Below are 102,396 nucleotides of genomic sequence, written 5' to 3' on the forward strand. Positions count from 1 at the left end.
CAAATGATGAAAGTGATGTATAAGCAATTCACTAGTATACATTCCAAAGGTGCCTTTTTTTTTTTGCTTATATTGTAATTTTGTTGGAATTACCATTAAAAGTAAAAGGTCACTGGCTAGAGTTTGGACATTTTAGTTTGATAAAAGTCTATGCATAAGTAGACAAAATAAAAATACTACTTTTCTATAAGGCTAGGAAAAAGCGGTAATGCAAGGAAGTCTTGATGAACAGAGACAAGCCTTTTGCAGGTAAGCCTTACAGTTTTTCAATAGCTTATGTTTTGAAACTGTGGTACCCTTCCTAACCCCTCAAGCCACTACTCTTTCCACAGACTTCCTCATTTGGATTAACTGCAGGGAAGACCAGTCTCAATTAGTAAGAAATCTAAATTATAGAGTTTTAAAAAGTAACACAATTTTATTACCTTCAAATACATAGGCAACAAACTGATGGGCACAGCTCTTTTTAACATGTATTTGTACTTGCTGGAATCAGTAATACACCTTCTATGATAAAGTTCTTAAATATGGTTGATTTGTTTTAGAAACTCAAACCTGTTCTGCACCTATTTTACTTAAAATAACATTTGTGAAAGTTCTTATATATTATACAGACTTGTGGGTAAAAAAAAAATTTTGATTTATATTTACTGCATAAGCCTGCTTTCCATTAATAGTTCAAAGATAAATTTCAGCTTGGCACAGGTTGAAATAATAATGACCTACTTTCACATAAACAACTCCAATAATGATCTGGTCTTTTAAACTAGTTAAAAGACTGGCCTCTATAAACGTATTAACCATGTTATACCTCAGTCTTCACTGTTCTTTTTTATACCTAATATCTGGAACAAAATAAATTACAAGTTAAAAAGTGATCATCTAGCTAAAGAATTGGACAGACCAAGTAGCACTCCATCATCAAGTGGTTAAGCTTATGGGATTAGATCCAGCAGTCCTTGAAGGCCTGGCCACACAAACTATATATCCAGCATGCCTACCTGAATCATAATACTGACTGCCCTTCACTAAGCATATGCATTTATGACCTCGTGTGACCAATGTGTCATCTGCCATTTTTTTGTCCAGCCATATTCTCCACAATTTTTAATTTCTTTTGGATGAAATACCACCCTCTTTTGCAGTTGACCAGTAAATCTAGATACAGTTGGTCCTTGAACAATGCAGAGGTTAGGGATGCTAACCCTCCTTGCAATAAAAATCCCTGAATAATTTAAAGTGGGCCCTCTGTATCCATGGTTCCCCTGCATCCACAGTTTGAAATCAATCTGAAGATTCAAACAACCTCAGGTTGTGTAGTACTAGTATTTACTATTGGAAAAAATGTGAGGGTAAGTTGACCAATGCAGTTCAAACCCGTGCCATTCAAAGGTCAACTGCATTTGCTCTCAAATCATTTAAGTCAAAGGAGTTCCTACAGCGCCATTCTCTCAAAGCTCCAGGGCTGCCAGGTGACTTTTTACCTGGGTTTGCACACTCCCAGTATTGTGAGTACTGAATGGGGCAATTTAAAGATAAACATTTAGACTTCATTTAATCCAGGGAGAGGAATAAAAACGAGATTCTTCAGCAATTCCTGATAAAACACCTGGAGCTTTCAGAGATTTTAACTTAAGTCCAATTCTTCAGCTTCCCTTTGATTTTAAGAGCTACTCATATCCTTCAAATAAATTCTTTATTGCTTAGGTCAGTTTGAGTTGACTGCTTGCAATAGAACCCTAAATGGTACTCTTTACAAGACTATGACTATGGCCCGGTAGATGATACTCATCTCCTTCAGACATGTCTGCAAAGGACTTTTTCACTGGATGATATATTTCCATCCTCCGTTTGAGAATCTTGGTCAACCTTAGAATTTCTGGAAGCTAAGTATGTTCAAAACAGTGGGCATACTCCACTGTGTTCTAGTCTTAGTTCCAAATTTTGCATGTCAGTAACGATTTCAATGTTTTGCTCTAGTTTTAAAACTGAGCTGTCATGATTCACAAACCTCTGTCCTTCATACATTCCACAGCAGCATTAAGATTCAATGAAACTGTATTTCAAAGCACAAATGCTTCTATCTAAAAGTGTTCTCAAGCATATTTATAACAGTAAATATTAGAAATCACAAAATATACCCCCAGTCCAGTGTTTTAATGAGACCCTTATTGGTTATTAGTAATAGTAGTAAAAAATTTACATTGTGTTACTGAGGATGTTTTGTTTGTACTCACATGCTAAATTTCTTTTGGGTTTGATTTCATTTGCATTTGGCATCTGTGCTATACAGGCATACCCTGGAGATACTGTAAGTTTCCAGACCACTGCAATAAAGCAAATATCTTATAATAAAAGGAGTCAGACAAATTTTTTGGTTTCCCAGTGCATGTAAATGTTTACACTACACCATAGTCTATTAGGTATGCAACAGCATTGTCTAAAAAAAGTGTACATACCATAAACAATACTTTGTTGCTAAAAAATGCTAACCATTACCTGAAAATGCAGGGTTGTCACAAACCTGCAATTTGTTAAAAAAACAAAAACAAAAGAACCCCCCACTATGTGTGAACCATAATAAAGTGAAGCACAATAAAACAAGGTATGCCCTTATATCTTCTCAATACAATTTCATGAATATGATGACTTGGACAGAATTTTCAATTATACATGTACAGAGTGCAGAGGGCTATCTATAACTTTTGACAAAATGGATGGACACAGAGATAATCTTACTAAGTGAAGTAAGTTAGACAGAGAAAGACAAATATATCATGTATATGTGGAATCTAAAAAAAAAAATGGTATTAATGAACTTATTTACCAAACGGAAACAGACTTACAGAAAGGGAAAACAAGCTTATAATGACTAAAGGGTAAAGGTGATGGGAGGAATAAATTAGGTGTTTGGGATTAACACGTACATACAGACATATATAAAAAAAGACAAACAAGGGCCTATTCTATAGCACAGGGAACGAAACTGAGTATCTTAATGTATAATGGCAAAAAAATCTGAAAAAGATTTTAATATATATGTATGTATATATATCTGAACTACTTTGTGGTATACCTGAAACTAATGCAACATTGTAAGTCAACTATACTTCAATTTAAAAAAAAGGGGGGGGGGGGAGAGTGCTATAACTTTTGAGACAATTAGGAAACTCTATCTTTGGTAACTAATCTGTAACAAATTGGTAAAGAAAGCTCTCTAAAGATTCTCTCAACTCTAAATGGAATGATTCTGTGGCTTTATGTGAGGCTTCCAGTTGGTGCTGGGGTTTTAGTCATGTAGGATATATACTCAGCATATCAGAATTGTATTCAATATTCTGATACTGACCTTAAGAGACCTAAAAAGAGAATTATCAAATATGCATCATCTAATTCATGTCCCTTATCCAGAAATGGGTAACATTTTCCCAAAAATAAAACAATTCTAGTTGGAAAACAAATTGCTGAGGAATGTGCCATTTTTATACAGGTACACTCAAAGCTTAAGACACCCTCAACACCAAACCTTTAAGTTACAGCTACTAAGCAATGTTAGATTATTGTGGTCATACAGAATATTCAGATTAGTCCAACCCATCTATTGATAACATAATGAGTTGTGGATCACCCTGCAGGCAGGGAGATTGAATGAGAAAAGAGATAAATTAAAAAGGAGACAATGAATTGATTCCAATAATGAGTTTCTAAACTCTATTCAAAAAGGCCTAGGAACAGCTCAAGATAAACATCAGACTTACCAGAAGTCTTCTAACAATGGAGCTTTTAGAGAAACATCACAGGTGATCATTTTACCTCAATCCCCAGAGTAGAGATCCAGGGATCATGGAAATGGTTTAAGCATCAAGAATGTTCAAAAACTGAGCCTGGTCAACAGATACGTACATTGGTGTGTAAAGGTAATAAAATGATGTGACAGCTAACGTGAACAATAACTAGCCAGGCACTATGCTGGGTACTTTACATGCACCATCTCATTACATACCCTAAAAGGTGGGTGCAACTGTCACTCTGTTTTATAAATGAGCAACTGAGGCTCAAATAAGTTAGGTAACTAGATCGGGGATACATAGTTAATTAATGTCAGCCATAGATTAAAACTCAGGCAGTATTAACTCTGGATCCAGTACTCTTAACTGTTACCCAAAATGAAATACCTTAGACCTTGGAATCCAATGCATGTCAAAAGTTTATCTCAAATACATGTCTGCAGCAAAAGGATAAATTATATAACACTAAATATTCTTTAATATCGTATAATAAATTACTCATTAATTACTTTAAGGCATTAAGATGCTTAGATGAGTCATGATTGTTGGCTTCAGTGCATTTCTCTAATTTCATTAGATTATTAAGACTATAATAAGTTTTATAACTATTACTATTAGATATTCTGAATTTAAAGATTTAAAAGGAGTTCTTGCTGGAATGCAATGGGTTAATGGTCTGGCTCATCTCTGTGGTGTTGTTGGTTCAATCCTGGCACAGTGGATTGAAGATGCAACATTGGTGCTATGTGATTTGCATCCATTCAATCCCTGGCTGGGAACTTCCATATGCCACAGTTGCAGTCGAAAAAAGAAAAAAAAAAAGGCATGAAGAGAGATATCACCCCCTTATTTTGATCAATATGACATCAAATTAAAATTAAGTGACTACTGAAATTTATACTGAAACAAAATAATGACTAGACACTAGAATGTATGCTATAAAAGTTATATAGCAAGATAAAAACAGTCCGAAGGCAAGTTTTATAAACCAAAACAACCCTATAAGGTTTTACATGACTGAAAAAGACCAAGGCATAAGTAGAGAAAAACTCAAGAGGGACTTCTTTATTACATATTTATAAAATAATAGCATAATATAGTTATTAAAAATGGAGACAATTTTATTTTTGGTATCTTGTGTTTTGTATTCAATTTTTCAATCATCTTCACAATTTTTCAAATCCTGAACCTCTACCCTACCCACCATTCAGAGCACAACAATTAAAGAACAAACTGTCCCATGGGTTCCAAGGAGAGACTTAAATTATTAAAGAAATTAACCCAGTAACTCATGAATAAAGATTGAAAATTTTCAAAAAAATACAATAAAAACAAAGATGTATGAAGCATGATTTAATCTTTCTGATGATTCAGAGGGCACCTCAAGATCATATTGTGCCATTTTCCTTATGCTTGGTGTTTAAGTGCCTATAACAGAATTCTGGTTAGTGAAATTTTGGACAAGAAAATGTCATATTTTGCACACATAGCACAAATGACTACAAATACAATATGGGGATTTTGATGTGTATATTTGTATTAAGTAGGGCATAACTTATGCTAAGAAACAAAAAATTAAAATTACAAAATGGGTATTTTTAGCACGTGTAGTAACAGCTAGTTGTTTTTAACTATCATTTCATTTTTAGTGACCAAATTATATCTGACCACAATTAAAGAACATATAAATTTAAAATATTAAAAAACCATGCTTAAAACAACAGAACTGTTACATTAAATAAGGAAATGAAAGTCACATACATGTACTGAATGGCACTGAGGTTTTTCAAAGCCATTCTTTTGAAAGGCTTTCAATCCACCTTTATATATATCAATTTAAAAAATGTCTCTACTCAGTGTGTTTGCAGAAAGAGATGAAATCAGTGCTGATCACACAAGTGCCTGACAACCATTCAATGCTGACTACTGAACAAGTATTTTTATTTGATTATCCTGACATCCATAATTGAGCCAAATCTAAGTATTCAGACGTGGCTGACTCCAGCTATTCAACTGCAGAGAAACAATCAACTTAAAAAAAAACTGAAACAAGTAACAACTGGAAAGGGCTGAATCACTGTACCTTTCAGACACAACCATTAACCTTAGTTTTGCTATCTGCTACTTGGTACTTTTTGATTCAGTAGTTGGGGTAAAAAAAAGTTTCTGTATTCAAACCTATCTACAGAATGTCAATATAAAATGTGTGAATATATACATTTAATATACACACACACACATACACACACATTCCTAGAAACCAGCACTTAACCACATCCCCAATTCTCACTAATGACTCAGTGAATCATTTGTTACTTTAAGACCAGCTTAGACACTATAAGGCTGCAACATATGGCTAAAGAGGTCAAACACAAGCACCCACACTCAGGTTGATTAAATTGTTCCTCCTCATGATTTTTCATAAGTAGTAATACCATTTATATAACAACTATATCTCAATAACTTAGAATTCAGAGTATAAAACCAGTGTCACTAACAAAGAACTCCCTCACTGTTTAAAGAACACGCTTCCTCCTTCCATTCTATTTCCACTAATGACGAGAGGGCATACCAAACTAGATCACGCTGAACTATACAAATGCTCTTTACTCTTAATCTAAACAAACGTGTGTTAAAACATTCTGAAATGCTGCATCCTTTGATTTCTTCATCTTCTCAATTGCCCGATGTAGGTCCTGTTGTTGTACAGGTCGAATTTCATCTTCATCATGGCTAAAATGAAAAAAAAAAAAAAAAAAAACCACCACCAAATATTTAAATAACTTCACAATACACATCTTAAAATATTTTACCAAGATCAAAAAAAAAAAAAAGGAAAATTTTTTTCCCATCCAAGATACAACCACAATTAAGAATTTCGTGAAAATTCTTCTGAGGGATCAATCTACGCATATATATATGTCTTTAGAAATTTTTAAAAAGCACTGACTGTTGACAGGTAGGAAGCTAAAATGGCTGGCTATAACTATTATAGCTAGGGTAACTAAAAATCAAGTACTTCACTATGAGAATATAAAGGTGGGTCAGTCGATCTAAATGGGATTAAAATTCTCATCAAGGAATCAAAAGTTATTCCCATGAAAACTCGAATTAAAAAGTAGTAGTTGGGTATCAGAGTGCTATTGTGGCACAGGAGAAACAAATCTGACCAGGAACCATGAGGTTGTGGGTTCGATCCCTGGCCTCGCTCAGTGGGTTAAGGATACAGCGTTGCTGTGAGCTGTGGCGTAGGTCGCAGACGCAGCTCAGATCCTGTGTTGCTGTAGCTGTGGTGTAGGCTGGCAGCTGTAGCTCAGATTGGAACCCCAGCCTGGGAATCTCCATATGCTGAGCGTATGGCCCTAAAAAGCTAAAAAAAAAATGTAGTAGTTGGGTATCTATTCACTTACATGCTTAGCTTCTGAAAAACTGAAAATAAAATTCTTTGCTGTTAATAAAAATCAATTACTCTTAAGTCCTCCTCACTTTAATAAGGCGAAAAATATAATCCAATATGTAATATCTCCTTTGTAATATACAAACACTTAGGGGAAAAAAAATCAGGGAAAAAGTTATGATAACATAATCCATTATCCAGATTTTTCTTTTTTTTTTTGTCTTTTGTTTTTTTTAGGGCTGCGCCTGAAGCATATGGAGATTCCCAGGCCAGGGGTCCAACTGGAGCTACAGCTGCCGGCCTATGCCACAGCCACAGCAACGCCAGATCTGAGCTGCATCTGTGACCCACACCATAGCTCATGGCAAGGCTGGATCCTTAACCTACTGGGCGAGGCCAAGGATCGAACCTGAAACCTCATGGTTCCTAGTTGGATTTGTTTGTGCTGCGCCAAGACAGGAACTCTGATTACCCAGATATTTCATACTGGAATATAAAATTTTCAGGGCTTTATAGGACAACAGACTAACAGAATTTTCATTAACATAATTAATTTAAGCAAAATTTATTCATAGATCTTCCCCCCTCCCCTCTTAACTTATACGTAAGAATAAAAAAGCTACAGAAGGTAGGTAGGTTCTCGGCTACAAAAGTCAAAAGTATTCCCAAATTTGGAGCTAGAGTAGGTGGATTAATCTGGCAACAAATAAACAGAGTGACCCTCTCCACAAAGAGACTCAAGGGAGCACTAAGGTTATGGTCCAGAACTAGTGCAGGCATAGTTACTGGTTAACAGGGTAGCTTTCATACAATCCTTTCTACATCAAGAAAAACTTTTTTTTAAGCAAAGCTTTCTATGGCATTGCAATGTAACTGAAAACATGAAGAAGACTGGCAAATCCAGGTCCCCTGGAGTGAAATCCTCAGAGGATGAAGGGAGACTAAGAAACAAGGGGGTGAGTGGTAGAGAATTCATTCAACACAAGCCCTCAGAGTATAACTGTTTGCTAAGAGTCACCAAAACTCTAGGTTAGAGGAGGTTGGTATTTTGAACAGGGGTTTAGAAATGTAGTGTTACACTGGTTCAGAGCAAGTGGCCTCACGGGAAACAGGGGGACAAGGATTCACCAGGGCTGAGTTATTTCATAATTCACTAATATGGCTGGTAGAAAATTGGTTTCTCAAGCTCATAACACTTTGGAACTGGTTTCAAGTAAAGTTTGCTGCAATGACAAATGACTTGTTTATTAAATACATTAACAAGTTTAAGTCTAGTCCACAGGAATGTCCTCATGCTCCGATAAATGCAAAATTTCTGGAAGACAAGGCACACACTTCCATATGAAATTCATTTTAAAAATTTAAAATACAAAATCTAGGGATACTAGAACAGCTGTCAGCCTGGTAGAGCTAGGCAAGCCTTAATTTCTGCCAGCTTTCTCTGATCCATTTTATGGATTTTCAGTAGAAATTAAGTTTTTACTTTTTTCTCTTCATTCCAGATGCTCCCATAACCATCTCCCCTTACAAATTCATTTCTAGAATTCCTCTTCAGAAAAAGGACAATAAATTAAAAGTTAAGGGAATTTTTAATTCCAACTTCACTTTTATTCTATAAGCAGAGTTGGTATTATAAAGCAAATTTAAAAGACACTAACCTAAAAAGTTCTACAAGTTTGACAAATATTAAGATATTGACTCTAAATACACATACCTTTCTTCCGATGTAGAATTAACATATTCCCTGACACAGAGGAGGGCAGCATCTCGACACATCTCTTTTAGGTCACTTCCTGAAAACCCATCAGTTTCCTGGGCAACTTCTAGCAGGTCCACATGCCTATCCACCTTAAACATAAAACATGCTTAAAAAACAAATGTAAAATATACTGCAAAAGATATATCCAACCACTCTGCTTAGAATTAAAGAAACTTAAGCATATTGGAACAGCATGAAAGGAGAATGATTAGAAAATATTTTCAGGAGTTCCCATCGTGGCACGGTGGTTAACGAATCCAACTAGGAACCATGAGGTTACAGGTTTGATCCCCGCCCTTGCTCAGTGGGTTAAACGATCTGGCATTGTGGTAAGCTGTGGTGTAGGTCGCAGACGCAGCTTGGATGCTGTGTTGCTGTGGCTCTGGCGTAGGCTGGCAGCTACAGCTCCGATTAGACCCCTAGCCTGGGAAACTCCATATGCCGCGGGAGCGGCCCAAGAAATGGCAAAAAGACCAAAAAAAAAAAAAAATTTTTTTTTCAGTTTCTAGTTGTTTTAACTGTAAGAGCTTACTATTTGAAATTTAATTTTCAGTAATTGTCATTATGACCAAAACAGAAATAATTCTTACTGGATATATGAGAGTAATGGGAAAGAATAGACATTGAAATACCACTGGATTGACTTTGGTACCTCCTAGGAAGGTTGGCTGCATATCAACAATTCTCTGTACAGTCAACAGACTTGGCAAATAGCCTGTATCATTAAGTCCTGAGTCCATTACAAAAATCGTATTTCCACTCAAATATTCCAACCATCATTTTACTTGCAATGCTACTACCTCAATACTTATTCAGCACTGACGGTTTTGCATCCCAACCTAAAATTATGCAGTCAAGCCATCTTTTTAAGTGATCCCCCTGGGCACCTAACAGACTTGGGATAATTAAACTTACATGTAGATTAAGAAGAGATAATGATGAAGGAAAAGATTATTTTTTTTGGTTATTATTTTTAATAGTTATTTCCCCAATTCTTTTCCTACTGTACAGCATGATGACCCAGTTATACATACATGTACACATTCTATTTTCTCACATTATCATGCTCCATCATAAGTGATTAGACATAGTTCCCAGTGCTACACAGTAGGATCTCATTGTTAATCCTTTCCAAAGGAAATAGTCTGCATCTGTTAACCCCAAGCTCCCAAACCACCCCACTCCCTCCCCCTCAGCAACCACAAGTCTATTTTCCAAGTCCATGATTTTGGAAAAAATTATTTTAACTTCTGTCTATTAAATGATTCTTACGTATCATCGTTGTACTAAGCACTTTACAAGGATTACTCTCATTTAATCCTGCAGGGAGGTATTCTCATTTTCATTTGAAGATAACAGTAAAACCGGGAGAGGTTAAATAAATTGCCCAAGGTCAGTGCAGTAGAGATTCAGATGTATTTCTCTCCCATATAGCTAACCATTTTTATTAACATTTACTTTTCCCAAGTTGATTGGAAATATCACCTTTATTTGTTGTTAAATTCCCATTTGTCTTTATGAAAGATCCAGTGTTATGTAAGAATAACAACTCTACACAGGGACAAGAAACTTGAAGGCAAGATGACATGGAGTCTACTGTCAGCCCTGCAACTGTGACTTCACATGACAATATCCTCATTCCTAAATGTGGAGGTTAAAGAGAAATCACATATTCTTTGCTAAAAATAAAACTGATCCCAGAAGGTAGGTGTGGAGCGAGCAAGGAGAACGGTAAACTATATATAGATAAATCAAAGTAAGTTGTGATATATATATATACTGCACACATTTTATATATGTGATATATATATATGCAAAATTTAATTTTGAGTAGAGAAACCATGTAGAACTAAGTAGCACTAAAAGAGAATGTGTAACTTCCAAATGAATGGAGAAAGTGGGAAAAAGGAATGAAGAACACCAGAGCAACACTTAAGCATGAAGGACTGGGGGAGGGAGGAGAACTGGAAGAGGAGGGCGGAAGGTGGGTGGGGTCTAGGGAGAAAACCAAAAAAAAAGCATAACACTTGGAAAGCACTAAAATAAGAATGAGTCCAAATTCATTAGTAACCACCACAAGTGCAAAGAGAAATCATTACATAATAAAAAATAATTCACCAGGAAAATATAACAAACGGACAAATCCACAATAATACTGGGAGATCTGTAACTTACATCTTAACATATTGATATACCAGACAATAAGTTCCCAGGGCTAGTTATAGTTAGTATCTGTGATCTAAGGTACAAACATAAAACTTGACCAACTGATTATAAGAATTCTGTATAGTTTGGGTATCAGTCCTTTGTTGGTTACAAGGCTGCAAATATTTTCCAAGTGGCCTGTTCTTCACTTTGTTCATTTTATCTTGCTACACTTTCTAGAAGCCTTAAGTCTGATTACAGCTGCACTTTTCTCTTTGAAGTTTAAGGGGTTTTTTTTGTGTCTTAGGAACTCTTCTTACATGTGTACATAAGAAATCAGACATATACAAGCATCTAATTTCTCTACATTTTGTAACAGTGAAAGAAAAAAAAATAACCTACACCTGTACATGTATTATGTATCTATCATCACCCATCTATGGAACTGATATACACTACCTAACTTAACTTTAGGACAGCACTGAGTTCTCTACAAGGGACTGCCGATGATGATGTGGTGGTAGGGGGTAGGAAGGCTGGTATGAAGCCATATATACATAATTTATTTTATTTTATTTTTTTTGGCTACACCCACAGCATACGGAAGTTCCTGGGCCAGGGACTGAATCTGAGCCACAGCTGTGACCTATGCTGATCCAGCTGCAGCAACACTGGATCCTTAACCCACTGCTGCAGGCTTAGGATCAAACCTGCGCCTCAGCAGTGACCTGAGCCACTGCAGAGACAACGCTGGATCCTTAACCTGCTGTGCCAAAGTGGAAACTCCTGAAGCAAAACATTTGAATATCAGCTTTTAAATTTGGGTGGAAGATTTAAAGTTATTTGTGTATATGTTTAAAAGATATAATAAACTTTAAAAATTTGAATACTTAGCTTAAAAAGACCTTCCAAATTATTCTTCAAGATGTTAAAAATTAGCCTTCTTCCCTCAAACAATCAATACCTCCACCCTATCCTTTGCCCACTCCTTTGTTGGGCCACGCTATGTTCTAACCACTCACAAATCTTGTAAAGTCACAAAGATGAATAAAACAAGTATAAAGAAAGAATGAAAAGAAGATTGCAGTCACTGGGGGAGCAAGATTAGTAAACAGAGGTAGCCTTCCATAATGGTTAAGGGGAAGGCTCCATCACTACTTTTCTATGTAAACTTGGGCAACTTAGTATATAACTTCTTTGGATTTCAGTTTCCTTGAGTATAAAACAGTACTAATATGTACTGCTTAAATGAACTGAGGGTTAAATAAAGCAATGTGTATCTCACCACAATTCTTGGCACACAGCAAGCACTCTAAAAGTAGCTTTTTCATTTTAAGATAATGGCTGTAGATAAACAATGAAGTAATGAGAATTATTTTCCATAGGCAAGTATGAAGGCAATTCCCAAGTTTAAAAAAGGTTTTGAGTACTGGGATCAAAACAGGAATAAATTAATGAACTCCTAAAATAGCATGAAATAATAGCACTTATCTGTGTACAGTTATTCATTACATCCCCCATTGACTGTATACTGCATGGAAATCAAAGCGTTTTATGTGTATCATTTAATTTAAATTCTCAAACTGATTCTATGAGATTGTTGACATTATCTCCAATTTCTAAGTGAGAAAATGAGGTACAGAGATGCAAACAATATTTGGCTAAATTCACACAGCAGGAAATGTGGGATCCTCTGGTTTGTCTCCTAAACCCATGATTGTTAACTATTTCCACTGCTAAAGATAATACATAAATTATAGGGGGGGAAAAACTATCCTTACTATAGTGTCAGACATGATACTTGACTAGGTATAAATGTTATTAGTTCTAATTATTATTATTATTTTTTTGTCTTTTCTAGGGCTGCTCCCACAGCATATGGAGGTTCCCAGGCGAGGGGTCGAATCAGAGCTGTAGCTGCCGGCCTACACCACAGCCACAGCAATGCAGGATCCGAGCCGCGTCTGCAACCTACACCACGGCTCACGGCAACGCCAGATCCTTCACCCACTGGGCGAGGCCAGGGATCGAACCCGCAACCTCATGGTTCTCAGTCGGATTTGTTAACCACTGCGCCACGATGGGAACTCCTAGTTTTAATTATTTTTATACTTAAAACTTTAAGCCCAAACCAGCATACTACCTTCTTTAAATAAATTGTGTTAAGAATCCATCAATAAAGAACTGTGAAAGACTGGAAAACAGTATCATTTCGGAAGTTTCATTCTTTTCTTCAAAGAAAGAAACTCAAAATATAAAAGTCTAGTCATCTATTTGCATCAAAAACTCTAATTCTGTGCAGGAATGTATGAATAAGCATGACAACAACTCATTAAATAAATGTCTGTGCTACTGATTTGAAGCATCTTTTAAAATATTAATTTTTATTTTATTTCAGTAACAACATGCCTCCAGCTACTAGGAAATTAGATATTCCCATGTCAGCAATTAAACCGACAGCACTCATATTTTGCTTCACAAAAATAACAGGAGATTAATCCTTTCTTTGTATTTTCTTGAATAGGAAACAGATGCTAAAAATTCACTATACTCGTGACAAATGTAATTCTAAAAGAATTTCTAAAGATACTACTGTTAAAAAAAGCAGAATACTAAAACCAAATTTTAAATAGGCATAAAGAGTAGTAGTGTCTTAAGTTTAAATGTTAAAATTTAAGTCTGTGTAAAGTACGGCTATCTCAGACAAAGAGCTTACAGCTCATCATTTACATTTACCATCTATATAGTAATCACCTACATCACCTATATTTACACCAGACCAAATATATGGGGTTCAAAAATGTTAACTTCCAGCCATACATCACTAAGTTTTTACATTAAGTAATTGTATTAGTTAACTTGAGGTCTCTGCAAAATTGTTCACAACTACCCTCTAATGCCTGTTAGATTTCTAGCCACATCACAGTCATTCTAATTCAAAAGAACTTGTGAAATCATTTAATCCCCTTTGTTCTCTTCTCTATTCATCAATGTCTATCCTTGTTAACCAATGAAGCCTGTTTTATCCAAACAATACTACAACTATAACATGTCTTTCTGAAAGCAGTTGTCAAACATTTAGTTAAAAGGCAAAATGTAATTTGTTGATTTCTCACCCACCTAGGAGGGGATTCCTTACTCAGAATACATAAAGGGTTTTAGGAATTTCCCTGAAACTATACACACACACACACAGTTTTAAAAGGAAAGACTAAACAATTTTTTAATCTATTAAAGTGATTTATGATCCTTAAAATGCTTAGTAAACAGTGATCTAATTTCTGTAATATGTTAGAACTTTTAAACTTCACCAATAGCATGTATGTTATTTTGATGTATTTTAAATAACTAAATGAACAAAACACCATTGAAAGACACAAGACTTTAACAACCAGAAAGATAAATATTTCTGGGAAGAAAGACTCAACATCAAAATGATTTTAATTTTCTTACTTTATAATCCACCAAAAGCACTAGTTTTCTTTTTTTTTAATAAGACAAATTAATTCCAAAATTCATAAAGAAAAATGAGCAAAATAACCAGGAAACTGTGGTCTGGGGGACAACAAAAAGCGTCTAGCCCTACTTGCGATTAAAACTTACGAAGTCTTAATAATTAAAATAGTGTGGTGCTGGCACTTTAATGCAGAAAAAAAAAAAAAAGAACAATGACCTGAATTCGAAGTCCAGAAACAAAGCCAATACATAGAATTTTGTGTATGACAAAGGTGGCATCTCTAATGAGGAAAAGATGGACTATTCAAAACATAGTGTTGGAACAACCGGGTATCCATTTGGAAAAACAAAAGCAAAGTTCAACTCATAGCACACATTATATATCTGGTTAAATATGAACTACAGCAAAGATTTAAATGTAAGATATAAAACTACAAAGGACATCCAGATATCTCCTGATGAAAGAATATTGTTCTATCCAAGAAGTAATCCTGTCTCTCCCCTCTGCCAACATGAACCTAAATCTCATCTGGTCTCTTGATCGAACTGCCAATTTCGGAGGAGTCACTACTCCTTGTATATTATACAAAATTCAGGCTACAGAAAAATCTGGACAAACCTAACCTTGTTTTTTCAACAAGCGAATTGAAAGGAGAAGAGGGAAAGGAAGGGAGAATATATAATCTATAGAAGATTTAAAAACTACTAAATAAGTGCAAATTAAAAACTTCATATGAATCCTGAGTCAAACAAATATATGGTTAAAAAAAGATATTTAAGATACAATTAGAAATCAGAACAGACCAGATGTTTAATGACAATAATGAACTGTTGTCATTTTTAGTTAAGTATAACACTGATTAGTTAAGTATAACAGTTATAACTCAAATATTTGCAGATATTTGCATAGAGGAATTTGATAGGGGAAAACATGGGAGGTGAGGAAATAGAGCATGGATGAAGCAGAATTAGCCATGGGATGATGGTGATTCAAAGAAAAAGAAAACAACTGAAATACAAGTATCCCTCACTACCAGAAGCTATCTGGTTTCTTAGTGTGGACAGCATAACAATTTCAAATAGCGAGTTTAGGTATAAAGTTTATGACAGTGAGGAATACCATTAAAATATACTTGGTTATAGAATTTTGGAAAAACAAGCAGCAAGAGTTGGAAAATATGAAAAATTCCTTTACAAACGTGAGAGTAGAAAAGGAATTTTTAATTTTGATCAAAACGCAAAAGCCAGAAGTTCCCACTGTGGCTCAATGGGATAAGGACATGATGTAGTCTCTGCAAGGATATAGGTACAATCTCTGGTCTTGCTCAGTATGTTAAGGATCTGGCATTGCTGCAAGCTGCAGTGTAGGTCGAAGATGTGGCTTGGATCTGGAGATGCCCTGACTGTGGCGCAGACCTCAGCTGCAGCTCCAGATTCGAGCCCAGGTCTGGGAACTTCCATAGGCTGCAGGTGTGGCCAGAAAAAGAAAAAGAAAAAGAAAAAACCCTCACCCAGGGAGGCGGAGAAAGATAGCAGAAAAATAAGAGGTGCTCACCTTCTCCCACAAACAAATCAAAAAAACATACCTACATGTAAAACTTCTCGTACAGAACATCAACTGAATGCTAGCAGAACTTAAACCTCCAAAAAGGGGAAGGAACTCTTGACATAACTGGGTAGAACAAAAGAAAAAACAAAAAACCGAGAGAAAAGGAATCAGGATGGGACCAGCATTCCTAAGAGGGAGCTGTGAAGAAGAAAGGAACCCACACCTTGGGAAGCCACCTAATTGATGGAAAGATCAGCGAAGATGGAGGGACCTCAAAGTTGCTGAGAAAAGTGCAGCAGCTGAACTGAGGAGGGCAAAGCAGAGTGAGAGACACAAGATCATGTGAACCACCAGCCCAGACACCATAGCCCGAGATGCTCAGGTGGGGCTGGGCACTGAGACAGGTGCCAGAGGTCGGTCCTGGGGAGAGGACTGGGGCTGGCTGTGTGGGGACAGCCTAAGGGGCTATGGAGCAGTGCACCATCAGCGGGGGAACAGTGTGCTATGGGCTGGGGAGTGGAATGCCACAGTAGAGGGAACCCGGGAGAAGGTCCATGCTCAAAGGAGAGGCAAGGTGCCATTGCTGTGGAGGGCAAGAGAAGGAGGGGTGGATGGCCATAGGAAACCCCCTGTGCCCAAATGTGTATGCATGCGCCCACTGGCTCTCAGAGGGTGGGGTGGCCCCAGTTACTTCAGGGGTTGGCAAAAAAAAAAAAAAAAAAAAAAGAAAGAGGGGGCACTGCAATCAAGCACCAAATGCCACTGCTCTCACTCCCCTGGGAACACACCCACCCTGCAGATGCCACTGCCAAACGCTCTGGGCAGTGCCCAGACACTTGGTCACTGTCCCTTCCCAAGACTCTACAACTAGAAGCAGCTGGTACAGCACCTCCTATGCAGACTAAGTGGGACAGGGTACTTGCGTGGTCTGCATGTGGCAAGGGCAAATCACCACAATTATCTCTGACTCCAGAAGTGGGCATGGCCCATCACCACTGGGGATACCTGAACAAAAATCACCTGCAGCCCCAACCACCTCAGAGGGCACCACAAAGGAGGACATTCCAATGGAACACCACCTGTTGTTGTTTTCACTCCCCTGGGAGCACCCCCCTCCCCCCGCCGCCCCGCTGCTGCCACTGCCAAATGCCCTGGGCAGGGCCCAGATGCTTGATCACTGTCCCTTCCCAGGAACCTGCTTGTGCAGCACCTCCTGTGGGGCTAAGCAGGATGAGGTGCTTCTTACATGTCTACAGGAGGCAGGGGCAAAACACCACAGTCATCTCTGGCTCCAGAGGTAGCAGTGGCCTGCTACCAACAGGGGTCTGTGAAGAGGCATCACCTGCAGCCCCAATCATCTCAACGGCACCAAAGAGGAGGGAACTGTGACCGAACACCACCTGTTGGTGCTCTTGCACTTCTGGGAACACACGGGCCCTGCTGTTGCCACTGCTGGATGCTCCAGGGAGTACCTACACGCCTGATCTGTCACTTCCCAGGATCCTGCAACTAGGAGCAGCCTGTACAGCACCTCCTATGTGGGCTAAGTGATATGGGGTGCTTCATACATGGTCTACAGGTGGCAGGGGCAAACCACCGCAATTATCACTGACTCCAGAGGTGGTCATGGCCCGCACTCACTAGGGGTCCCTGAACAGGTACCACCTGCGGTTCCAATCACCTCAGAGGAGGGCATTGCAAACGAACACTAGCTGTTGTTGCGCTCACTCTCCTGGTAACTCATGCACCCTGCTGCTACTACTGCCAAATGCTGTGGTCACCTTGAAGATCTGCCTAGAGCTCATTACCACTTCCCAGGGCCCTGCAACTAGGAGTAGCCTGTGCCACCTTCCTGCAGGTCCTTGCTGCTATTGAGAGACAGCCACCAGGCACTGACTGCTGACCCTACCCATTGCCTCCTTCTCTCTGAAAACACACTGAGCATCCTGGGGATAATAGCCTGCTCACACCAAAGAAAGAGACAGCAAATATTCAAACTCCCACACCAAAATAAATAGTACCCCCCGGAAAAACACAAAGAGGTGCTCTTGCATAGAAGTAGCCTTACAAAACTACAGTTTGGTTTCCCTAAACTCAGAGAAAAACATAAGCAAGATGAAGAAGCTTAGAAACAAATCCCAGTTAAAGGAACATAAGAATTCACCCAACGCAGACAACAATGAAACAGACCTTTGCAGGCTGACAGACATTAAGTTCAAAAGGGAGATACTGAAAATACTGAAGGAATTAAGACGGAATATCAAGAAATTAAGAGAGGATATGAACAGTAATGCAGATTCCTTTAGAAAGGAACTAGAAAATATAAGGAGGGGCCTAGAAAAATTATAAAATTCATCTGCAGAGATGCAAACTGAGCTAAAGGCACTAAAGAGCAGAATGAATAATGCAGAGGAACAAATTAGTGACTTGGAAGACAGAATAAGGGAAATCACCCAATCAGGACAGCAGACAGAAAACCAAGTGAAAAAACATGAAAGTAACATAAGAGATCTATGGGATAATATAAAGCAGGCCAATCTACGCAAAATAGGAATTCCAGAAGGAGAAGAAAAAAGATAGGGGGATTGAAAATATATTTGGAGAAATTATGGCTGAAAACTTTCCAAATCTAAAGGAAACTGATATCAAGATATAGGAAGCACAGAGGGCCCCAAACAAGTTGAACCCAAATAGGACCACACCAAGACATATTATAATAAAAATGGCAAAAGTTAAACAGAGGATTCTAAAGGCAGCAAAAGTAAAGCAAAGTGTTAATTATAAGGGAACCCCCATAAGGCTATCAGCTGATTTCTCTACAGACACACTACAGGCCAGAGGGAGTGGCAAGACAGATTTATTAAAGTGCTGAAAGGAAAAAAATCTGCAACCTAGAATGCTCTATCCAGCAAGAATATCATCTAAAATAGAAGGAAAAATAAAGAATTTCTCTAACAAACAACAGCTAAGAGTACAGCAATACTAAATCCATTCTAAAAGATATACTGAAAGGGCTTCTCTGAATTAAAAAAAAAAACAAAAAAACTAAGAAGAAACAGAATGGAGGAAACCACAATTGGAAAGCAATCACTCAAATAAGCCAGCATACAGATCTAAACATGAAGATGTTAAAAAAAAAAAAAAAGACTTCAAAATCATACAATGTGGGGAAGGAAAATATAGATTCTCTTTTTTATTTGAATGATGTGTCTGAGCCTATATGACTATCAGGCTAAAGCAAGCAGATACAGAAAGGGATATTTAACATACTTACAAAACTGGGCAACCACAAATCAAAACCAAACAAACATTCATAAAAACTGAAAAGTACTCAAGCATAAAATAAATGGAAATTTTCCAACCAAAAAAAGGAAGAGAAACAGAAACAACTGGAAAACAAGGTTTAAAATGACAATAAATACATATCTTTCAATAATCATCTTAAATGTCAATGGACTGAATGCTCTAGTCAAAAGATACAGAGTGGCAGATTGGATAAAAAAAGCAAAAACCTTCCATCTGCTGTCTACAAGAGACTCACCTTAGGGGAAAAGATATTTCATGCCAATGGACAAGATAGGAAAGCAGGAGTTGCAATACTCATATCAGACAAAATAGACTTTAAAATGAAGGCCATAAGGAAATACAAAGGACACTATTTAATGGTTAAAGGATCCATTCAAGAATAGGATATTATAATCGTTAATATCTATGCCCCTAATATAGAAGCACTCAGATACCAAAAAATAAATACTAACAGACGTAAAAGGAGAAATTGATGGGAATACAATCATAGTAGGAGACCTTAACACCCCACTCACATCAATGGACAGATCCTCTAGAGAGAATATAAGGCAACAGAGATCCTAAATGACACAATAGAAAAGTTAGACTTAATAGATATTTTCAGGACATTACATCCAAAAAAATCAGAATATATTCTTCTCAAGTGCATATGGAACATTCTCAAGGACTGATCACATATTGGGGCACAAAGCTAACCTCAACAAATTTAAGGTATAAAAATTATTTCAAGTAGCTTCTGTGACCACAATGGCATGAAACTAGAAATCAAGTAGAGGAAAAGAAATGAGAAAAAACTTACCACATGAAGACTAGACAACATGTTACTAAAAAACCAATGGGTCAATGAGGAAATCAAGAAGGAAATTAAAAAATACCTCGAGACAAATGATAATGAAGACACAACCACTCAGAAGCTATGGGATGCCACAAAAGCAGTGCTCAGAGGGAAGTTCATAGCAATACAGACTTTCCCCCAAAAAAGAATAAAAATCTCAAATCGACAACTTAACCCACCACCTAAATGAATTAGAAAAAGAAGAACAAACAAAACCTAAAGTCAGCAGAAGGATGGAAATCATAAAGATCAGAGAGGAAATCAATAAAATAGAGATTCAAAAAACAATAGAAAAAAAAATCAATGAACACAAGAGCTGGTTCTATGAAAAGGTAAACAAAATTGACTTGACAAATCTCTGTCCAGACTGACTAAGAAGAGGAGAGAAAAAACCCAAATAAACAAAATAAGAAATGAAAAAGGAGACGTCACAACGGGTACTACAGAAATATGAAAAACCATGGGAGAATATTATGAACAACTGTATGCCAACAACTTTGACAACCTAGAGAAAATGGACAACTTTCTAGAGACTTACAGCCGGTCAAAAATGAATCAAGAAGAAATAGATCAAGTGAACAAACGGATCACTAGAAATGAAACTGAGTATGTCATAAAACCACTCCCTACAAATGAAAGTCCAGGACCAGATTGGCTTCACAGGCGTATTCTACCAAACATACAAAGAGGAACTTATTTCGATCCTCCTTAAACTTTTTCAAAAGGTTGAAGAAGAAGGAACACTCCCAAAGACATTCTATGATGCCCCCATCACCCTAATTCCAAAACCAGAAAAAGATACCACCAAAAAAGAAAATTATAGACCAGTATCTGGAGTTCCCGTCATGGCTCAGTCGTTAACGAATCCAACTAGGAACCATGAGGTTGTGGGTTCGATCCCTGGCCTTGCTCAGTGGGTTAAGAATCCGGCGTTGCTGTGAGCTGTGGTGTAGGCCGCAGACACGGCTCAGATCCCGTGTTGCTGTGGCTCTGGCATAGGCTGGCGGCTACAGCTCCGATTCGACCCCTAGCCTGGAAACCTCCATATGCCACAGGAGCGGCCCTAGAAAAGGCAAAAAGACAAAAACAAAACAAAACAAAAACTATAGACCAGTATCTTTGATGAATATAGACGCAAAAATTATCAACAAAATTTTAGCCAACCAAATCCAATAACATATAAAAAAGATCATACACCATGACCAGGTGGGATTCATCCCAGGTGCACAAGGACGGTTTAACATACACAAATCAATCAACGTTATACACCACATTAACAAAAGAAAAGTCAAATACCACATGATCATCTCAATAGATGCAGAAAAAGCATTTGCCAAAGTCCAACACCCATTCACGATCACAACTCTTACTAAAGTGGGTACAGAGCGAACATACCTTAACACAATAAAAGCCATTTATGACAAACCCACAGCAAATATAATACTCAACGGAGAAAAGCTGAAAGCTTTCAAACTAAAATCTGGACGAAGACAAGGATGCCCACTCTCACCACTGTTATTCAACATAGTACTGCGAGTCTTAGCCACAGCAAGCAGACAAACAAAAGAAATAAAAGGCATCCAAATAGGAAGAGAAGAGGTAAAACTGTCATTGTATGCATAAGATATAATACTATATATAGAAAACTCTAAGGACTCAACCAAAAAACTACTTGAACTGATCAACAAATTCAGCAAAGTAGCAGGATATAAGATTAACATTCAGAAATCAGTCGCATTTCTATATACTAACAATGAAGTATTAGAAAAGGAATACAAAAATACAATAACTTTCAAAATCGCACCCCAAAAAATCAAATACCTGGGAATATACTAGACCAAGGAGGTCAAAGACTTATATGCTGAAAACTGTAAAACATTAATCAAGGAAATTAAAGAAGATGTAAAGAAATGAAAAGATACTCCATGCTCCTGGGTTGGAAAAATTAATACTGTAAAAATGGCCACGCTACCTAAAGCAATCTACAGATTCAATGAAATCCCTATCAAATTACCCATGACATTTTTTGTAGAACTAAAACAAACAATCCAAAAATCTATGTGGAACCACCAAAGACCCAGAATTGCCAAAGCAATCCTGAGGAACAAAAACCAATCAGGAAGCATAACTCTCCCAGATTTCAGGCACCATTATAAAGCCACAGTAATCAAGACAGTGTGGTTGGTATAGGTACCAAAACAGACAGACAGACCAATGGAACAGAATAGAGAACCCAGAAAGAAACCCAGACACCTATGGTCAATTAATCTTTGACAAAGGAGGCAAGAATATAAAATGGGAAAAAGTCTTTTCAGCAAGTCTTGCTGGGAAACCTGGAGAGCTGCATGTAAATCAATGAAACTGAACACACCCACACACCATCCATGAAAATAAACTCAGAATGGCTTAAAGATTTAAACGTAAGACAAGACACCATCAAATTCCTGGAAGAGAACATAGGCAAAAAACATTCTCAGACATCAACCTTACAAATGTTTTCTCAGGTCAGTCTCCCAAAGCAACAGAAATAAAAGCAAAAATAAACCAATGGGACCTAATCAAATGGACAAGCTTTTGCACAGCAAAGGAAACCAAAAGGAAAACAAAAAGACAACTTACAGAATGGGAGAAAATAATTTCAAATGATGCAACTGACAAGGGCTTAATCTCTAAAATATACAATTTATACAACTCAACAGCAAAAAAGCCAACAACCCAATGGAAAAATGGGCAAAAGACCTGAATAGACATTGCTTCAAAGAAGATATACAGATGACCAACAAGCACATGAAAAAAATGCCCAAGAGCACTGATTATTAGAGAAATGCAAATCAAAACTACCACAAGATACCACCTCACACCAGTCAGAATGGCCATCATTAATAAGGCCACAAATAATAAATGCTGGAGGGGGTATGGACCAAAGCGAACCCTCCTGCACTGTTGGTGGGAATGTAAGCTGGTACAACCACTAGGGAAAACAGGATGGAGGTACCTCAGAAAACTATACATAGAACTACCATATGACCCAGCAATCCCACTCTTGGGCATATATCTGGACAAAACTTTCCTTGAAAATGACACATGCACCTGCATGTTCATCGCAGCACTATTCACAATAGCCAAGACATGGAAACAACACAAATGTCCATCAACAGATGACTGGATTAGGAAGATGTAGTGTATATACATAAAGGAATACTACTCAGACATAAAAAAGAACAAAATAATGCCATTTGCAGCAATGTGGATGGAAACAGACACTCTCATACTAAGTGAAGTAAGTCATGAAAAGTAAGACAAACACTGTATGATACCACTTATATCTGGAATCTAATATACGGCACATATGAACCTTTCCACAGAAAGGAAAATCATGGACTTGGGGAACAGGCTCATGGTTGCCAAGGGGGAGGGGGAGGGAGTGGCATGGATTGGGAGCTTGGGGTTAACAGATGCAGACTATTGACTTTGGAATGGATAAGTAATGAGATCCTGCTGTGTAATACTGGGAACTATGTCTGGTCACTTATGATAGAGCATGATAATGTGAGAAAAAAGAATCTATACATGTATGTGTAACTGGGTCACCATGCTGAACAGCAGAAAATCGACAGAACAGTGTAAATCAGCTATAATGAAAAAAAAAATCATTATATAAATCCCTTAAAAAAAAAAAACCCAAAACCATAAAACATAAAAACATGCAGTCAAATCAATAAACAAAGTGGGAAACAATATTTTCAAATCATATAAACAAAGGGCAAATCTCCTTAACACATTAGAGTTCCTACAAATCTATATGGAAAATACTGCAATACAGAAAAATAGGCAAAGAATTTGAACAGGTATTTCACACACACACACACAAACAAAAATTTTTAAGAGGCTTTTTTACACATACAATGTTCAACTCATTTCATCTCTACATGTAAATTAAAAGTACAATGAGGTATCATCTGCTACCTATCATGAGGGCACAAAGTTCCATAACATTCTGTTGGCAAGGCTATAGGGAAAGAGGCACTCTAATGCTGCTGGTCTAAGAGTAAACTGGCATGAACAATTTGGCAAGTGCTACCAAAATTATAAACATCATACCCTTTGATCTAGCAATTGCTCTTTTGGGAAATTCACCCTACTAATACTCCTGGACAAAGTATGATATGACATATGTACAAGGTTATTCGATGCAACATTTTTATAACCAGAGAAAGACTGAAATTGAAAGTGTCCTTCAATGTAGCATTGATTAAATAAATTATGGTATATCCATAAAATGGAATCCTATGCAGTGCGAAAGCAAAGAAAAAAGAGAAAACAGAATGAGGAAACCATATGGTAATATCAAAGATAAGTGAAAAAAGCAATGCACAGAATATTGCATATGGTTTATGTAGGAAAGGGGAGGATAACTGTATATTCTAATTTGCTTGTACAGAAGTAATGCCATCTGAAATGATACAGAAGAAATATAGGGGAAACAGACTTTCCCCTGTAAACCATTTAATATATTTATTTTAATTCTTAAAACATATGATTATTTTACCTATTTTTAAAAACCTTAAACACAAACTAATGAATACTTTATCATTACTTTCTTAATTCTAAATTCCAACTTCAAAAAATATTGCAATAAAATTAAAAAAAAACCTCCCCATACTCTTTTGCAAAAACAAACGTATCCTGCATAACCAGAGCCAGTCTAAAAAATAGCAAAGAGGATTTTAATCTGTAGAGATGAAAACACATGTTTTTCTTTTAAAAAGCAGGTTACCTTCAATTAGTTCAAATATACATAATAATTGAGTTACATGAGCAGCCAAGAGTTTTATAGTTATTTATAACAAGTTCAAAGCTACATAATTCTCAGGTTCCTTTTGCACTTCTGTCTAAAATGATTTTGTGAACATAAAATTTTTTATATTGATTGGATGGGGAAAAATTGTAATTCTACTTACATTTTCATTTTTCAAGATGAGTTTCAGGATTGCTTCTCTTTGTTTTAGAGCCTAAGATCAGAATAATTTCCCATTAGCATTAAAAAAAAAAGATCAACTAATTTTCCTAATTTCTAATTAATTTCTTTCTTTCCTTATAAACTATCTCACAGTACCTATGGAAGAAATGACAGAAACTCTGACAGGTCAATGGAAAATTTGGCTAAAGTGAGGTCTAGATGCAAGAATCTAAAGTAATCTTTGGGGTCACCTTACTGAACTGTATCTTATTCTGAACCCCCAATGCCTAGCACAGTATATGGAAAATAACATGCCTTTGAATTTTGGGTGAGTAAATGAATTCCTATGACAACCAATGTCTTTCCTCTATAGCTCTGCAAATCTCCTTTTCTTCATTTAGGAAACTTCTGAAAACTCTCTGCTATCACAAAATTGTTACCAGTAACTGGAAGAGTTGGCAATGATACCTGCTTGACTCTTCCAGTCAACATATAAGTTCAATAATATATATTAGTGAATTGTATTTAGTGTTGACAGTGTATTTGTTTATATGCTTGTATGCTTTTTCCCCCAGTGATGCTTCATATTATTACACTAGAGAATAGAAGCTTTAATAGAATACTGTACATATATACAGTAAATATAAATGCTTTTAAAAATTATTATGGCTGAACTCATCCCTTTTGTCATAACCACTGGGAAAAAAAAAAAAAGCCAGTTACAATGAATATCAAATGACCTGAAAAACAAAACCAAACTTTGTCGTTTTTGTATTTCAAATGTGTTACGTGTGAAGGTTAATTTGGTATGTTATATGATCACCAATAAATACTTTCTGTTAATTAAACATTTAACTTAGAAAGGAGTTTTAAAGTAAGGTTAATCATATACTCTGATACCATAGTTATGCAATAAAAAAAAAATTACCCTATAAGGTATGTGTGTGTTCACTGTAACAGAATAAAAAAAGGGGTTACAAAATGCTAGTTTCTACATTAACAGTATACAAATTTATGACAAATATGACAAAATCTGTTACAACCTATTCTGAACACACACAATAAATATATTAAACTTACAACTTTGGTAAAGGCTATTTTCCACACTGTTGTGTCCTATGTTCTATTCTACTGCACATCAAAAACCTTTGTTTGCTATTAGACTATAAGCAGAGATTGTATCAATGTAATCTTTACCTTCAGAACCACTGAGGTGAACTAATTTTCTCTAAAAATACTGTGATGTCTTTTTTTTTTTTTTGCACTCTTTTAGTGCACACCTGTGGTTTATCGAAGTTCCCAGGCTAGGGGTCAAGAATCAGAGCTACAGCTGCTGGCCTATGCCACAGCCACAGCAACACTGGATCCAAGCTGCGTCTTATATACCACAGCTCATGGCAATGCCAGATCCTTAACCCACTGAGTGAGGCCAAGGATAGAACCTTTTCCTCATGGATACTAATCAGATTCGTTTCCACTGAGCCATGATGGGAACTCCCTGATGTCCTGATAACAAAATAAAATCAAGTATCTCATGTGATGCACACAAAGTTCATGTAAACCTTCAGCAGTCAACCTTTGCAGCTTCCTCCCCATCTTATTTTCTAATCCTAAATGAACCACTCCCAGAAGTCACTATTAAACATGTGCTTCCACACCTTCTTGCCTTTGTTCATCCCGGTAGAAAAGTGTTCCTTGCTTTACTTATCATTCCTACCACCCTTCATCCTTCAAGGTCCAGAGGGATACTGGAAGCTGGATTCTGGACTTCACTAGTTACTTCTCATACAGAATTATAAGTTTTCATCATCATCTCAGGTCCTCACACTTCTTTAAACATACCTTTGTTAAGATATATTTTACATTATTTATTTTTGCATCTGGCTCACCTGCAACACAGAGTTCTATTAGGACAGGGGCTATTCTACGCACCAGAGCCTAGCAGGTATCTGACACATACTAATGCTCAATAAATACTGGTCATACTACATAAAATTTATAGTCATACTACACAAAATTTATGGTCTTTTACATCACGTAAGAAATCTCTTCACTGAATTATCAGATAAAGTTTCTGACTGCCGGCCTACGCCACAGCCATATGCACACCTTGAGAGGAACCAGAGGTTGTAGCTGTGGCAAAATTGATCAGAGTAATTTTATAGAAGCCGCAATCAACAATTTTAGGAAACCATGTTTAATTGCCACAAACTGTTAAGTTGAAGAATGTAAAATTGGGGGAAATATTTTTAAGCCTGAGATTTTAAATTTGAGAAGAATGACAGAGAAAGTTCTTCTACACAGCAATACATGTAACATGCTAATTGTATGGTGCATATAGTCTATTAATTCTAACACTGTTTTATCTTCTTTAATCTAAAAGCAGACAAAATTCAAGTTTTGGGATTTGGGCAAAATATACAGTATCAGTAGGTTATAATCATCTACTTCAGGGTACTTCTTAACTAACAAAAAAGAATGCCAGAAAGAAGATACTACTGGTACAACACCACCCTCACATTTGCATTCTTTTGTTAAAGTGTAACCTCTTAGCTCCTGGTTAATCATTAATCCTGTCAGAGGAAAGCACTGGTTACGACTATCAATAATTAATCAAGTAAATACCAGGTGTTCTTCCTGTCAGGCCTTCTGAAGGGAACAATTCTTTAACCCTAACCCCCCTGATTTCATTGTATGTTAAACCAAAATTATAATTTACATTTGCTTGTATATCTTCCATAGACAACTTGCTCTACTCTAAAGAAAACACTAACATGTCTAGGCAAACGACGTAATTATATACTTTGAAGAGAAGCAAATGACATTGATCTCAGGAAACAAAGAAATTTAGAAAGTGAGAAAAGGAGTGGAAAGGACAAAAGTAATTATGGGGATTTTGCTCTGTTCCTCCCCTGCCTGTCACAAATAATAAGTCCTATTAAAAAATCATTCCCTTCTTGAAATCACACAATCAAATCCACCTACAGGCTGGTTTATATGAAATCTCGTAGGCATTCTTCTCATTATAGCTGAGTCAAGATCCTGCGGTCGATTAGTAGCTCCCATCACTATGACCTAAATATATAAAGAAAATAAAGGCATTAAGTATACCAGAAACATTCCTTTTAGGTTACTGCAAGGGCTTAGAAGATATAGAAAATCAAGTGGGATTTAAACTAAATCTTCTATAAGAATCTGATCATACACCACTGTTAATCAAATATTTATAACCCACCCCAATTCTGTATTTTGCAAATACAAAATACAAAATTGTATTTTTTCAAATATAATAGTGGCTACATATTGAATAACTGAAAACCATTTGCTGCTTGGAAGTGTATAAGAGGGGGACTACTTTAAATCCTTTAATAATATTAAGGAGAGAAGCATTTCTCCTATCAGAATGAAGATTCTAGTAACAGTAATAGATATGCGTTTTTTCCTCTAGATTTCACATCATCATCTCACGGCACTATCAGCACTGCAGGTGATATCTTCTTAGTGCTAATAAAACCTGAAGTGATCCAACTTTGTTTTATTTTTAAATTTTATTTATTTATTATTAGGCAAGGAATAGATTTACTAAGATAGGACACTTGTGAGAGATGCAAGCAGGCAGGCAAGGAGGATCAAGTGATCCAATTTAAAACAAGGGCAACAGAATAAAAGCAAACATTAAAATGCTGGGTACTTTTTAAAAAAGGGGAAAAAAAATGGCTGGTGGCCCTGCCAACCTCTGTGCCTGTGCCACTTATTTATAAAGAATGTAAAGGTAAAAAAACCCCACAAATATAAGGACAAAGATATACAAAACAGTTTAATTTCTGAAGGGCTTCAATACTACCATTATTGTTGTTATTTCTATATAACATAATAAGCACACATCTGCTACCTGAAATGAAATTTATTCATATTCTAATGAAAACATTTATTTCAGCCTAAGAGGTCTTAGCTTACTGAAATAATCTGAAATCTAACTCCGGAACATGATGAAAAGTCCACTAAATCTTATATTCTACTACTCTTCACATTTACTGTTACTCAATAGTCAAATACTTTCAATTAACTGTGAGAGGTTGCCACCTAGAGGGAAAAAATACAAATACAAATTTGAGAACATTCCACAACATAATATAATTTTGAATTTGAATTAAGTAGTCCTAACGTCAAAATATTAATGCTCTTACCTGTTTTTCTATGTTGACTTTCAACTCTCTAAAATCAGTAAGAAAGGAAATTTTCTACCAAATGTAAAACAAAAAAGTCTTTAAAAAAGTGATCAGATGAATTAATTGCATAAGACGAAGGATGAATGTAAATACATTGAGACATAATGTTCATTAAGTGTTAAAAGAGAGAGCTTCAAAGTGATAAGGAAACTTGTTGAAGACATATTATGTTGAAGACTCAACCACAGAAGCATTGTGGTTGAGGCAGTACCTGAAAAAGTGGGCTGTATTTTGAGAAACATTCTAGATAATCAAACAGCTTAAAACAAAAAACTCAGTATAAAAGATAGAATGCTAAAAATTAGCAACAAAGAATCCACATAAATGTAGCACAACATGATCTAATGAATTATGGGGTAATAACAGGGTTTCATGTTGAAAAAGCAAAAGAGACTGGCTCACTTAAGCAAAAAAGTTTTTTTCTTTTTAATAGCCACACCTGAGGCATATGGAAGTTCCTGGGCTGGGGTCAAATTGGAGCTGCAGCTGCAGGCCTACGCCACAGCCATAACACACTGGATCCAAGCCACATCTGCAACCTATGCCACAGCTTGTGGCAACGTCAGATCCTTAACCCACTGAGCCAGGCCAGGGACTGAATCTGTATCCTCACAGACATTATGTTTGGTTCTTAACCAGCTGAACCACAACAGCAACTCCAAAGAAACAAATTTTAAGCAATGATTTTAAAGGCAAAAAAGATAATCTTAACACATATATTAACTCTATGTAGTGCAAGTAAGCTAAAATTAAAAATGGGGAGCAACAGTAATTTTTTAGTATTTATGCAGCAAAATTAATGCACCTTCTAGGTATTAGTTAAGACTTTTAGAAATCTTTAAAACAATTTTAGCTTTTATGTCTCCTGTCTCTCAAGATGAAGAATATGTCATCAACAACTTGGATTTTCAGTAGTGGTGACAGGTTTAATTGGGCCATTCAACTATTTTTGTTTCCTTTGCAGCAAGGGAACAAAGAAATTAAACTGGGGTACTCGGCTCCATCCATAGTCACAGAAAAGACAATTTTAGAGAAAAGCCTATTGGTTCATATTAAAGAAAACGTCTAAATCTAAAACTACTATTCAAAAATAGCCAGTTTGACCCCCTCAAGTCAAAAAAGGCAAAAGCAACATCTTTGCTTCCTCAAAAGTTTGTCATAATAAAAATAGTAACTACTATAGCAGCGTAATAAGGAACTATAGTTCTGAAAATTCAGTTTTAATATGCTGTGTCAGAACCACACTGTAGGGCTCTGAAGTGGCTCTGGAGTATACTTCATCTAAATACCATGACTTCCTTGGCTTTAAAACTATACTCTCATAGGATATAATATTAAACTGTTTTATCTTACATGGACTAACTATTCAATTGTCTACATGCCTTAAATACTGTTGCTTTGCCCCCCCCCCAAAAAAACCCCAAAAAACCTGTTTCTTAAGAGTGCCACTCACACTAGGACTGATAAAGCAGCTCTCCCTTCAGACCTGCTGCTGCACATGGCAGCCACGCCTTATTCTTATCTTCCCTTCTGCTTTAAGGGAAGGGAATGTGAAGGACATTGGACTAGCAGCTCTGAACTAACTGTGAGTCCAACAGTCCCTTCTCCATCCAGGTCTTCCTTTAAAGTTTCAGCTGTTCAGTAACTTGAGTACCCAATGGAGCGTGTTTTGTACTAGGGACGTGGAGGTCAGTAGGACAGCTGTTAGACACAGAAGCAGCAAAATAATGGGGTTGCTTCCATGGACTACTGTAAGGGTGAAGACTAGTAGAGTCACTTAGGTCTTAACTTGTCAATACCTAGAAAAGTGGAAGCCACAACCTAGCGGTTACACACCTAAAGTTTTAAAACAGGTACTAGAATAGCCATGGTAGTACTGTTTGTAAAAACAAAAATATAGAGTTGACCCAGAGGTTCATCAGCAGGATGGATAGAGAAGCTGTGTAGCTCCAAAGTAAAACAATTAATATATGTTGCTTAGGGATACATAATGTATATACAGAAACGCTTGAGAGTAATGAGCCCTCAGTTGCAGGCAGTGGCTGCTTCTAGGGAGGTGAAGGAGGTACATGAGGGGGAGGTGGGCAGGGGTGTGAGTAGCTGTTCAGGCCCAGGGAATGTGATGTTCTGATTACAGGAACTGAGAGGAAGCCAGGGGTGCTTGAAGAGTGAGGAGGTGGGGTGGGAAAAAAAATACTGTTGCTTAGGGGGATAATTAGTTTTTGGAAACCTATAAACTAATCCCACTGAACGGATTTATGAGAACCAATTATTAATAAAAATTGTTTGTATTAATTTATCTATGTGTGCTTTCTCCTCAAACCATTCAACAAACACTAAAGGTAATTTTCCTTCTTAATGAAATTATACTTTCATAAAGGTGATACAGAAGGAGAATAAGGGGCTTAATTGTCTTTTTGAGAATTATGTGTCTCAGGACTTTTGATTTATGGAAATGTGGAGATTCTTAAACCCTCTGGCTACAAAACGTGAAAATAATAAAGTGTTAAAAAAAAACCTCAAATTAATAAAAAAATCTGCAAAAAAGTAAAGGAATTATGCTAAAGCAAGCAGTAAGCTAAGTGTAATTGAGGTAAGCATGTGCATAATTGAGGTCAGCAAGGGTAGAAGTTGACTATACACCATATGGATGTGTACAGGTCTTAGAGAATGGGGTGTGTGCTGGACACCTTATGGGTCAGAGCCTGATAAGAAACAACCCTTCATAAAGCTCAGATTCATGAAGTACTACAACCTAAGAAAAGTGGTGAAATGTTAGAAAATCTATTCAGCAGAATCAGGCCTTGGTTCTTGCAAAGACATATAAACACACACTCCAAATCCCTGAGATTTCATGCTGTATGGTCAGCTAACTTGGATCTTGAACCTGAATTTATCTACTTGTCTTTGAAAAAAATATGGCAGATGTAAATATAAAATCCTCTTAGAGCAGCAAACCTTCAACAAAGGTTTCAAAAATTCACATACAAAGCTCTACCAAATGTGACTTTTCCTATGAAATCACGAAATACACAAGGAAATAACCACTTTAAATTCGAATGACCAAACAAGATTTACAAATACTTATGTCAGAACTAATGAATATGGACTATAAAATTAGTGTTAACATATTTAAAGGAATAAACATGAAATTAAAAATAAAAACACAGCAAATACTTATACAGTAAAAATATACCAAGTACTGTTATAGGCACTTTACTCAGATTAAATACTTAAAATCCTACAACAGTTCAGAGGTGGATACTATTTTTCCCTTTTTCTAGGTATTACTTGTGTCTCTGACACAGAATGATCATATAATTCGGTGAAGGTCACACAGCTAACTGATGCCAGGGTTCTGCTTTTCTAACTGAACTGACAAAACTAACCTGGCAAACCTGAAAAAAAAATCTAAAAGAATTTCTAGAACTGAAGAGTATAAGCCCAACGAAAGCATCACATAGCAAAAGAATACAAACGAAGCTACGATTATCAAACTGGAAGAGGTGGAGTTCCCATTGTGGCTCAGTGGTTAACGAATCTGACTAGAAACCATGAGGTTTCGGGTTTGATCCCTGGCCTCGCTCAGTGGGTTAAGAATCCGGTGATGCCATGAGCTGTGGTGTAGGCCGCAGACGCAGCTCAGATCCTGCATTGCTGTGGCTCTGGCGTAGGCCATCAGCTACATCTCTGATTATACCCCTAACCTGGGAATCTCCATATGCCATGGGAGTGGCCCTAAAAAACACAAAAGACCAAAAAAAAAAAAATTTACAAATAAAACAAAACAAAACTGGAAGAGGTAAAGAAATTACCCAGAATATAGCACAGAGAAAAAAATGGAAAAGTTGAAACACATGGAATATAAATAAGGTATGTCCATTTGGGATTTAATGAAAAGATCACAGGGAGAATGGAGAAGAAAATTATCTGAGGAAATAGCTGAATTGTTAGATGGCATGAAAGATAGGATTCTATGGTTTGTTTTTTTTCTTTTTTTTTTTTTAAACGGCTGCACACATGGCATATGGAGATTCCCAGGCTAGGGGTCAAATCAGAGCTACAGCTGCTGGCCTACACCACAGCCACAGCAACTCGGGATCTGAGCCTTGTCTGCGATCTACACCACAGCCCATGGCAATGCTGGATCCTTAACCCACTGAGTAAGGCCAGGGATCGAACCTGCAACCTCATATTTCCTCCTGGGATTTGTTTCCACTGCACTACAACAGGAACTCCAGGATTCCATGTTTCAAAAAGAGGCAAAAACAGATTACAAGATAGAAAATATATATTAAAGTTAAAATAACAAAACAATCTTATTAACTTTTCTGTAAGAAAGATTTTATATATAAGAGTTATAAAATAGGTAATTCATAGAAAGGGAAAAAAAAAAAAACCCAAACAGAAAAATGGTTTTAGAACTGCCATTTCCAGCAATATGACAGAAAAACAAACAAGCTGGATATATTAAAACAAAAAACAAAAACACAACAACAACACTGACCTGGCAAAAAAGTATGGAATATTCAGAAGTAAAGAAGTAGGTGAAAATGGGAATCAAAGAGGTAAACTGAACAATACAGCTGGCTTTTTCTCTAGGGACATACCAAGGGACCTTAATTTTGTTTTCACAGCCTTGCAGAGGGGAGAAGCAACACCTCGGATAGAAGACTTTAATGTAGGGTTTCGGTCGTGGCACAGCGGAAACGAATCTGACTAGGAACCGTGAGGATGTGGGTTCGATCCCTGGCCTCTCTCAGTGGGTTAAAGATCTGGCATTGCTGTGAGCTGTGGTGTAGGTCGAAGACGAGGCTCGGATCCTGTGTTGCTGTGGCTGTGGTGTAGGCCAGCAGCTGTAGCTCTGATTAGACCCCTAGCCTGGGAACCTCCATATGCTGCAGGTGTAGCCCTAAAAAATTTAAAAAAAAAGACTGTAATGTATAATGTTGGGACCATACAGGTGACAGGAAGTGGTTAAGTTATTTAAGTTTCAGCAACTAATGAAAATGATAATATAATAATAATAGGCATAAGAACTGAGAACAAAGACTAAGGATTTATGGTAAGAGTCAAAAGAAGCATGTACAGAATACCCATAGCCACTAGTCATTTCTTCATGCTTGATATAAATGGTTCTAACATCCTGGTTTTTTTCTCTTCTGTTCTATGTTTTGGGCATTTAGCAATCTTTGTTTTTTTCGTCTTTTGTCTTTTTTTTTTTAGGGCCGCACTCGTGGCATATGGAGGTTCCCAGGCAAGGGGTTGAATTGGAACTGCAGGTGCTGGCCTACGCCACAGCCACAGCAACTCAGGATCCCAGCTGCATCTGTGACCTACAACACCACAGCTCATGGCAACGCTGGATTCTTAACCCACTGAGCGAGGTCAGGGATCGAACCTGCAACCTCATGGTTCCTAGTCAGATTGGTTTCTGCTGCACCACGACGTGAACTCCCATTTAGCAATCTTTTAATATTTTGTTAACAAAGCCCTCAAAATGGACAAAGACATATACAAACTATATTCTTTCAGATTCTCATCCTTTATTGATAAATTATGAAAAAAAAAGTTAAAAAGCCTAACAAGCAACCAGATAAATTTTCTATTAACACACCTACTACAAATAAAACAAGTTTAGGTAAATTTCTTTCAAATACCTGGCAGCTATGATCAGTATCCAATCCATCCCAGAGACTCATAAACTGAGCTTTCATCATGGCTGTAGCCTCATGGTCAGAGCTTGAACGGTTTCGCAGAAAGGAGTCTAGAAGGAAAAAGTCCTTGACCTTAGAAATTAATAATAAATTATTTATCCTTTAAATGATTTCAAATTTTTAATCAAAAGCTGACAATTTTATGAAATATTAGAAATAAAAATGTTCAACTATGAGTTGTAACACATTATTCTGATGTAACCGTTTTGACAAATTAAAACATCAATGTGCAATCTTCATTTCTTTCCTAAAAATACAATCTTATGAACATATATAAAAGAAATAAAGGATCCAGTACTGAAAGGCTAAAAAAGGATCAAGCAGTGTCTTGAAGGAAATCCTGTTTTCTCGGCCCTAACTTTCCAGGTTATCTGCATTCTATGTGTGTGGTTTTTTTTTTTTTTTTTTTTTTTTTTGCTTTTTAGGGCCGTACCTGTCACATATGGAAGTTCCCAGGCTAGGGGTAGGATCAGAGCTATAGGTGCCAGCCTATACCACAGCCACAACAATGTGGGATCCAAGCCACATCTGTGACCTACACCACAACTCATGGCAACACTGGATCCCTAATCCACTGAGCAAGGTCAGGAATTGAACACACATACTCATGGCTAATAGGCAGGTTTGTTTCCACTGTGCCACAGCGAGAACTCCTGCATCCTATGTATTCTTAATTATGAGGTCATATTCTTTTCCCTCATACACTTTTCATGGTAATAAATTAAAATGATATTGGAAAATTTTAAAACACTATTAAGTTAGAAAATGTAGGACAGATAACGGTTTAAAACACACATACTAGCATACCATGCATATATATGCTATACATGGTTAAAAAAGAGTCTTTAAAGAAATACACCAAAATGCTAATAACTTTAACTACCACTAGAATAATTTTAATTTCTTCTTAAATTCTTTTCTGTTTCCCAAAATATCTATAATGACTATGAAATGCTTTTTTTTTTTCTTTTGTCTTTGTAAGGCTGCACTGGAGGTTCCCAGGCTAGGAGTCTAATCAGAGCTACAGCTGCTGGCCTACACCACAGTCACAGCAATGCCTGATACGAGCAGTGTCTGTGACTTACACCACAGCTCACTGCAACGCCGGATCCTTAACCCACTGAACAAGGCCAGGGATTGAACCCGCCACCTCATGGTTCCTAGTCGGATTCGTTCCCACTGTGCCACGACGGGAACTCCTGAAATGCTTTTAAAAGGAGAAAAAACAGCTTCCTTCTAGAACAAAAGGACTGAAAGGTGGTACATCCTAAGAATGAAAAAAATAACAATAAAACAAATCCTAGATTTTCTAGTACAATCCTATTTCAAATGTTTTGTCTTATATTCCTTCAAGTCACCGGCATTTCTGATTACCAGCTGAACTTTCACATTTCAACATTAAAACTAAAACTTGAAATCTGTCAACCACATATGCAAGTGACATAAAAATGCTTTTTAATGTGCTAGGTCCAACCTTTCATTTTAGATTATTTATATATTTATATTAATATCTTATTTTTCATAGATAAGTTGTGTAAATTCAGCTGCCTATTTAACCATCATAATTTTCCTATTGATTATTTCTAAATTATCTTCATTACTGAGCATGGTTCTGGCAAGACGGCTGCTTAAAATAATATGAAAAACCTAAAATGCTGGATAAGTATACCTAACTATATCTGGAATTACGTTAAATGTAAATGGTCTAAAGTCTTCAAGTACATGATTAAAATATTAGACTGGATTAAAAACAAAAACCAAAAAACCCAACTGAGTGCTGCTTACGAGAGACACAATTTAAATATAAGAGCTCAGAATGCTGAAAAGCATGGAAAAAGACATGTACATAAATACTAACAAAAATGTTGGGTAAATTTTTATATAAGTCAATGCATATCTGATAAATAACGCTGAAACAACCAGACAACCACATGCACAAAAAGATCTAGATACAGACCTTACGCATTTCAAAAAAATTAACTCAGAGAATACAGATCTAAATGTAAAACAAAAACTATAAAACTACTAGAAAATAATATAAGCGAAAATCTAGAGAACCCTGGGTTTGGTGATGAGTGTTTACATATAAAACCAAAAGCAAAATCCACCAAAGAAAAAACACAATGTTGGATATCATTAAAAACAAAATTCCTGCTCTGTATAAGACATTGTTAAAAGACAAGTGACAGACTGGAAAGAAAAATATTTATAAAACACATATCTAATAAAGGACTTGTATACAAAATATACAAAGAACTCTTCAAAGTCAACAGTAAGAAAACAACCCAGTCAAAAAATGAGCAAAAGATCTGGATACCCTAAGAAAGAAGATACACAGATGGTAAATAAGCACATGAAAAACCGCTGAACAATATATGTCATCGAGGAAGTGCAAATTAAAACAAGAGAGGTAGGATCAATGGTGGAGGAATAAGACATGGTGCTCACCTTCTCCCACAAACACAACCAAAAAACCCATCTACATACAGAACAATTCACACAGAACATCTACTGAGCACTGGCAAAAGACCTCAGACCTCCAAAAGAGCAAGAATCCCTCTACATAAATGGATAAAACAAAAGGAAAGAAAAGAGGGAGAAGAGGAAAAAAAAAAAAAATCAGGACTAGACCAGCACTCCTGAGAGGGAGCTGCACAAGAGGAAAGGAATCTGCATGATGGGAGGCTACCTAACTGATGGGGAAATCAGCCAGGATGGAGGAAGATCCTCAAAGCCTCAGAGAAAACTGCAGTAGCCAGAATGATAAAGGTAAAACTGAGAGAGAGCTGTACAGAGAACTGGTACCACCTCCCTGGACACCGCAGCCTGAGACACTTGGGTTGGGGCTGAGTGCTGAGACTCAGGCTTCAGATTTCCGTTCCTGGGAGAGGACTAGGGTTGACTGTGTGTAGACAGCCTTAAAGGACTAGGAGCAGTGTGCCACAGGCTGGGGAATTGAGTGCTACTGCCCAAGAGAGAGTGAGGGAGGAGGGCTGGGACCATGGAGAAGCAAAGGAGAGAGGAGGAGGGGTGGGACTACCCTAGGAACATCCTTCTCTGCATACCCATGGGCTCTTGGGTGCACCTCTTGCACAGGCTGCAGGGGTGGCTGCAAACTGCTGCAGCCATCTCAGACTCCTGAGGTCGGCATGGCCCCCTACCACTAAATTTCCTGTGAATAGGCACTGCCTGAGGCACAGTAACCTCAGGGATCGCTGTTGAGGAGGGCCCTGCAACGAGGTGCCACCCATTGCCCTCACTCCCCTGGGAACACACATGGCCCAACCATTTCTGCTGCCAAAGGCTCTGAGCATCACTTCCACCTACCTGAGGGTCACTGCCACTGCCCTGGGACCTGCAACCAGGAGCAGCTGGCACCCTGACCTCCCTGTGGGTCCTCATGACTGCCAAGGGCCCAGCAACCAGGCACTGGCTATAGGCTTTACCCATTGCCACTATCCCTGGAAGCATGTGCAAGCTGTACACTAGCACACTGCCTATCAAGGGGATAATAGCCTGCACACACTGAGGAAAGGGAGAGCAAACATCAAAACCCAAAGCAGCCCTCACACCAAAACAAACAAAATAAACAGTAAACCCTCACAAGCTACCCAGAGACACTCCTGCATATAAACAGCCCTCCAAGACTATAGTAGATAATTATTTTCCCTAAACCCACAGAATAAGAAAAATATAAGCAAAATGAAGAAGCATAGGAATCATTCCCAGTTAAAAGAACAGAAGAATTCCCCTGAAAGAGCAATGAAAGAGACCTCTGCAATCTAAGACACCAAGTTAAAAAAAGGAGGTGATGAAAATACTGAAAGAATTAAGAGTAGACATCAACGGTAATGCAGATTATTTTACAAAGCAACTAGAAATGATAAAGAGGAATGAATAAAAATTAAGAAATTCATTTGCAGAGACACAGCTGACTTAAAACCATTGAACAGCAGAATGCATAAGTGACTTAGAAGATGAATATTATTATTATTACGCAATCAGGACATCAAACGGAAAACCAAACAAAAAAACACTAAAGGAATATATGAGGTTTATGGGATAATATACAGTGAGCCAATCCACACAGAAGGAGAAGCAAAAGGGGATTGAAAATATATTTGAAGAAATTATAGCTTAGAAACTTAGGATACTGGAAGCACAGAGGGCCCCAAACAAGTTGAAATCAAACAGACCTACACCAAGACATATTATAATAAAAATGGTAAAAGTTAAAGAGAGGATTCTAAAGGCACCAAGAGAAAAACAAACAGTTACTTATAAGGGAACCCCTACAAGGCTATCAGCAGATTTCTCTACAGAAACACTATAGGCAGGAAGAGGGTAGCAATATATATTCAAAGTTCTAAAAGGGAAAAATTTGCAACCTAGAATACTCTATCCAGCAGGATTATCATTTAAAACAAAAAGAGAACTAAAGAATTTCTCTAACAAACAAAAACTAAAATACAGCAATACTAAACCCATTCTAAAAGAAGTACTGAAAAGTTTCCTTTAAATAGGAAAGAAGTAAGAAGATATAGGATGGAGGAACTCACAATTGGAAAATATTCACTTAAATAAACCAGTATACAGACACATAGAAAAAAAAAGACATCAAATCATAAAATGTGGAGGAGAGTAAGAAAATCTAGACCTTTTTTTTTTTTTTTTAAGAATGTGTTTGAACCTATATGACTATCAGGCTAAAGCAAGCAGATATAGGAAGGGGCTAACATACCTGAAAAACAGGGCAACCACAAATCAAAGGCAAACAATACCTTCACAAAAACTTAAAAGAGGACAGAAGCATAAAATTTTTTAAAAATGATAAAAGGATCAATTCAAGAAGAAGATATCACTCTCAATATATAAGCCCCTACGCTAATATAGGAGCACCCAAAAACATACAACAAACACAAACAGACATAAAAGGAGAAATTGATGGGAAAACAGTAATAGTAGGTGACTAACGTCCCACTCACATCAACAGACAGATCCTCTAGAAAGAAAATCAAGGCTACATAATCCTAAATGACACAATAGAACACTTAGAATTGATATTTTCAGGACATTACATCAAAAAAAAAAAAAAACCCAGAATATACACTCTTTTCGAGTGTACATGGAATTTTCTCTAGCACTGACCACATACTGGGGCCAAAACTAACCTCAACAAGTATAAGAGTACAGAAATTATTTTAAGCATCTTCTCTGACCACAATGGCATAAAACTAGAATTCGACCACAGGAAAAGATATGAGAAAATACTGACTACGTGAAGACTAAAGAACATGCTGATAAAAAAACCAGTGGGTCAACAAGGAAATCAAAAAGGAAATTAAAAAATACCCCAAGACAAATGACAACAAAAACACAACCATTCAAAATCTATGGAATGCAACAAAAGCAGTTCTTAGAGAGAAGTTCATAGACATACAGGAACAGAATTCCTCAAAAAAGAAAAACCTCTTATCAACAACCTAACCTACAACCTAAAAGAATCAGAAGAAGAACAAACAAAACCTAAAGTGAGCAGAAGGAAGGAAATCATAAATATCAGAGAAGAAATCAATAAAATATAGATTAAAAGAACAATTAAAAAAAATAAAACCAAGAGCTGGTTCTCTGAAAGGGTAAACAAACAAACTTCTGTCCAGACTCACCAAGAGAGAGAGAACCAAATAAAATAAGAAGTGAAAAAAGATAAATCTCAATGGACACTGCAGAAATACAAAAAAACATAAGAAAATGATGACTATTACATGCAAACAAATTTGACAACCTAGAAGAAATGGACAGCTTTCTAGAGACATACAGCCCACCAAAACTGAATCAAAAAGAAACAGATAACCTGAATAGATAGATCACTAGACATGAAATTGAATATGTAATAAAAACACTCCCTACAAACAAGAGTCCAGGCTTCACAGGCGAATTCTACTACACATACAAAGAACTTGCACATAGCCTTCTTGAACTTTTTCCAAAAGACTGAAGAAGGAACACTCCCAAAGACATGCTACAAAGTTACCATCACCCTAATACCAAAACCAGACAAAGAAACTACCAAAAAAGAAAATTACAGGCCACTGCCTTTGATGAACATAGGTGCAAAAATTCTCAACAAAATTTTAGCCAACCAAATCCAACAACACACAAAAAAGATCATATATTACAACCAAGTGGGATTCATCCCAAGTTCATGAGGATGGTTCAACATCAGCAAATCAAACCACGTCATACACCATACTGACAAAAGAAAAGGCAAAAATCACATAATCATCTAAATAGATGTAGAAAAACCATTTGACAAAATCCAACATCCATTCGTGATCAAAACTTACCAAAGTGAGTATAATGGGAATGTATCTTAACATAATAAAAGCCACTCATGACAAACCCACAGCCAATATAATACTCAACAGAGAAAAGCTGAAAGCCTTCCTGCTGAAATGTGGAACAAGACAAGGATGCCCACTCTCACCGCTTTTATCCAACATAGTATTGAAGTCCTAGCCACAGCAATCAGACAAATAAAAGAAATAAAAGGTATCCAAACTAGAAGAGAAAAGATTGTCACTACAAGCAGATGACGCAACACTACATACATACAACCCTAAGGACTCCACACAAAAACTACTCAAACTGATCAATAAATTTCAGCAAAGCAGCAGGATACAAGGTTAGCATTCAGAAATCCAATTCCATTTCTGTATACTAACAGTGATGTATTAGAAAAGGAATATAAAATAACACCCCCCCAAATTAAACACCTAGGAATAAACCTGACCAAGGAGGTGAAAGACTAATATGCTGAGAACTATAAAACATTAAATCAATGAAATTAAAGAGGAGTCAAAGAAATGGAAAGATATCCAATGCTCCTGGATTTGAAGAATTAATAGTTAAAATGGTCATACTGTTCAAAGCAATCTACAGATTTAATGTGATCCCTATCAAAGTGCCCCTGACATTTTTCACAAACTAGGACAAGGAACTGGCATTGTCACTGCAACAGCTTGGGTTGCTGCTGTGGTATGGGTTCAATCCCTGGTCTGGGAACTCCCATGTGCCACAAGTGTGAGCCAAAAACAAAAACAAAAACAAAACAAAAACCCTAAAAGATACCAGTACCACCAAATTGGCTTACAAAAAATGCTAAAGGAACATCTCTAAGTGTAAAGGTCACAACTACAAACAAGAAAATTACAAAAAGGGAAGGCTCACTGTTAAAGGCAAACATAGAGATAAGAGTACAAATTCAGGATATTTGAAATGCATTTGAAAGTTCATGAGGAAAGTAAGAGATCAGCAACTTAAGACAATTTTATATATATATGTGTGTGTATATATATGTATAAACTGCTATGTCAAAATCTCATGGTAACTGCAAACCATACTGAACATATTTATTGATAATTACATTAAATGTAAATGGATTAAATGCTCCAACCAAAAGACATAGACTGGCTGAATGAATACAAAAACAAGACCCACATATATACTGTCTACAAGAGACCCATTTCAGATCTAGAGACACATACAAACTGAAAGTGACAGGATGGAAAAAAGTATTCCACACAAAAGGAAATCAAAAGAAACTCAAGCAGTAATGTTCATAGCAGACAAGATAGATTTTAAAATACTGTTAACAGAGACAAAGAATGGCACTACATAATGATCCAAGGGACTGATCCAAGAAGACATAACAATTTTAAATATATATACACCCAACATAGGAGCACCTCAAATATATAAGGCAACTGGTAACAGCCAAAAAAAAAAAAAGGGAGAAACTGACAATATCATAATAACAGCAAGGGACTTAAAAACACCCTACTTACAGCAATGGACAGATCATCCAGACATAAGGAAACAGAGGCCTTAAACGATGCATTAGACCAGATGGATGTATTTACAGAATATTGATGGATTGATATTTACAGAATATTCCATCTTAAGGCAGCAGAATAAACATTTTTCTCAGTACACATGGAACATTCTCCAGGATAGCTCATATTCTATGCCAAAAATCAAGCCTCAGTAAATTTAAGAAGAATGAAATCATATCAAGCATCTTTTCTGACCACAACACTATTAGACATCAACCACAAGGGAAAAAAATGCAAAATATCACGAACACTTGGAAACTAAACAATATGCTACTAAACAACCAATGGATCACCAAAGAAATCAGAGAGGAAATCAAACAATAATTCGTGACAAATGAAAATGAAAACATAATGATCGAAAACCTATAGGAAGCAGAAAAAGCAGTTCTAAGAGGGAAGTTTATAGCAACGCAGTCTTACCTCAGGAAACAGGAATAATAAATAAACAACCTAACATGACACCTAAAGCAATTAGAGAAAGAAGAACAAACAAAACCCCAAGTTAGTAGAAAGAAAAAAATCATAAAAATTAGAGCAGAAATAACTGAAATAGAGACCAAGAAAACAACAGAAAAGTTCAATGAAACTAAAAGCTGGTTCTTTGAAAAGATCAACAAAATTGATAAACCCTTAGCCAGACTCATCATGAAAAAAAAGGGAGAGGGATCAAATCAATAAAATTAGAAATGAAAAAGATGTTACAATGGACATCACATAAATACAAAGGATCGTAAGAGATGACTATAAGCATCTCTATGTCAATAGAATGGACAAACTAGAAGAAATGGACAAATTCTTAGAAAGGCAAGATCTTCCAAGACTGAACCAGGAAAATGTAGACAATATGAAAAACCAATTACAAGTACTGAAACTAAAACTGTGATTAAAAAAATCCCAACAAACAAAAAGTCCAGGACTGAATGGCTTCACAGGCAAATTCTATCAAACATTTAGAGGAGAGCTAACACTAACATTTCTGAAACTATTCCAAAAAAAAAAAAAAAAAGAAGAGGAAGGAACACTCCCAAACTCATTCTATGAGGTCACCATTGCTCTGATACCAAAACCAGACAAAGATGCCCCCCCCCAAAAAAAGAATATTATAGGCCAAAACCACTGATGAATACAGATGCAAAAGTCCTCAACAAAATACTAGCAAATCGAATCCAATGCATTAAAAGAATCATACACCATGATCAAGTGGGATTTATTCCAGGGATGCAAGGATTCTTCAATATATGCAAATCAGTGTAATATGGCACATTAACAAATTGAAGAATAAAGGCCATATTATTATCTCAATAGAGGCAGAAAAAAGCTTTTGACAAAATCCAACACCCATTTCTGACAAAAATCCTCCAAAAAGTGGACAAAGAATCTAACTCAACATAATAAAGGTCATATATAAAAAACCAACAGCTAACATCATTTTCAATGGTGAAAAAATGAAAGAACTTCCAGTAAGGTAAAGAACAAGACAAGGATGTCCACTCTCACCACTTTTATTCAACATAGTTTTGGAAGTCCTAGCCACAGATATCACAGAAGAAAAAGAAACGGAGTTCCCACCATGGCTCATCAGTAACAAACCTGACTAGGATCCAAAGGATAAGGGTTCAATCCCTGACCTCGCTCAGGGGGTTTGGATCTGGCATTGCTGTGAGTTGTGGCATAGGTCGCAGACTTGGCTTGGATCCTGTGTTGCTGTGGCAGTGGCATAGCCTGGCAGCTATAGCTCCAATTCGACACCTAGCCAGGGAACTTACATATGCTGCAAATGCAGCACTAAAAAGCAAAAAAAAAAAGAAAGAAAGAAAAGAAATAAAGGGAATTCAAAATTGGGAAAGAAAATGTACAACTGTCACTGGTTGCAGATGACATGATAACTATACATAGAAAATTCTAAAGATGCTAACAGAAACCTACTAGGGCTTATCAATGAATCTGGTAAAGTTGTAGGGTACAAAATACATACATACACACATAGAAATTCTGTTGCATTTCTATACACTAAGAACAAAAGGCCAGAAAGAAAAACTAAAGAAACAATCCCAAATTACCATCACATCAAGAATAAAGTATTTAGGAATAAATCTACCTAAGGAGGCAAAAAAACTCTCCTCTGAAAACTGCAAGACACTGTTGAAAGAAACTGATGATGTCACAAATAGAAATATATACCATGTTTTGCATTGCAAGAATCAATACTATCAAAATGACTATACTACCCAAGGCAATCTACAGGGTCAGTGTAATTCCTATGAAATTACCATGGCATTTTTCACAAAACTAGGACAAAAACTTAAAAAAAAAGGAATGGAAATACAAAAAACCCTGAATAGCCAGAGCAATCTTAGAAGAAAAAAACAAAAAAAAGCAAAAATGGACGAATCAGGCTCCCTGACTTCAGATTAAACTACAAAGCTACAGTCATCAAAACAATATGGTACTGGCACACACACACAAAAAAAAGAAATATAGATCAATGGAAAGGAGAGAGAGCCAAGAAATAAACCCATGCACATAGAGTCAAATAATCTATGACAAAGGAAGCAAGAATACACAATGGATAAAAGACAGTCTCTTCAATAAGTGGTGCTGGGGAAGCCGAATAGCTATACGTAAAAGAATGAAATTAGCACATTCTCTAAAAACATACACAAAAACAAACCTGGAGTTCCTCTGTGCTACAATGGGTTAAGGATCTGGTATTTTTCACTGCAGTGGCTTGGGTCCCCGCTGTGGTGCAAGTTCGATCCCTGGCCTGGGAACTTCCACATACCGTGGGTATGGCCAAAAAATCCCCTCAAAATGAATTAAATACCTAAACATAACACTAGATACTATAAAACACCTAGATGAAAACTTAGAACACTCTTTGACATAATCACAGTAGTATTTTTTGGTCTGTCTCTTAGAGTAATGGAAATAAAAATGAAAATAAACAAATGTAACTAATTAAACTTAAAAGCTTTTGCATGGCAAAGGAAACCATAAACAAAACAAAAAGACAACCTACCAAATAGGAGAAAACATTTGCTAATGATGTGACCAAGTGATTAATTCCCAAAATACATAAATAGCTTGTATAGATCAAAAAAAAAACAAAAAACAAAAAACAAAACAACAAAACCCAAACCCAAACCCAAACTGAACAAACAACCCAATCAAAAAATGGGCAGATGGAGTTCCCGTCGTGGCTCAGTGGTTAACAAATCCTACTAGGAACCGAGGTTGTGGGTTTGATCCCTGGCCTTGCTCAGTGGGTTAAGGATCCGGTGTTGCCATGAGCTGTGGTGTAGGTCGCAGACACGGCTCGGATCACGCATTGCTATGGCTCTGGCATAGGCTGTCAACTCTGACTCGACCCCTAGCCTGGGAACTTCCATGTGCCATGGAAGCAGCCCTAGAAAAGGAAAAAAGACAAAAAAAAAAAAAAAAAAAAGGGCAGATGATGGAGTTCTCTGGTGACCTAGCAGCTAAGGATTCAATATTGCCGCTGCTGTGGCTAGGGTTTAATCCTGGCCCAAGAACTTTTGCATACCTAGGGTGTGGCAAAAAAGGGGGGGGTGGGCAGAAGAGACATTTCTCCAAAGAAGTCATAGAGGGAATCCCCTGGTTGCTCAGAAGTTTAAGGATATGGCAACATCAATGCTATGGCTCACAATGCTGCTATGGTGTGGGTATGATCCCTGGCCTGGAAACTTCTGCAGGCCATTGCCTAAAGGCACATGAAAAGATTCTCCACATTGCTAATTATTAGAGAAATGTAAATCAAAACAAGTCAAAACTACAATGAGGTATCACTTCACCCTTGTCAGAATGGCCAACAACAGAAAGTCCACCAGTAATAAATGCTGGAGAGGGCGTGGAAAAAAAGGAACCTTCCTAACTGTTAGTGGGAATGTTAACTGGTACAGCCACTGTGGAGAACAGTACAGTGGTTGGTTAAAAAACCAAAAACAGAACTACCACGTGATCCTGCAATCCCACTCCTGGGCATACACCTGGAAAAGATAAAAACTCTAATTCAAAAAAAAGAAACCGCATGGTCATAATAGCACTCTTCGCAACAGCCCAGACATGGAAGCATGTGTAAGCGTCCATTGCTAGATAAATGGATAAAGACATAAAATTACTCAGCCATAAAAAGATACAATGCCATTCACAGCAATGTGGATGGACCTAGGGGTGGGCTTGAACCACCTCAGGCAAGCTTCTTAATTTTTCTGAGCCTTAGTGTCTTTAACAGCAATGGAGATAATAAATCCTCCACCACAGTTCCATCATGAAGACTAACGGAAATCTCGTTCACAAGGGCCTGGTTCAGTGCCCAGCATGTAGTTGGTACTCAGATGTTTCTTGCCCTCTGAGTCCTTTCTCCAGTGTGTGGCATCTGTTCCCCTTCCCAACACATACATGCCCCCCATATATGGCCCTAGGGATAGGATACCCAATAGCATAGCCTTTTGCCTTCTCTGGGAAGTAGATGCCACAATGGGGGCTCCCAGGGAACACAGGTGAAAGAAAAGGGGCAGAAGCAGGAACAGGCAAGGGGAATCTTCAGACTAGGATGAAGATGTGACAAAGCCTATGCTGAGCCGAGGGAGCCTGGGAGCAGAGAACACCCATTAGAGGTGTCTCAGAATTTGTAGCACCACTGGGCTTCGTCAATGACCATGGGCTGTCCCGGGTAACCAGCTGCCAGCTGAGATGGGTCCTTGAGGAGCCAGCTAGGGACCATCAGGCTTAAAGGCTCATCTCTGCTCTGTCAAGCCTTGGAAAACAAAGCTTATTTTTAACACATACTAGAAAATGCTTTCTAAAAATCAATATGAAAAAAATTTAAAAATTAAAAAAAAAGAATGGACTTATGGAATATCATACAAAGTGAGTTAAGCCAGACAAAGACAAATACCATACATCACTTACATGTGGAATCTAAGAAATGATACAAATGAACTTATTTACAAAACAGAAATAGACTCAATGACATAAATATAGTTACCAAAGTGGGAGGGGGGATAAATTAGGAGTTTGGGATTAAAATATACATATTACTATATAAATAGATAACCAACAGGGAACTAATACACAGTATTTTGTAATGGAAGAGAAAGTTAAAAAAGAATATATATAGTTACATATATATAACTGAATCATTCTTCTGTGTACTTGAAACCAACACCACATTGTAAATCAACTATATTTCAATAAATTTATTTTAAAAATGGAAAAGTAGAACTTCGGAACAATTCAAAAAACTATATAAAAACAGAATGTTTTAAAATTTGAAGACATTAAAAGGGACTGAAATTCTAATAAAGGCAAGCTACAGTAAAAATTTGATAAATGTGTAAAAGAAACAAATAGAACTTCTAAAGTTCAAATATAATTGACAGAATACAAAGCTAATGGTTGTGAGATTAAACATAGCCAAGCAAAGAATTACCTTTTTTTTTTGGTCTTTTTAGGGCTGCACTTGCAGCCAGGAGGTTCCCAGGCTAGGGGTCGAATCAGAGCTAGAGCCACAGGCCTACGCCACAACCAGAGCAACACTAGATCTGAGTCATATCTGTGACCTACACTACAGCTCATGACAACGCTGGATCCTTAACCCACTGAGTGAGGCCAGGGATTGAAAGTACATCTTCATGGATACTAGTCAGATTCATTTCCGCTGTCCATGCTGGGAACTCCATGAATTACTTTTTATAACCCACTCAATGACCTTTGAGTTGCACCATTACTTCACGTGTTGAAAAATATTTTTCAATGCTGCTAATTAAATTATAAAACCAAAATAAAAAATTCTGACAGTTAAATTATAACACGCTATCCCAGAGAGTTCTCGTTGTGGTTCAGCAGGTTACAAACCTGACTAGTAACCATGAGGATGTGGGTTTGATCCCTGGCCTTGCTCAGTGGGTTAAGGATCCATCATTGCCATGAGCTGTGGTGTGGGTTGCAGACGCCTCTTGGACCTTGTGTTGTTATGGCTGTGGCACAGGCCAGGAGCTGCAGCTCGGATTCGACTCCCTAGCCTGGGAACTTCCATATGCTGCAGGTGCGGCCGTAAAAAGCAAAACAAAGAAAGAAACAAAAATAAAACAGCATGTTTTAGAACTGATGAAATATGGTAGAGAACTAGAAGCTAAAACTACAGAAATCTCTCAAAATTAAGTAAAGAGCTGAAGAAAAAAACCACATATATAATAAAATAGAAACCCTGTAACATTCATTAGCAACTAGAGAGAAATGATGGATTACTTACAAAGAACTATTAGGTTATAAGCAGAATTCTCAAAAGCAGTAAGAAAGGCTGGAAGACAACTGTCTTCTGGCTTCAAAATTTTGGAAGGAAATAATTCCGTATCATTTAAAGTAAAAACAGAATTAACACATTTTCACACAAAGACATAACTCACTGTACTCAACAATCTTTGTGAAAGAATTTTGACAGACCTTAGTACAAAGGAAATTAAATCTCGAAAAAGTAGGTGTAACAAGTAACAGTGCCCAAAAAACTGGCAAAGTGGATCTCTAAAAAAGAGCACTGACAGTATAAAAATAACAATTAATATGGAAAGTAAAAAACAGGATAAACTATTTTTCTCAGCATGTAAGAGATGAGATGATTAGTTTTCAAGAGTTCTAAAATCCCTATATTTTGGGGGGAAGAGGGGAGAAATAATGAGTCTATAAGAGAAGTAGCTATGCTAATGCATTCCAAAAGAAAAAGAATACAGATGACTCTCGAACAATGCAGGGGTCATGGGCGCTGATGCTTCTCACACTCCAAAATGCCACGTATGATTTATAGTTGGCCTTCCATATTCACAGTTTTGCTGTACCTACAGTTTGTGTGGGCCTACAGTATTTACTACTGACAAAAATGCACATATAGGTGGATTCATTCAGTTCAAACCTGTGTTGTTCAAGGGTCAACTATTTTTAACTTCTAGACCTATAGCAGGGAAAAGGGCATAAAGAAAGCACAAAAGTCCACTAGATTGGCATGTAAAAAGCACAACACATTTATATGGTAGAAATAAATTGAAATATATCAGCTACTGAATGAAAGCAAACCAACCATACTTTGTGGTTAAAGAGTCTTAGATTCAAATTATTAAAAATCCAGATATGCTCTTTTGTTCAAAATTCAAAATAAAACCTCAAAATAACTTGAAAGAGAAAGATATTCAAGGCAAATAAATAACCAAAATATTTATATTTATACCTATTGTTCTATTTCTATATAGCTTATCATATTTACTATAGCTTTATTATAATATGTAGCTTATTACAACAAAATACAGATGATTCATAAAATATGGAAGTCATTCACTAACATACAGGTCATGACCTACAGAGAAAGAAGACCTATTTTATAAGTTGGCTGTTCATATGGCAAGGAATTAAACTAGATTCCTATTTCATGTTATACATTTTAAAAAGGAGAATATTTATGGAGGTAGGGTAGCGAAGGGATTTGTAAACCAGACATAAGTATAAATCATAAAGGAAAAAGAATGGTAAGTGCAGCTACATTTAAGTTTAAATCTCCATAAAAGAAACTGTCATAAAGTAAAAACACAAGGCAGTCTAGAAAATATTTGCAATCATAATAAAAAGCAACAAAGAATTACTAAGAAAAATGCAAATGACCCCCCCCCCAAAAAAAACCCTGGCAATTTACAAGCAAGGAAACCTAAATGGCTAAGCAACTTGTTAAAAGATGCCCAAATTTATCAGTAAGTAGGGAAACACAAAACAATGAGATAATTCTTGCTCTTCAAACTGACAAAAATTAACAATACTGTCAGAAAAAAATAAGTTTTGGGGGAGTACGTAGGAAAATGAAGTATATACTGGTGAGAATGAAAACAGGTGTAAGCACTTTGAAAAACTGGTAATACTAATGAGGAGTAAGATGGGCATATCACATCACACAACCTAATGGTTCAACTTCTAGGTATCTACTCTGGACAAATATATATGCATAAGGAAACATCTAACCAAAGTCCACTGCATTCCCTTATAAAGGCAAAAAGACAGAAAAAAATATCAGGAATGGTAAAAAACAGACTATGATTTATTATATAACACAGAAATTATATATATGAGGATGTTATCTCTTTTATTAATTTGGCATAACAAAAGTTAAAAAGAGAATCTGGTCATCTAAATACCACTCTTAAAAACGGCAGTTTAAAATGCTCACATAGAAAACACAGCATACCTATTTCATCTATAAAGATGATGGAAGGCTGTAGCTTTATGGCAAGGGAGAAAACAGCAGCAGCTAGTTTCTGAGATTCTCCATACCACTTATCAGTCAGTGTTGAAGGCTGAAGGTTAATAAATCGACAACCTGCTTCTTTGGCTGTAGCCTTGGCAATCAATGTTTTACCACAGCCTGGAGGCCCATAGAGAAGAACACCTGGAAATCAACATGTTATGTTATTATTTCCTGTAAAAGAACAAGATATTTGCTAGTTTATGTGATAATAATCTAAAATTTTCCCCAATAGTCACTTCTATTTTTATTAATCTCTTCTTATAGTAGAAAGGAAGGTGCTATATCCTTTTTCTTTCGGTTTTTTTTTTTGCTTTTCAGGGTTGCACCCATGGCACATGGAGGTTCCCAGGCTAGGGGTCTAATCCAGCTTCTGGCCTACATCACAGCCACAGCAATGGCCAGATCCGAGCCGCGTCTGCAACCTACACCACAGCTCAGGGCAATGCCAGATCCTTAACCCCTGAGCGAGGCCAGGGATGGAACCTGCAACCTCATGGTTCCTAGTTGGATTCATTTCCGCAGCGCCACGATAGGAACTCCAGAAGGTGCTGTACTCTAAGTTTGTGTCTGTGATAACGTGTTTAGGATTATAGCACCCTTGTGCTCCCTCCCTTCATGAAAATATCCAGTTCAGGATATTTAAGACAATCATTTTGACATTCAAACTCACATCACTTGATCACTGGTTGACAAATAAAACTGTCTAATGCCCACACCCTTCACAAGCTAAGAGCACTATATATAGCACAATGACAAAAGCTAACAGAATATTTACAATTTCAAAAGATTGTAGAAAACATTGCTTTATTGTTGCTCACAGACTCAAGTTTTAGCCAAAAAGACACACATCGCTTTTTCAAACAGATAATGATCTCTTCTTAAAAAGAAATTACTAGTCACTCCTGTTTCAATTTATAAGGAATAAAACTGTATTACTAACCTAGAGTCTCCACTGACAACAGTTCACTACTAAGGTAATTCTTTTAATATACAAAAGATCAAAACAGGTTGAGGTCTTGTGCATTTTGGGAATTATCACCAAAATTGTTAACTAAAATGAGATAGCATTTTCTGTATTACTTTTCTAAAATTAGTATTATATTAAATTATGTCTCTTGTTTATAAATCATTTAGAGACAGGCCTGACAAAAACTGTAATCTACAGACTCCTTTAAATATTTGCTTAATCCAGAACTTTCCAACTTTTCTCATATAATGGCACTTAAGGAATGACAGTATTTATAGAAGCATACTGGGGAGTAAAATGGAGAGGATTTGGAGTTACCCAAAATATTTTTATTATGTAATAAAAATTTTAAAAAACAGAATATGAGGGAAGAAAATATTAAATGTAAAATCCCTCCTAAATTTTCATTTTTTAAAAAATGAGAAATTTGAGCTTGATTCCACAAACCAAGCAAACTTTTTTCATGCCAAACATTTCAAAATAATGTTCAAACTTTTCCTCAAGCACACTTTTTCCAGTGGTTTTAATAATTCTTCAAAATCCAACTAACCCATGTTTATTCACTTTAAGCTAAGCTTTCTAAAACTGATTTAAAAGTTTAAATCCACAAGTTTTGCCAGTAAATGTTAATATTGTCAAGCAGTCTGCAATTCTTAATTATGTTCATTTATGTGCTAAAAGTTAAGTTCATTCAATTAAATCAGTTCTACTAACACTTTTAGAAGGCTCACATGAACAATTCAGAATAGTCTAATACCATCTAATTCAAATAAAGCTGAAAAGATATGGGACAACATGTGAAATTATTACATTTATTATTTTGATAATATAGTTTAATAGAATGCAAATCTACTAGCAAACTTAATACATATTACTTGAATCTTAGGTTTTTAGAACAAACTAATGATGCAAAAATCTTCATATTTTGTTGATTTTGCAGCTACATCACTTTATAAACTCAGGGGGTACTCTTAGAATGTCGTATTTGTTTCAAAGTACTCATTTTATCAGTTTGAATATTTTATTCATAATAGTTTAGTTTTAATACTTCTTAGGACTAAGTTTTTCCAGTTATTTCATAATTAATGTTATTAATTGAGCCATTACTTACTAATGTCTAAACATGCAATGATAACTTTTGGATTTCAAAATCTTCTGGAGGATGGAGCTTGACAGATAAAGTGCCCTGATTCAGGTTGTCTCACACTGTATGAGTGAGTCTAGCAATATTATCTGAAAATGGCATGTTTTCTATATTCTTTGTTTTAGTGAACACCACTATGTTACTTAATATTTATGAAAGATGTGGAGTTCCCATCATGGCTCAGTGGAAATTAATGACTAGTATCCATGAGGATGCAGGTTCGATTCCTGGCCTCACTCAGAGGGTTAAGGATCCAGTGTTGCTGTGAGCTGTGGTGTAGGTCACAGATGCGGCTCAGATCTGGCATCGCTGTGGCTGTGGTGCAGACCAGCGGGTACAGCTCCAATTCAAGCACCTAGCCCAGGAACCTCCAAATGCCAAGGGTGCATCTCTAAAAAAGAAAAAAAAAAATTATGAAAGATGATAAATGAGTGGTTCTGTAAATGAATGTGAGGCATTTAGTCAGTTTAAAACTTTTAAACTAGTTTTTGGCGCTTACTCTGATACTTTTATAACCATTTTCAACAAAATAAAAAATGTGTTAATTATTTTGTGCTTTGTGGAGGCTTAAAAATTCAAACCCTTCTTTTTTTTCCCTGTTTTTTTCTTTGTTTTGTTTTGTTTTTTTTAGGGCTGCACCCTTGGCATATGGAAGTTCCCAGTCTAGTGGTCAAACTGGAGCTACAGCTGCCGGCTGACACCACAGCCACAAAAGAACTGGGAGAAACAAATCCAAATTTGAGATAATCCTCATTAGTGACAAATATATTCCTTACCAGTGACCAATTTTTCCTTCTTTTTTGGACTACCTTATTGACTTTCAAATTTTAATAAAAAAAATTTGTCCAAATAGTAGAAAAATAATTATGTGTAAAAATTAAATTTACTTAAATATAAGGCACTCAAGGAGAGGGTATATAAGCCTTTATGATACTGTAAGATCAGTTTTTCAAAACATTTTTCTTAGGTATCCACATTTATTTATTTATTTATTTTGGTCTTTTTTTGGGGGTCTTTTTAGGACTGCACCCGCAGCATAAGGAGGTTCCCAGGCTAGGGGTCAAATCGGAGCCGTAGCCACTGGCCTACACCAGAGCCACAGCAACAGCAGATCCGAGCCGCACCTGCGACCTACACCACAGCTCACGGCAATGCCAGATCATTGACCTGCTGAGTGAGGCCAGGGATCAAACCCTCAACCTCATGGTTCCTAGTCAAATTCATTTCTGCTGCGCCACTATGGGAACTCCTTAGGTGTCTACATTTTAAAGAATGTATCAAAACATGGAATATGATGAAGTTATGTGCCAAAATAATGGAAGTTTATAGAAGGAGCCATATAGCATTTAAATGGAATTTTAACTTGTAAATTTTTAAATGCTTGGGGGGACGAAAGGGTTACTTTTTTTATACAACCATCAGTAATTTATACATGTTCTTATAACCAATAAGTGGCACCATAACTCCAACTTCATATTTTTTTTTGTCTTTTTGTTGTTGTTGTTGTTGCTATTTCTTGGGCCGCTCCCTCAGCATATGGAGGTTCCCAGGCTAGGGGTTGAATCGGAGCTGTAGCCACCGGCCTACGCCAGAGCCACAGCAACGCGGGATCCGAGCCGCGTCTGCGACCTACACCACAGCTCACGGCAACGCCGGATCGTTAACCCACTGAGCAAGGGCAGGGACCGAACCCACAACCTCATGGTTCCTAGTCGAATTCGTTAACCACTGCGCCACAACGGGAACTCCCCAACTTCATATTTTTATGTGATGATACTGAGTATGACATCACGTGTCATTTGTTACATGCCAAGTCATTCTCAAATTAACTTTCTGTAGTCTGTGAGGAGGTGATTACTTTCAGCTCAGACAGCAAAGAACTGTCTAAGGAACACATAGAATTGGCAATAAAGCAATGACTCTAACCTAAGTCACCTGCTTCCAGTCTCAAAATAGACCAAGTATGGTATGCAACTGATTTTATACTCTGCTTCTATAATACTAAAATCCAATTTATGTTGAGGGTCAAAACGTAAATCAATAATTTTTCAAACTTTTGTTCTTGATAAAGCTGAAAAATCTCAAATAGTAGAACTTTAGATTGCATACTAAGGATATTCTCATGTAACTTAAAAAAAAATTAAATACACATAGGAACCACCTTTAGTTTTGGATAATGCTTTTAGGTAAAGAGTAGATTTACAAACAGCTGTTAAAGTACCCCCTTAAAATTTGTTATCTGCAATGCTAATTGAAGCTTTAAACCAAGTCCAAATGGTAAAGTCACCCAATTACCTGGTCTGAGGATATCACTATTGAAAAAAGAAGTGTTCTCTAACAGCATAAAAAATTTTCCTAAATTCATTAACACTGTGAAACTGGGACATAAAAATTCACAAAAGTTCTTTCTTGTTCACACTATAAACAACCTGCAAGATGACAGTGAAGAACTTAACTAAATAATCCAACTTTTATATTACTTTTTTGACTTGGACTCACATAAATCATTTTGAAATTTTCTTTGGGGAAATACACTTTTTAAAAAATCAGGAGTTCCCGTCGTGGCGCAGTGGTTGACGAATTCGACTAGGAACCATGAGGTTGCGGGTTCGGTCCCTGCCCTTGCTCAGTGGGTTAACGATCTGGCGTTGCCGTGAGCTGTGGTGTAGGTCGCAGACACAGCTCGGATCCTGCGTTGCTGTGGCTCTGGCATAGGCTGGCGGCTGCAGCTCCGATTCGACCCCTAGCCTGGGAACCTCCATGTGCCGTGGGAGCGGCCCAAGATATAGCAAAAAAAAAAAGACCAAAAAAAAAATCACAATAAACTAAATGCTTTTTGTTAGAAAAAAAGCAGGTTTGTTGTTTCATAAAGAAATATATTAAAAACATAATTGTTCTTTTAGTTAATAAAAAGAGCATGCCACCTTCAGTGATAATTTTCATTCTCTATTTACCAGAAACAAAAACAATCTACTTCAAAAAAAAGTACAGATACTGGCTTTAATTACCTTTGAAATAGAAATCAATGCACTTTTTTTTTTTAAAGGCCGCACCTGCAGCACATGGAGGTTCCCAGGCTAGGAGTCGAATCGGAGCTACAGCTGCCAGCCCACCCCACAGCCACAGCCACAGCAATTCAGGATCCAAGCAGCATCTGCGACCTACACCACAGCTCACAGCAATGCCAGATCCTTAACCGAGTGAGGCCAGGGTTAGAACTCGCATCCTCATGAATCCTAGTCAGGTTTATTAACTGCTAAGCCATGAAGGGAATTCCAAAGCACTTTTTGATATGGCTGCAAAATTTCTAAGATTAAAAACAGCTACAACTTATACATGTTATTTTGAGATTTCTAAATATCCTATTTTTCTGAGAAATGCATGTATCTAATAATTTGATTTCAGTCTTAACTAACAACTGTCTAGTTCTGAAGTTCTACAAGATGGAAATAAATAACCTACACTACAGTGTCTGCATCTGAAAGCCGAGGCAATACACTTCTATAGATCTCACTGTCAATTATCACATAAGCTCTATTTGAATTGCCTTTAACAAGGCTTATACATGTTTAAGAATAAAAGTATTGTGGAGTTCCCATTGTGGTGCAGTGGTTAACATATCCGACTAGGAACCATGAGGTTGTGGGTTCGATCCCTGGCCTTGCTCAGTGGGTTAAAGATCTGGCTTTGCCGTGACCTGTGGTGTAGGTTGCAGACATGGCTTGGATCCCACGTTGCTGTGGCTGTGGTGTAGGCCAGCGGCTACAGCTCAGATTGGACCCCTAGCCTGGAAACCTCCATATGCCACAGGAGTGGCCCTAGAAAAGGCAAAAAGACAGGAAAAAAAAAAAAGAATAAAAGTATTACATTTAAGGATGTAGTTATAAACACTTTTGATTTTTTAGTTCCAACACTTTCAAAGTAATTACTAAAGAGAAATAAGACAATGCTTTCCTTAAAAACAAGCAGTATTTAATTGCATCTGTAGTTCACTATTTCCTTCAAAACAAACAAAACCCCACTGCAATCTAGAAATAAATAAAATTACCAAGAGGGAAAAAAAAAATCACTAGAATCATGAAACAACAAAAAAGAAGTCTTATCTTGGAAACAAAAACCAATATTGTTACTTTGAATTTTTTTAATCCTTGATTTCCCAAATTTCCATTCTCTTAGAGGTAAGAAAAATGAATCTGAAATAAAGGGATTATTTTGACAATGTAACTATGGCAAAGATTTATCTAAACTTGGAAAGCTAAAGAATGGGCAATCATTTTAAAATTATTATTTATAAAACAGTTCACTGGCTCTCAGCTACCTCTTGAAAATCCAACTTTAAAAACACCAGTACTATAATGGTAGAAAGTTTCAATGTTTTCCAGATTTTTAATGCTTTAGCAAATATAAACTTTTACCAAACCTTTTGGAGGCTGCAGAAGCCTGGAATTTTCAAACAAATGCTTCTTTTTGATGGGTAAGATGACTGTGTCTTTCAGATCCGTAATGACATCATCTAAACCTGCTATATCACTCCAAGTAACCTGGTAAAAGGTAAGGTTGGCATGAATTTTTACAACTAAAGTATATCTACTGAAGTAAACAAAACAAAACAAAACCCCTCTCCATATGGCAAGCTTTACTCTGATAATGATGCATAAATAATAAAAGTTTACAATGATATATTACTGAAAGTCCTTTTGAGCAATATTGACATTATTAAACCACTAAAACTGCAAAAAGGAATTTAATAGTCAACTACCTATTTAAAAAAAAAGAAAGAAAAAGCTCCAGGTTTGGCACTCAAAACTCCGTAGGGATTTAGTAAGCTGAATTCATTCCCCTAAGAAGAGCAAATACTCTGCCAAGAAGACTTGAGAACCAGCTAAGAGAGATAATTCAGCACCAGCTGATGGAGAGGACCTCACTAGGAGTGTGTCTAATTCAGACATGAAGTTGTTAAACATAACAGGAATTAATTTAGAAATAAGGCCTATACCCATGAAACTGGACCTCTGAATTTTATTAATAAAAGTAAATTCTGTTAAAACTTAGGTATTTTGTCTTTATAAAAAGTAAATGGGGAATTCCTGTCGTGGCACAGTGGTTAACGAATCCGACTAGGAACCATGAGGTTGTGGGTTCGATCCCTGGCCTTGCTCAGTGGGTTAACGATCTGGCATTGCCGTGATGTGGCTCGGATCCCGCGTTGCTGTGGCTCTGACATAGGCTGGTGGCTACAGCTCTGATTGGACCCCTAGCCTGGGAACCTCCATATGCAGCGGGAGCGGCCCAAGAAATGGCAAAATGATAAACAAAAAAATAAATAAACGGGGGGGAGTAAATAGGGGTTATGTTTTCAAAATAGACAAAACAGCTTCTAAATTTTAAAGCCTTCTGATTCAAAAATTTTGGGAGGGTGATGGTGGAATAAACTAATTGAGAAAAGACCTAAAAAACAAACAAACAAAAACAACCTAGCTTGAATCTGGCAGAATAAAAGGCTGGGTGTGGGACTGATCACAATGAGTATATACAATAGATTTATTTATTTTATTTTCCACATTAAAAAAGAAAAAGGGAAAAAAAATCACAGCCAGATCTGAAAAAAATCATCCTTTACTTCCACTGCAGCCATAACAAAGAATTGAATTCATTTTGAGTGGAGGATTAATTCTCTAAGGGCATGTATGTCTCTGTGTACATAGATACTAACAGACATAGATTTGGAGACAAGGATATTATATTTCATTCTATTTATTTATACCTATGGTCACAAAATATTCACACAGATTTTAGCATTTATAAATTATGGTAATCTGATGCTCAAATAATCCTTTAGAAGATGGCAGAGAAGGTATTATTACATCATCCCACCATCCCTGATAACACACGAGGGAACTGAAACTCAAAGAGGAAATAATTTGCCAAGGCCATAAATGGAAAACTGGAATTCAGAATCTTGTGTTGTCCGTCATAACTTCTCATAAAAAAAAAAAAAAAAATCTAGATTTGAACTCCAAATCAAATATCCACATGACAAAGTAGTAGTTTTATATGCCACAAAGGTGAATATATAGAAGTACAGCTTTAACTAAACAAAAGTATACAAAAAATTAACATAGCAGGCCTGAGAGTATTATCCTTAGAAAGCCCTGTCTGAAAGGTCTCTTGGCTGGAGTACAGGAACTTAGATTTTGGGAGAGGTCCTGCCATTTTTCTAAGAGCAGCTCACTGTGCCTAAACTTTTTGTGCTAACAATATGGTTAATGGTGGATAGCTGTTTTCCTTATGGGAGTCTAGAATTCTGATAACACGTTAGGAAGACGGAGTCTATGTGATCAGACCCAAAACCCTGAGCCCTAAGTCTCTAATGAGTTTCTTTGGTGGAAAGCATCTGATGTGTTCTCACAACCTGTTGCTGGAAGAATTAAGTGCACTCTGTGTGACTTCATTGGGAGAAGACTCTTGGAACCTATGCCTGATTTTCTCCTGACTTTACCCTGGGCCCCTCTTTTGTTGCTGATTTTGCCTTACATCCTTTTGTTGTAATAAATTACATCCATGATTTATGACTACACTGAATCCTGTGGTTCCTCTTAGAGAATCATCAAACCCGGTCGTAATCTTTAGGACCCGTGACACAAAATGCTGGACCAAAAAAAATTTAATAAGATTAAAGATACATACATGCATATTAAGAGGATCTACTAGATGAGCAGCAATACTCATTTCATACTCTGAAAGCTTCACATTTTTCACACCAATTTGCTTCATTAATTTTTCTGCCTAGAAAGAAAAAAATAAACAGTCTCCTTCAGTTTGATATTCAGACACTGGCACTGCAAAACATATATCTGTGAAGTCTAAAGAGCAATGAACAGACAGAAGAATTTTCCAGGGATTATCTACACAGCTTGATTTTATCCTTCCCCCTCTATGTCCTTAGGTAAAGAAAAGATTTGAAGGTCTACTCCACAGAAACCAGGGCAATTTAAACCAGCTCTTGGGAAATGAAAAAATAGGGTACATGATTAAAGAGATATATATAGGGCCCTGCAGTGCTCCAATGAGACTCTAAGGTCCAACTTGATTTTTCTTTCCCCAGTAGGGTTATCATGGGGCAGAAGAAACCTCAAGATGAAAGACAGAGGAATTAAAGCTATCAAGAAATGGACAATTAAGAGTGTTCTCCCTTAAATTAACAGACTATCTGAAAACAAGTGCTTAACTTCCTTCAAATTATCCATGTATCTAACAACAGGTGTTCATACCTATCTAATTTCAAATTGCTCTGAGACTCTATCCTTTTTTAGAGTCAATTCTTGAGGCTAAGCAACCAGAGATAACAAAAATAATTTTGAATTAGAAGTATACTTGCATATATTTTTAGAGCTGGGTAAAAACTGGTCTTAAACCTATAAGCTCTAGCAATGTAACAAAGCTTTCAATTAAAATAAAAATGATAAAAATTTACTGAGTGTGCCAAATATTATGACAAAATACTACAGATGGATTAACTCATTGAATCCTCAGAGTGATCCTATGAGATAGGTACAATTTTTTCCCAACACAGAAAAAGAAATGAAGCTTAGCTCAGGCTAAGTATTTGTCTTAGGTTAAAAGTTAGCAAATGGAGGAGGCAACATGCAAATCCTGGCAGTCCCAACTATAGAGCCTACACTCTAACCATCACACATATTAGCTTGGTTTCCCCAATTATACGACAGGAGTCTGTGACCACCAAAGAGTCCTTAAAATCTATAGATGACACATTCAAATTTCTAGTAAGTGAACATTTTTAGAAATAAGGTACTCTGGTAAATCACATTTACCTAAATTTTTGTTGTTATATTTTCCTAAATACTTCTGATTATATATAGTCTTGCTGTTTGCCAAAAGTTTTGCAACTCTTAAAAATTCACATTACACAGCATTATAGTTATAAACTGGTTAAAAATTAGAATATGTTGATCATATCCTAGTAATATGGCGTTTTTTAAAAACAGTTCTATGAACCACATCATTTCTCCTATTTAGCCACCTCTGTAAAATTACCCAATCAATGGATAAAGAAGCTTTTCCAGATTCCTTTATCTCTTTTCTACAAATATCCTCTCTTTCACAGACTTTAAATGTCAGCTATGAAAGGTTTCTTATTTTTTGTACCTAAAATAGCATTAATTTACTCTTCTTTTTCATTGTGCTTCTATAAATGCGAAGCCATACCACACATGTTCATTTTAGGCCATGCACTAAAACAGTGGTTCTCAACCAGGGGTGATTTTGCTCCCTAGGAACATTTGCCAACATACGAAAATACTTTCAGTTGTCACAACTTGAGTGAGGGGAGAGGGTGCTAATAGTATCTAGCCAGCAGAGACAGGGATGCTGCTAAACAATTAAGAAAGCACAGGATAGCCTGCCCCCCCACCCCCATTATCTAATCCAAAATGCCAATATTTGAGAAAACATGCTTTTTTCCCCCAATTAGCTATCTGCCCTTAAAATTTTACTCTAGGCGACAAATGCTTCTTGCTACCTTTATTTAAATCTGGAATTTCCTAAATGAAAATTATCAACTATGTTGTTTACAGAGATAGAAATGCTATTCTTGAGTTTACCTAGAATTTGTTCCCCATAATAGCAGTTCCATTTAACAATGTCTTCAGGTTGCATTAATAACATTGATAGAAAAGAGAAAAAAAATGAACATTTATTGAGCACCTACCACATACCTGGGAACTATACTGAGTTCATTTTACAATCAACCCTTGAAACATGAGAAGTAGCTATTATTCTCATTTTTCACATGAAGAGCTCAAGGGTCAGAGAAATTAAAAGAATTGGCAAGATTACACAGGTAGGAATTAGCATTACCAGAGGTCAAACTCTGATGTTTCCAATTCTGAAACTCATGTTCTGCTGAAACACTAACATTTCTCATTTGGGAGAACAGAACATGGTTAACAAGCAAAAGAAAAGAAAGCACCCCCAAACACATATTGCCAATACCAAACTGTTTTCCAAGAATAAAATATCCAATTTTAACTGAGTCCTTTAACTGAGTCCCTATTTCTAAAATGTTTTACCTTTAACTGAGTCCCTATTCTAAAATGTTTTACCTAGAAAAACAAAATTATGATTAGACTACTTGAAAGATGGCTTATAGTCATGCATTATTTTATTGTTTACAGCTTAATAATAATTACATTTTCTAGACACCAATGTTTGTTTGGTTTTTGAAGTGGACCTCTTCCACTCTGTGGAGGGCAAATGGACTGGGGTTGAGAGGAGTAAGAGGTAGGAGGGAAAGTTTTTACATTATACTCATCTTTTTAACTGTTTCACAGAATTTTTTAAAATTTTTTCATGTTTTTTCTCCATGTGAAGTATTATTTAAAAAGTTAAGAAGTGGGGTAGGAAATTGTAAACTAGTATCTTTCATAGAATAAGAAAGGAGGAAATGCAGTAAAGGTGCAGCAGAAAAGAAACATTTCATTTAGGTTCTAAAAGATTCACAAAATTGGTTGTTCTTCTGGAAGAAAAGAATAATTTCAGAAAGTTAGAGATGGCCTAAAAAGAGTGAAAAATGAACTATTTAAACGTCAATCAAAAATCTTTCACTGAGGTCAGAGCTAAAGTACTCCAATTTAAGTGTAGACAGAGGAAATCACCAATAAAGCTTTTAAAAATACATTTAAATAGGAAATAGCAAATAATTTGAAGAATCATTTTTATATATCAGGTTTGTAAGGATCACAAAGTTGAATTAAATTTTTTTTTTTTTTGGTCTTTTTAGGGCCACACCCATGGCATATGGGGCTTCCCAGGCTAGGGCTTCAATGCAAGCTATAGCCGCAGGCCTACACCACAGCCACAGCAACGCCAGATCTGAGCCGCCTTTGTGACCACAGTTTATGGCAATGCCGATCATTAACCCACTGAGAGAGGCCAGAGATCGAACCTGCATCCTCATGGATACTAGTCAGATTTGTTTCCACTGAGCCACGATGGGAACCCCTCCACAAACTTGCATTAAACCCCTTTCTAGACATGTGGAGACAATCATCTTCTCTTTTAGTGTTAGTGTCCTAACATCTTTCCTCTGACTTTACTGTGTGTATCCCAAAAGTTGCTGGATAAGATGGCTTTCTACTATGATGTTCTTCTGCTATGTTTGTGTATAAAAGACTATATAGCACTTTTTTTTAAGTTTCTTTCTTTTTGATTTTCTTTCCTCATCCCTTCCCTTGTCCACTCAGGCAACACTAACTGCTTATTCCTTACTGATTTCCTATCTCAATTTCCTTATTTACTTCAGCTTCTCGTCTTCTAAGATTCAGCTCCAGTAAAACAGTTTAAATATACTATTTACAGTAGCATCAAAAATATGCAATAACTGACAAGTCAGTATTATGAAACTATTAACGGCTTAAGTTAAATTTAATGCCAGTTCAAAATTACCTAAAGACTTTGTTTTCTTCGTTGGAAATTGCTCTCTTCAAGTTTAATGATCTCAATAAAATTACTGACTGCTTTCTTCCATCACATTCCTCATGACCTCCTTTCTTCCTGGATCGTTTTATAACACAACATTTACGAACAATTTTCTTTTGCAACCTTCTTTTCTCTTGGTTTTGGTGACTTTACAGACACAAGTAATTTTCCAGATAGTGGGAGAGGATATAAAAAGGGGCTTTTTTTTTTTTTTTTTGGCTTTTCTTAGGGCCACTCCTGCAGCATATGGAGGTTTCCAGGCTAGGAATCTAATCGGAGCTGTAGCTGATGGCCTACGCCGCAGCCACAGCAACTCAGGATCCAACCTGTGTCTGAAACCTACACCACAGCTCATGGCAAAGCCAGATCCTTAACCCACTGAGCAAGGTCAGGGATCGAACCCACAACCTCATGGTTCCTAGTCGGATTCGTTAACCACTTAGCCACAACGGGAACTCCAAGGGCTTTTAAAAATTATATTTAACACCCCACTAACTTCCCCAAAGTCTGGTGTTTCAGAATGTAGGCCTTCCAGTTGAAAATAACTGTCAGAGTAAACCACTATTAGAGTCTGCAATATTTTGTAAACTTCAAGGTTTACAAAATGTTGGGGTGGGAGAGACTGGTACAAATAACTTACCTTGGTTTTATTCCTACACCTCTGGCCATTGTTTTTTTTTAAGGTGCTTTAATTAAAACTGGATAGATAAAAAAGATATCCTTAGAACATACAGATGAGGTATAAAGAACCACGGAGTAGGTGCTCAATGAATATTTATTATATGAATAAACTAAGGTCTTTAATCCTTGGAAGAGATTACTGTGTATGGAATCAAGTCAAATCAAATTTTATTCACTCTCATACAGAACCAACTATTTAAATATCATTTATGAAAAGCCCATCCTTTCTCCAATAATCTACAAGGCAAAATCAGTTATGTCATATATCAAGACTCCATATTATGCAAAGGATTGTTTCTGGACTCTATTCTACTAAATTTGCCAAGCCATCCCTTCGTCAATAGAAAACTGCTTTAATAACTATCACTTTATCGTAAGTTTTGATATAAATCAAAGCAAATCCTTCCTCCCCCAAAACACACGTCTTATTTTTCAGGAGTATCTTGCATATTCAGAAATTTTCATTCCTCAATTTGAGTTTTAGAAAGAAAATACAACGAAGAAAAAAAATAAAAATTGCATTTTCCAACTGTGTTGGATATCCAGAAATACAGCTGACATTTGAATACTGATTTTATATCCAGCAGCCCTTAAGCTCTTATTAATCCTGATAGTTCACCTGTAGATTTTCTTTGGCTTTCTATGTAGATACTACCTATGAATGATTGTTTAGTTACTTTTTTTTTCTACCTCATCTTTTTTTGATTTATGCATTAGTTAATAATCAGTAAAATGCTATACAGAATTGATAACAATAGGCTTCCTTTACTTGCTCCTAATCATAAAGAAAATGCTTTCAATTTTTTACTATGAAGTATGTTTCCCATAGTAAATCATTCTATCACGTCAAAGCAATTATCTTCTATTCCTATTTTACTAAAAGCTTTTCTAAAAATCAAGAAGAAATATTCGAGGAGTTCCCATTGTGGTTCAGTGGTAATGAACCCTACTAGTATCCATGAGGATCCAGGTTCGATTCCTGGCATTGTTCAGGGGGTTAAAGAAGAGCATTGCCATGAGCTGTGTTGTGGGTCAAAGACGTGGCTCAGATCTGGCATTGCTGTGGGTGTGGCACAGGCCTGCAGCTGAAGCTCTGATTCGACTCCTAGCCTGGGAATTTCCATATGCCATAGGTGTGGCCCTAAAAAGGAAAAAAAAATAAATAAATGTTAATTTTAACAAAGGCCTTTGTACTGACTATGATCATAGTTTTGTCCTCTTATCTGTTAATAGAGAATATTATATACATTTTTTCCCCTCAAATGAAGCCAGCCTCTAATTCCTGGGATAAATCAAAATGATCATAACATATTATCTTCTTCTTTTTGTCAGGCTTTTTAGGGCCACATATGCAGAATATGGACGTTTCCAGGCTAGGGGTTGAACCTGAGCTGCAGCCGTCAGCCTACACCACAGCAATGAGGGATCCAAGCCATGCCTGGGACCTACACCACAGCTTACAGCAAAACAAGATCCTTAAACCCAGACAGAGGCCTGGGATTGAACCCACATCCTCATGGATACAAGGTGGGTTTGTTAACTGCTGAGCCACAATGGGAACTCCTATTATCTTTTTTAAACAGAGCTGAATTCAGCTTGCTGTGATTTATGTCAGAGAATGTTTTGCCTATGTTCTCTTCTAGAAGTATTATGCTGTCATGTCTTGTTTAAGTCTTTAAGCCATTTCTAGGAGAACAGAAATAAAAGCAAAAACAGCAAATGGGACCTAAGCAAATTTACAAGGTAACAGAAATAAAAGCAAAAACTGCAAATGGGACCTAATCAAATTTACAAGGTTTTGCATAGCAAAGGAAACCATCAACAACAGGAAAAGATAACCTAGAGATTGAGAGAAAGTATTTGTAAACAGTGGAACTGACAAGGGCTTAATTTCCAAAATATACAAACAGTTCATACAACTCAATAACAACAACAACAACAAAAAATCCACTTGAAAAGTAGGCAGAAGATCTACATAAATATTTCTCTGAAGAATACATACAGATGGCGAATAAACACATGAAAAGATACATCACCACTAATTATTAGAAAAGTGCAAATCAAAACCACAATGAGTACTACCTCATACCGTCAGAATGGTCACTATGAAAAAGTCTGCAGATAACAAATGATGGAGCATTGTGGAGAAAAGGGAACCCTCCTACACTGCTGGTGGGAATGTAAATTGATGCAAGCACTATATAGAACAGTATGGAGGTTACTTAAAAAACTAAAAATGGAATTACTATATGATCCAGCAATCTTTACTTCTAGGCATACCTCTGGAGAAGACTCTAATTCAAAAAGATACATGCACTCCAAAGTTCATAGTAACACTATTTACATTAGCCAAGACATGAAAGCAAGCTAAGTGACCAATGACAGAGGAATGGATAAAGATGCGGTATGCATACAAAATGAAATACTACTCAGCCTTAAAAAAGAATGAAATAATGCCATTTACAGAAACATGGACAGATTATCATACTAAGTGAAATAAGTCAGACAGAGAAAGCTATCATATGTTAAATATCACTAACATGTGGCATCGAAAATATGATACACATGAACTTATTTATAAAACAAATATTTCAAATGTCACACAAAGCAAAATGTATACCATTACTCAAGTTAAAATTTTTGTTTTGTCTGTTGAAAAATTTTACCTAGATTCTTTCATTTATAAGCTGGCAAAAATATTCTGATTAGGATATGCATAAAAAAATACTATAATATCATTATTCTTCATTCTTCTTCTAAGTTGCATACATAGTTATAGGATTTGAGAAACAAGTTATTTTTTAGGAATAATAAAATCAAAAATATTATATAAAAACACATTCTAAGTGGGTCTTATAAAATTTCTCACTAATTAGTAATTCTACTATATCCTTAGTTTCATGGAAAAATATTTGCTAGCTGCAAAAAAAGTGATCCTCAGACATTTTAATCATACCTGTTTCTGAGCTTCTACTTTTTGCTTTCTGGTTGGATCAATTGCATCTACCATCCATTTGATTGTAAAGTATGTTACTGCACCAAATATTGTCAAACGGAAAATTAAACCAACAACTTCATTCCGACTCAAGGGACGAGAAAAGGCTTCAGCATGTACCATCTTGATTGCTGACCTTAAAAAAAAAGAAAAAGAAATGTTACTAGGTAATACTTAGATTCATTAAAACTGGGAGACTGATAGGTAGCATTAAACTAAGCAAGAAAAACCAGCTTTAGTTAAATTCAACATTACCTACCTTAAAAAGTATTTAAGGAGAAATGGATTTTTAAAAGTTAAACACATTTCAAACAGATTTATTTATTAGAATTTTTAACGAACTTGTCTAAAAGCTCATATAATTTAAGTAGAGAGTAATTCTATTTGAAAAATGCAGCAAACATTTTAAAGCATTTACTCTTTTAAAGAGCTATTAAATAACTATTTCTGAGAATCCAGGAAAATAATGACTACAACACTAATCCAACTGAAAAGAGGCAGTCCAACAATGAAATATTTTACTAATGTGATGATATACCAGGTAATTTTTGAGTTAAATTCAAACTGTGAACAGACTCACTTTTCCCTCACACTTACTTTTAAAGGCTGAAATTTATGCATGCTATTTTCTCAATTAACAGGTGACATTAAATTTTGGGAGCCATCTTAATGTTTCCAACAACCTAGCTAAATATGAAAAAACAATCTTCAAAATGTTTAACTACAAGAATACAGCTCTCACCCAAGATAAAAGGAAAAAAAATGAGGAAACATGTCCATTTGCGCTGCTACATGACCCACAGCCTAGCTTACAGGAGGTACGCACATACCTGTCAAAGGCCATGACACTCAGGAGAATAAGCTTGGGATGATGTAACCATCACATTTTGGGAGATAGAATCTCAGCTTCAAATAATGCCGTTATACTCTCACTGCACAGGACTAAGCTAAGCGCTACGTGATATGGGGAAAAAAAGAAAGAATGTACATTTTGCACTCATGTGAAAAGGAATAAATCAGAATTTGTACGGATTGCTCAGGAACAAGAGAAAATTAGGTATTTCATAGATTAACATCTATGGTTGTTCCACCTCTAAAATTATTTCTATTTTCACTACTACCATTCAGTTAAAGATTCTCTTCAATCATGCCAACAGAACTGCTGCCAGACTTTTGAATATTTTCCAAAAGTCAAGAACTCCAAATTTCTGCAGTACTAGGAGCCATTCACTTCATAATAATATATTATTTAATTTAAACTTAACAAATAACTGAAAGCCTCCATTTTGGATGAAGAAATTTTGGGCTGAAATGATTCAATTCACAAAATAAAGCACTTATTGAGCATGGAGCATGTATACATAATGCCTCCTATATACTGGGTGTACAATAATGGCTAAGACACAATTACTTTACTCAAGGAATGCATAGTTTGGTTTTTAAAAATGAAACTAGAGGAGTTCCCCGTCGTGGCTCAGCAGTTAACGAACCTGACTGGCATCCATGAGGACGTAGGTTTGATCCCTGGCCTCACTCAATGGGCTGAGGATCTGGCGCTGCGGTGAGCTGTGGTGTAGGTCACAGACACAGCTCAAATTCGGCGTAGCTGTGGCCCTAGCATAGGCTGGCGGCTACAGCTCCAACTGGACCCCTAGCCTGGGAACCTCCATATGCCGCCGGTGTGGCCCTAAAAAGTGAGAAAGACCAAAAAGGAAAAAAAAGAAAAAGAAACGAGAAATACAACTCCCCCTCCCGCCAAAAAATGAAGCTAGAGAGAAGCCACCCAGTTAAAATCTCTTATGTAACAAATCAAAGCGTGCTTTCTTCCATCAGCATGGCTTCCTAAAAATGGGTTAACAATATTCTTATAAAAAGTGAAAAACTGTCTTTCCAGCCTTTATTCCAACACAGTAAATTTGAAAATGCAGTTGTAATATGTGGTATCATTATGTGGGAATATTATTCATAGATGAAAATAAACCAATTAGTAAAATAAAGGTTTACTAACTTTAGTGATACAGGAATAAAAAGTTTTCATTTGAGTTAGTAGTGATAAAACTGCCATCTACTGGATGTTAACTGAACTACATGAACTAGTGCTCCTATGGGTACATTCAGGCCATCAAGAAAACGATTTTTTAAACCCATAAAAAAAAAAAATTAAGACGCAAAACGTCTGTTGACCATATACTTTCCTACATTAACTATTAACTTCAATACAATACTCTGGACCTATAGCCACTTCCAAAATAGTCATCCTTCTTTTAAAATGACTTCAAAATCCTTAAATGAAACTGAAACTACTTGGAGGTTGTAACTGCATAAACTTCACTGTACACTTATCTATCATTCATAAAACATGGTATGCTTACAATGTAGGGCCGTTACAGTAATAATACCTACAGCAAAATAAAATAATAGAAGCTGCATGTGCATAAAACAATAGAGACTATATCCCAATTTTGTATAAACATATAGATCAACAAATACACAAGTTGCACATAAACATGGACGGTGTCATGTACAACTAAGAAATATGGCAAAACACTAATTCAGAGTTATTTGTTAGGTAAATATGATACCAAACAGTTTCACTTTAAAAAATTCTCCATTTCAGGGTAAAAATCTTAAAAATCGTACCATCCCGTCAATGAATAGTTTAGTGACAGTTTAAGAACCGAGAGTAGAGTATACTATAGCATTTCTCTAATTCACAGCAGTGTTTTACAAAGTTTTTCTTAAGCCCAGAAATCCCAGTTTCCCAGATACCAAGGCCCTATAAACTCAGCCTATGACAATGAAAGCCTGCCAACCTTCACATACAGGACAGGTTATTAGTTAACACCACCATCCTCTGCGAAAGCGTGTTCAGGCTTGAAGTAACATCTCCACTTTTGTACTAGGTAGTAGCAGTTCCTGCAGACAATCACACTCGGCTCATTCTGACCTCCTTTGCCCAGGACCACGGTTCTGAGGTCGTCCGGGACGACCTCATGCCCACGCAGGGTCCCGACTGCCTCCAGAGAGTCCCTGGAAATGTCCTAAGTAACTCTTAGGGGCAGTGCTAACGGAGACCTGAGGGCCTAGGCTGGGCCGGAAGCCAAAGCGAGGCCCGGGACGCCCTTGGAGGTTAATCTGCTGGATACCAAAGGCTGCAGGAAGCTGGCAGGCGGCACTAAGGTGGGGCATGGGAAGAAGACGAGGTGACCTTTCCAGCTGGGCTTCTTAGATCCGAGCTGGTCCCAAAGGTGCTCAGCCAGACCCTTTGCCTGTCCCACGAAATCCCGCAAAAACCCGCTACTCACCCCCAGGGTAGAAACAGCGGCCGCAGGAACCAGAGAGCCGCACACAGGAAGCAAAAGCCATCTGGGAAAGAACGCTTCCGGCGGCAGCCGCGGCCCGCCCCCTCGCACCGAGCATGCGCCACCCGCGGCCGATGGCCTGGAGGGGGCGCGTTTCCGGATTTCAGTAGCAGTGGGGAATTCCGTTGGAGTTAGGTCGAGTGTCCTGTACGCTGGGGTGAGCTGCCTGGGTTTTGCTGCTGAGTCTTAGGGATGGAATTGAGGCAAGCGGTTGTCACCTACCGTATTCTAGGGCTCCAGTTGCAACTCTGGCAAATCCGGGAGTCTTCATGAACATGCAAAGAAATGCTCTGTTCCCCCGGCAAAAAAAAGTTGACTTCTGCGGGAGCCTTACTTCCGCCCTTCACTCCACCCCTACATCCCTACCCTGGGTGCAAACCCTCTGGCAGCTATTCCATATATTAGCCAAAGCGCTGACGCGCAAGCCCAACCCCCTACCCCTTACCATCTGTCTTTCAGTTTTAGGGTGAGCTCACCCTCCTCCCCACGTCTGCGCAAACACCTGCGGTGGCGCCTGAAAATCTTTCTGCGAAACTTCTCTGCAGCCCACCCAGACAGGGCTGGTAATCGGGACAAAATAGAGCATCTGGTAACAGGTTTTGCATTGCGGTGACTTCCCTTTTTCTTTTACCTCTTCCCCTTTCTAGAGTGAGAGACATGGCACAAGAGGTCCCCAGGGACCGTATCTGAAAGCCAGCGCCTCTTGAACACAGACTGCAAGGGGGAGGGGGGTGAGACGACATTGGACACTGCCCCCAGATATAAGAAGCATCACTTCCTTCAGATGGCGGTGAGACTATGAAGCAAAAAGACAGTTCCTTTTACCACCCTCCCCGGGAAGGCAGTTTGTGCCTCTCTGCCTTAGGCAGCGTCCTTCAAGGCTAAAATTCTGCAGCCCGATTGTTGAATTCAGTGAATGCTACCCTTGTTACAAGGGGGTGATACTATAGTGAGGATAATAGCTACAGTTTGCTGAATGTGTACTGCGTGTCAGCCAATATGCTTCTTTGTACATCCTTAACCTAAGTTCCTCAAAACACCGGATCATCTAAAATAACCATTATGGAGCTACACTGTGGCGCAGTGGGTTAAGGATCCCAGGTTGCTGTAGCTGTGGCATAGGTGACAGCTGCTTCTGGGATTCAATGCCTGGCCTGGGAACTTCCATTGCCGAGGGTGAGGCTGAAAAAAGAAGGAAAAAAAGTAATGAATAAATAAAGTAGAATAGTCACTTTTTATTTATTATTTATAGGTGAGCAAATGGTAAAGCTTAAAGAGAGAAACTTGCCTCAGTTCATGCACCTCACAAGTGGCAAAAAGTTACCCAAGGAGCTCGCTGGCAGCCTAGCAGTTAAAAATTTGGCATTGTCACTGCTATGGCTCAGGTTCACTGCTGTGTCTAGGGTTTGATCCCTGCCTGGAACTCCTGCATGTGAGGAGCATGGCCAGAAAAAAAAAGAAGAAGAAAAAAATCAGATCCTCAAAACTGAGACCTGGATCTGATTCAAATCCTATACTTTTATATTCCTCTTTGAAATAATAATTTAATACCAGTTAAATTTTAAAATCTGGGTAAAAGAGGTAAGACCATGAAGTGAAAAAATCTTAAGACATTAAAGGGTGAGGATGAAATGACAGGAATGCATGAATGTTTAAAAACTGTGTTTGGATTAATTGATAATCAGAATGGAATCTAATACCATAAGTGGTTCATGTTTTACATCCATGCCTTTTGGTCCATATTTGTGTGTCTACAAGCATTAAAAAAAAAATTCCCCCCAAAAATTGATAGGAAGCTAGTTTGAGAGTACTAGACTGATTATTTAGAGAGGAAGATAAAACTTGGAGAACAGCACAATGATTATAAGGCCAGGATAATACTTACAAAAAAACACAGGCCATGTGTTCAACGGTCTTGGAAGAGACTCTCCACAGAGTCCCTGGGATTATCCTCAATCTGAGTCATTGCTTGGGATGCTCATGGGAACAAGCCTTAACAGAGCTAAAAGGTAGAGTTATTGAACTTTAGATTTTATGGCCCACTAGGATAATCATACCCACTGGGTAAGGAAAATGAGCTAAGAAATTCAAGATGGTAATGGATTTACTTCACCCACTGAGTAAAACTGGGTCAACTGATTAAGAAGCTCACTTGCCTTACTCTAAGGATCAGGGTCACCAACCTATCCAGTTTTTCTGACGTTAAGGAGGTTTTTAGGATATAGGACTTTAAATGCTAATACAGGGAAAGTCTCGGGCAAAGCCATGTGGAGTTCATCACCCTGCTAAGGACATGCTAAATGAATTCTAGAATCAGGCAAAGCTCTCAATATGGTTACATCTAGATTCAATTCATCTGCTTAATTCTTGGGGTATGATTGCACAGGAAAGGAAATTGTTGGATAAAGTAATCAAGAGTGACCATAAATCGTCTACATGTCCCCAAATAAATGTTGCTGCTCATTCCTGTTCTAGTGGTTTGGTTATAAACCGAGTACCCACACCTATACTTTTTGGACCTAATTTTCATTTAGCAAATCCTTAGGAAGCTTCCTATGTCTGGGCCCTAAGACATCAAATTACTGCCTTCTCATATAGTATGCACATTCATTTCCAGCAATCACTAAATCAAGTAGATTCTTCCAGAATAGAGCTGAGTGAACATATGCTTTTCATCCTAGGATAGCTTTATATAATCCCTGGCAGCACAAAACACCATATTTGGCCCACAGTAGGGGCTCAATAAATAATTCATTATGTGTAATATTAATCAGGAAATTGTAACAACAGATTTATTTATAGACCTTCTGAGCCTTCCCTATGTGATTATCGGAATCAAGATATTTTAAAGTTATTATATTTATCATAGAAAGTTTTTGTTTGTGTCTTAATGATTCTTAGGACAGTTAATAGCAGTTTCCTCCACTTGGAACTGAATTTTGCTTTGTTTTTGTTAGTTGGATGGAGATGTGGTTAGTTTGTTTTGCAGCCAAAGTCAATTAATGCACTGGGTCTTTGAAGAGGAAGGGATTCCTGAGATTATGAATTCTAGAATTTCACTGTGAGTCTCTTCACTTGGACAGTTTGGCAAAATGCAGATTCCCAAGGCCCAGCCTTAGGGGCTCCCATTTAACTGCTCTAAGTTTTGGCCTAAAATTTGCATTTTGAATAAACATCTGAGATGATTTGGATGTAGGTAGTTTGGGACCACACTTTGACAAATGCTGCCATAATCAGTGATAATTTTAGATGTATTTTTGTAAAAATCTCTACTGCCCCAGTCCCAAAAGCCTATCTGGTCACCTAACCATTAAACAAACTGGGAAATATCAAGAAATCAAGGCAAGGAAGCCTCATGACAAATTCAGAATAAAATGTCTTTGGGAAAAAAAAATATGAAATCTGGGGATAATAAAACATAGTAAAACCTGAGCCTATTCATTGGTCATTTGATTCACTTTACAGTGATTGAGAAAGAGCAGAACTTACATGTACCCATATGTTCAAAGCAGTTCTATTCACAGTAGCCAAGACATGGAAACAACCTAAATGTCCGTTGACGGGTGAATGGATTAAAAAGATGTGGTACATGTACCCAATGGAATACTACTCAGCCATAAAAGAGAATGAAATAATGCCATTTGCAGCAACATGGATGCAACTAGAAATTGTCATACTAAATAAAGTAAGTCAGAAAGAGAAAGACAAATACCATAGTGTATCACTAATATGTGGAATCTAAAATGTGGCACAAATGAACCTATCTACAGGACAGAAACAGACTCACATATGTGGAGAACACACTTGTGATTGTCAAGGGGGAGGGACAAGGAGTGGGATGGACTGGAACTGGGGTTAATAGATGCAAACTATTACATTTAGAATGCATAAACAACAAGGTCCTACTGCATAGTGCAGGGAACTATATCCGATCTTTTGTGTGGAACATGATGAAAGATAATATGAGTAAAAAAAATGTGTATATGTGTATGACTGGCTCACTTTGCTGTGCTGTAGAAATTGGCACAACATGGTAAATCAACTACAGTTTAATTAAAAAAAAGAGCAGAACTTCAGCAAATAGACAAAATTATATAGCAGTAAATATGCTAGTACAAGAGTTACTTGGTAACCTTGGTTCTTTTAAAAATATTTCATTGGAAAAGAAGGATCCTAATTATTATTTCGAAAAGTTAAATAGAATGGGTGGAGAAAGGAAAGGAAAGCAAGAATATGAAGCTGTATCGTAAGTCATGAAAGCACTGAGAAAGACTAAAATTAGAAAGAATAAGATGGAATCAAGGCAAAAAAAAAAGGAAAATTAAAATTTCAACAGATTGGAAGGAATAGAAAGATGAATTGATAGCTTTGGTCTATAAAAAGCCCAAAAAGCCAAAAGATGCAACAGCAAAGTTCAAAGAACATATTGTTGTAAATCTACTTTTCATGCTTTTATGTTTTTAAACTTTGCACATAATTTTAAATAAATATAAATATAAATGAGTGATATGTAATTTTCTCATATCATCAGGATAGCACTAATCCACAATCTTACATTGCTACATAATCCTTTTCTCAAGTGCTGCTGCCAATTGTGCATTTTTTATAGTTTATGCTACCAAGAAACACTTTCTAGAACTTAGATATTTATTTTAAATCTTCACTATTTTTTATGTAGCTTTACTACAGTGCTGACAGTATACCATTCACGTGATACTGTCTGTGGAAAGTCAGAATTGATCAAAATGGGGAATTGCTTGGGAAGCTGTTTAACCTTACAGTAGCCTCATTAGCAAAAGTTTTAAGGCATAAATGAAAGAGTAAGCTCCCTAGGATTTGCTTGGGACCTTCATAAATGCCTTCCATATGATTTTTTAAATGGGAGAGGAGACGGGAGGGTTTGAGTAAGAATAACAGATATAAATTTATCAGCCAAAATAGAAGAATCAGTAGTTGAAACATTAATTCTCAATTCCTGTAAAAGCAGATTGATAGATGAAGCATAAAACAAGACCAGATGCTGTGGTTTCCAGGATACACTTGGCTTCCCATCCTTTATAACCTGGAGCATTTTTTGCTGTAAGTAGGTCATTTGCTTGCTCTCATTTACCTGATTCTAGGAAAATGCCCTTGAAAGTATTTGGAAAAATAATACTTTTTTTTAAGCTTGTGCATAACATTTTAAAAATTAAGATTGCATAAAACCTCCCCCACCCCCACGTCTCTGTTAGCCAGAATAACTTGTAACCTTGAAGCATAAGTGAAACTAAACTGGACAAGAAGAATTCAAGATCTTTTATTTTCTAAGGACAGAAATTTGTGTCCACAACACTGCCATAGTACTCATCTCACAGAATTATAAGCGGGGTTAAATTTCTGTATTCTCCCATCAGATGTGAACTTCTCAAGTAAGGAGGATTCCTAGGACAGTGAAGGGCCTAACCAATGTTTTAATTGATTTTTACCCTCAATCTGACCTATCTAATTGGCTTTCCAAGCGCCATTCTGATAGATCTAAAGTCACCAGGGACAGAGTTCCTGTTTTGGCTCAGTGGAAACAAATCTGACTAGTATCCTTGAGGACACAGGTCCAATCCCTGGCCTTGCTCAGTGGGTTAAGGATCCAGCATTTCTGTGAGCTGTGGTGCAGGTCACAGATGCAGCTCAGATCTGGCTTTGCTGTGGCTGTGGCATAGGCTGATGGCTACAGCTCAGATTTGATTCCTACCCTGGGAACCTCCATATGCTGCAGGTACCGCCTTAAAAAAGACAAAAATAAAGTCACCAGGGAGGGGAAAGGAGGAAGTACAGGCAAATGATCCAAAGATAAGGATATGTATAATCATGCCGTTTTACTGACCATGATTATATGATTGTCCTGTCGTGACAGCTCCATTCCTGATGTGTCTACCAGAGACCAGTCCCATCAAGGTGAGTCTTGGTATCCATGGTTTTTTGTTTTTGTTTGTTTGTTTGTTTGTTGCGTTTTAGGGCTGCACCGTGTCATATGGAGTTCCTAGACTAGGGGTTTAATCAGAGCTGCGGCTATAGGCCTACATTACAGGTACAGCAACAGGATCTGAGTGTGTCTGCTGCCTATAGCACAGCTCATGGCAGTGCTGGATCCTTACCCCACTGATTGAGGCCAGGGATCGAACTCATATCTTCATAGATGCTAGTTGAGTTCGTTACTACTGAGCCACAACAGGAAATCCCCATAGGATTTAAGAACATGGACACCGCAGCCCAACAGACTTAGCTTTAGATGTGAGATCTGTTATGTACTAGCACTGTGACTTTGGGCAAGTTATTAAGCTCTCAAAGCCTCAAGTTCCTCATCTTTAATATAGGATCAATGACAGTATGCACACCGTAGAGTTGCACTGAGAATTAAATGACACAGTGCAAGGAAAGTGCTGATCTCTATGCCTGTTACTTAGTAAGTGCTCAATAAACATGCCATTATAATGCCTCAGATAATATTTTCATTATACTGTTAAGTGATATTCTCTCATTTCCAGAAGTCTGAAAGGACAAAAATTCCTTCATATCTCCTTAGTGTTTGCATGAGGGCTTCGCTTTTCAGGCTGTCAACCATGGCAGCTTATCTGGGAATGTTTATCTTTTCTGCCTTGTGAAAACGCCATGCCGATGTCTCTTTAACCTCTTAGCTATCTCATATTTAGGTATTTTGTTTTGTTTTGTTTTTGTTTTTTGTCTTTTTGCCATTTCTTGGGCCGCTCCTGCGGCATATGGAGGTTCCCAGGCTAGGGGTCCAATTGGAGCTGTAGCCACCGGCCTACTCCAGAGCCACAGCAACATGGGATCCGAGCCGCGTCTGCGACCTACACCACAGCTCACGGCAACGCCAGATCGTTAACCCATTGAGCAAGGCCAGGGACCGAACCCACAACCTCATGGTTCCTAGTCGGATTCATTAACCGCTGTGCCACGACGGGAACTCCATATTTAGTTTTAATACACCCCTCTGGGTGATTCTTGATGATTAATTTTCTGTGAACCATTTGGGATAGTTACGTAAAACCTGTAAAATTCCATCCTTATGACACCCAGACAATCAAATTTAAAATATTGATCAATCTGTGAAAACAACTATCTGGTATTTCTCAGTTCACTGAAGACCATCATTAATATTTGGTGTTGTTCCCATCTATCTAATAATAGCTTATTATTGAGCTTACAGTTCTTGCTTTCATGGAGTTCTGAAGACTCAAACATCTTATGAAAATGCAAGTCTTCATAGAGCTATTGATTTTTTTAAGCTAGAGGTTTAGGCTATTTATTTTTATTTTTAATTTTTAGGGCAGCACTCACAGCATATGGAAGTTCCCAGGCTAGGGGTCGAATCAGAGCTACAGCTGCTGGCCTGCACCACAGCCACAGCATTGCTGGATCCAAGCTGCGTCTGCGACCTACACAGCTCACAGCAATGCTGGATCTTTAACCCACTGAGTGAGGCCAGGGATCGAACCTGCATCCTCATGGATCCTAGTCGGGTTTGTTAACCACTGAGCCACAAAGTGAACTTCCGGTATAGGCTGTTTTTTAATCCCCAGTCATTGTTTGTTTAGGGAAACTTCCTTACTTAGATTGCTGAGTGAGTTTTGCATAGAAGAAATTAGTTCCGTGGATGAAAGTGAGACGTTGAACCACGTTTGAGATTTTAGAGGTCAACTCTTTGCATGTCTTATCATTTATCTACAAACTACGGCCTTTTTATTACCCTTGAGAACTGTCATAACATCAGAGCTACTATTCTTCATTTAAAATTTAATTCATTTGAGCATAACATGTTTTTAAGATTTTACTCTGTGCAACTCATATAAATACTCCTAAAGTTGAGCAAGTTTTATGAAGCAAAAGAAATGATATATCCTGTTTAAAGACTGAGTGCCTGGCTTCCAAATGTGAGGGCTGAACTTGCTAATTTTAGATCTTTAGGAATGAAATATCTACTAGACCTTCTTCTTTCATCCTGGAGACACTCAACAGCAGTGCAGTAGCAAGCTAATATTAAATTTGCCCTCCCCACCTGTTTATTGTCAGTGTTGCTGGAACCAGAAGAACAAAATAAAGGGATAAGGAAAAAAAAAAAAAAAGCAAAGCCTGTAACTTGAGTTAGAGATGTATAGGCAACAAATCAAATATACGAAGTTGGCAGTGCTCAAAGTCTCATTTAACTTTAAAATAGTATACCTGATAGAGTTTCATAAACCTTTCTCCTTTCTAGCCTGCTGCTTATTAAATTTAAATGCCAGAACCATTCTGACAGCTTTGAAAGCCCAAATAAGGCCTAGAGTCAGAGCCATGCCCTACACCCATTTCTTTCTATCTTCTGAGTTGTCAAGTAAACAAGGGATCAGAAAAAGGGATAGTAAAGGAAAGAGACAAAGGGGTCGACTCCCCAACAGTGTTTTACTCCCCTGCAGTGTTTTTGCAAAAAGCCAAAGAGATGCTAATAATTCTTAACCAGCTGAAAGCAGCATTAGCATTCTGTCTAGAAATTCTTGAACCTCTGACTAGACAGTGTTCTTCCTTCCACACGCCAATCCATTCATCATCCAATCCTAGTTTTGTTGGATAAACTGGCTTGCCATAGTTTATTGTCATGTTGTCCTCAGTTGAGAAAATCATAAGGATCTCCAGCACATGAACTCACATTCACAGGCCCAAAAAAGAAGACAACTAAAAAATCTCTGCAAGGGGACATTTCCACCTCACTCCATAGTAAGGTGGGGTCTCTGACACTCCATTTTAGTGATCATCGCCAAATTCTGTTTCTGAGCCCAACACAGTAAAGTGTTTCCAAGTTCAGAGTATCAAGTAGGTGAAGAACAAACACATCTTGTTTCAAAATATTTTTGAATAATGCAAGATGTAGATTATTGAGTATGGTATTGGAGAAGTTCAAAATTATGACAGTGTCTCGTTAAGTAGCCTTTCTGAGTTTCCTCCTCTGAAATTGAAATAGTTCTGCCAACTTCATAATTCTGTGAGGCTGTGATTCATTCTGACCTGAGAGTGGGAGAAGTTTTGTTTAAATTTCTCTCCCTTTAGAATCCAACAAATGATTGCTAAATTTGAACCCTACGTTTGGAAGTATACTTAAACGTATTCAGAAGTTACAAAGATTTTCAGGAAGATTTGTGTAGTAATCCCTCGTCGGTTACCATTTTGTCATAATTTTGTCACAATATGGTTTTCTATTTGTACACCTACATTTAAAAATCTGTGATCTCTATGTATGTATGGTATCTGTGGTTGAGCTTAGTTCCTTGTAACCAAAGAATTTAATAACAGTTATCCCTACCCTTAACTCCACTCCTACTCTGGTCTGAAGGTCAGATGGTGAAGAGAGAGGAGGTCTGCTATTCTCCATCCTCTCTATATATGATGAGTGGAGAATAACAGTAGGAGGCTGGGCTTAGAAAAACCATGCCCTTCTTTTCTGGAAAGATCAGAGGTTAAGAATAACATTGCCAAGCTTGCAAAAATGATACCAGTGAGAAAGCAGTAAATATCGGTACGGTAAGGACTGTATCAAGAACTTTGAAAAAAGAAGTGTGATTAATATAAACTCCATCTTCCACAAAAGATCATGGCCTTCAGAATACAAGCTCATGAACAACTGAGGGAAAAGATTCTTTTCTGCTTTCTAACCAATTTTATTGTTCCATTCTCTTGTAAATTCCCTATCCTTGAACTTACCAGTGAAGGTTTTATCTACATGGCACTTTTCTGGAACATAACCATCACCACCCCCAGTTGGTGAGAGATTCCTCTGCAAATACTGAAAATACTCGCATTGAGTCTCATGAATCATGTTTTAACTGAGAGTTAGCCAAAGAGGAAGAGTGGAGAGATAAGGACATAGATTTATATATACCTGTGTTTTCATTTGTACTTTTATTAAGGGGAAAAAAAATCTTACCTCTTTTTTTTTTTTTTTTTTTTTTAAGAGGAAGGAATTCTCTAGGAAGCAAATTCAGGAGTAAGAAACCCCACACCTATTCTGCATAGTCCAATTTATTGTTAATTTCATTATCTATTGATATACTGGGAAGGATGTTAGTTTGGGACTTCTCTCTCTCACAGAAGTAGCAAATCAACATTAACACAGGTAAGACATTTTATCTTGATAAAGTCACCTATTCCAATGTTATGGAAATAGTTAGAGAAGATCTAGATACATATCTAGAAAGGTATAATTTCAAGGAATCACACTCTCTCAGGATTGAAAGGAATATTAATTTCATTGAATCTTCAGCCAAAGGCAGTGTGGAATTGTAGAAAGAAGAGTATGTGCTATGTAATTATAGGACTTTGATTAAATCACAGCTTTGCCACTTAGTAGCTATGTGTTCAGGGTAATTTATTTAACTTGGTTTCCTCACCTATAAAATAGAGATAGTGGCTACATTATAGAGTTGGTAGAAGAATTGAAGATAATGTATGTAAAGGACCTGGAAGAGACATAATAAGCATTATTAAATGATTGTTGTTTTTGTTCTGATCATAAATGTCCCACCAACCAGTCATTGTGCTTATTTGAACATTCCCAGTGACATGGAATTCACTAACTATTCAGGTAGCCCATTCTTATGTTTGGAGAATTCTTTAGCATTAGTTCCTCTTTTTACTGAGCCTAAATTGTTTCCCCTACAAATTTTACCTATGGTTCTCATTTTTTTGCCAGCAGGGCTGCACACATTAAGTGTGTAAATCAATTAAGCATCTAATCTAGAATGGAATATATGCTTTAAGAGTGGTGTGACCCGTGTGGATATTAGAGATTTATCAACACAATTTAAAATCCAACTAGCTTCCTTTTCCTAAAACCCACCTATTTTTTCTTTTCTTTTTTTATTGCCACAACTGGGGCATGTGGAAGTTCCCAGGATAGGGGTCGAATTGGAGCTGCAGCTGCTGCCACAGCTACAGCCACAACCACAACACCACCAGATCCGAGCCGCGTCTGCAACCTACACCACAGCTCATGACAATTCCAGATCCTTAACCCACTGAGCAAAGCCAGGGATCGAACCCATATCCTCATGGATACTTGTCGGAAAACCCACCCTTTTGATACCTATTGAATTTGCTGTGAATTCAAGCATGTTCGTCTTCCGTACTAGGGCTGTCATCAAACCTTGAGTCCTGTGTGTTGTACCTGTTACAATTTTGAGGGAGATACTTAAGTGCAGAAACTTCCAATTAAATTTTTATCATGTTAATTAATAAAGTGGTACAATTCCATTTGAGTCACGCAAATATAATTTAAGTATTTAATCGTATATAATGTGGCATGCCTGTGAGGTTACGAAGCTGACAAATGGATAAGACCCTAGTGCATTTTATTTCACAAATACTGATGTAGTCTTTAATATGTGCCAGGCACTATTCTAAGTGCTTTTCATATATTAACTCTTAATTCTCACTTATAATTACCCTATGTGGTAAGTATAATTATTATCTTCGGGTAAAGAAACTGAGGCACAGAGAGATCAAGTAACTTATCCAGGTCAGATAGCTAGTAAGTGGCAGAGGTAGGATTTGAACCAGGATGTCTGGTTCTTGAACCTGTATTCATACTTACTATGCTGTGTTACCAAATTTGTCAAAATTTTAAAAAAATTCTGTTACATGGACTGTTAGGGCTCCTTAAAAGCAAGAAAAACATGATGAATTAACACTGCAGGACTCACAACCACTAAACTTTATAGCACTATTAGAGTATACCTTTTGAATGCTGTGGATTTGATTTATGAGAATACAAAACATTGATTAGAAACAATATCTAGTAACATTCTAAGCAGGACCAGGCATCTAATAACTCATTTTAAATCTCAACTATATAGTTGAGAAACAATTGATAAATGCCTCTGAATTTTATTCTTCTCATATGTACTTACTCTGATTTAAAAAAAACTGCTTTTAAATGTTAAGATGTAGCAATACATCATGTTATAGTTTTATTTTTTAATTAACATACAGTAAAATTGAGTGTGTGTACATGCGTGTGTGTATTCTTCTATGAATTTAATACAATAAACTCACATAACCACCGCTGTAAGGCATATAATAGTTCCATTATCCTAAGAAACTCCCTTGTGTTACCCCCTTGTAGTTACCTCCTCAACTCCTGGCAGTCAGGAAGATTAGTTCTGAAGTCTAATCTTCGTATTTATCTTTATGAGAATCTCATATGTAAATTGATACACAGTATATAACTTTTTGAGACTGGCTTTTTACTCACATGCCTTTGAGATTCATCTGAGATGTTGCCTTTGTCAGTAGTTAATTCATTTTTATTGTTGAGTAGTATTACATTGTAGAGACACCACAGTTTTCCATTCATTCATTGAAGGACATTTAAATTGTTTCCAGTTTTTAGTAGATGTGAATAGAGCTGCTATAAACATTTGTGTGTAGGTTTTGGTGTGAACAGAAGTTTTTATATTCCTAGAGTAAATACCCAGGGGTGGAATTGCTAGGTCATATGGTAAGAGTATATTTAACTTTATAACTTTATAAGAGATTATCAAACTGTTTTCCACAATGGCTATGCCATTTTGGATTTCCTTGAGAATGTATGAGCATTCCATTTGTTCTGTGTTCTCACCAGAAGTTGATGTTATCATGTTATTATTTGATATTTCTTCAAACTTGTATTGGCCGGCGGCTACAGCTCCAATTTGACTTCTAGCCTGGGAACCTCCATATGCTGTGAGTACAGCCCTAAAAAGACCAAAAAGAAAAAAAAAAAAGTGACCTTAACCTGCTGCACCACCAGGGAATTCCACCATGTTAATTTTAGAATCAGCTTGCCTCTACCTACAAAAATTATTCTGGGAGAGTTAATGAAACTGAGTTAAATCTATACATCAGATTGGGAAGTTGAGTCTTCCTGTCCCTAAACACAGTATGTCTTTCCATTTATTTAGGTTGTTTTTAATTTCTTTCATTTGTATTTGGTAGTTTTTAGCATATAGATACTGTTCTGTCAATATTTTGTTAAAATTGTTAAAGGTATTCCTAGGTATTTCAATATTTTTGGAGCTATCATGAATGGTATTGCTTTTAAAATATCAGCTTTAGTTGTTCATTGCTGGTATATAGATATAAGATTATTTTTGTGTTTTTACCTTATATGATCTTACTTAATTAGTAATCTTACTTAATTCAGTTCTAGGAGTTTTGGGTATGTTTTTTCACTTCTTTTGGTCTCAGTTATGTCATCTGCAAATAGGAACATTTTAATTTCTTCCTTTCCAATCTGTATGCCTTTATCTCTTATTCCTGCCTCATATTGACTAAGAGTTCTAGTATAATGTCAGATCACAACAGTGAGAGAGGACATCTTTGCTTTGTTCCTGATCTTAGGGAGAAAACATTTAGTCATTCACTTAATGTTATTAAGTGTGATATTAGATGTTGGATTTTTATACATGCAGTTGGCTTTTTGTAGTAACTTCTGTCTTAGCTGAGAATTTTTTTTTCTCTTGGATGTATGTTGAAGTTTTTCAAATGCTATTTCTGAATCAGTTGATATGATTATGTAATTTTTCTCCTTTAGTCTATTAATATAGTAGATTACATTGACTGATTTTTCAAATATTGAAGCAGTCTTGCTTTCTCAGGATAAGCCACACTTGGTCGTGTATAATTTAAGAAAATACGGGTCTCAGTTTGCTAAGATTTTGTTTGATTTTTGCATCAATGTTAATGAAAGCTATTAACCTATAGTTTTTTGTTTTTTGTTTTTTAATCTCATACTATCTTTGTCTGGCTTTGGTATCAGAGTAATGCTGGTTTTATAAAAATGAGTTGGGGAGTTCCCGTTGTGGCGCAGTGGTTAACGAATCCGACTAGGAACCATGAGGTTTCGGGTTTGGTCCCTGCCCTTGCTCAGTGGGTTAACGATCCGGCGTTGCCGTGAGCTGTGGTGTAGGTTGCAGACGAGGCTCGGATCCCGCGTTGCTGTGGCTCTGGCGTAGGCCGGTGGCTACAGCTCCGATTCGACCCCTAGCCTGGGAACCTCCATATGCCGCGGGAGCGGCCCAAGAAATAGCAACAACAACAACAACAAAGACAAAAAAAAAAAAAAATGAGTTGGGAAGTGTTTCATCCTTTTCTGTTTTTTAGAAGAGTGTAGAGTCATTTCATCTTTAAGTGTTTAATAGAATCTTACATTTAGGTCAGGAAAAAAATTTTGAAGGCCTCTTAGCTATGAATTCAATTTCTTTATAGTTACAGGATTCTTCAGGTTATCCATTTTCTTTTTGATGAGTTTTGATATTTCGTCTCAAAGAATTAGCCTGTGTCACCTTGGATGCCATATTTTATTTATGCATATAGAGTTGTTCATAGTATTCACTTATCCTCTTAATATCTGTAGGGTCTATGGTGAGATCCTTTTTCATTCCTGATATTTATAATTTGTGTTTTTGATTTTATTGATCTCAAAGAACTTTTATTTCATAGATTTTTCTGTATTAATTTTGTGTTCAATTCTATTTATTTCTGTTCTTAGCTTTTTAATTTCCTTCCTTCTGCTTCATTTGGCTTTATTTGCTTTTTTAAAAACTCTTTTAAAGATCAATGATTTGAGGCCTTCTTTTTTCATATAACCATTTCATACTATAAATTTCCCTTTTCAATTTAGCTGAATCCCAGAGTTCCTATCATGGCTCAATGGAAGTGAACCCGCCTAGTGTCCATGAAGATGCGAGTTTGATCCTTGGCCTTGCTCAGTGAGTTAAGGATCCAGCATTGCCGTGAGCTATGGTGTAGGTCACAGACGTGTCTCGATCTGGCATTGCTGTGGCTATGGCATAGGCCAGCAGCTGCAGCTCTGGTTTAACCCCTAGCCTGGGAACTTCCATGTGCTACACCTGCAGCCCTTGAAAAAAAAAAATTAGCTGAGTCCCACAATTTTTGATAGGTTTTACTTTCGTTTTCATTTTACTCAAAATGTTTTTACATTTCCCTTTTGACTTCTTCTTTGACCCAAGGGTTATTTAGAAATGTTTTGTTACAAATGTTTGGAGATGTTATTTTATGTTATTTAATTCTAATTTAATTCCATTATGATTATAGAGCATACTTTTAATAATTTCAATTCTTTCACATTTTCCTTTTAGGCTGGTGTTATGATCTAGATATTGTCTGACTTGGTGAATGTGCCATGTACATTTAAAACAATATGTATTCTGCTATTGCTGAGTGGACTAATCTATAAACATTTGTTGGGTCCACTTGGGTTGATGGGTTTTTTTGTTTCTTTTCTATCCTTGCAGATTTTCTGTTTCCAAATTCTGTCTATAGCTGAGAGAGGATTGTTGAAGTTTCCGAAAGTAATTGTGGGTTTGTCTGTTTCTCCTTTCAGACCTATCTGTTTTTAATTCATGACTTTTGTGATATCCTCATTAATCTCTGATAATTTTCTCTTCTCTGAAATCTACTTTATCTAGATATTAATATAGCTACTCCCACTTTGGTTTTGCTTCTTTTTTTTCTTTCCCTTTTTCTTTTGGCTGCTCTGTGGCAAATGGAGTTCCCAGGGGGTGGGGATCAGATCCGAGCCCCAGTTTGTGACCTATGCCACAGCTGCAGCAACACCTTCTCCTTAACCCCTGTGCTGGCCAAGGATTGAACCTGTTTCCCAGCACTCCCAAGACGACTCCCACTTTGTTTTAATTAGTGTTCACATGGCATATGTTCCTTCATCCTTTTATTTTTAACATACCTATCTCAATATATTTGAATTTTTTTGTAGACAGTACATAACTGGGTCATATTCTTTATATAGATTTTGGGTTGTGTTCTTCGTATCCATTCTGCCGATAACCTGTGTGTTTAATTGGTATATTTAGACCATTTCCATTTAATGTAATCATTGATATATTTGGATATAGGTCTACCGTTTTATTTGTTTTCTTTGGTTTTCTTTTTTTTTTTCCTTTCATTTGTCTGTTTTCCTTTTCCTGCCTTCTTTTGAGGTAGTCAGCTTTATTTTTTTCCTTTTTATTTTTTTGTGGGATTTCAGTTCCAAACCCAGGCTGTGGTGGTGAAAGCACCAAATCCTAACCACTAGACCACCAGGGAACTCCCTGAGGTAGTTAAACATTTTTTAGTATAGTTGACCTCTGAACAACAGAGAGAGTAGGAGTGCTGGCCCTCATGCAGTTGACAAATCCAAATGTAACTTATAGGTGGCCCTCAGTATATACAGTTCCTCCATAACCTGTTCCTCTGTATCTGCAGTTCCACATTTGCAGATCATGTAGTACTACAGTATTTACCATTATAAAAATCTGCCTATGAGGGCAGTTAAACTCATGTTGTTCAGGCGTCAGTTGTATTCAATTTTATCTATTGTACATTTGACTGCATGTCTTTGTAAAAGAAATGTAATGATTGCTCTTGTGATTGAAATACAAATATTTAATTATCCACAATTACCTTGGTATCAATATATATTTTTGGCTGCACCTACAGCATGAGGAAGTTCCAGGGCTAGGTATTGAACCCACTTCGCAGCAGTGACTCAAACCACAGTAGTGACAATGCTGGATCCTTAACTCACTGAGCCACTAAGGAACTCCAGAATCAATACATTTTACCACTTCAAGTAGATGTAGGATTCTTTGCATCATTTAGATCCCTGTATGCTCTCTTTATGTTGTTGTTGTCTTATGTATTGCATTTGCATACATTGAAAACCCCAGTAGACAGTATTATTTTTGCTTTCAAATATGAAATATATTTTGAGGCTCAGGAACAGTCTATTATATTTACCTAGAGATTTACGATTTCTCTTCCTCATGTTCCAAGTTCCCTTCTGGTATGATTTCTCTTCTGTCTAAAGACCTTCCTTTAATAATTCTTTAGGGCAGGTCTGCTGACAGTGAATTCTCTTGTTTTCCTTCCCTGAGAATGTGTTTATTTGAACCTCATTCATGAAGCAGTTTTTGCTAGATTTAAAATTCTGGGCTGACAGGGTTGATTTTTTTCCCCCTGGCACCTTAAGCTGTTGCACCTAATTCTACTCTCCATGGTTTCTGATAAGAAATCTGCAATCATTTAAAGTGTTGTTCCCTGTAAGTCATGGGTCACTTTTTTCTAGCTGCTTTCAAGATTTTTTTTTGTCTTCAATTTTTGGCAGTTTGATTGTGATGTATTTTAGGCATAGATTTCTTTTCTTTGATTGTGATGTATTTATCCTGTTCTGGGATTCACTGACCTTCTTTAATTTGTAAGTTTATGATTTTCAAATTTAGGAACTTTTCAGTTATTTTTAATTTTTTAAAAGTTTTTATATTTTTAAAAGAAAGATAGGTTTATGAAATAAATGCTGCTAACATAGTGGGATAACTTCCTGGTGATCAGAAAGAATGGACCTCATTTTTTAAAAGTTTTTTTTTTTTTTTTATACTGCATTGTGTTTTTTTCTCCTTTTCTTCTGGACCTCCATGCCGTGTCCAGTGATGCAGGGCAATGGGAAATCCTGGAAGAGGGACAGTGTGGCAGAATAAATCACAGAAGACTCCTATGTTTAGAAAAGTAAGGGACCAGGAGGCACTCCCTTCTGCAGAACAAGGGAGCCTAGGTTTTAGCCCACATGCCTTTTATTAGGGAAGGTGACGTAGGTTAATGAGCAAAATCAGGTGCAGTTAATGATAAAGCTGTCTCAGTGGTTGTGCTTTTGCATGTGCACCAAATTTGTTTATTGCATCATTCAGCAGTTTCAATGGTCTCCAACACCTCCAGTGATGAATATTAGATCCTTGGGTTTTGTCCCACTAGTGTCTGAGGTGCTGTTCATTTTTTTTTTCTCACCTAGTGTTTTTTTCTCATTGTTCAGATTGAGTAATTTCTGTTATCTTCAAATTCACTGATTCTTTTCTCTCATCTCCATTCAGTGATTCAGCCCATCCAATGAGTTCACAGGCTAGGGCTGAATCAGAGCTACAGGTACTGCCCACACCACAGCCACTGCAGTGAAGGATCCCAGCCGCATCTGCGACCTACACCACAGTTCATGGCAACCCCGGAACCTTAACCCACTGAGTGAGGCCAGGGATTGAACCCACAACCTCATGGTTCTTAGTCAAATTTGTTTCTGCTATGCCACAACGGGAATTCCCAATGAGTTCTTTATTTTAGTTTGTATATTTTAGTTCTAAAATTTTAGTTTAGTTCTTCATATCTTCCATTTTGTTGTATTTCTTTCAGGAGTATTTTCTTTTACTTCCTGGTATGCTCTTGTAATAACTGTTTTCAAGCCTTCATTAGCTAATTTTAGCATCTGTGCTATCTCAGCATTGGCCCCTGAATTGTCTTTTTCCATCAGAGCTTAGATTTTCTTTCTTTCTTTCTTTTTTTTTTTGTATGCTGAATGATTTTTAACTGCATCCCAGACATTTAAAATCTTACAAAGACTCTGGGTTTTGTTTAAATCCTATGGAGAATATTGATATTTTTTGTTTTAGCAGGTCATAGAGCTGGTTGTATTCATGCCACAAATTTTAACCAACCTTCTGTGTGTTGTAATTTCAATGTCAATTTTGTTTTCAAAATATTTGTGGTACTATTTAGATTTATCTCCTGTATGTGCCACACTCAGTGACCAGTCTGGGACATGTGCCGTGGTATATCTTTCAGTTCAGTCTCAAAAATATTTAGGATCAGATCCACCCTTGTGTAACTTGAGGATGAACCTAGGTGTTTACAGTCAACTGTGCTACTTTTCTGAGCTCCTTCCTCTCCATGATCTCTGGTACTTTCTAGTTTCCTAGACTTCTTTTAGCCCTACAGCCAGAAAGCTAGTGCTGTAGTGATCCTGCTCTGCTGCATACTCTCTGGGACTGTGCTGTGTCCAGGGCCAATCAGTAGATAGAGCAGGGGAAAAAAAAACAACTGGCATTCTGCCCATTCTCCTGAGACCACAGCTTCTCCGTAGAGGAAGGTTTCCCTCTCTCAGAAAGTTTGGTAACTATGGGCCCTCACTGACATTGCTGCTGCTACACTGGCAGGATTTCCTGGGCCCTGGGGCACTAGAGAACAGAGATCTAAAGAAGGAAAAAAAAAATGAAAGATTTCTCCTAATTTTTCTGAGCATTAGGAAATTCTTTTCCTGCCTTTTTGTGTGTGTGTGTGTGTGTGTGTGTGTGTGTGTGTGTTTTGTTTCATTTTGTTTTTGTTGGGGTTTTTTTTTTTTTTGGATTTTAGGGCTGCACCTGAGGCATATGGAAGTTCCCAGGCCAGGAGTCAAAATGGAGCTGTAGCCATCGGCCTATGCCACAGCCCACAGCAAAGTGAGATGTGACCTGCATGTGTGACCTACACCACAGCTCACAGCAACACTGGATCCTTAACCTACTGAGTGAGGCCAGGAATTAAAACTGTGTTCTTATGGATGCTAGTCAGATTCGTTTCCATTAAGCCACAATAGGAACTCCGCTTTTCCTGCTCTTTAAGCCAGAACTAGAGGGCCTCTCCCAAAATCAGACTGATAGCTTTAGAGATCCAGTTAATTTTTTATCATTAATATATTTTTTGATCGTTTTGATGTGGCTATGTTTGGGATTAATATACTGCTTGATTGTTTGTTCCCTGGTCTCCTTGACTAAATTTGCTTAATATTTTACTGTAAATAATTACAAGGATTAGTGACCTAGGTCCTGTTTGGGCTAATTTTTATGTCTTTGAGACGCTTATTTCAAAGACATATGGTTAGAAGCCCAAAGTTCATTTCTTTCCCTTACGGCAAGGGAAAATATAAGAAATGAGAGTAGTGCTGAATAAATATATGCAGTTGAGTAGAAGGATGATAAAGGAGTTTGCTTATCTTTTGGAGATAGTAATTTTAAATAAATTCATATAAGAAAAACAAAACTAATAATTCTTAACTATCAAAAATGAAAGATAAGTCCTCATAATTGGAGTGGAACTAGGCTAGAACTAGGCTATTGTCTCAAGTGGGCTGAAGGGTCTAGCATAGATCAGTAAGCTTTGGTACCTAAGGCAATTTCATGGTGTGCTCTATTGCTATCCACCAGATGGATTCTTTCTTTTCTTTTTGTCCCCCAAAAGTCTTTTCCGTCTCATCTGTTCCCTTTTCTTTTTCCCTTCTTCTAAATTTTTTTTTTCCATCTATGAACTTGGTTAATCATTAGAGCAGTATTTAAAGAAGCAGCTGACCCTTGAGGGAAGCGCCTTTACTTTATCTACCTATATCCCTATCCTTTCCTTGTATTCTTGCTCCATTCCCATTCCTGTTCTTCCTTTCCATATTGCCCTTCTTCCCAGCACCATGCTTTAGCTCTGGTGCTGTTGGCCAGAAGACATAGCTTAACTCTGCTTCGGTCACTTGAAAATCACTTACTTATTCTAGAATAAGAATACTGTAGTTTTCCAACCCACACTAAAGTTTTATTAAACCATTACTTTATTCCTGAGGTGGTAAGGATAATTTGTGAAATACAACCTCAGCTGTGGTTTGGCCACTCCAACTTAGAGGCAGTTAAAAAGGAAATGTTAGAAATGATCGTTTCAGTGACACTTGTTTGAAAGAAAAGCTAAAATAAAATTAGGAGTCCACATTCTGGGGAACTTTGGTTATTTATGCTGCATCTGAGGAAAAGGTACATTACTGTGTTTGCTTTATAATTAGAAAGGCCTTTTATTCCCCCTTCAGGGCACAGAATATTAACTAAGTCTGACATTTGCTCTGTTGCTTTTCCCTTTGGGAAACAAAAGATGAAAATAGTGATTAAGGTCTTTCCAAATAATATCCCACACCAAAGTATAGAAAAAAGTTTTATATAACAGGACATGGTAACAAAATGTAATATATGGATGATATTATTATCTAAGGGTTATGTTGAATCCAACTGATAAATTATAGTTGTATGTTTAAGTATATATTTGAAACGATGTGTAGTCTTTTAGTTGTTGACTTTATAAATACTTAGCTGAGTATCTATTTGATATGCAGGGGTGGGAGGGAACTGCTAGGCGTTGTGTGAAGTCCAAAGATCTACACAGGAATTTTTTTTTCCTTTTTTGGCCACACCCATGGCATATGGAAGTTCCCAGGCCAGGGGTCGGATCTGAGCCACAGCTGCTACCTACACAATAGCTGCGGCAATGCTGGACCCACTGTACTGGGCCCACAAGAATTATTTTTTAACCTCCAAGAAACTTTAGTGGGAAGTAGGACTAGCTACACTAAAACAAAGACTGAGATATGGTTAGGAGTTGATAGGGCTTAAACTAGAGAGTCTAGGGATACTATACCTTCTGATGGCTGTGAATGAGGCTGGTTCTTGGGAAGCCCGTGCTAGTTTGCTCTTTGTATGGTTCAGGTGGGACTATCATCCTTCTAGTTTGTAGGATGTATTATTCAGGAAGCTGTCTAGTCCATGGAGGAGGTGACATTTCCTGAAACTGGCCCCCACAGAGAATCTTGAAAGGGTAGAAAAAGGATTGTGTGCATTTTTGCTCATGTCATAATGTTGGACACATGACTTAAGAATGTGGCAGGTCAATGTGATTGGACCATTTCATTACCATACTTTGACTCCAGAGTGACTTAGAGGCAAATGCATCTTGTTTAAACTCTTAACAGAAATATTGGTATGACATAAGATTACAACAATGAAAGACACAAAATGGCTGTTTATTGGGGACATCTTGAAAGACCAGGGGAATCCTTACTTTCTTACGGTCTCCCATTTTGCACTTGTGGATAGCTATTCATTGTTCATTTGGTATTTACTGAAAGCTTACCATGTGTCAAATAATATGTAAAGTGTCAGAGGTGGCAGCAGTGAGCACTTATATAGAGGTTACTATATATATATTCTCACCCAATCCTCATAACAACACTGTGAGGTAGATACTATTATTATCCCCATTTTACAGATGAGGACACTGGGATACACAGAGACTAAGTAACTTGCCAAAGATCTTACACTGTTAAGTGGCAGAGCAATATTTGAAAGCAGACAATCTGGCTCCAGAAATGGTGCTTTTAGCCTCCATGCTAAATAGCCTCTCAAGGAATTTATGATCTCATTATACATAGATAAGTACCTCCCCTTTCAGGGTAAGGCCGTGGGGAATAGGTGTATAGGGAAGCAAAAAGTGACTCAGATTAAGTATTTCCTATAAACTAACACCACTTGTATCTGACTCAAGAAATGCTTAAGGCTGTGCTCCAGGGAGAAGAATGGAGCACCAAGAAAGTATTAAATGCAGCAAAAGTGTTGGATATATTAACCAATGGTTATTTAAAAGTTAACCCATTTAATTTTATATCCAGAACCACAACCCTGCATTTTCCTCTCACATGTACATCATGAGGATTAAGGATTAGAATAAATGATAACATTTCTTTTCTCTCTTTCTCTCTCCTTTGGTAGAGGTACTTGTATGAAGACTGCTTCACTATGGAGTTCCCGTCATGGCACGGTGGAAATAATCCAACCAAGAACCATGAGATTTCGGGATTGATCCCTGGCCTCGCTCAGAGGGTTAAGGATCCGGTGTTGCAGTGAGCTGTGGTATAGGTTGCAGATGTGGCTCAGATCCCACGTTGCTGTGGCACAGGCCGGCAGCTGTAGCTCCAATTAGACCTCTAGCCTGGAAACCTCCATATGCCATGGGTGTGGCCCTAAAAAGAAAAAAAAGAAAAGGCTGCTTCGCTATGGAGGTTTGGTCCTCTGTGGTCACGACTGGTGAACTAATGGGGATGGGTCTGCTAGGAGAGTACTTGCAGAGTACTGGAAACTTAGGGGGAAAATTCCTGGGGGTTGAAAATTGCAGAAATGATAATAAAGCCTCAGCTATTTCAGGAGAGGAATAATTTCAGTACCTGTGATACAGAAGCCATATAGGGTCAAATTGTAAGAAAAACATGAGATGTATTTACGTAGATCAGGCTGGTAGACCATTGGGGTAATATGTAATCTATAAATATTCATTATTATTTGTATCACAGTGCTTATGCCAGGCTGTCCATAGAAACATATTTGTGGAGACCTAGGAGAGAAAGTATAAACAAGCCAGTGATTTTTTAAAAATAATTCAATGAATTTTACTGTATTTATTGTTTTACAGCCATCATCACAACCTAATTTTAGAACATTTTCATCCCAAACCCCCAGTCCCAGTGGTCTTCTTAAGACCTTACATATACCCTTTAATGACCCTGTACATTTCTAAGTGTTATTAACAAAGTTTAGTAATAATAAAGTACTGGTTATCATCATTATTACTCTTATTATGTCCCCATTTTATGTTATCACTAATTTTATATTGGGTTAGTGAGAAAATAAGATGTAATTTTCAAAATATTCAAATATTTAAGTAGATTTCTCTAAACTGAGAGGAATGAAATTCATATATATAGACAAGGAATTTAATCGTCATTTCTAAGTCTTACGGATTTTGCTTTGCCGCAGAAATGAACTCCTTTGATTTTATTATCGTAGAATGAGTTTCTTGTCAAGAGTCATTTTTGCTTACCTCATCTTTGAATATTTGTTAGACCACTAGTATTTCCTCTATCCATACTTCCTATGTAAGTACAAAAATACCTTACTTCCTCTTTCCAGGCAAGTAGAGACTTCAAAAAGATAATGAAGAAATTCTTTTCCTTCTAATTGATTCTTTGGCCCTTTTAATTTCTCCTCCACTCCCAGCAAGGGGTAGTCATTAAAATGCCTCAGACAACTGTGGAGTCGTCATGATGATAACTATGATATGATCACGTTACACACCCATTCAAAGTTCTCTGCTTCAGGGCCAAGGTTTGGGTGATGTCACATAGCCTATGGACTTCCTGCTTCCTGGACTGGTTTGGTTTCTCTGTTGTGAGCGTAGGAAATGAGAGAAAGACGAGCTCATTGTAATTCTGAGGATCATTTTTAATTAGAGTCTGATAAATCTTGAGATAGCTCCATATGGATAAATGTATCTAATTTATACCTTTTGACCTGGTGTATAATAGTCTATCATCCAAAAACGTCACATTTCATTTATACATATTGATGGATATTTAGGTTCTTCCTAACTTTTTGTTATCTCAAATAATATTGCCATGAAAATCCCTACAGGTTTTCTTAGGCACATATATGAAAGTTTTTCTAGAATACAGGGTTTTTTAACTTTTTGGTTGGCTTATCCCACAGACAATTTGGAAAAACTTTTCTTCCTTACACATTTTAGAATTAGAATTAAACTTTCCATCATGAGTTTAAGTAGCTGCAAAGGAAGCAATTTCCTGTAATGTAAAAATTAACATTTAAAAATAGAATTCTTAAGTGTAGCCAATGGAATATAAATGCCATAGTGATTTGATATATCCACTATTATCCATCAAAACATTAACAACATGAGCAAGATCTTCTGTTACAGTGAGAAATTTTACATCACTTTTTCATCTCTTTGCCCTTGAGTTTTCTTTCCATTTTTGCCACATATTTTTATCTGAATATAATATCCATGAAGTGTGAATATCTTTAATGATCACTCTATCGTATTTCTCTGTAACAACTTTTATACATAAATTTAAATTTAAATTATAAATTTAAATTAAATTCCTTTGAGCATAATACTCCTAATTGTTAAAATTGTTCTGATTTATCATTGTTTTTAATTCATAATTGATCAATTAAATACTTTAAAGTGTTATAATTATTAAACACAGAAAAGAAATCAGTGTGGCTTAAAAAATTTGTTTTTATATCAAATGAATTTTACTTGTTTCCAGAAGGAGTCAGGTTCACATATTCAGTTTAATTCAAAGTGTTTGCTTTTATATTATGAACACTGAGGAATACTGTTCACATAAATATGTAACTGAAAGGAATTGTTTCAGTGATGTCACATTTTTATTGGAAAGCTTGCCAGTTTATATGCCATACATCACTTAGTGATCTTATTTTTAATAATTTATCAGTGGACAATTTGAATAAGTCTTCCTTCAGTTTACTAGAAAACAAGTACTGTTGGAGTTCCTGTCATGGTGCAGCAGAAACGAATCTGGCTAGGAACCATGTGGTTTCGGGTTTGATCCGTGGCCCCTCTCAGTGGGTTAAGGATCCAGCGTTGCCATGAGCTGTGGTGGTGTAGATCTCAGACGCGGCTCGGATCTGGCATTGGAGTGGCTGTGGTGCAGGCCAGCAGCTGTAGCTCCTATTAGACCCCTAGCCTGTGAATCTCCATATGCATGAGTGCAGCCCTAAAAAGACAAAAGACAAAAAATAAGAAAACAAGTACTGTTAAACAGTCTAACTTACAAAAGGGTTTGTTACTCAGTCCATAGCATCATTTAGCTTCTTAACACCAATATCATTATTTCAGGCTGTCTCTCTAGATCCTTGCAGCTTTATACACTTTAGAGCCGTACACCACTTTAGCATTCAGATAGAGGTGTGCCTTTGTTTTTTAAAGTGGGAGAAAGGGCCATTGTGAAAGGGAAGGTTGGGACTAGGAACTACTGGTTCTCAGGTAGATCAGATTTAGGAGGGAGTATAGATAAAAGTTAAAGATCTGGAGTTGATCCCCTTAAAACTATCTGAGTGTCTCAGTTCTCTAGTTGGAAGACCACTGCTCTGAGGAATAGAAGTAGAATTACTACTGTTGGAGTCTCTCAAGCTCTATGACTATGTCTCTGGACTCACATCACTGAGAACATGGATTTGTCTGTCAAGGACCTGGGAGAAGTCCCTCTGAAGGGACTTCTAATTTGGGGGAAATCCCAGGGTAACTATTTAAATAACTGGTGACTGATGAATAGTAGCCCACCAGGGTTCTATGAGACACTTCATTTCTTTCTGTAATTTGCTTTGTGAGGGTCTCTGGAAGTATTTTTATTCATGATTTTCTTTCTTTAAAGGGCATCCTTAGTCTACATTAACAGAGATGGTACAAAGACAGCATTGCAGTTGGTTTGCATTCTCTGCCCTGAAGCAGAAATGCCTTTAAGGCCTCCTTTACCCTCTGTTAATTGCAAAATAAACAGATGTCTAGAGGAAAAGGTTATTAGAAGTATTCTGGGTAGTTTGGAAGAACAAGAAATTGGGATTGCTTGACCTAGCTTCCAGTAGCAAACCCAGGCCAAGCAAAATACCAAGGGAAGTATACTACCAAAGTAGCTTACTCCTAGGGCAAAATTTTTCTGGTTTGCAAATTCCTGGGTGTAGTTGAAAAGGAGAGTATATTTCAAAAACAGAATAATGTTCATTCTCAGGTAGGGACCAGTTTGATTCCACGTTAGAGATTAAGAAGACTTAATGTGCCAAATTCAATTCATAAGGAAAAGTAGACCTGTTCATAGGACAAATGCCTCAGCATTATAAAATAAACAGACTATGATCATTATACAACTACAGATGTGATAAATTCATTTGAGTAATAAAAATAAAATAAACAGAATATGAAATGCAGACAATCTTATTTTATACTTACAAGTTATTATAAAAACCATGGTAAAGACAATAATAAGATATAATATTTTATACTTAGGCAATAATAAAATATAATATTTTGTACTTAGTAAGTCCACAACACATATATAATAAGACACATCTCAATTAAGGGTTCCTTTTGTTCTTGTTTTAACAGGTGATATAGGAAAAGGGTGGTCTCATGATCTCAGCAGCCAGTGGTCTGGGGCTACACTCTGGGAGGCAACTAAGACGAAGGTACTATGTCCAGGAAAATTTCAGATAAGACTTAGGGCTTAGAGCTAGATAAATGAGAGTTTTGTTTTGTTTTTCTCAGAAAAAAAGCTGTTTCTATCATTGGCTTTCTCTCAGTTCCCCAGCTTTATAAAGCTATGCTAAGGATTAGAAATACTCCCAAATTAATTTTTAAATACCATGATCTTTGCTTACAGACCTCCTTTCCCTCTAGGGTTTCCTAAAATGTAAAACCTGTACATTTTTAAAGAAGTGCAACATATTCAAGTGCAGTTAATTAGCGAATATTCACACAGACAACTGTTCATCTATTGTATTTAGAATAGATTGTTTTCCATCTAAGCTATGTCTAACAACATTAGATTTTTCTATGGTATTCTCTCTGAAATTCTATTAGATAGAAACATCTAAAATCACAATGAGAGTGCAGTAGGAATGCCTTTAGAAGTTATTTTATTAATTCTAGGAAATTGTTAATAATAAACCTATAACTGAGAAAGGTCTAGAACTGCTTTATCATTAAATGGAACCATTGTAATTAAACACCTCATCTCCTAGCCATAACCGTAGTCTACCATTGGGCCACAAAGGTTAGGTTTTAAAAAATTAAACTAAAGCTGCTACATTCATGTGGTTGAAAAATCAAAAAGCACACACTAACAGCATCACATACAATGTGGATTGTGGCCTTTGGAGTTGTGTAACTTGGCAGTCCTGTAAATATCATCTTCCCACCCCGTCGCCTAGCCATAACCGTTTCTTATACATTAATATGGAGAATCCTGAATAACAGAGGTTTGGAGGAAGAAAATGGGATAGGAAAAAAGAGGATGGCAAGAAAGCAGGAGAAAGAAGAGTGGAAGGATGGTGGGAAGAGGGTGTCTTAGTCTGTTAAGTCTGCTTTAACAAAATAGCATGACTAGGTGGCTTATAAGCAACAGAAATTTATTTTTCAGTTTTGGAGGTTAATGTCCAAGATCCAAGTGCCCACATGATCAGGTCTGTGTCCAGCAAGGGCCTACTTCCTGACTCATAAGCTGTCTTCTATCCCTGAATTTAGACTATACTGCAAAGCTGCAGTCATCAAAACCGTATGGTACTGGCATAAAGAAATATAGATCGGGGGGGGGTTGGGGGATGTGCTTGGACTGTGGGATGGAAATCCTGCGAAATCAGATTGTTATGATCATTGTGATCATTATACAACTACAGATGTGATAAATTCATTTGAGTAATAAAAAAATGAAAAAAAAAAAAAGAAATATACCACAGGATAGAAAGCCCAGAATTAAAGCCATGCACCTACAGTCAACTAATCTATGACAAAAGAGGCAAGAATATACAATGGAGAAAAGACAGCCCTTTCAATAAGTAGTCCTGGGAAAACTGCATGGCCACGTGTAAAAGAATGAAATTAGAACTTCCTAACACCATACACAAAAATGAGCTCAAAATGGATTAAAAAGACCTAGATATAAGACCAGACACTATAAAACTCTTAGAGGAAAACATAGGCCAAACACTCTCTGACATAAACTGCAGCAACATCTTCTCAGATTCACCTCCTAGAATAATAACAATAAAAACAAAAATAAACAAATGGGACTTTAAACTTAAAAGTTTCTGCACAGCAAAAGAAACCCTAAACGAAATGAAAAGACCCACTGAATGGGAGAAAATATTTGCAAGTGGAACAACTGACAAGGGATTAATCTCCAAAATTTATAAACACCCTCTGCAGCTCAATACCAAAGAAACAAAACAACCCCATCAAAAAATGGGCAGAAAATCTAAACAGACGATTCTCCAAAGAAGACATACAAATGTCCAAAAAACACATGAAAAGATATTCAACATCACTCATTATTAGAGAAATGCAAATCAAAACCACTATGAGGTACCACCTTACACCGGCCAGGATGGCCATCATCAAAAAGTCTACAAACAATAAATGCTGGAGAGGGTAAGGAGAAAATGGAACCCTATTACATTGTTGGTGGGAATGCAAATTGGTGCAACCACTGTGGGAAATAGTATGGAGATTCCTCAGAAAACTGAAAATAGAACTACCATCTGATCCAGCAATCCCACTCTTGGGCATCAATCCAGAGAAAACCATGACTCGCAAAGACACATGTATTTCATTGTTCATTGCAGCGCTATTTACAATAGCCAAGACATGGAAACAACCTAAATGTCGATAGACAAAGGAGTGGCTAAAGAAGATGTGGTACATATACACAATGGAACATTACCCAGCCATTAAAAGGAAAGAAATAATAGCATTTGCAGCAACATGGCTGGACCTAGAAACTATCATGCTTAGTGAAGTCAGTCAGACAATGAGACACCAACATCAACTGCTATCACTGACATGTGGAATCTGAAAAAAGGACAGAATGAACTTCTTTGCAGAACAGATACTGACTCACAGACCTTGAAAAACTTATGGTTTCCAAATGAGACAGGTTAGGGGGTGGGGGGATGCACTGAGGGTTTGGGATGGAAATGCTATAAAGTTTGGCTGTGATGATCATTGTACAACTATAAATGTAATAAAATTCGTTGAGTAATTAAAAAATAAAAAAACAAAAATAAAAATACGTTTGCACTGACAATCCCCCCCAACCAAAAAAAAAAAAACAAAAACAAAACAAAAACAAAAAACAAACAAACAAAAAAACAAACCAATTCTGTCTTCTAGATGTAACCTCTTCTGGCATGGCATAAGGGGAAGGGAGCTCTTTTGGACTTCCTTTTTTTCTTTTCTTTTTTTTTTTTTTTTTTTTTTTTTCCTAGGGCTGCACCCACAGCGTATGGAGGTTCCCAGGATAGAGGTCAAATGGGAGCTGTAGCCACCAGCCTACACTACAGCCACAGCAACACCAGATCCGAGCCATATCTGCAACCTACACCACAGCTCTCTGCAACGTTGGATCCTTAACTCACTGAGTGGGGCCAGGAATCGAACCTTTGTCCTCATGGGTACTAGTCAGATTCACTTCTGCTGAGCCATGGCAGGAAGTCCCAGACATCTTTTCTAAGGGCACTAATCTCATTCTGAGGGCTCTACCCTGAGCTAACTAACTCCTGAAAGCCCTACTTACCCTCACTTTGGGGTTAGATTTCTTTGTAAAAATTTGGAGAGGACACATTCAGATCTGTGTTGAGAGGAAAGACTGAGTCTTTATTCGAAGGATCGGGAACTTACAGCCCTCTTTGAAATTGTCCTTTGTGTGTATATATTTGTATAGGAATAGAAGAGAAAGAGTAAAAAGGGGGGTTGGAAACAAAAGACAATCTGGGGAAAGGCAGTGATCAGCCGCTGGGAATTTTTAACCCTGTGAGTGAGTACATGAGTGAACTTCTTTGTATTGATTTTCCCTTCTTATATCACTTTTGTCTCAACCAAGTACATGTTATTGTTTTGAGCTTTGGGCTTGGGGAAAAAAATTCAGAGCTCATAGGAACAAATATGGAAGAAAGAGAAGCAGGGATGCAGGCCTCTACCGTCCTCACGTTAGAGATCAACTGACTTTTCTCCTCCGCCAATTGGCCTGATGAAATCCAGAATTAAATTTTTTTTCTGCCCTGACCTGCTCAGACTGCAAAAACGTTCTTTAACTGATTTTTGAGCCCTGCGAAAGATTCTGCCTCTAACCATGCCTGGCCCCGTTTCCATCAACTCCAGCTCTTCAGCAGGTGGCAGTGTTCCCCTCCATTCCCAAAGCTCTTGGTGTTTCCTTCCTCTCAAAATAGCATGGTCCCTTTTCTTTTTCCCAATCCACGTAAACGGTTACCTCCTTTCCATCCTTGTTTGGAAGATACTTTCCTAAGGATATGAAGAACTGAAGAGGAGAAGCAAATTTGTAACATGCAGCCATTCATATTTTCATGTGTGATCTTTAAGGCCCTAATTCTCATGGTCTAATTTCAGGACACTTAAGGGCAGGGTGAGCATCAGTCACCATATTTCCCTATTCCAAACCTCATTTTCCTGTCTCTGCTTAGGGAGTCTTCTTGTTGCCTTCATTCTTCCCTATCCAAGGCTTGAAAATATCATTAAGAGCCTTCTCCAGGGGAATTTCTAATTAACCTGTTTTGGTCTCCATAAAAGTGAGGTTTCCTTCCCATCTTTATTCACTGATAAGATATCAGGAAATTTCCCAAACTCCAATCTAGGATCCCTCACTTAGTAGCTGTGGAATATGGGCATATAAACGTCTTTGGCTGCAATTTCTTCATTTGTAAAATAGGATTGACAAATTGGTGAACTGAGGGATCTTTGAGAATTCTTGGGTCAGAAAGCAGTGTGCCATTGCTTTGAATGGTGGTGATGCTGTAGCAGCAGATATTTCTGGAGCATATTTCCTTTGAACAGTAAAAGTCATTAAATGGTACAGACTAAAGAGTAGGTCTAGTAGAGACAGTTGCTCTGGGAAGAGAGGGTATTCGGGGTAAAATACAACCTGTTTACTCCACAGCATCTCTACTAGACAGCATTTATGGCAGACACGCTCACATATTTCTGCTGTGTATTAGACACCAAACATACCTTTACACTTAAATGCTGGAAATTTCTTAGCTTATGTATTTAAAAATGAATTTAGAGTTGAGCTCTTTCCCTGGCTTATTTGATATTCTTTTGATAAAAGGTATTTGTTTATTTGTAGTGTT

At 37.0% G+C, this 102,396-nt stretch overlaps 1 protein-coding gene across 3 annotated transcripts; it reads right to left on the minus strand.

Annotated features, from left to right (window-relative positions):
• Window positions 1–4,827: 4,827 nt before the first annotated feature.
• Window positions 4,828–71,352, minus strand: ATAD1 (ATPase family AAA domain containing 1). 3 transcript variants are annotated; one of them, XM_047762405.1, is made up of 10 exons: window positions 71,207–71,352; window positions 67,584–67,758; window positions 60,137–60,235; window positions 57,870–57,990; window positions 51,279–51,479; window positions 35,085–35,191; window positions 28,181–28,270; window positions 25,197–25,247; window positions 8,900–9,033; window positions 4,828–6,521 (listed from the first exon to the last, which is right to left on the minus strand). In XM_047762405.1, exons 2-10 carry the CDS (start codon window positions 67,743–67,745, stop codon window positions 6,401–6,403), a joined length of 1,086 nt encoding a protein of 361 aa, XP_047618361.1. In that variant the 5' UTR covers window positions 67,746–67,758; window positions 71,207–71,352; the 3' UTR covers window positions 4,828–6,400. The 3 variants fall into 3 exon arrangements, with proteins under 3 accessions (XP_047618361.1, XP_047618362.1, XP_047618359.1); XM_047762406.1 differs by lacking the exon at window positions 71,207–71,352 and adding an exon at window positions 70,928–71,026; XM_047762403.1 differs by lacking the exon at window positions 71,207–71,352 and adding an exon at window positions 68,453–68,557.
• Between the last annotated feature and the right edge of the window lie 31,044 nt (window positions 71,353–102,396).

This window comes from Phacochoerus africanus, chromosome 15 (assembly GCF_016906955.1).
Source record: "Phacochoerus africanus isolate WHEZ1 chromosome 15, ROS_Pafr_v1, whole genome shotgun sequence".
Taxonomy (NCBI): Eukaryota; Metazoa; Chordata; class Mammalia; order Artiodactyla; family Suidae; genus Phacochoerus; species Phacochoerus africanus.

Coding starts and splice junctions, on each gene's coding strand:
- ATAD1 (XM_047762403.1), bottom strand. Junction 28,271..35,084: donor ATACTGATCATAGCTGCCAG/GTATTTGAAAGA, acceptor TTATATATTTAG/GTCATAGTGATGGGAGCTAC. Junction 6,522..8,899: donor AATTCTACATCGGAAGAAAG/GTATGTGTATTT, acceptor TTTTCATTTTAG/CCATGATGAAGATGAAATTC.